Genomic DNA, 134411 nt, shown 5'->3' on the forward strand with positions numbered 1-134411 from the left:
CTGGCTATTCTGGAACCACCATTTTAGTGCCCTCATGTGACCCTCTCTCAACTCTCTGTTCTGACCCTTATGCCTCAGCATCAGGACCCAGTCCCCTGGAAACCCCTTCTTGCTCTCAAACTGTCAGCACCTGCCTCCCTCCCTGCACCCCAACTCCTGCCCTGCATCCCAAGGCCTCAGGGCCTCACCGAGGACCACAGCCCCTCCAAGCCCTGCCCTGGGAGCAACACCTGGGTATGGCCATTGGGCTCCCAATGAGGTGACAGAGGCTGGTAGGCAAGCCAAGACCCAGCTTCCCTGGACGCCTGCAGCCTCCACTGCACTGACACACAGGCCAGTGCTGCAGAGCCCTCAGGCGCAGGACCAGCACAGCACAGGGGCCACCACGGTGAACACTCAGGATGAAGTCAGTGACCTCACCAGTTGTCACCCTGAGCAGACATTGTGCTGTGCTGCATGGGACACGGGAGGACACAGAGCGCCTGCAGTTTAAGAAAGGAAGGTAGCCACTCAAGCACACAGGAGGAGCCCACTGTCCAGTTCTGTCTGGAAGAAAAGCTAGCAGACACTCGGCACCTCCAACACAAACCCAGGGGCTAGGAGGTCAGGGAAACAGCAAACAGCACTTGCTGCCACCGCCAGACTAGAGCTTTCAAGCAAAATGCTGTCATTTCAGAAAACCTGGATTTAACCACATGAACTCCCCTGCCTGGGCTGCCTCTAGAGATGAGGCCTTCACAGAAGTACCACAGGGTGCAGCCTTAACCCAACAGGATGAGCATCCTCCTTAGGTAGCAGAAACGCTGGTCCCTGGGAAGGCAGAAGGAGTCTGCAAGCCAGGAGCCTCATCAGAAACCCAGACTGCTGGCCTTGACCCACTGTGAGAAAACAAACGCCTGCTGTCCAACCACCCAGCTGAGAGCCTCGCTTCAGCAGCCCTCACAGACCAAGGTCTAGCAAACTGTAGGGTCCAGGAGTAGGGGACCAACGCCCCAGCCAATGCCTCCCCATGCAGAACTGACAAGTCCATGTGGCCTCCACCAGGACCAGGAGTGGAGTCCCAAGTGTGGTCAGACTTGGTGGCACCAGTTCCACAGAGAACTAGACTACCACTGGGGTAGCACAGGGCAGCAATGAGCAGCGTCCATGCATCTCCCTCGTCTAGCAACAGGGCTGTGAAGCTTGATCACACCTCACTCAGGAAGATCACAGAGGGCAGGTGCCTGCCTCTGAGGCTGAAGCAGCAGTGGACGCTCACGCCTGCTTCTGCACTTGAAGATCTGGAAAGTGTAGTGTCCCCTCCTTCGCGGTTTCTTTTGTTTTACGGGCTGGGCTCTGGCTCAGCGGTAGCACACTCACTCAGCTCTCCTGAGGCTCTGGGTTCGTCTCAGCACCACACAAAGATTAAAAAAAAGGTACTGTGTCCACCTGAAACACGTTTTTTTAAAAAGGAGTAATATTTGGTCATCTTCACAAAAACGTTATTTCCATCAACACATATTTGGCACTTTTTTTTTTTTTTTGGTGCAGGGATTGAACCCAAAGGGCCCCAGGCATGCTAGGCAAGTGCTCTATCACTGAGCCATAACCCAGTACTATTATTTTCATGAACTAGTAAACGAATATTTGTAAAACACCTCAGTGTTGATTGCCAATACAGTAAAAGGCAAGCTCCCCAGTCCCTCCCTGATTCTCAGGAGCACAGAGAGGCTGAGACCAGCAGGTCTGCACATGGTGCATTCATGTCCAGCTGCCATCCTGGCCTAGAGCCCCACCCACAAGGGCAGGGTCAGGCTGGTACTCTGCAAACAGGTGTGACATATGCTTTTCCACAGAGAAGCCAAGAGCAGAAACTTCAAGTATGCCCTGGAAGGCAGTCAGCCACATACCTGGGAGATGAAGTCTCTGTCCAGCTCCTCCTCGGGTTTCTCAGGGCACCGCAGGGCCTCTGTGCACTCCTCCTGGAGGCTGTAGTTCTGTGACAGGATCTCTGCGAGGTTGAACTGATGGTCTGCAGAGCCCATGGACACCACTGTGGAGGAGACCCCAGCCCAGGTGAGCATCTCCCAGTGCCTGTCTCTAACCACCACAAGGTAGCTGAGGACACCCAAGGTAGGGAAGGCAGCAGTGGCCCTGCCATCCCAGGGATGGGGTCCTCAGTGTGCATCCATGTGCACATTCTGATACACACAGAGGACACCCAGCAGGGCAAGCTCCCACTGGGAACTCAAGAGAGCCCAAGGACCACTGGGGTGCAGACCAAGGAGCATATTGGCAAAAAAACCCACACACACACAGAGTCCAACGATCTGGGGTATGTGTTCTTTCTGGGGACTGCTTGGTCCTCCTGAACCACAGAGGCACCCCTGAGGGCCTGGGGGAGGGTGCATGACCTGAGAAGAGACAGGCACCAGTGAGGTTAGGGTGGAAGGAGCAGAAGGGCCAGGAGCCAGGGTCAAGTCTGGCCCCCTGCACAGTATAGACACAGCAAGGTCCTGGCTCCTGAAACCTGAGGTGGTGCTATGCAGCTCACTGCAGGATGGGGCTAGGCTGTCGCCACATCAAGAAGCAGCACTGTAGGAAGGGCCCACAGGTTGGGGCCCACGAGTTTTCCTAAAGGACCAGGGTGGTCCACTGCCACCTCTGCAGTGATTTTCAGCAAGTCAGATTCAAAATACAGACATGGGATAAAACAGCCAGGGCTCAGTTAACCCAGGATAGGGGTCTGGGGGCCCAAGAGCTCAGGGCAGGGGCCTTCTGGAGGACAGTCACAGAGTCAGCACAACTGGTCAGACAGCTGCCTGTGGAGTGGCATCTGGTCCAGGTGAGGGAGCCTAGAGCAGCCCGCGCCCCATGCCTCCATGGCTAGTCCTTAGAGGAAGTGTGAATGGGAGACAGGGACACAGCTGCTCCTGCGGGGCTAGGCAGAGACTTATTCAGAGCTGAAGCGATGGCTTATGCCTGGCCTGCAGCAAGAGTTCAATCGCATGGGCTCTCCCCTCCTGCAGTGATGCCTCCACATAGGGCCAGAGCAGAGGCCAGCAGGAGAGGACCCGAGACGTTTATCCCCACTGAGGAGGTACAAGTACCCGGGGTGACTCCTGTCCAGCCCTTCGGCTGGCTCTCCCTCGGCTAGACACCTCTCCAAGACCACAGCAAGCAGACCCCACCATCAGCCCTGGTGCAGACCTGCACTCTAGTCCACGCAAGGTCAGGCTGGCCATGCCTGAGAAGAGGGGGTCGCAAGCACTCTGCCACACAACTCCACCTGACCCAGCGAAGGCTAGGAGCTACCAGAGGATTTTGCATTTTGCAGCCAGAGGCCCTGCTGGACCTGGGCAGGAGGACAGTACCTGCCGTCTGCAAGCCGGGCTCCCTGGGACACAGGCTGTGAGCGAGGCAGGAGGCCACGTGAGGACTCTGCCTCCCCAGCGAGGAGGCCTGCAGGGAGAAAGAGGCAGGGTCAGCTCCACGAGCCCAGCGCCCAGCTCCAAGCTCCCCTCAGATGGCTTCCTCTCCGCCCCCAGAGGCTGGGGAGAGGCACCGAGCGTGGAAGCAGCAGCACGAACCCACTCAGCCCACTCCAGGGCTCGAGCTCGAGCACTCACACAGGCAGCCTCGCCACGTGGCAAAACCGCCCCCCACCAACCCCACAGTCCCAACCAAGCTGCAGCGTGCACAGGTCTGAGGACCTCACATTCAGCGAGAACAAGACAAGAAGCCACAGCGTGTGACCCAGTGACAGGAGAGTCCAGAGACTGGATATGGACTCATGCATGCCAGAGGCTGGGGAGGGATGGAACAGGGTTGTTTCGGGGGACAATGGAATGGTCTGGAACTAAAGAAAGGTGCTTGCTGAAAACTCATTGAGTCTACACATTGGGCAGATTTCACAGTATGTAAATCTGGTGTGTGAAACTAGGCTCAAAGGAACCCTCTCGACCTAATGAGGGAACCCAGGAAGCCCACAACCACAGCCGAACTCAGCGGTCAGAGGAGCTCACCCTCCACGCCACACCTGAGGGGAGCTCCACCACTCATACTCAGCACCTCCCCAGGGGTTCCCATCCATGCAAGAAAAGGAAATAAAAGGAACAAGTAAGGAAAGAGCTAAACTATACTTCCTTTTGCTGCCGACATGATCTTGTACCTATAAAATCCAAATTAAAAGCTATTTAAACTAATAAATGATCTCAGCAAAGTTGTAGGATATGAGATCAATATGTAAATACTCACTATATTTCAATATACTAGCAATGGACAGTTCAAAACATTAAGACAATTCCATTTACAATAGCATCAAAAGACGTGTAAGAAATACTCCTTAAGAACAAAGCAAAGCTGGGCACAGTGGTGCACACCTGTAATCCTAGTGGCTCAGGAGGCTGAGGAAGGAGGATCGCAAGTTCAAAGCCAGCCTCAGCAACGTAGCAAGGCTCTAAGCAACTCAGTGAGACCCTGTCTCAAAATAAAAAAATACAGGGCTGGGGATATAGCTCGCTTTGCATGCCCAAGGTGCTGGGTTAATTCCCAGCACTATATATATATATATATATATATACACACACACACACACGTACACAGACACACACACACATATAATATATAATATATATAAAGAAATACATATAAAGGGCTGGGGATTTGGCTCAGTGGGTAAACACCCCTGGGTTCAACCCCCAGACCAAAAATAACGAAACAAAAACTTTGTACTTCATTATCTATAAAGTGAAAAAACTCACAGAATGGAAGAAAATACCTGCCAATTGTATACCTGGCAAAGGACTCGCATGTGTAAAAGAACTGCTATGACTCAGTAACAAAAGGCAAACAACTCAACTTAAAAAAGGACACAGGATAGAAACACATTTCTCCAGTGAAGATCTATGAATGGCCAACAAGCCCATGGAAAGACACTCAGCATCCCTCAACATGGAGAAACATCACATTCCAGTGACCCTTCTCAGTCACAGTTTAGATCAGAAAGATCGATGACCACAACTGCTGGAAAGGACTAGTGCTGGGAAACATTCAACTGAAGCCCGGATGTGAATAGTCACAGCAGGGTCACGACTCACAGTCACAACATGGAAATAACCTCAATGTCCATCAGTTGACCAACAGAAATACAAACCAGCCTGGAGTGGCCTCAGCCAGGGCATGAGCGAGGTGACAGCTGTAACGTGGATGGACCTGAGGACCTCATGCTCAGTGAGAGCCAGACACACAGGACACAGCGTACGACCCAGTGACGGGAGGCTCCAGGACAGGGGAGTCCACAAACAGGGTGTGGACCCTCAGGCACAGGGCTTCTAAGATGATAAAAGATGGTCTACAACTGTCTGTTGGCACACACACAACTCTGAAAATACGAAAACCCACAAGATTCTACACAATAAAATGGGTCCACTGAGAGGCAGACGGACTGTATCTCAGTAAAGATGCTGCCAAACAAAAATAATCATCACGTTTAATAAAACGAAGCTTAAAAGATTGGGAAGGAACTCTTTCGTCACTGGGTGCTCAAGAAACCCTCACAGGAAGCGCACTCATTCTCTCCGTAAGAGAAACCAGGAAACCAAAGCTCAGGAGTTCAGGGTCGCTCACCCAAACTCATACAGCAAGCAAGTGCAGTACAAACTCCGTTCAGGCCTTGTGCTCAGAAGCCCATGTCGGCCATGTCCCTCCACTTGGGAACATAAAGATGGTGTACCTGATGTTTAGCAAAGCTGTGAGGGAGAGCTGGAAGGTACAGGGTGCCATCAAAACTGCAGAGATGGGCTGGGGAGATAGCTCAGTCGGTAGAGTGCTTGCTTCGCAAGCACAAGGCCCTGGGTTCTGATCCCCAGCACCGCAAAAAAAAAAAAAAAAAAAAAAAAAAACTGCAGAGACTTGGCAACAGGACTGCAAGGTCCCAAGTGCAGAGGTGTGTTCCCTTGACTGAGGTCTAGGAGCACCTGAGGGACTGGTGGGGAGAGAGGGGACCAGCCAGCTGTAGTCTACCTGTGGTGGCAGAGGGCCATGAGCAGGGCACAGGGAAGAAGCACCGTGGGGTTCAGAAGGCGGCCATGGGTTGCAGAGTACCTTAACCTAAGCTCAACCTAAGCTGGTGCGCTTAGGTTAAAAAGATTAATCTAGCGGCCCTGGTGAGGCAAGGTGGCTGCACCTCCCTCCTGGACACACAGGGACACCAGCCTGTGGCAACCTTGCACAGCCACATGCATGGCGAAGCATGAGGAGAGCTCCCAGAGCTCCAGGAGCTGTCCTCAACCCTCTCCAGGACTGCCTGGGGTGGTGGGGAAAGGAGTCTCCTGGGTACCCTTCCCACCTCTGCCAAGGACTAGCTTTCTATTCTTACAGCCAATAGGCCTACAAGAGGTGGGGGAACATCTAACAAGGCCACCGTTTGGATGACAGGTTAACAACAGCCCCCCACAGGCTCAGTGTCCAGAAAGAATGAGAGTAAATTTGGCCTCAGGGATGATGGTCTGGGGTCCCCAGCAGGATCTGAGGAGGACTTGGCCCTGTCTGACTTGCCATCTAACAGGGGGTTCAGGCATAAAAGCAGAGATCAACAGACAGGACCAGCACAAGAATGGACCACAGGGAGGCAGTGAGCAGCTGGCTCCCCACAGGGTCACCAGCCTCAGACCCTACGTGCATCTCCAAGGGGGTCCGAGTTCCTCAAGACTCACCAGGGATTACGGGTCATGGCTGGCCTTCCTCCCCCACCCACTTCTGGTGCCATGTGGGTGCAATCCCACACAATGGCAGATTCCAGGTGCTACTTCCATTTACTCAGAACACACTGGACATCCCCCACAGTGTCAAAGGCCAACAAAAGTCCAGTCCTCTGGTCTGTAGAGAGGAAAGGAAGAGAAGAACAGGGAAAGAGAGGATGATGAACAGTACAGTACACAGAGGCAAAGGAGGGGTCACACATGGGGTCCCCTGCAGGTCTTCTGCGGGCAGAGGAGGAAGCAAGCTGGCCCACATGGAGACTCCCAACTTCTCACCGAGCACAGGACAGTCCTTCTCCCAGAGCAGCACCCCATTCCTGCTCACTGCAACAGATCCACACTCCCACTCACACACTCTGTGCCTGTGTGACCACATGGAGGCACTCTCCCCAGTCTGGTCAGGCCTGGGTCACAGGATGCAGCTCGTTTCCACCTGATCTCCTTAGGAACAGCCACTCCTGGAACACAGCCACCATGCTTCAAGCCCAAACCACACGAAGAGCCAGCAACCAGGCACAAGTGAGGAAGCCCCTAGCAAACTCCAGACCCAACCAGCACTGTGCACCGGATAAGGGCCGTGTGAGAACTACCTGCCTGAGTCAGCCCTGAGAGGACATGAGAATAGAGTGAGCGCTGTCCTGTTCCAGAGCTAACTCCCGAGGTAGCCCATTACACAGCACAGGGTGACAACAGCATCCTGGAGTTCTCCCTGACCCCACCACCCACGCCCAGCCCAGGCACCCAGTGTCCCCTGAACAGCCCTGGCATCACTCCTCCATTTGAGCATTTGCTCTGGGCCTACCTGAGGAACAGGTTCTGTCTGTCTCCACCCACATGGAGTTGCCAGTCTAGTCAGTGCACACCTAACAAGTTGGTGAACTCATATGACACAGAGAGAAAAGTGAGGGCACAGAAATGAAGACAGGACAGCTCTGAGGTCCTCCCCCACAGGGGCAAGGAGGCAGAACAGCTCCAGGCAGCCCCACAGTCCACAGAGTACACCAGAAACAAAAAGAGCCAGGGGCTGCAGAGGTCTTCAGGGACCACACCACCGGAAGCTGGTCACAGTGAGGAGATGCTAAGGGCAAGGAGTAGCCACAGAGGGTCTGCACAGGAGTGAAAGCTGGCACACTTAGGTTAAAAAGATTAATCTAGTACAACAAGAACAGGATGGAATGTTCCTGTTTTTCACCGGGGTGCTGGTGATTATTCTGAGACAAAAATACAATGATCAAGTGGCTAACACTGACCAAGCACTACTAGGTTACAAATGGCTGCTTTTATGGATTAAAAACAGCTGAACACTAGCCATTTCATAAAGTTCAACTTCCTGCAATTCACAGGGCCAAAAACCTCATGAGCCTTCTCAGCTTGGGAGGTCAACCACTGACTTACCACTCTAGAGATGAGAAAACTGAGAATAAGCCCTTCTGCAAGGCAGGCTCCAGGGCCAGACAAGGCCTATAGGACAGAGGCTGGTCGGGGTCCCACAATCTCAGCATCTACATGTGTTTAGTCCTTCATTGACCAGCGCCTCTGACCAGATTCTAGATGGGTCCCATCTGTTCTACTCACCATTGGAACCCTATGGCCTAGCACAGTGGGAAGCCTCAGAACTCAACAGGGCTCCACCCCAAGCTGTACACCACCACCACAGGGCAAGGGGCTGCTGTAAGTACTTCAGGACCTCGTCATAGGAGAAGGCAGAGGCAACAGCCCAAACTGAGCAGCTTATCAGAAGAGGCTGGCTGGAGTCTGACCTGGGCCACGCAAGACACACAGTTACCTTCTAGGCCATGTAAGCTGGCAAATGCCACCCAGCACCCAGGAGGGAAGGGACATCAGGAGACCTGGTTTCTTTCTGCAGCTCCTGAGGCCAGCCACCATTCCCATGAGTACTCAGCTTCCCTGAACATCCCCTGAGGAAGGAGAACTAAGTCTCTAAGGACCCTCTGGATGCGGACACACAACGCAAGCAGGAACAGGTTGTTGAGGTCCAGTCAGGCACCCAGACACCTACTGGCTCTCTAGCACAAACTCAGACCCTGTTGCTGCCCTGAGAAGGCTGCAAATGGGAGAGAATGGCCAGTCCCGCCCTCCACGATGAGCCACAACATTAACACTGGGGCCAGATTTCCAGCCCTAGCTCCCGGGCCTGCTGGGCCTCTTGGGGTGGGTGCCTTCTCCTCTCCAGGGCTCAGGAGCTCCAACGCCTGACACAGGGTCAGTCCTTAGGTTTGTGGATTCTTTTTAACTTCTGCAAGAACAGAGCCCGATAGGGCACTGGGCACAGAGCAGCAATGCGCCGGGAGTCCCATTTATGCAGTCCTAGCAGGGGATGCACCTTACACACACCACCTCTCTCCGTCCCCGCTGTACCTAAGCGGTGAGAGCAAGTCTGCACTGCCCTGTCCACCATCCCTAAGCCAAGCAAGCGACAAACACCAAAGTTTCCGTTCCCAATGGATTCCGACGTGGAGCTACACGTTGTCCTGGGCAGTGCCAGGTGAGTCTGATCGAACATCATGGCCCCAAAGCCCGCGAGTCCTCAAGTCGAAGAGCCGGCCCACGGTCTTCCGAGAAGTAACTCCACGAGGGAGCGGCCGGCCAGCTCAGCCCTGCGGTCAGTCCAGCAGCCCATCCGGCCGCCCGTGGAGCCGCAGTGGAGCCGCGCGGTCCCGCCGGCCGCCACCGCCCCGGCGCTCCGCAAAGTTGGCGCGCGCCGGGGGAGCTCGCCCCCGCCCGCCGCGCCCCCTGCGCCCGCGCATGCGCGCCGCGGCCCGCGATGTGGCAACGCGGGGGGGCGCCGGGCCGGGGGCGGCCGCCGAAAACCCGCGCCCCCCGCCCCGCGCGGGCGAGCGTCCCGACCGGCCCCGGAGGCCCCGAAGAGCAGCTTCGTCCCCGGGCTCCGCAGGCCCACCCGGAGGCGGGGTCGCGGGGCGCGGGCGGGGGGCCGGCTCCCCCGGCCCGCTCACTCACCTCCGCCATGGCCGTGTGTGCGCGGGAGGCGGCGGTCGCGCCGGGATCCCCGGATGCGGGGCCGCGTGCTCATTGGTCGCGGCCTTGGAGGGCGGACCCGGGGCGGGGCGGCGCGTAGTAGGTGCGCGGGTTGCGCGGGCTGGCAGCGGGCGCTGCGGCTCCGTCCGCGCTGCGTCCCCGCATCCTCTGGCGCTCGCGGCGGGCGGGGTCGGTCCCGCCGTGCGCAGCGGAGGCCCGGGCTGGAGGCGAACTCCACCCGGCAGGTGCGAGGGGCCCTGCCCGCGCTCGGGGCCGAACCGGAGCGGCTTGGGGACCCCCGGTTCCTGCCGCCAAGACGGGGGGCCGCGTCGAGGGCCCTGCGCCGCCGCGCCCGCTCTTCCGTGCGCTGACGTCACTCGCGCCGGGGCTCTCCCCGCGCTCGGGACTTCGCGGGAAGGCGTTTCGGTCGGTTGGTTGACGCGCCCGGCGAGCTGAGCGCAGGCCCTGCGCGGCCTGGCCCTGGGCGCCGGGGCGGCCCGCCGAGGCTGGAGGCGCGTGGACAGTTGCGGGAGTGGCCCCGGGAACCGCAGGAGGGGGCGTGGAGAAGGGTGTTTTCAAGGTCGGAAAGTCACTGGGGGCGGCCGATTAGTTGCAGTGGAGAAATGCGGCAACCTGTTGGCAGGTGATACATGCGAACATCACTCTTGAAGAGCAGGTGGACATCCTGTGTCCCTGGATGCGATGTCCTGAGAAGGACACCGCCTCCTCCTTCGGGCCGGGGGGAACGCAAAACTTGGGTCTTCCTGGGAGGAAATTGCAGGCAAAGCCGGAATGTGAACATTCTACCAAAATGGTTTGGAACTGCGTTTTTCAAAACTGTTAGTGCCAGGGGGGTAAACCGCGGGAGGCTTCCCGTGGAATCAACAACATGCAATGCCTGAGCCTAGACTGGACCCAGCGGAGGAGCAGAAAGTGACACAAGACGTTGAGTCTGTTCAGGATTAGGTGAAAGGATTGAATCAACGTTAACTGAAATCAATGGCAATTCTCTGTTTCTGTAGGAGAATATTCTTATTTTAAAATTCACACCGACTCCAGAGACGGTGGTGCACGCCTGTAATCCCCGCTGCTGGGAGGCTGAGGCAGAAGGATTGCAGGTTCAAAGCCAGCCTCAGCAATTTAGCGAGGCACTTAGCAATTCAGTGAGACCCTGTCTCTAAATTAAATACAAGAAAAGGGCTGTGAATGTGTCTCAGAGGTAAAGTGCCCCTGAGTTTAATCCACGGTATACATAAATAAATTCACACTGATCTATTTAGGATAAAGGGCCATGATGTATGCAACTTATTCCCAAATGACTTAGAAAGACATGTTCTTACAAAACAGTGGTAACAGCAAGTGGAGCAAAATACTAATAGCTTGATCTGGGAATGGGTGTGTTCTTTTTTTTTAACTATGATGAATAATTTTCAAATAAAAAGCAAAAGAAGTAAAACAAAATAAAGATCACTTGAGGTTTGAGCTGAGACCTTGGAAGAGCAAGGCCAGGGAGGGTCCCAGCAGTTGGCCAGCAAAGGTGAAGATGCTGGGTGAGTGCATCTCCCCAGGTTTCTGGTGGCACCTCTGCTCCTTCCATGGAGAGTCAGAGACCTGTTTTAGACTGGCGCAGGGATCCAGGGACTGGGGATGGGGTCTGAGTTGCTGCAGCATAGAAACCTCTAGAATAGCTGAGGAAGAGCAGGCATGTGTAGTGGGCAACCAGAGGCAGCAGTGGGAACTGCAGTCACAAGTGACCTCTTCCCATCCTCTGGAGGAGCTTTCTTCCAGGTGTGTGGTGTGGGTTTGCAGGTGGCTGCACTAATGCTGCACGCTATCTCCCTAACCCTACAAAAAAATCCTAGAAGAACTAGCAGCCCAGCCACCAGGCAGGTTGGTGACTGACATCTCAGCTGCCATCAGCTGAGGAGAGCCACGTCACCAGACCTCCCAAGAGGCTGCCGCATCCAGCCACTGGGACCCATGGGGCACCAGCTGGAAGCCCCAGGGCTCCCAAAGGTCTCACAGCCTGCTCTTCCCTCTGCAACCCTGCCTCCCTGCATTTTCCTGCACATCATCTGTCTCAAAAGTTCGTATCCAAAAATAAAGGAAAGAGGGAGGGAAGGATGAGACCACATGAGGAACCAATCAAATACAAATTAACAGATGAGCTAAAGCAAGTGTAGAGGAAGGAGAAGCAGGACAGGAGGGCAAAGGGAGGTCATGAACTGAAATCAGTTTTCATGCACATACAAGTTTTGTCAGGGTGAACCCAACTATTATATATAACCATAAAACTAATTAAAATTTTTTAAGTCTGTTTCCAGGGACCTAACCTGTGACACAAAACTTTAGTGGTGTTTTGAAAGATTCAGAAAACAAAAGGCCAACACAGTGGTGCACACCTATAGTCCCAGGTACTCAGCAGTTGAAGCAAAAGGATCACAAATCTGAGGCAGCTCTGGGAATTTAGGGAGACCCTGTCTCAAGATAATTTTTTTAAAAAAAGGGGCCGGAGATGTAACTCAGAAGTAGAGTCCTTCTGAGCTCAATCCCCAGTGCTACCAAAAAAAGTATCTTTGTCTGTGCCACTATATCAAATACCAGAGTCAGAGAGGTATGGTACATGCTGTCCCTGCTGCTCAGGAGGCTGAGGCAGGAGGACCACCTGGGCCCAGCAGCTCGAGACCCTGTTCCACAAACAAAAACCCACAAATGGGTAGTTTATAAAGACTGGAAACTATTTCTCACGGTTCTGGAGGTTGGAAGTTCAAGTCAATTGTGAGCAGACTGGTGAGGGCCATGTCTGGACTTGCAAGAGGCTTTGTGTCCTCCAGAGGACAAGCACTGTACAGGTACTTGTGGAGTGGCATGAGGCCAACAGGAGCCACCTGGCAACCCACGGCCTCTGTAAGGGCACTGGACCCATTAAGCACCTGTCCAGAACTGCACTGCTCAATACTGTCACCCAGGGGAACAAGTCTCAACATGAATTTTGGAGGGGATGGCATCTTGCAAAGCACAGTAAGAAACAACACAGTTTTAAGTGCAGCACAGCATGATGAAGATAGGATGAAGCCCTTGGCGTTCCAAGAGAGGAACAGAGGCTGAGCTCAGAGAGGCCCCAGGACGACCCACCTGTCCCCTGTAAAGTGGGGCAAACCTGGGCTCTGGCGTCTCATGGTGTTCTCTCCACTGCACACCCCAGTCACCTACATGGGGCTCCACCAGTGCCCACTGTCACCTGCTGGCCCTCAGTGCTATGTTACTCCCAGAACCAGGAGCCTGGGGGGCAGAGGGGACAGGAGCCGCTCAGTCACAGCTCTAGAGCCTGCTGCTCATGCTGCTTCTGTGGGTGGAGTCTCCAGGAAGCAGAGGTGGAGGTGGAGATTTGTGGGCAGCAAGTCCAGGGAAGGGCTCTCAGATGGACCCACAAAGGTGAAGATGGTGAACAGAGGCCTCCACTCTGCAGCAAGAGGACCCTGCAGAGCTGTTGCACTGGGGTACGGAGGGGCTGCCCCGCCAAAGGTCGTCAGCTCAGCATCCACAGCACCAAACAAATCTTGCTTTCATACCTGTTTTTTCTGAGAACTTGGATACTTACCATGTTTATTCTAGTGACTAAACTGTGATTCTACATAATTCACTTAATTTTGTTTCCGCACACTAGCACTGTATAATAGGAACGTGAGGCCCCTGGATATCTTCCCATAACTGCATTTTTAAAAGAAATGGAAACATGTCTGGTACATTTCAATAATAGATTTTATTGAAATAAATTTATTAAAACATTATCTGTCCAATATAGAATCAACCAACAATATAAATGTATGAACGATTTTTTTTCCATTCTTTTTTTTCTTTTTCTTTCAGTACCTGGCATTGACCCTGTGGTATTTACCCACTGAGTCAGCTCTCCAGTCCTTTTTATATTTTTATGTTCTATTTTGAGACAGGATCTGGATAAATTGCTAAGGCAGGCTTCGAACTTGCGATACTCCTGCCTCAAGGTCCAAAGCTGCTGGGATCACAGGCAGATTTCCATTTTTTTTCAAATGAACTCCAGGTGATGCTGTTCTTTCTTAGCAGTGTCATGTAAAATACCCTAAGCAAGCGCCAGCACTCCGCCCGTCACAGGCAGGGTGACGTCATCCGCCTCCACATTGTCACACAGGAGGCGGGGTCAGGCTCCCGCTGACGCGGTGTTGAGTTTCTTGGAGGTCCTGATGCTCTGCCCCCGCCCTGCTTGCCGGGCCGCGCATCTGTGCTGACTCCCACCTCCCCCAGCCGCCCCCCGACCTGCCTCTGCATTGCGTGGTGGCCAGCACTGCCCCCTGGAGCTGCTGTCTGGCTCCCCTTCAGCTCTGCCACGACCTCCCCGCTCCCTGGGTCGGTCTGCTGTCCACACGTCGTCCTCACCCTCTCTCCGTCGGCCACGCGGGACCCTCAGTCACCCTCTTTTCCCGCTCGCTTAGAGCGTCTTTTCTATCTTTCTGCTGCGCAGTAGAGTGGACGCTGCCTCCTGCCCCAGCGAAGGAGCCTGCAGGGACAGAGGGCCCTGACTGCCCTGGGCTCTCGGCCTGCAGTCCTGGTGCTGCACTCCTGTGTGCTCACGCTGGTGCTGGAGCTGGAGCCAAGCCAGTGGAGGAAGGAGGGCTTCCTCCACTTTTCCGCTGCGACCCCCAAGCTGTGTCTGGGTGTCCCTTTCCGTCTGCAGGTACATCTTCCCTCACGAGTGTGGATGCCTGCTCTGTGCCGGCAGGCGTGTCTCCTTGGAGGATTCCGAGGACAGGAGCCCTGTGCGTGGGATCCCCTTTCCTCGCCTCCACATCCTCCGCTCTTCGGGCCCCTCTGATGACGCTGCACTTCCGCCCGCTGAGGCTCCCTGCACCCTGGCGACCACACCTTCCTTGCCTTCCCGTCCTAGCTGGGTGGGCCTGCAGCGGGCTCTCCCTGGTCTCTTCTGCATCTGGCAGAAGACCCTCGGCACTGCGGCAACGGTTTCATTCATTTATTTAAATCTGTGGCGTTTCCTTTTCACAGCCTTCGTTTTATCTGCTGTGTTTTAGATCCGTCTTGGGTCTCTCCTAACAGCTGTCAGGAGGCCTGTTGAACCTGAGTGCAGCCTCCTCTGCCCTGGCTCTGCAGCTGCTTGTGTGGTGGTCCGACAGCACTGCTCAGCGGCGGCCACACCCCACGCAGCGGGATGGTGGCTGCCTGCCCGAGGTTTCCTGGGTGACCCCTCCTCACCCAGCATGCCCTCCTTCCCCTTCGTGCCAGGCTGCGCCAGGGACTTCTGCGCCTCGGGGTGGGCACACCTCACGAGCGGCAGCCAGGTCCCTCCTCAGCACCTCCCCAGCCCAGCACGCCCTCTTGGCCCTCCTCACTGGCTGCTCCTGCTCTTCAGGGCTCCGGTTCCATTCTGCTCTCTATCTGCCTGAGGCGGCCTCTGACGAGACAGCCGCACATGGATCTGAACCCAGTCGAGTGAAAGGTCTTGTTTTGTTCTGAAGGTTTCATGTGGAAGACACCAGCTCGGTTTCCCTTCGTTGGTGGAGTCACCAGGACAGCCGACGGGTCTGAGGTTGTCTCTGCAGGTTGGAACCAGCTCCGGGACAGACTTTGAGGACCAGCAGGGCCCAGCTCCCCGGGGTCAGGGTCAATCTCCTTCCTTCCAGAGCCCCGTCCTCAGCCACTCCGTCTTCTTCTTGCTGGCAGCAAAGCACCTGCTCTGTATTATGGTGGCCTTTCCCAAAGCAGACGTCCTCTGGCCCCCAAGGCTGTCCACCAGGCAATTGGGATAATCTCCGGGATGGTCACTGCTCTGCCAAGCCTTTGGGCCAACAGGGAAAACCTCTCAGTGTTAAGGATGAGGGCCTGGCTGAGCTGGCTGGTCCTGCGCCCTCCTCACCGTCAGCTCCAGGTGCACCACCAGAGCAACGGGGATGAGCGCTGCCTCTTTCAAGGAGTGGCGGCTCCATGGGCGCCACAGAGCTGCGTGGTTGGGGCTTTGTCCACGGGTGGTCCGTGGTGATGTGGCGTGCAGGAGGAAGAGCAAGCCTCTGAACACACTTGACGACATGCCCTGAATCAGTGAGCCAGTAAGGGCCCCAAAGATGCGCAGCCCGGGGCAGCTGGGGACCCGATACCCGGTGGATGCTGTGGGTGGGCGCGAGACACCACTGAGGGTCGACTGAGAACTGCAGTGAGCCGCTCCGCCCCGGGCTGCTGGTGGGTGAGGGCTGGGGTGAGCTGGGGGGCAAGTCTCTGGGCCACAGGGGGTCTGCTTCTCTCCTTCGAGCCTCACTCTTGCTCCCCACTGCCTGCTCCTCTGCCACCCCTTACACCACAATGCCCTGCCTCCCCTCAGTCCCTCCAACCATGGACTGGACCTCTGAAACCAGGAGTCAAAATAGACTTCTCTTCCTCTGAGTCGTTCCTGTTGGATGTGACCGACACAGTAGGATCCAAAAAACACCTGTGGATGGGTCGGGCTGAACGAGTCGGCACATCCCCTGGGGTGACCTGCCCTAGGCGGAACTGGGGAACAGAAGGGTCCAAGGTCTCACCTTGATGAGTTCACAATAGCCCCTAAGACGTCCACATCCTGATCCCCAGAACCTGAGGTCACGCACCTCCCGGGGCAGAAGAAACTCTGAGGCATGATCAGGGGAGGCCCTGAGCAGGGTCCTCCCTGAGGAGGCAGGAGGGCCAGAGTCAGAGAGCCTGGAAGATGCTGTGCAGCTGGCTGTGGAGCTGGAGAAGGGGGACGTGGACTCTCCCTGGGGACTGGAGGCCAGCCTGCTGCACCGGGGTCTACCCAGGGCGGCCTGAGTCGGCTCTCGACCAGAACATGAGATCGTGAACATATGCCATTCTAGGACCCTGTCTGGGGTGACCTCTTCCTATAGCCACAGGAGCTTCAGTCGGTCCACACGGCTATGGCAAACGGCCGTGGTCCGAGTGGTTCCCGGAAAACAAAAGCCTGTTTTGCACAGTCTGAAGCTGAAGTCCAAGCCTGGGCCACTGGGGGGCCAGGGGGACTTCCTCTGGGTTGGCAGCAGGCTGGGAACTCTGTCAGCTTCGTTCTCGGCTTCATTCATGGGATGCTGACCCTGGTCCCGGGAGCCCCTCCCCATAGGTCCCACCTCCCAACACCACCACCTTGGGGCTGAAGGTCTCAGCACATGGGGGCTGCAGGCGCCCTGACCCTCCTCCCCAGCCTCTGGGCTCAGCCTCCACTTCTGTAGAACAGGGACACTCATCAGCCCTCCTCCCTGGGGCACTGTAAGGACAGCACAGCCTGTGGGTTAATCGGGGAAAGCACCCTGGGTCTGAGGTGCCCTGGACGGCAAGTGGGGGCTCGGGAGACTTGGGAACCCCACCCTCAGAGGCGTGGGAGACTTGGCGGAAGTGACTTGGGAAATGAAAGGGCTGCACAAAGCGCAGGCACATGCAAAAATACACATTATTATTGCTCCCGGGGAGGCGCGCGCCCACCCAGCAAGAAGCTCAGTGCACACGGGTTGCTCTTGGTGTTTACTGGAGCCCGGGCAGACCTGGTCACACTTTCTTGGTGATGCTCTTCGGGGTGGCGAGCTCGTACAGGCGCGGGGACGCCTGTGCCACCAGCGAGGCCGGGGAGATGCGGTAGGGGTCGTAGTCCTCATTGAGATCCTTGCGCACCCTGGGCTTGGCTAGGAAGACCACCCGTGGACTGGCCACCGCCTTCTTGGTGCCGTCCAGCACTTCCCAGCGGGGATCGCGGTCAGGAACGCACTTGTCTGACTGGGCCTTGGGCACTAGAGGGCGGGAGAGAGGGATGGTGGAGCTCAGCCGGCGCCGGCGTGGCAGCTGGACACGCAGCGGGGACACGCACACCCAAAGCGTCGCAGCCAGGGCAGGAGCGAGGTGACACCACAGCGTGGACAGACCTGAGGACCTCCCGCTCAGTGAGATCCAGACACACAGGGCACAGAGTGGGACTCCTGGACCCGAGAGTCGAGAGACAGGACGTGGACCAGGACGTGGACATGAACCGGGACGTGGACGTGGACCAGGACGTGGACGTGGACCGGGACGTGGACGTGGACACAGACTGGGACGTGGACCCGGACGTGGACGTGGACCGGGACGTGGACGTGGACAGATTGGGACGTGGACTTGGACGTGGATAAGCAAGCACAGGGCTCAGGAGGGACAGGGGACTGACTGCGTTGCACATGGGGACAGGCTTCCTTTGGGGGTGACGGAATGTGCTAGAATTAAGTAGAAGAGATGATTCCGTTACTCCGTGAGTGTACTAAAAACCACCCCTTAAGAGGTAAATTGTAAAGTGTTTCGATTGACCGCAGTTCCAGAAAGGCCTCGGGGACCAGCCCAGAGAACCCACCCTCGGCTCGCTCGCTCGGATGCCACTGTCGGGAGGGAGTTCACAGAGGCACCTCTTCTCCCCGGGGAGTGGGGAGTGGCTATCCCTCGGCAGGCCTGATCTGCTTCCCTGGCCAGCCCCCTCTTCACCATCTCCACACCCCTTCCGCTACGGTGGTGGGGCCGAGCCCGCAGGGAGGCTCCCAGGCAGGGAGCGGAGGTGACCTCCAGGCCCTCCACTTACATCTCTGGGAACTCTGGCCCCACGTGGGGGGCACCAAGCCCCTCTTTGCTTGGAGCCTCAGTACAAATGGACGAGGGCTCCTGAGCAGGAGAGCCCTGGCTCACAGAGGGACCCTGGGAGAGAAAGCCCAGCCCCTCTCCTAGCAAGCAGAACGCAAGCAGAGTCACACAGGCCGGAGGCTCTGGGGCAAGTGCCCACGAGTGGGCGGGGGCCAGGGCCAGCCTACCCGGTGGCTCTGAGCACTGGGAGCGTACCCACACGGTGTCGAGACCCACGTGCGCACGCGCTCAGAGACACGGGCTGAGCTCGCTCTGGCTCTGCGGGTTCGCACACCCCTCTGCCGGCATCTCCCTCCCTTCCTTCCTTGCTGTGAGACAGGGTCTCCAACATCCCCAAGGCTGGCCTTGGGTCCCCTGAGTCCAGGGTTGCAGTACACGCCTCCGCACCATCTTGGTCGTTCCACATTTTTAAAACGTGGGCCACAGTCCGTGGACGGGTTCAGTGGTAGAGACATGCTTAGCATGCATGACCCTGGCTTCCATCGGCACCAGAAGAGCTTGGCGAACAGGACACAGGTCACAGCCTTTCACGGGGACGCCCACCGTCAGAGAGCCGCTCCAGCCACTCTCAACACACATCCACATCCCACGAGGTGCGCATCTGGAACGTGGGTGAGCCTGTGCGGGCTGGTGCACGATCCTCACGCCCATAGTGGTGGGGGGTCCCGAGACGCGTGTGTGCTGTGCTCCCGCCTGCGCCCGGGCCGGACAGACAGAACCACCAGGCAGAAGACCCCACACGCAAGTCCCAGGCCAGGCAGCCCAGGAGGGTCTCTCCTCAGTGGACTTTGAGACCATCTTACACAAAGGGCAGCTCCAAATCAAAGCCAAACCAGGAACAGGACAGTGGTACCAAAGAGGGACCCACTGGCCGTTGCAAGAGGAGGGAGACACTGGGCACGGCGTAATGCGGAGGCACGGACAGGCCGCTCGTGGAAGCACGCGTAAGGAGAAGGCGCTTGCGGACAGCACCGGGGCCCCAGCGCAGGGGCACTGAGACCCGCTGACTGGGAGGTTGGTTAGGGACCAAGGTAGAGACTGGGTCTGGTGTTCCCCTGCATGTGGGCGTGGGGCGGTGATACTCAGCTCTCTGTCTGTCCAGCACTTGGTGCTGAGCCCATCCCCTAGGCCATGGCTGTGGGCATTATTCTTGGTGCTTTCCCGTCTGTTCCAATCCTCTGCAGCTGCAGGGGAAGTGGCCCTCAAGGCCCCCAGGCAACCCCACAAACCACGTTCCAAAGCTGCCCTTCCACCTGCGCTCCCTCCGCCTGCGCTCCCTCCCTCTGCTCCCTCCGAGGTGGCGCCCTCCCCAGGGCAGGGCTCCTCCACCACCTCCGGGAATCCGCGCAGGCTGGGTGCAGACACCCACAGCGCTCACTCAGCAGATGGTCTGTGGTTAGGGGAGTGGAGGGAGGAAGAAGGCAGCGCTAATCTGCAAAGGCCTCTTCCACAGCTGCTGCCCCACCCCATCCACAGCCTGTCACAGGGAGCAGAGCCCAGGGCACCCACTCACTGGCCAGTTGAAGGAGGCGGTTGTAGTCTGACACGTGGGGTTTAGGTTTTGGCATGGGGTCCCACTCTTCCAACATGGTGGCTGGGCCCCGGGGCTTTGCCAGTCGGAGGGTCCGTGGGCTGGGGACTGCCATCTGGGCTGCCCTGGATACTCGGGATACCTGAAAATAGGAAGAAGGGAAGGGAAAACAGTCCGTGACTGCTCACCCACTGACCCTGAAGCAAAAGTATTCCATAAACAACAATGAAAGATAAGAAACAAGAAATGAGTTTGCAAAGAATTGATGGCCATCGTATATAAAGAACTCCTTTGAATCAATAGCAAAAATGTAACAGGGAACCAGGGAAATGATATAAGAGAGTCGCCCTAAGTGGTCTATAACCTCTCTACTGACTAGGGAAACGTAAATTAAGCATCGAAATATCACTCCATGTCCACATGTTTTTAGGAAAAAAAAAAAAAAAAAAAAAAAAGGCTAGCATTCATTGAGCCCAAGTGAGAATGCAGGAGAAGGGAGCAGAGTAAGCACAGGTCTGGAGAGCAGCAACACGCAGGCTGCCCTGCAGAGGGCTGGGCGCTGGGCCTGGGCAGCAGGAGAGCTGTGATTGCAGGCCTGGAACACACTGAGGCAAGCTGCGTCCCCAGCAGGGGTGGGTCCACCACGGTGACTAGCAGGGGCCGCGCAGATCAAGGCAGTGAATCCCTCTGGCTGGAGGCGACCCAGCACTAGTGAGCTCTCTACAGGACCCAGCAGGGCTCGCTCTGTAAAGAGGCAAGGATGGCGCTCTACACACTGACACAGGGCACCGTGCATGCGGTGGTGGTCTACCGGCCACGCTGCCCAGCTGGGAAGAGGCGGGACCCGGCAGGATTTCACCCAGAAACCTGACAAATGAATTCTAGTGTTTCCCTGAGAATCATACTCAGACCAAATCAGTTTTCTTCAGCTCTGCTGTGGCTGCTCAGTGACCGAGCCCCCCGACAAGGGTCGCAGCTCCTAGGCCTATGCTCCCCCATCGTCTCCCATGAGACCCATTCAACCCTTGTTTATCCTCGGCCCACCAGCCTCTCGCTCTCTCGTGGGCACGCGGGCACACATCCTCGCCTGGAAAGGGAGCTGTGGGAGAGATACAGGAAGAGCTGGGGAGGGGAGGCTGGACGGGCGGTGAGCTCAGGGACTGGTAGAGGCGAGAGGGGTCCGGCATGTGCCAAGGCCTGGGGGTTGGGTCCAAGGTCAGAGGGGAATGCCCTGGGGAAGGAGAGGAGTGGCCAAGTTCAATGTGCCCAGCCCGGAATTCCAGGTTCGGGAAGGGAATCCGACCTTCTTGGGAGGTCTGGGGCCACAGAGGGTTTTGGAGCGCAGGAGTCCTCAGGGGCTGGGCGGGGAAAGCAGGGTATGGGCGGAGCCTCTCCAGGGGTGAGGAGGAGGCAGAAAGGGCCTGGACTTCCTTTGGATCCAGATTCTACCCACCACAGAAGCTGTCTGGAGGACAAGGGGGAACGGCGTGGGCTAGTGCCGTGAAGAGTTGCACCTGGGCAGTGTGGCTGCTGCTGATCTGCAACCCACTCGGTCATCCAGCCAGCAGCCACCAAGCAGTGCGCGAGCCACGGGAAGCTCGAGCTACCACGTGCACGCTCATCAGAGTGACCAGAACACACGAGGAGACACCGGGGACCCAGCAGCCTGGGCTGGCCTCACGCAGCCTCTGTGGGCGCTCTGCAGAGGTTGGGAGCTGGACACCCCAGGAGCCCAGAAATCTCGTTCCCAGGGATGGCGAAGCCTGCACTCCGGGAAGCCTTCCTGGGGACAGCTGGAAACTGGCCCCTCCCCGGCAAGCGGGAGGCAGAGGGTGGCTGCCCCAGAGGACCAGGGCCTCGCCCCACCAACCAAGGGAGCTGCCCGGGGCCACAGAGGAAGCCACCTGGCCCGGGGGCGGCCCACTTCCCTGCATTCAGAGGTTAGGGTTGGGGTTAGAGGCCCGTCAGACCTGCCAGCCAGCAGGGGGCGGGAAGCTCCGGGGCAGCGCTACCGCTAGCCACGCCCAGCCCCTCTGGAGTCTGGCTGCGCAGCCTGGGCTGAGCGAGAAGATTTGAGCTGACTCTGGGCCCTCACTAGCAGGGAAGGACCATCCAGAGCAAGCACTCCAGGACAGAGGTGGAAGCAGTACCTGCCCGCCCAGCTGCCCAGCCTCCTGCCCCCAGGCAGCTGCCGCTGCACCCCCGCCGCAGCACACTCCTGCCTACCTCAGACATGTGTATGCTCCAAATGTTGTTCCGGATCTTGGGGACAGCCAGCCTCTTCAGGCGGCTAGAGCTTTGGTACTCCAGGGTGGACCGAGGGATGGGCCACATGGGCGTGGTCCTAGAGGGAGGACAGTTTAGAGGCCAGCCCACCCAGGGATGTGGAACCACCCGTGTGAGCCTATCTTTCTCTCAGCCCTGTTTCTGGGACCTGAACCTGAGAAAAGGGGGTGTTGCTGTCACCTCCAAGAGGAGACTCAGTGAAGCCCAGGACAGGCCTCCCGTGGCCTCCAGCAGAGCTGGCCTCGCCCACGGGTCCCACCACAGCATGGAGCCTGGGCAGGATGCACACCCCAAGGACAAAGCATTTGCTCTGTGGCTTCCTCGAGACCCTGGAGGGGCAGATCGGGGGAGCTCGCCAGGCCCAGACCTCAAGAGCCAGTTCCCAGAAATAAAGTCCCACTTCCCTGCTGAGGAAGATCGTCCCCTGGGCCCGTCTGAGGCTGGAACACAGCTGCCCCCCAAGACCACTGCCACCGAGTCTGTGGGCTGTGGGTTCCCAGGTGCAGCCTGAGCTGTGCCCAGCCTCAGTGCTGGGATGAGACAACGGGCCCTGTGCAAAAGCTCCAGGATGCCCACGTCTGGGAGCCTCAGCTGGGCTGAGCCTCCCGGGGCTTCCCTCCCACACGAGTGAGTCTTCTCAGGGTCACGGGAGGGGCCTGGGGTCTGCCAGGGAGCCCGCTGGGAGTGGGGATGAGTGCAGGCCGCGGCCCGAGTCCAGCCCTCACCGGTTGTCGTTGTAGCATTCCAGGTAGAACCTCCTAGGCCGGGCCAGCTCCTCCACCCGGCGGGACACCACTGTGGGAGGGAGCCACCCGTCACAGGGCGATCGATGTGGGTCTGCAGGCCTGTCCCACAGCCCAGGGCCAGGCATAACTGCAGTGGACTGTGTGTCTGGGCCACCTGGCAGAGGGGACTGCTGCCCATGGCAGGGAGGACAACAGGGAGCACCAGAGCGTGCGGATCCTCCCCGGGCTCAGTAAGGACCAGGCGAAGCACAGGCTGGAATGGCCTGCTGGGGTCAGTGCAGGCCCAGGGTACCGGGACCTGGAGGGCAGGTGGGCGCGTCTGCAGGCTGCAGCTCCCCTCCACGGTGCCGGCCACGCTCAGGGCAAGGGCGTGCGGGGCCACACGCAAGGAGCACCCAGGGTCCCTGTCCGCCCACACCCTTCGCCCAGGACGGGTCTCCAGGGGCCCTGGCAGCAGGAAATGTCCCGGGAGGGGACCCCAGGAAGGGGGCTCCTGGAGGTGGTAGAGAAGAGGAGGCGCAGGGCCAGCGGAGAGGGAAGCCGTCACCCTGTGTGTCCCCAGCCCCAAGAAGTCCGTGGGTGTGGCACCACCAGGTCCAGGCCTGGCAGAGGCAACCACAGGCTGCCCAGAAGCCCACCTACCAGGCACGGTGATGGCCAGAGTGGTGTCCTTGAGAAAGCGCTCGGTCCAGTACACGGAGGGCCTGGAACACAGCCACAGCTCAGGATGGCAGCGGAGGCAGGACGCCTGGGCCGGGAGGGAAGCCCGGCCAGGGCACTGAGTCAGTGTTGCAGGAGGTGGGGGAGAGGCAGGGCGGGGGTCAAGGAGCACCACCAGAGGTTCCTCTTCTGGAGCCAGGCAGGTCCAGGCGCCACGGGGCAGAGCTGGGACGGCCTGGCAGTGCCCTCGCGCAGCAGGCAGGTGCCACTCACCAGAAGAGGCAGAACTGCAGGATGGTCTTGCGTGGGGAAATCCAGGCATAGCCCTCACAGCAGCACCCCCTCCTGCGGCGAGAGGGTCCCAGCCCTGCCTGTGGCTCGGGGTCCACCTGTCCCCACACTCCTCACTCCTCCCTGCCAGGGCCCTCCGGGGGTCCTGGCCTCGCACAGCTCTGTCCAGGCTATGAGCACCCTGCCCCAGTGAGGCAGGGGCGGAGCGGGCAGGGAGAGGAAGGTGGAGGAGCGGCCCGTCGAGCCCGCCGGCTGCCCTCACCTGTCCCTGGATCCCTGCCAGTTGGTCTTGGGCTTGGCCAACTCCAGGAGCCGCCGCCGCTGCCGCCTCCTGCCCCTGGCCGTGGAGACGCTGGGGGTCTCCTCAGTGATAGACAGCCGGCTGTGGGAGAGCCTGGGGTTGGCTGGCTGGCTGCTCCGGGGCTTCCGGCATCTCAGGAGCACGGGCGGCTGGGCAGGTGGCCCTGGCCACCACCTGGCCCTCAGTTCAGTGTGGCCCCCCAAGAAGACGGGGCGAGGCTGGCCACCACCTCCTGTGCTGCTGCGGCCACAGCCTGGGACGATGTTTGCCCGCCTTACGATGTCTGAGGAGCGCCGGCTGTAGACCAGGACCCAGAGGGGGACTGAGTGACCAAGAGCAGCCCCTACCTCCCAAAAAGTGGGAAAGGGGTGGGAGACCAGGAGGACTGGGCGTCTGGACGCAGGTTGCAGGGGAGGCAGATCCCTCCACAGCGAGAGGAATACCAGGACCCCCACTCCACCCTGCAGAGGGCGGCCAGCACCCACCTCATCTCAGGGACGTCCTCCTCGAGGTCCAGGGACTCTGCTGGCCCGGAGGCCTCCAGGAGCTCATTGCCAGCCATCTCCTCGGGGGGAATCTCCTCCTCAGGGTCTTGGAAGCCCAGCTCGGCCTCCTGAGGACCTTGGGGACTGGGCTCCAGCAGTCGCAAACTCTCGAGGGCAACATTGCTGGGCTCTTCTCCTGGTCCTGCCACGGAGCTGCGCTGGCCGTTGAGCGAACCGCGCCAGTGCTCCCCCATAAGCAGCCCCCGACCTGCAGCCTCCTCTCCCGCTCCCTCAACACCCAAGAGTCTGCATCACCATGGCGACAGGAGAATGTCCCAGCACAGCCCCGCCACCACATTCCACCCAGCACGCTGCTCCCGCCAGGGTGGGGCCGGCGGTCCTCTGGGCTCCGGGACCCTGAGGGCCTCGTTCTTCAAGGCCAGTTCAGGAATCAGCCCCGAAGGGGCTCTGCAGGGACCTCTATGCTCAGCTTCCTGTCTCTCCAAAGGAGACACAGGAAGGGGCCCTCCCGGGTCCCTGGCTCCTGTGGGGTGAGCCTTTTGTAATTTCTGGCGCTCAGGCAGCTGTCCTGTGACTGAGGGCTGCTAGCTTGAGGACTGTGAGCTGAGAGAAGCTGCAGCCTCCTCTGGGTCTGGCCTCCTCTTACCTCAAACACCTAAGTCCTTAGTACTGAGTCACTGTAGCTGGGTTTTGGTCCTCAGCCTTCCATGAGATGCAGCACCCTGGAACTAAAACGACCTCTCTGATTCCCAGAGAGGTCACCAGCCCCTCGTGGCTCCCAGTAAGTACAGTGGAGAGGGCTGCACTGGAGCTGCCTGTGAGCTCTTGTGACACAGGTCACCCTCCCAAGTCATCTCTCCCTTCAATCTCATACCACTGGAGGACAGGATAACGGGATCACAGAGGCTGGAGGGGTGCGAGGGGCAGGCCCTGCTAGCCCAAAGGGAACGTTGGGGGCATCTTCTCGGATAGCAAAGCTCACCGCACAGGGCCAAACCCAGCAAGAGCCTCTGGACCTTGTGGGGAGTGATCCTGAAGAGGGAAGTGGAGAAGGGGCAGTGGGCCTGTGAGGAAGAGGGTGGCCTGGAGAACTTGGACAGTGGTCAGCCCTGGGGCAGTTCTGGGGGTCAGAGGCCCACAGGACTGGGTCCCTCAGAGCCTCTGGAGCAGGATCCAGGCAGGCACCTGCTGTGGGGCAGGCTGCTTCTGGCTGGACCTGCAAGCCCATGGACATCCAGCCAGCACCCACCTCACACCCAGGGTCAGCCCACTCTGACCACCACCAGCTTAGTCAGAGTGGCACCACACCTCCTCACACCATACCCGCTCCCAGGAACTCAGGATCCGCACACCAGCAAAGCTTCAGCACCTGCAGGAATTTAGGTTCCAGCCTCTCCGCCTTGGCCTAGGGAAGGTGTGTGAAGTGTCGGTCATGAATGGCCAGTCGTAAAAGGACCCCATTCAACCCGAGCACTTCCAGCTGTCAGGACACCTCAGTAAAATGAACAGCAATCGGCGTGCCAGGCAGTGTTTGCCCACACGTGCTGGTTCATACCCACAACGAATAAATGACTCCTGTAAACCCGTAAGTGGAGAAAACCACAAAAAAGCAGGCAAGAAGACTAGAGCTCCGCCTGACCTGGGAAACACCCGGCCTTTCACACAGGCGCCCTCCCACTGGCCGCCGGCAGGACGCAGTGTGCACGCCGCGCTGCGCTGGGGGCGCTGCTCAGATCCCCGGGCGGGAGTGAGCAGTGCCCTCCGCACCGACAGCAGAGCCGCCCGCCGCCGCGGCGGGAGGAGCCGTCCAGGCGCGGCGGGGGACCTTCGGCAAGGAAGGGGCGCGGTTCAGGTCCAGGCGGGGAGGAGGGCCCGCCCGCTCCTCCTCGGGCTGTGCAGGCTGCGCCCTGTGGGAGGGCTGGAGGGAGGAGGGCAGGCTGAGGAGCAGCGGCCGCTCCGAAGAAGCACCCCGGCCTCCCGCACCGCAGCCCAGGGCCAGGTGTGTCGCTGGGCGCCCTGGCGGCCATGCGTCCCACGTGTTCAGGAGTTTGAATGAGCGGATCAACAGAATTGTGTGCACCGAGTCCACACCCAGGCAGAGGGAGGAGACGCCTTGCTGTCTGGAGCTCCCGTCCTGGTTTACGCCAATGTTGGGTGTTGGGTTAATACCAGTCAGTGCCTGGGAAATGCCTGGGAACGCTTGCTTGAGACTAAACGGACAAAATCTTTTTTTTTCCCCCCCGCTACTGGGGATTTGACCCAGGGGTGCTCTACCACTGAGCAACCCAACCCTTTCAATCTTTTTTTTTTTTTGAGGCAAGGCCTCCCTAAGTTGCTGAGGCTGGCCTTGAACTTGCAATCCCAGTGAGAAAAAAACTATTCTTAAAATGTGATAATGAAGAAAATGAAGAGGGACAGCTAGCCACTTCCCTTACCTGCAATCTTCAGGTGAAAACCAAAGCAGACTGATCTCGGTTGTAAAGGAATGTATCAGAGCTCCGCAATGGTGCGCGCCTGGGGTCCCAGCCGCTGAGGAGGTTGAAGCAGGAGGATCACAAGCTCAAGGCCAGCCCCCACAATTTAGCAAGACCCTAAACAATTTAGCGAGACCCTATCGCAAAAAAAATTAAAGGACTGAGGATGTGGTTCAGTGGTAGAGCTCCCTGGGTTCAATCCCTGGGGGGAAAGAAGCAGGGGATTGTATGAAACTCTGAAGGGCTCCCCCTCTGCCATGAGCATGCCACCTCTTCCATACCGGCTGCCTGTGGGTGTGGAGCAGCCCCCGTGGCATTCCACCTCCCACCTGCAGACTTCAAGACCCCTCTCTGTTGAGCCCTTGGAGTTCTTCCTTTTGGAAACCCTGCCCAGAGCACCTGCAGCCCTGGGGCTGAACACCTGCTTTCTACAGGCTGCAGAGGGGAGGCTGGCTGGCTGGTGGGCGCCAGCGCACGGCCGGCCGACCCGGCCCTAACCCTCACATGAACCTGCTCTGGCCCTGCTCCAGGGCTGTGGCCAGGCAGCTCAGGAGGGGCCTATGCAGTGGACAGCTGGGAATGTGGCCTCCTCCTTCCCCAGTTAGTGCCACTGCTGGGGACACCATGCTGCCAGGAGGCCAAGTGACCCATGGACAGCAGCAGACACAGCAGCAGACCCCACCTCCCAGCCAGAAGCCAGAAGCCTGGGACCTTCCACGCCCAGTCCCAGCAGACACTGAGACAGACACACCAGGTCTGGGCCAGAGCCTGGTCTTGCAAAAGGTAGCAAACGGTCCTTGTGCACAGGCCCTGACCTGGGGCCCTGGCCTCAGTGCCTGGAGACACGTCTGTTCTGGGAGGTCCCCAGAGGCCTGGGGGCCCCAAGGGTTCCCGGGAGGTACACCTACCTTTGCTGCACTCTGGGCGGCCGTGCCTCCCTCCCACACAGCCCCCGGGGGCCATCCCCAGTGCCCTTTCTGAAGTAGGGCTGGTTGTCTGCCCTACAGGGCTTGGTTGGTGTCACGGGATTTGTGTTTGCACATTTCCTGGGTGACTTTGTTTGGGTGCTGGGGAAAGACCCCAGGGCCTCCTGCATGCTGGGCAAGTGCTCTGCCACCAGCCACCTGGACCCTTTTTACCACTGTTTTGAGATAGGGTCTTACTAGATGCCCCAAGCCAGCCTGAACTTGGGGTCTCACAACTGAGGAAGAGCAGAGAAACCCGCACTGCCTGTGGCGGTCACGGGCAGTGTTCCCTCAGGCCGTGCTGGTCTTGCCATGAGTGCTGGATCCAGAGCTCCTTGGATAACCATGGTCACCCCCTTTTTGATGCAGTCGGTGGAGCTCAGAGAGGCAAGGCACTGGCCCAAGTTGCACCCCACCTCCCGTTGGGGCTGCATTTGTAAAATTCAGTCAAAGATGCTAAGCAGCCAGCAGTTGGGAAACACCTTGGCACAGGACCAGGGATGAGGCTGGGCCTTCCCAGGTCTGAACTGACTCCCCTGGGGTTCAGCTGCAAGCGTGCTCTTCCCCTCAGGAACCTCGTGTGGGCTCCCTTCTACAGGACACTTCCCAAAGGAGGACACAGACCGACCTTGCCTTCCGGTGAACACAAGCCCCAGGGTGAACACTGATGCTGTGGGGGGACATCTCTCCCTTTCCCTAGAGTCCAGTCCTCTGGCTCCCTCAAGGATGATGTCGAAGCTTTGGGCTAACAAAAGCTTCGTGTTCTCAGTGTTCCTTCTTTTAACGAGGGCATAGCCCCAGCCGCAGGGTGGCCACAGAGCGGGGCTTTGGCAAGAGTTTCCCCACCCACGGTCTCTTCACAGCCCTTGGCCTCTATGGTGTTTGCTGTCCTTGTCTTGAGGGAGCTGCAGGCTTCCCAGGAAGGAGGCAGAGAGCCAGCGCCCGCCCTGGCTGTCCCTGGCCCCTGGCGCTATGTGGTTGATCACCCCACAGCCCACGTGAAACCTCCGCACGCTCAAACTCAGACAGAGCGAGGCGCCTCTCTACGCCCTCTAGCGGCCCTCTGCCTCAGCCCGCCCACAGCATCCAGTCCACGGACACACCCCTGACGGGTTCCGAGCGTGGCTGGTGGTCAGCTTTGCGGAAGACGGTTGGTTTGGGTTTCTCTGGTACTGCCCGCAAGCCCCTCCTGCAGCTGTGACCAATCGCCATGGACATAAGTTTGTTCTCACACAGTCTGAGGCCGGGAGCCCGAAGCCGAACTCGCGGGCTACAGCAAGGTGTCAGGAGGCCAGAACTTCTGGAGACAGTCTCCCCTGGAGTGGACGCTGTCCTGCAGATCCAAAGGGCCGCCAGCGGGAGCAGGCAGAGTTGGAAGGGCACGGCCTGCTGCAGACCAGCCTTTGTCCACTGAGGGAAGCAGGATGCACCTTTCTCCCTGGCCTTTGGTGTGTGGCGAGACGGTCTTCTTCACACCCTGAGTACACTGCCCGCCACAGCATGTCCCCAAACTCTGGTGGGAGAGCCGGCTGCACAGTGGACACCATTCTGGACCCTCCAGAGACGGTGCTCTTCATCCTGTGACTTTGGGAACCACTGTTTCCTTGTTGGTTTTGGTTATTTGTTGAGGGTTGAATCCAGGGGTACTTTGCCGCGGAGCTCGCTCTCTCTCTCTCTCTCTCTGTAAATTTTACTTAGCGACAGGGTCTCGCTGAGTTGCTCAGTCCCGCGGCTGACCTTGAACTCACGACCCTCCTGCCTGGGTTGCAGGCCTGCGCCACTGCACCCGGCCGCCCCCCGTGCTTTCCATTTGTTTTGTTTTTTTAATTTTGGGACAGGGTCTTGCCAAGTTGCTGAGGGTCTTGCTAAACTGCCCAGGCTGGCCTTGTACTCATGACCCTCCTTCCCGGCCTCTGGAGCGGATGGCGTCTCGGGCGCTCCACCGCAGCCTCCAGTGCTGCCGCTCAGACTCCTCCTGAGTCGGAGCCGCCTTGCTCTGCTGAGGAGCCGGGTGAGCGGGGTGACCGGCAGCTTCTCCTGTTCCCAAGTCTTGCGGTGCCTCCGCCTCCTCACGAGAAGCGGAGGCTGTAGGAACCTCTGGTGGAGGCTGCCGGCAGGCGGCTGCTGTGTGCGTTCAGCTCGCCAGAGTCAGCATTCTCGGCTCTGGAGTTTCAGACGCATAGTCCAGTTCCTATGGCGATTCGAGGAGGAACATGGATGCTCAGCAGGGCTCCGAAGGCATTAGCCTAAGTCTCTAAGTGAGGGAGGCGGGAACAGGGAGTGGGAGCGAGGTGGGTGTGAGTCGACTCCGCCCAGAGAGCCTGGAGGAGCGGGTGCCGCGCAGTTGTGAGTAGGCAGCAGGGGTCTGCACCTGGCAGCAGTGGCCGGTGGGTCTCTCCCGGGATTCTGCAGGTGCTGAGCAGCGCGGGCTCCACGGAGCTTGACTGACTGGCAGTGAGGCCCAGCGAACCGCGGGGGAGGCGGTGAGGGAGGCAGACACCTGCTCTTAGCTAAGGCCCCAAAACACGCTCGCCGGGGGTTCAAGGAAGTTCTGGCCCTGACAAAGCGCATTCCTTCAGGTCAGTTTCTCCAGCTGACGAGGAGACCCCAGAATGAGGTTAGAGGAGGAAGCGTTGGGCGGGAGCTGAAACCAGGGTGCAGAGGTCCAGACGCTGGGTGGGCCCAGCGTGGCAGGAAGGGCGGCTCTGGCAGGGATGGCCGGGAGTTTAGACCACACTGCAGCAAAGACCTAGGACTCGGGCTTATTCAAACTGAAGTTCGCTTCTTTCCTGCGAAGCCCGAGCCCAAGCAACCCAAGCCCAGCCCAAGGGGCGCGAGGCCGCGGCCTTCCTCTCGGTGGTGGTAGCTTCTTCCTCTGGGTGTGGCGAGATCCATGGGTTTCCCACAGCCATACCCGTGGAACCCCTCCTCCCCTACTCCCCTCCCTTTCTCCCCTCCTCCCCTCCCCTCCCCTCCTGTCCCCTCCCTTCACTCCCCTCCCCTCTCCCCTCCTCCCCTCCCCTCCTGTCCCCTCCCTTCACTCCCCTCCTCCTCTCCCCTCCTCCCCTCCTCCCCTCCCCTACCCTCCTGTCCCCTCCCCTCCTCCCCTCCCCTCCCCTCCTGTCTCCTCCCCTCCTCCCCTTCCCTCCCCTCCCCTCCTGTCCCCTCCCCTCCTGTCCCCTCCCCTCCTCCCCTTCCCTCCCCTCCCCTCCTGTCCCCTCCCCTCCTGTCCCCTCCCCTCCTCCCCTCCTCTCCTCCTCCCCTCCCCTCCCCTCCTGTCCCCTCCCCTCTCCCCTCCTCCCTCCCCTCCTGTCCCCTCCCTTCACTCCCCTCCCCTCTCCCCTCCTCCCTCCCCGCCTGTCTCCTCCCCTCCTCCCTTCCCTCCCCTCCCCTCCTGCCCTCCTCCCCTCCCATCCTCCCCTCCTCCCTCCCCGCCTGTCTCCTCCCCTCCTCCCCTTCCCTCCCCTCCCCTCCTGCCCTCCTCCCCTCCCATCCTCCCCTCCCCTCCTCCCCCTTCACTCCCCTCCCCTCCTGCCCTCCTCCCCTCCCCTCCTCCCCCTTCACTCTCCTCCCCTCCTCCCCCTTCACTCTCCTCCCCTCCTCCACTCCCCTCCTCCCCTCCTCCCCTCCTCCCCTCCTCCCCTCCTCCCCTTCACTCCCCTCCTCTCCTCCCCTCCTCCCCTCCCCTCCTGCCCTCCTCCCCTCCCATCCTCCCCTCCCCTCCTCCCCCTTCACTCCCCTCCCCTCCTGCCCTCCTCCCCTCCCATCCTCCCCCTTCACTCCCCTCCCCTCTCCCCTCCTCCCTCCCCTCCTTCCTTCCAGGATCCTGACTCCTAGCAACGCAGGTTAGTTTTTCCTGGTTTTGAACTTTACACAGATGGCATCTTCCACTTTTACAGGTTTTTTGTCTGCTGCCTTGAGCTCACAGTTTGTGTGGAGTTTACTTAGGCTCCTTCTCACCCTCTCCGCCATCCTGCATCTCCCCGCAGGTCTTCCTCCCGTGCTGAGCGGAGGGAGCCTGGGAAAGCCACCTGCTTCAGCCAACAGCAAGGAAAACTTCTGCCTCCCTGGGCCTGAGGCTCCCTCTCTACTGTGCCTCCAGTGCGGGAAGAGCCACTCCTAGGAGCACGGAGACTGGCTGGTGGGATGATGGCCCAAAGGGGCCCATGTCTGACCCCCGGACCTGTGTGTCCTGTCACATGGAGAGAGGAGAGGCTGCTCCTTGCCTGGCCATGACGTGGGAGGTTGTCTTGGGTTGTCAGAATGAGCTGTGTGATCACAGGAGGCAGAGGAGAGAATAAGAGATAACTCCAACTGGCTCAGCTTTTAGAAACTTCTAGAAGCCCCACCCCATGGGCAGAGCCTCCACGTGTCATGGAAGGGAAAAGGACCAGATTTGGGGGCTGAAATTATGGCTCAGTGGTGGAGCATTTGCCTAACCTGTATGAGGCACTGGCTCCATTCTCAGCACCACATAAAAATAAATAAAATAAAGGTCCATCAACAACCAAAATATATATCTAAAAAAAAGGAGGCCCAGATGGCTGATCCGCAAACTAACGGCCACCTTCTTCCCGCAGGAGGGCCACCACACTTTTTCTGTGGAGGGGTTGTACCACACTCTGTCTCTGGAGATCGGCTGCCTGCTCAGCCCCCAGGAAGAGCACCCAGAAAGCCCTCAGCTGCAGGGGGGAGGCTCCGACCTGCTGGCTGAGGCCGGCCTCTGGGCAGGGCCGCTGACAGTCACCATGACAATGGCTGGGAGCAGTGAGAGGTGGCACCCTGCTCTCAGAAGATCCCCACTAGAGACCACACGCTGCGGGCAGAGTCCAAGCCTGTCATCCCAGTGACTCCGGAGACTGAGGCAGGGGGCTCACAGGCTCAGGGCCAGTCTGGGCGACTTAGCAAGACCCTGTCTCAAAACGGAAGTGCAGAGAGCTGGGTGAGGTGGGTGGCAGGGCACCCAGGATCAGCCCCAGGCAGGGCGGAGGGTGGAGACCGCAGAGCAGCCTCCAGCAGCCTGCCAGCCCCTCCACTTCCTGGACCTCCTCCACACCTCCTCAGCACCCCCACGGGGAGAAAGGCCCTGAGAGCTCCCCTCTGGCTACTTTGCTGCTTGACCAGGGCTTGGTTTTAGATTCTGAGAGGGGAAAGGACCCAGTCTGGATCAAAACTGGAAACAATGCAAAGACCAATCCGAGTGAGGGGCGGGTCCACCGGCAGCTGTGCCTGAGACCCTGGAGGCCAGAGGCCTGCTCCTGGGCAGGAGGACCAGACCTAGGCGCAGCAAGCCAGGGCAGCGGGGCCGTGGTGGGGCCAGCACCAGGCCTGAGCAGTGCCTGGGGGCAGAGGGAAGGAGCTGTGCAGGTCGAGCTGGGTTGGGAGAAGCACTCACGTCCCAACGCCAGGGACCTGCTGATGGACGCCGTAGTGCAGCCCAGGTCACAGAGTGGGCAGGCTCTTCCTCAACCGTGGGCATCCTCATAAGGAGAGGAGAGGAGTCGGGCAGAGGGGAGACTCCCCAAGAAAACAGAGGTGGGCGGGGAGCTCAGTGTCTACGAGCCAGGAACCCCGAGGATTGGAAGAGCTGTGGAATGGATTCTCCCTCTCTAAGGACCTGCCCCGACTTCCTCGTTCAGGGCCCAGTGGTGATCATGTGAATGGCAGGCCTAGGAGACCACTGCGGAGACAGGCAGGGTTGGGTGATGGAGGGATGCCAGGAGGGAGGACGGCGGGGGCATGGGGAGCCCCCCATGTAGGGTGGTGTCCCCTGAAACTCACACGCCAGGAGGGCAGGAAGGTTTCAGGAGAAATGGCTGGGCTGCTGGGTCTGAACCCAGTGAGTGAGCTACTCGCCTGTAGGGTGAACCAAGTGCTAACTGAAGAGGGGTCACTGGCTGGGGAGGTGGGAATCACTGCGGGGCTTTGGGGTATGCACTGTGCATCTGGAGACTGGAGTCCCCCTTTCTGCTTCTGATAATCCAAGCTACTTCCGTCTGCCGCCATGATGTTCTGCCTCACCTCGAGCCTGAGGGTTATATGGACTGGCCTCTGACACTGAGTCCTCAAATAAACTCTTCCTCCTCTACAGCTGTGTTGGTCAGGTCATTTAGGTCAGGACGTGGGGTGGAAGGGAGATGATGGCAGGATGAGGGATGCATGTTGTGAGGATCATGAGAAAATGATGGGAGGATGATGGGAGGATGATGGGAGGATGATGGGAGGATGATGGGAGGATGTTGGGATGGATGATGGGAGGATGATGGGAGGATGATGGGAGGATGATGGGAGGATGATGGGAGGATGAGGGATGCATGTTGTGAGGATCATGAGAAAATGATGGGAGGATGATGGGAGGATGATGGGAGGATGATGGGAGGATGATGGGATGGATGATGGGAGGATGATGGGAGGATGATGGGAGGATGATGGGAGGATGTTGGGAGGATGATGGGAGGATGAGGGATGCATGATGTGAGGATCATGAGAAAATGATGGGAGGATGATGGGAGGATGATGGGAGGATGATGGGAGGGTGATGGGATGGATGATGGGAGGATGATGGGAGGATGATGGGAGGATGAGGGATGCATGTTGTGAGGATCATGAGAAAATGATGGGAGGATGATGGGAGGATGATGGGAGGATGATGGGAGGATGATGGGAGGATGTTGGGAGGATGATGGGAGGATGATGGGAGGATGTTGGGAGGATGATGGGAGGATGAGGGATGCATGATGGGAGCATGATGGGAGGATGATGGGAGGATGATGGGAGCATGATGGGAGGATGATGGGAGGATGATGGGAGGATGTTGGGAGGATGATGGGAGGATGAGGGATGCATGATGGGAGCATGATGGGAGGATGATGGGAGGATGATGGGAGCATGATGGGAGGATGATGGGAGGATGATGGGAGGATGTTGGGATGGATGATGGGAGGATCATGGGAGGATCATGGGAGGATCATGGGAGGATGAGGGATGCATGTTGTGAGGATCATGAGAAAATGATGGGAGGATGATGAGATGGATGTTGGGAGGATGATGGGAGGATCATGGGAGGATGAGGGATGCATGTTGTGAGGATCATGAGAAAATGATGGGAGGATGATGGGAGGATGATGGGAGGATGTTGGGATGGATGATGGGAGGATGAGGGATGCATGATGTGAGGATCATGAGAAAATGATGGGAGGATGATGGGAGGATGATGGGAGGATGATGGGAGGATGATGGGAGGATGATGGGAGGATGTTGGGATGGATGATGGGAGGATCATGGGAGGATCATGGGAGGATCATGGGAGGATGAGGGATGCATGTTGTGAGGATCATGAGAAAATGATGGGAGGATGATGAGATGGATGTTGGGAGGATGATGGGAGGATCATGGGAGGATGAGGGATGCATGTTGTGAGGATCATGAGAAAATGATGGGAGGATGATGGGAGGATGATGGGAGGATGTTGGGATGGATGATGGGAGGATGTTGGGAGGATGATGGGAGGATGAGGGATGCATGATGTGAGGATCATGAGAAAATGATGGGAGGATGATGGGAGGATGATGGGAGGATGATGGGAGGATGATGGGAGGATGATGGGAGGATGTTGGGAGGATGATGGGAGGATGATGGGATGGATGATGGGAGGATGATGGGAGGATGATGGAGGATGATGGGAGGATGATGGGAGGATGATGGGATGGATGATGGGAGGATGATGGGAGGATGATGGGAGGATGATGGGAGCATGATGGGAGGATGATGGGAGGATGAGGGATGCATGTTGTGAGGATCATGAGAAAATGATGGGAGGATGATGGGAGGATGATGGGAGGATGATGGGAGGATGATGGGAGGATGATGGGATGGATGATGGGAGGATGATGGGAGGATGATGGGAGGATGATGGGAGCATGATGGGAGGATGATGGGAGGATGAGGGATGCATGTTGTGAGGATCATGAGAAAATGATGGGAGGATGATGGGAGGATGATGGGAGGATGATGGGAGGATGATGGGAGGATGATGGGAGGATGAGGGATGCATGTTGTGAGGATCATGAGAAAATGATGGGAGGATGATGGGAGGATGATGGGAGGATGATGGGAGCATGATGGGAGGATGATGGGAGGATGATGGGAGGATGATGGGAGGATGATGGGAGGATGATGGGAGGATGATGGGAGGATGAGGGATGCATGTTGTGAGGATCATGAGAAAATGATGGGAGGATGATGGTAAGCAGAGGGTTCTCAGAGTTGTGTGTTTATTTTTTTTTTGAAGTGTAATACTCATGCCATAGAGGACACAGATCATTTCAGCCCCGTCAACTTGGTGTAGTTCAGTTGAACTCAGGTAAATAAAATTAACGCCATGTTCAATGGCACTGGTCTACAACCTCAGTGGTTCAGGAGGCTGAGGCAGGAGTACCACAAATTCAAAGCCACCTTCCGCAACTTATTGAGATTCTGAGCAACTCTGTGAAACCCTGTGTCAAAATAAAAATAAAATGGGCTAAGGATGTGACTCAATCCTTACTTAGGGATAAAGCACCCCTAAGTTCTATTCCTAGTACCAAGAAAACTGAAAAGAAAAAAAAAAAAGAAATAAAATTAACCATTTCAGAGTGATCAGTTCAATGTCTCTCTTTATTTATGTGGTGCTAAGGATGGAACCCAGTGTCTCACACGCGTGAGGCAAGCACTCTACCACTGAGCCACCAGCCCTCCATGTCTCCACGCCTCCACTACCCCTTCCTGATATCCCCTCACCCCCCTCACGCGGCCACTGTCCTTCCCAGCCCTGCATGGGCGGGCCCACATCCTATCTCTGGACTCAGATGCTCAAGGATTTGCGGTCAGGAGCTTGGGCACAGCAGGGCTGGTGTCCCTGCCGCTGTGTCTGGTCTGCATGGAGCCTGGACAGCGGGGCTCTCCAGCAGCCCCCAAGACACCCTCTAGCACAGCAGCGTGTTGGCTGAGAGCGGGTGGGAGGAGGAAGGCCAGGAGAGCCCTTGCACCCACCTCCAGGACGGCATGCATACCACACTGGCGCAGCCTGAGGCCCAGGAAGGACCAAGAGTCCACCCCTGGGAGATGGTGAGCCAGGACATCTCCCAGTGACAGCCCTGGAGCCCCTGCAGGGCCACCGTGGGACCCAACATCCAGCAGGGGGCACAGCAGCCCAGTGAGGGAGCAGCCAGCAGGTGCCTGATGCTGAGTCTTCCGAGCCCTGGGGTTGCCCACTGGTCAGGGCCAGCTCCGTGTGATACCCACAGTCACCTGGGGCTTGCGCAGCCCCGGTGGCCATCTGTGCGCCATGGAGCAGGGCCAGGCACTGCCATTGCACAGACCCTCCTGGGGAGGGCTGCCTCCTCTGGCCTCCCTGTCTGTGGAGGCTAGCCGCCCCTCGCACCCCCAGAGGCACCCAGAAGAAACCCCCGCCCAAAGGAGCCCCACACTGGGGAGGGGCAGGGCCTCCGACAGCCAGAGACCAGCAGCAGCTCCCACGGGCCTGAGCCTGCAGTGGGGACCCTAATGTGATCACGCTGACCATTCTCACTGTGGTGCTGGCTTCTCCTGCGTGAGTCTGTGGATTCAGCTCCCAACCCAGAAGCCCGGCCACTGGCCCAGGCCACAAAGCCAGGGGACAGCAGGGGACTGGAATCCCCCCTCCTGTGCTCCCCATGACAGGTTAGGGCCCACCTGGGGGTCAGAGGTCACTGGATGCCCGTGGCCTCTGGAGGGTGGGAAGACACAGGTCGGCACCAGGCTGGGCGGGGACAGGGCCGTGTTCCAAGCCCTCAGCAGGTGGGATGGCAACCGACCCGCCAGAACTGCTGTCACAGGCAACCGGGCAGCACAGGGCTGGCCTCCTCGGGGTGAGCGAGGGGCTGGGGCGGGCAGAGCCGGGCTCGGGCTGGGCGGGTGTGCTGGGGCCTGGGCGGCACACACCTCCACGGCAGCCTCATGCACAGCACACGCGTGTGCACGGGCAGCACACGGCACAGGGCGGCGCGGCGGCCTGGTGCACCCCAGGGTGGACCCGCTGCCCACCCATGCTCACATGTGGTCCCCTGACACGCAGGACGGTCCCGCCGCCCCCCGGAGCCAACAGGGACACGTGCGTGCCTTCCTGGCCTGTGCCAGCACACAGACGCAATCAAGCTCACACACAGGAGGCCCAGCGAGCGGCTGGCAGGGAGGGGCGCTAGGCTCCTGTTGCCCTGGCAACACATCCCGGGACAACAGGCTTCCTCAGCGCTGCTCAACTGGCAGCGGGAGCGGGGGTGGGGGCTGCACTGGACCCCAGCTCTGCACACGGCTCCTTGGTGGCTCCCTGAGGAGCCTAATAGTCTGTGTCCATGGGTGAGCAAGAACAGTCAGCCTGGGGACGGAGGAGGACAGGCTTCAGCACGTAAAGGACACAGGAGACGCAGGGCCCTGGGAGGACAGTGGGGGTCATGGCCTGTCCCAAGAGCCTCAGAAGAATGGAGCTTTGGCTGAAGTCGGTGGGGCCTCACTGAGCCCTCGGCTAGGGCCAACCCAGCCCAGGGCCTGCTTGGTGCCGTTCTGAGGGTGCTGGACTCAAGGCCAGACCAGCCCTCCCGTGGGCACCTCCCTTCCCACCTGGTGGAGAGGAAGAGACCCAGAATCGCTGCAGATGCAGCCACCCCCCAGCAGCAAGGGGTCAGAAGCCCACGCTGAACACAGGGGCCAGCAGCAGGTGGGGCTGTAGTGCCCTGGGTGGCCTCCTGGACCCCTGCAGGAGTGGAGTGCTGGAACCCAAGAGCCCATCAGTCCCGGGACCCCCGCACACCGATGTAGTGAGCTGAGGAAGGACCTACAGAGGGAAGACCCGTCCCTGGGCAAGAGGACCCAGAGAGCTTCCCAGAGGAGCGGCTGTGCCCGCCCAGGTCTGAAACAGAGAAGGGGCGTGCACACCCGCAGGCCAGCCTCCTCCATCTCTGTGGCGCACTGCAGGCCAGGGTGAGGCTGGTCCCACTGCTGGGCAGCATGGTGCCAGCTCAGGCTCCACTCAGGCTCCCAGCTCGGCCTGCCCACGGATACCCAAGCCCTGCTTGGGAGCTGCAGGAAGATGGAGCTGGTGTGGCTGCAGGTGGGGGCAGTGCCCAGTGCCCAGACCTGCTGGCAACAGAGCCTGGCATCTGCTGCCACCCAGGCCTCTTCCCAGGCAGAGGGTGAGAAAGGAGCTCAGGCTCCAGCCACGCTCCCTAGAATCCAGACGAGTCCCCTCTGGTCATTCACCAGCAGAGCAGGCAGACCTCCGTCACTGCATTCCCAAAACACTTTACTGCACCAAAAACAGCACTGATAAACAGGCACATTTGGGGTGAGGTGTCTTAAGGATTTATCCACAGCCAACTTCAAACACAAAGATATCAAACAGTGCAGGGGTATACAAAACGGGGCCCCAGGGAGAACAGGGAACAGGGGAGATCAGAGTCCGAGAAAGGAGGTGTGGCTCTGAGCACTCAGCCTCACACAGGCCTCTGCCTGCTGCCCCCTTGACAGGCCTGGGCCCTGGATGCTCCAGGATGTAGAGAAAAGGGGACCAGGCATGGGACAGGTGGCTCCAGGCAGCCCCTCCTTCAACACAAAGCAGGAACAGGCTTTTGGATCCCAGGGAGTCCATTCCTGCACCTTCCTAGTGGGACTTGGAAATCTGGGGTCAGAAGGAACAAGGGGGTACAAGGGGTAACAGCCAAGCAGTGGCGGACAACCTGGGAGCCACAGACTCACCCTGGTCACCATGCCCACAGGCAGCCTGCCACACTTGACTTGTGGTTGTGGGAAACCCCACAGAAGTCCTTCAAGAACACACAGCCAACACAGTGAGACCAATGGGCCAGCCAGTCACGTGAAGAGCCGCAGTCAGGAATCCCACCCCCCCCCCACCAAGCCATATGTACATGCCTAGGGGAGGGGCTTGCCGAGGGATGGCCCGCAGGGCAGACAGACAATCCCCAGGGACACGGAGGGGTCACAGGCAGAGGAGCGTGGCAAGCGCTTCCACTGAGGCTGGCTCCGGACGCCCCCAGGACTTCCTGCACCCAAAAGCAACAGGCTGAGCTGAGCCTGGAGGAGCGGAGCTGGCACAGCGGTGCTGCAGGTAAGGGCAGGCTCATCCACAAGGCCCCCTGGCTCCAGTCCAGCAGCTGTCCACACGCTCCAGACACAGTGGAGGGGCATCCCACCCCTCACCTCAGGGCCCAGGAGGGCATCCGGCACAGCTCCCTGGGCATCTGGGCAGAGCAGGGAGCAGAACAGGGAAGGCTGAACTCTGCCCAGGGCCTCAGCCACCTGGCAGTTCCCAGACCGTGAGAACCTCAGACGCTGCACGGAAGAGAGGAGGGGGACGTTCAGCCTGGGAAGCAGCCCACCCTCCTCTTCCAACAGGTCATGTCATGAAAAATCGTATCTGGTGGCCACTGTGATCCAGGACGCCCCCGGGGACATCGAGGCCAGGCCCAGGATGAGTGTAAGCCCACCTCCCTGTGCATCCTGGCCCCAGAAGAGCTGCTGGCAGGCCCAGGTGGAGGGAGAGGGCTCCTCCCTCTGCAGCTCACAGGAAGGGGAGCAGGGAGGTGAGGGGCAGCTCCTTCTCCCCGAGCAGCGTGTCCCGCTTGAGGCTGCTGCCCTTGTTAACCACCTTGATCCTGAGGGCCAGTTTCCGCACACTGGCGGGCCCCAGGCCGTCGAAGAAGAAGTCCTCGTTGAAGACCGGGTGGCGGCTGTTCTTGATGATGGTGCTGCGCTGCTTCTGCAGCTTGCCGGGCACGAGGCACAGGCCCACGCAGCAGTTGATGCTGCGGCCATCGCAGGGACGCTCATAAAGGCCCTCTGCGGCCAGCAGGCGCACCCGCAGGCGGGCCTGGGCCGCCTCGTACTCGGCCAGCAGCCGCACGCTGCCCCTGGGGCCCATCCGGACGGTGTGCTCCCCTCGAGGTACCTGGCCCGATTCAGGACCCGGTTCCGGGGCAGCCCGGCGGGTCAGGCGGCGCCGGACCCCGGGGCTGGTGTCCGGTGTGCTGTCGTCAGCTGACAGGGAGCCATGGCGACCCACGGAGTGCTTAAGCTGGCTCACCTTGGCCTGGCCGTCCTGGGCGAAGCCTTTGAGCAGCGAGACAGAGCGGGAGAGCAGCGGGGACCCGAACGGGGAGGACTCAGCCGAGGACCCCGTGTCGCTCTCGCCGCCACTGAAGTAGCGGCTGGGGCTCATCAGGGCCCCCCCGGCCTCCCTGGGCGCCCCCTCGCCCCCGTTGGCCCTGGCGCCTGCCCGCCGGCGCCCTGTGCCTGGGGAGCCCACCTGGGCCAGGGCCCCGTGCTCACTGTGGAAGAGGGACTCCTTGCGCCGGGTGTGGGGGCTCTCGGCCAGCGTCGCGAAACCGTAGGACGTCTGGGCCTTGGGCACCGAGGGCAGAGACATGGCGCCCTGGGCCTGGGGGTCGGCGCTGGGGGCCTCCTCGGCCGGCCAGTCCTCGGCGCTCTCGATCTGGATGACGTGCCTCGTGGCGGCCTTCAGCAGGCTCCTGCTCTCTGCGGCCAGTTTGGCCGGCAGCCGGGGGCTCCGCGGCGAGCGGCGGGGCGCAGCCGCCGCCAGGTTCTGTTCGGAGGCGGAGGGGCCCAGCTCGGCCGGCCCCTCGGCCTCTGCGGGGCCAGAGGGCAGCTTGGGGGGGATGAAGAAGTCGGGGATCTTGTCGGGGGTCAGCACGTTGCTGTACAGGGGCCCCTTGGCGGCCTTGTCCCCCGACTCACTCCCGACTCCCCGGGGGGCAGCGTGTTCCCCAGATCCACGAAGCCGCTCCAAGAACCACATATTGGTTTTTTTCATGGGGGCAGTAAGCGCGGGGCCGGAGGGCAGCAGCAGCGTCCGGGAAGAGAAGCAGGGGGCAGCAGCAGCCCCTGTCCACCAGGGCCGCCGCCAGGGACCTGGCCAGAGGGGCAGAGGGGTCGTTCTGGGGGTGTCCCAGCCCTGCCGCCAGGGACAGGGGTGGAGCCTCCCCTCCCAGGGGTCGGTGAACTTCAGAGCAGGAGCCGAGGAGGCAGCCCAGGGGCAAAGCCGCTCTCCCGCCCGGCCGGGCTGCAGGGTCCCGGGAGCCCAGCCCCAGGGAGACACCGGGCGGGGTGCCCAGCGCCCCGGCCCGGCCCCGCCCCCGGCGCCCGCCCACCTGTGGCTTCTCCCCGGACGCCACGGCGCGCTCTGGGGCGGGGGAGGGCCGAGGGTCTGGAGGCCGGCGCGGCGAGCCCACCCGGGCGCACCGGCTCGCCCCGGCGCGGGTGCGGGACCCGGGCGGGCCTGACTCACCTGCCACGGGACGAGGCTGGAGACTCGCAGGGCTCTGCACAGGCGGGCGCAGCTCCGAGCGGCTGCAGCGCAGCGCCCGCCAGCGCGGAACCGCCCACCGCGCCGTATTCCTCCTAGTGCGGCCGCCGCGCCCGGGGCGGAGCTTCGCGGTGCCCGGCGCGGGCCGCGGCTGCAGGCTGCAGACTGCAGAGTCCTTGCGGCCCAGACCCAGCCAGCCAGGCCTGGGGCCTCCGAGCAGCGCCGCGGCCCCTCTCGGGCCTCCCCAGCCCGCGACGCTCCGGGCTCAACACGGTCTGCGGTCTGGGGCCCGCGACTGAACCCCACCCCAGCCCGTGCAGCAAGGAGTTCTGTTGCGCTCAGGGGTGTAGATGAATGTGAGGGTTTCCCTCCAGAAGTAGAGCCAACCCCGCAAGGATGGGGGGGGGGGGGAAGACACTCTCATTCATTTCTGGTGGAACTGTGTATTGGAAAGCAGGATGGAATTCCTTAGGAAACTTCGAACGGAACCACCATTTGACCCAGCTATTCCACTTCTCAGCATATATACAAAGACTTAAAATCAGCATGGCCACATCAATGTTCATAGCAGTTCAATTCACAATAGCTAAGCTATGGAACCAGTCTAGGTGCCCTTCAACAGATGAATGGATAAAGAAGGTGTGCATATACACAATGGAATATTAGTCAGTCTTAAAGAAGAATGAAATTATCACATTTGCCCATAAATGGATGGAACAGGAGGCTACCGTGCTAAGGGAAATAAGCCAATCCCAGGAAACCAATGGCAGAATGTTCTGTCTGATATGGGGATGCTGACTCAATGGAGTTGGGGCATGGAGGTTCACCAGATTGGGCAAGGGGCGTTGGGAGAAGGGCTGGGGATGGGAGTGGGAAGGGCAGTAGAATGAATTGGACATCACTTTCCTATGTTCATGTATGAATATGAGGCCAGTGACACTCCACATCATGTATGACCACAAGAATGGGAAGTCACACTGCATGTATGTACAGTGTGTCAACCTGCATTCTGCTGTCAGGTATAACTAAAAAGAACAAATAAACACTAAGCAAACAAATAAATAAACCAAAGAAGAAAAGAAACAGAGCCAGCCCCAAAGCCTGATCACTCGCTGCCCAGCGGCATTCTCTGCACAGCCCCCAAGGGCCCAGGGCAGCACCTTCACTTCAGGCCAAGGCGGCTGAGGACCTGCTTGCTGGGACAGGGACCTGGGCACTGGGAGAGCCTGAGAGAGGTCGCTGCGGCCCCCAGCGGGAGGCACGCCATGCATGGAGGTGTGGCGACTCCTGACAGGACCAGCCGGACCACGGGGCGGGGGAAGGGCGTGCCGCTGGCAGATGGGCAAGAGAGCGGGAGGCCAGGGCTCAGGCAAGGCCAGGGCACACTGAGGCCACCAGCCCCTTGCCACCAGCTGCCCAGTGGCCTGCCAACCAGTCTTCTGCCACCTCCGTCCTCACCCTGCCCCACAGCCTCAGTTTCCTTGTCTGGAACCACGGCAGCCACTTCCGCATCCAGTCTCCCTGCATGAGAACCAGCAAGATATGGTATGACCAGGACCGGCCTGTGCAGCAGGTGAACCTCAGGAGCCAGCCGTGTCCCGGGAACGGCCGGAGCTGCCTCACGACCCACGCTGGGCCAGGGCTGGGGTGGAGCAGGGAGCCGGGCAGTGCCCAGCCTCCAGCACCTCCATCTGTCCCTGGAGCAGGTGGCTCGAGGACAGGGAGCCACGCCGTCCAGTTCTGCTCACCCACAAACGGCCACGCCCTCCTCTGTGCCGCAGTCTGCCGGGGAGACACACTGAAGGCCTGCCACTCACTCCACTTCCAGGGAGCCTGGAGAGCCGCACAGCCATCTGACATCCCTGAGCCCCATCTGGGGCAGTTGCTGGGCAGATGCCCCCTGCCTGCTGGGCCTGCAGCCCCTGGAGGAAGGCACCCAGGCCCAGCCTGTCACACTGCAGCCCTGAGCAACTATTTCCCAGGCAAATCGCAGGGAAGAGGACTCTCAACCAGCCATCCTGCAGCAAGTGCCCCAAGGCCTGAGGAGGCTCCAGCCCCACCACTGCCCAAAGGCAGGGGCTGTCCAGGAGGACACCAAGCTGACTCTGCTGAGGAACTCTGGAAAATAGCTTGGAACTGCTCGGCTAGGGCTCAAGCCCTGTGCCCACACTTCCCACTGTGTGACTTCAGGCAAGTGTCCAAATCTCTCTGGGACTCAGACCCTGAATCTCACCTCAGAGTGAAGACACCAGTCACCAGGCCAAGCACAAGAGGTCTCAGGCCAAGCAGTGGTCACCAGTCTGCAGGGAAGGAGAGCATCCCAGCCGGGGAGGTGCTGGCCCAGCCGGTAAGGCCCGGAGCCTGACCCCACCAGCCAAGCTCAGCCAGCTCTGCATCAGTCAGCAAATGAAGCCTCTCCAAGTCCAGGAAGCCTCCTGACTCCCTCTGACGGCCCTGGGGCCACAGGTGTGGAATCCCCCAGGCCCTCAGCTCAGCCTCCTGGCTGGAAAGAGGGGAATGCCCACCGCCTGCTGAGTAGCGGAAGTCCTGACCCCAAGGTGGGGGCCAGCAGGAGGGGTGGGTCCCAGATGAGGCCTGAGTCCAGGCCAGCCAGGCAGCCCCAGCACAGGCCCAGAGCAAGCCGGTGGGATGAGGAGCAGCCCACGGCCACGCAGCACCTCTGCCGCCTTCTCCCTGCGGGGCCAAGAGAACCTGCAGAGCAGGCCTCTCCGCAGGCTCCCAGGAGGCTGGCGGCTCCTGCGTCCAGGGCCTGGGCTCGCCTCTGGGCTGCCCAGGGGCACTCGCAACGAGCCCCCTGCTCTCTGGGGCTGGGGCCCACACACAGCAAGCCCTCCTGTCCCCTGGGCAGGACTCATGGCAGCCTAGGGAAGGCCAGCAGCTCATTCAGCTGCCCAGAAGCCAAGTTTGACCCAAGGACTGTCCTGTGCCCTCCATCCCCCACCCCAAATCTCCCTGAGGCCAAGGCCAAGGCGAGGAGTGTTTGTTGACTGGGTAGTCGAAGGTAGAAGGGGTGGGGTGGGGGAGCCCCTGGGGCCAGCATCGGGGCGTCCGGCTCCCCACCCACATGAGCACGGGGGCACCCCAGGCCCCACCCCAGCTCGCAGGACGGGCGCGTTGGGCCAGGCCTGCTCTGCCACCCAGGTGTGCAGACTTGGCTGCCTCCTCTTGCTTTTGGAGGCAAAGCAGGGAGATCTTGGGCATCCCAGCAGGTCCCAGAAACATGGGACTCCACGAGGATGGAGTGGGCCTGAGGGGCTGCACTTTGGAGGACCCACGGCCACAGGTGAGGAGCAAAGTGCACGTGAGCCCTCTGCCCACACTGCCCAATTCCCATCAGACCCTAGATCTCCTCCCCAAGTCCTGCCCTGTCAACTCCAAACCGCCCACCCAAGGATCTCTCAGCACCCCTGTGCTTAAAAGACCCATCTGCTCCCCCTGGCACCAAGCCTCACTTTAGCCTGTGTCCTCTACCCTGCTCCCTCTGATCTCATCTGCAGCTACACTAGCCAGCCTTGTTTCTTGAACATGCCAGACTCCACACACCACAGGGCCTTTGCACCTGCTGTCAGTGCTGCCCAGAACTTCATCCCCTTCACCTGGGACTCTCCTGCTTACCCTCCAATTATAGCCCCTGTGTCATTCCTGCAAAGAAACTTTCCAGATTGCTTGGATTCTCTTAATTCCAGGACTCTCCTTTTCACAGAAGTCATGATAGATTTAATGATCAATGTCATTCGACATTAAATCCATGAAGACAGGTCTGTCTTGGGCACTTTTGTATCCCTGGTGTCCACCAGAAGTCCTGGCAGACAAGAAGTGTTCAATGAAGACATGTTAAAGGAAGTTGGGTAGATGGTTGGGTGAGTGGATGGATGGATGGATGGATGGATGGATGGATGATGGATAGATGAATGGTGGATGGATAGAAGATGAATGAATGGATGGGTTTATGGTGGATGGATGAATGATGGATGATGGACGGATGGTGATTTACAGTGGATGGATAGATGTTGGATGGATGATGGATGGTGGATGGATGATGATTAGTGGATGGATGGTGGATGGATGGTGGATGGATGGGTGGATGGATGGGTGGATGATGGATAGATGAATGGTGGATGGATAGAAGATGAATGAATGGATGGGTTTATGGTGGATGGATGAATGATGGATGATGGACGGATGGTGATTTATGGTGGATGGATGGATGTTGGATGGATGATGATTGGTGGATGGATGGTGGGTGGATGGTGGATGGATGGGTGGATGGATGGGTGGATGATGGATGGTGGATGATGGTGGATTATGGATGGTTGGTGGATGATGGATGCATGGTGGATGCATGGGTGGATAATGGATGGTGGATGATGGTGGATGGTGGAGGGTGGGTGGATGATGAATGGAGATGGATGGTGGATGATGGTGGATGGTGGATGGTGGATGGATGGGTGGATGGTGGATGGTGGATGGGTGGGTGAATGATGAATGGATGATGGATGGTGGATGATAGTGGATGGTGGATGGTGGATGGGTGGGTGGATGGTAGATGGTGGATGGTGAGTGGATGGTGGATGGTGGATGATGGTAGATGGTGGATGGGTGGGTGGATGATGAATGGGTGATGGATGGTGGATGATAGTGGATGGTGGATGGTGGGTGGATGGTGGATGGTGGGTGGATGGTGGATGGTGGATGCATGGTGGATGGATGGTTGGATAATGGATGGTGGATAGATGGGTGGATGGTGGATGGTGGATGGGTGGGTGGATGGTGGATGGTGGATGGTGGGTGGTGGATGGTGGATGGTGGGTGGATGGTGGATGGTGGATGCATGGTGGATGGATGGTTGGATAATGGATGGTGGATAGATGGGTGGATGGTGGATGGTGGATGGGTGGGTGGATGGTGGATGGTGGATGGTGGGTGGTGGATGGTGGATGGTGGGTGGATGGTGGATGGTGGATGCATGGTGGATGGATGGTTGGATAATGGATGGTGGATAGATGGGTGGATGGTGGATGGTGGATGGGTGGTGGATGGTGGATGGTGGATGGTGGGTGGATGATGAATGGATGATGGATGGTGGATGATGGTGGATGGTGGATGGTGGATGATGGTGGATGGTGGATGGTGGATGGTGGATGGTGGGGATGGATGAAAGAATGGGTGGATGGATGGTGGATGACTGGAATGGTGGGTGGCTGGCGTGGTGGATAGACTGGTGGCTCTAAATGGGACATGGCACAAGATGATCTGCTCTGTCTCTTCCTTTGAAGGCTTCACTAGTCAGGACAGACCAGAGTGGCTTCTACTCCCCATGCCATTTCAGACACGTCCCTCCAGGCACAGGACAGGGCTTCCTGTGCACAGAGAAAGCATAGCCCCTACCCAGAGGGAAGCCCAGGCAACCTCTGGCCCCAGACATTGGCAGATGTGCCCAGAGCGATGTGGTGAAGACTGGGGCCTCTTTGGGAAAGATGCCGCACATCTGTGAAAGAGTCGGACAAGGGTCCTGGTGAGGAGTGGGGTCCCCTGGGGGCAGAGGCTTGGAGTAACTCTGGGAAGGAGAACCCAGAGAAGCTGGCAGCTTGGGAAAGAAGCAGGCCCCAAGGGAGACGGGGTGTGTGGGAGCAGCTGGGGACCAGGTCTGCTGTGCTTGGGGGTGAGTCCAGGGTGAGGAGGAGGCGCCAGGGGCCTGCCGCAGATGGGGTTCGGGCACGTCTGTAGCTCTGGGGAGATGCGCAAAGCGTCTCCACAGAGAAGTCAGGGACGCGAGTTGACAGGGCTGAATTCACTTTATCTTGGAGTGGAAGCAGGGGCCGGGGAGCCAGCCCACAGGCAGAGCACAGCCCCCGCCCAGGCCCCTGGCTCACTGTCCCCATCCCCCAGCCCCAAGGCCAACCTGGGCGCCAGAGCCTCTGCTTGGATGCCCAATGGGGAGCCCTGGCCTGGCCTCTTGACCCCACCAGAACCCCTCCGTGTGCAGGGGGGCCTGCACTCGAGGCTGTGGCCATTCCCAGGGCTTGTTACAAACAGATTCAAGGGTCCAGTCCAGGTCAACAGCTGAGGGCGAGGACAGGGCAGCTGCTAGGCACATCCTGGTGGGCAGCCACATCTCTCCTCCTGTCCCATGGGCAGGGGACTTCACAGCCACCACTGCCAACTGACTCAGAGCAGCCTGGACACCACCATCACCCCAGGCTGCCCCCTTCAATGTTGGGGTGTGCCCTGGCCTGAGACCCCAAGCACCTTAGTTCTCCCCTCAAATCGTCAACATGCACCCAGTTTCTCAGGTGGAAGAACAGCCTGGCGGACAGGAGTCCACATCCACACCAGGGCCAGGAACCCTAACGCTCCAGGGACACGCCCTGAAGTCCAGCCTGGGAGAAGACGGCGGGCCTCTCTGCACGGATGGAAGCCGGGCTTGGAAGGAGGACTGCGTTTCATGTGTCGCCTTGAAGGGCACGAAAGGGTCTGTCTCTGGGTTACGGCCCTCGCCGAGGGGTCACCGGGGCGGTGGGCTCAGCAGGGAGGGACTCCAGAGGCTCGTGCGCAGGAAGGAGAGCGTGGCGAGGTGTTCTGGCCTGAGAGGTCCGAGAGCGAGGCTGAGCACCAGAGGAGGGACAGGGCAGAGCCATCGCCTGCGGGCAGGAAGGGATGATGAGGGTGCCCGGGGTCCAAGGCGGCCACCGCTCTGCCTTCTTTGACCAGGAAGGGCCTCAGCGACAGCCTCTCTAGGAACCTCTTGGGCAGAGTGTCTGGAGGGAGACGGGGTGTCTGAGAGGGACCTGGAGAGGTCTCAAGATGTGGCAGGAGTGGCAGGTCACTGAGACCTCAGGCTGTGTGTAGGGCTGAGCCCCCCACCCCGTGTTCCTGCTGTGTGGCCCAGGGCAATGCCTTAACCTCTCTGTGCTTGTCTCAGAACTGTGATCCTGTGAGAGGCAGGGCAACCACACTGCCACAGGTATCACCGCCCAGCTCCCAGGCCCCAGGGGAGAAGGGACATGGAAGCTCTGCACACAGAACACAGCTGGCAGGCCACCCCTGAGCCCTGAAGCCCTTCCCCAGCCAGCAGGCCGAGCGGGGAGCCTGACGAGGGAAGGGGGTTAGGAAGGAGACCGTCGTCGTGGGGACAGGAGAGCAACCTGACCTGATCAGCAGCCTGGCCAGGAGAACTCCACTGCCCCCGCCTGCCCCCGCCTGCAGGTGGCCCCCAGCTCCCCAAGTCCACCCTCTTCCTCCTCCTGCCTCTCCCCAGCCCCTGCCTCACCCGGAGCCCCGCTCCTGCCGGAGACCCTCTCCCACATCAGACCCCACTGCAGGTCCCACGCCGCAAGCCCACAGCTCCGGCGCCATGTGGTGCTGAGCCAGCTCCCCTGGCCTGCTCCTGCCCCCGTCCCAGCTGTCCTCTCCAGGAGGGAGGCCCAGCACTGGCAGAGGCAGCGGTGTGCACACCTGGCTCAGGGCTCCCGTGGGACCACGCCACGCAGGTGCAGCTCGCTCTCAGCAGCCACGATGGGCTGCCCGTTCTGCAGGTGGTAGGCGATGAGGTGGCTGATGCTCTCGAACAGCACGTCCTTCGTCCGCACCTGCGGGACCAGAGGCCTCGGCATCAGTGCTCCAGTAGCTGGTCCGAGAGGCCAGCCCCTGCCCTGTCCAGGTCTGCTGACCGGCCACACTCCTCCAGGGGCCCACCTGCAGTCCCGTCAGAGCCATGGGTCAGAGGACTCCAGAATTTCAACCACAGAACAAGCCTCGGAGCCGCAGCACCACAGAAAGACGTGGGCCCTGAGACCAGCAGGATCCGGGGACCGTACATCCCACAGGGGCGAAGGGTGACCTTACGGAAGTAAGCACAGGTCCGAGCCCGGAACCTGTGAATGTGGCCTTGTTGGCCAAGAGCATCTGGACTACGGGCAGGCCCTAGACCCAACTGCTAGTGGGCTCATAAGAACACTCAGAACCAGGAAGACGGAGGGTCATGTGGATGTGGAGGCGAGGGCAGGCGGTGGATCTACAAGCCAAGGACGTGAGGGCAGCCAACAGCTACTAGAGGCTGGGAGGGGCCTGGTTCAGAAGCTCCCTCCTGGCCTCGGAGGACTCAGCCCTGCCAACACTCCAAGTTTGGATTTCTGGCCTCCAGAAGGTGGAAGAATAAATGTCTGTTGTTTGAAGTAATATAGTTTGTGGCCATTTGTCTAATAGCCCAAGAAAATGAACACACCCCTGAAATCTTGGAGATAGAGACCCAAAAGTCAGAATCACCAAATCCCAAAAGAGACCTGCCCTGAAGGAGGAAATAGTGTCACTAAGTTGGGTAGTGAATGCAAAACAGAGACCCCCCAGCTCCTCGGCCACCAGGCTTCCAGGGAAGAGACTCAAATACCCTGCCCCAGGGTCTGCGTCTCGATACAGCATCTCCACAGAGCTAATGCAGGAATCCACCGGAAGGACACGGAATGGGCCCACGCAGAGCTGACCCTCACAGTCCAGGCCGGAGCGGATGCCAACGGTGGGACAGGAAGAAGGGGCGCCTGGGCCAGGGGCACACCCTCCCTGGGCCCCTGTGCACCCCCTGCAGAGAGCCGCATGTAGGCCTCTGACTGGACGGGAAGGCCACCACACCTCTGAGGCTGCTCCCGCTCAGTGGGACCCTGCCTGAGGCCTGTGGCCTCTGGACACTGAAAGATGCCTAAAACCAGGGCTCCCCATAAGTTGGAAAATGCTTTTTAAACCCTAAAGTGCTTCAGAAACGGGAGGTAACAAGATCTCACTTACTTAAAGCAACTGTAAAATGCACCAGGAGGAGAGAGGGAGAAAATTCCCAGATAAACAATGCAGGTCAAAGACACAATTGGTGATTTAAAAATCCAGATTCCAGCTGGGCACAGTGGTGCATGTCTGTAATCCCAGCAGCTCAGGAGGCTGAGACAGGAGGAACATGAGTTCAAAGCCAGCCTCAGCAACTCAGTGAGACCATCTCTAAATGGGGATGTGGCTCAGTGGCTGAGTGCGCCCCAGTTCAATCCCTGCTACCAAAAAAAAAAAAAAAAAAAAAAAGATCCAGGTTCCAGAGATGTGGAGGTTGGGTGGGGAGTGCCAGAACCTCCCTGCGGCCAGGGCAGGACCTGAGGGAGCCGCAGCAGGTGCTCTAGGGAAGGATGGCGCGGGCGCTGTGAACCCTCAGGGGCCGGACACTGGAAGCACTTTTACACACCCGGCCCTCTCAACTGGAAGCAGCGCGGGTCCTGCCAGGGAGCAGCCTCTCACATCCACCTGCAGCCTGGCCGCCCTGCCCAGCGCCTTACCACACCCTCGGGGTCCACCAGCAGCAGGTGCTTGGGCTGCCCGGCCTGCATGCCCGTGAGGACGTACTGCCCCGGGTTGGTGACGCTGTCGCGCACCAGGAAGTCCCCGTCCGCGCGGAGCAGCCTCTCCGCCGCCCGCCGGCTCATGCGGCCGTGGTACCAGGGCTCCTGCCGCAGCTGCTCCTCCGTGGGGGCGATGGGGGCCCGGCGGGTCGGGGGGCTGGGCCACTGGTCCTCCAAGGGGGGCGGTGCTGCCATCACACCCACCGCGGCCGAACCCTCGTGCAGTTTCAGGGCGTCCTCGAAGGGTCCTGGGGGCGGGACGGCGTGCTGGGGCCTGCACCCCGCCTCCGCCCCGCCTCCGCCTGTCCCCTGCCCGCCCACCTGCCGCCTGGCTCTGCGCGCCTCCTAGACCCTTCCTGGCCCCTTTCCTCCCTGGTCTGCTACTCCCTTCTGTGGACTGCCTGCCCAATGTGCTGGCAGCGTGCGGGCAGGTCCTGAGCGGGCGACAGCGGGGTCCCTTTCTCCTCCCAGCTCCGGTGGAAATGGGCTCAGGACTCTGGGCTTTCCACAGGCTCCCCACAGGTGCCTCTGTGACACTGGACAAGGCCCACCCTCCCTTGGAGCCTCAGCCCCTCCCTATGCAACCTGCCCTGGCTCACCCCAAGACTCCTGCCCCACTGGGACCCTCCTTTTGACTACCGCGCCACCAGACCTGGACAGACGGTCAGCACATTTGCACCTCCTCTGGGTCAGGAGTTGGCTGCCCTGGGTTGCTTAAGGGGGTCAGGCAGTCTCAGAGAGAGCTTGACCAGCCTCCCTGCCCACTGAAGGACACAGGCAGAGCCAGAGGGTTCCTATTCCAGCACCTGGTACACAGTAGGCACTCAATAGGTACCAGGGCACATGGGTATTGCAGTAGTAGGAAGAAATAGGTGGCAGAGGAAACGGGCTTGGAAACATCTGAGAGCAGAGGTCTCCAGCCTCCTGCAGGTCCTGAGGCCGGCACTCCACGTGCAGGGGGGCTGCCTCGGAGGCCAGGAGAGAGGGCAGACATCCAGGCTCCCTCAGCCTCCTCAGGCTGAGCCTCTTCCCCAGTCGAGTCTCCTCCCCAGGCTGCACACCCACAGGGTTCAGGACGGGTCTAGCATCACCCTAGTCCCTTTTTGGACGAGGGATCCCCAGGGAGCAGCAGTGCCTCTCCCCTGGGACTGGGTCCCCACGGGAAGGGGCTTGGTCCTCAGTGCCAATGGGGTCCTGAGGCAGGGAGCTGGGCTTCGCCAGGGGCAAGGCAGCTCCCTGAGGACGGCCTCAGAGCAGCCCAACAACAGACCCCACAGACAAACCCCTGGCCAGCCATCTTCCCACCGGGTGGTGGAGCCTCTGGAGAAGGGGCTCCCACATACGCATGTCAAACAGGTCCTTCTTAGGGCTGTCCTCAGCGGGCAGGGACACGGGAGCCTCAGGTTCCGCAGCATCCAGGCCCTGGGTGTTGACATACAGGTGGTCCTCATAGTCCCGCGGTCCCCGGGCATCAGCCTGCACGTAGCCGTCCCCTGGCGAGGCTGGGTGGGTGGAGAGGGGCAGGGGTCAGTGAGAGGGAGGCAGCAGCAGGACTGGCCCTTGCTAGCAGCACACAGAGTGCCTGGTGGTCAGCACACAGGGCAGGAGGGGCCCGGCGGGGGCTTCTGGTTTGCAGGACGTGGCTTGGGTCCCCACATCTGAAACCACAGCAGTGACCGTGCCCTCCCCGTGACAGCTGGCATCCACCTGTCCACTTCAGTTGGCTTTCTTCCTCCCAGTTTCATTTCTGAGTGTGTAGAGTGTTCTCACGGTTCCAAAGCCGCAGCTGTGCCCCTAGCACGCTCAGAGCACCCGCGGGGACCAGGCAGCCCTGTTCTACCCCCACCTCACGGCCAGCCTGTTACCAGGCTGTCACTTGGGCTGACGGCGGACGGCTCCCTGGGTTAACTTGACTTTCACTTCTCCCATTTGAGCGAAGCTGAGCATCTTTCCCTGAGTCAGAGGGAACTCACGTCTTGTTTATTTACTTATTTATTTTTCTCAAAACTGAATCCTGGGCAGGAAGTCGTGAGCTGATAGCATACTGTGTGACCGTGTCACTGACCCCAGGGACACATGGGCTCCCATCCACGCTCTCCCGCCATGGGCACAGGCAGGTCAGCTGGCCTCTCTGCAGCTCCCTCTCCTCCTCTGTGAAATAGGGAGAAGGACACTTCCTCATTAAGAGGTGGGAGAGCTAAATGCCAGACCATGTCCATCCGGAGGACCTGGCCCTGTGACAATGGTGAAGAAACGAGAAATCTCCCTGCTGGCGCGGAAAGACCCGCACACGCCCAGAACAGGAGCCCCTGCCACCCCTGGCACCCTGCCGAGGACTCGGAAAGCGCAGGCGGCTCCAGCATGCACAGAAAGCTCCCGGGAACCTCGAGGAGCCACTGGCTGCTAATGAGGCTGCGGCGGGGGAGAGGGGTCCCTCCCTCCCAGGCATTTCGGCACTTCCAACCATGTGCCCAGAATCATTCCCAAGTTCAAGGAAACCCCTCCACAGGAGGAACGGCCGACACATCTCAGAAGACGCCACGCAGCCTCCCTGTGGCCCGGGCGACCCACAGGAGGTGGGGGTCCTACCTGAACCTGAGGGACCCAGGTCCCACTGCTGGCCGCGGGCGTCTCTCCGTGCAGTTGAGCCCTGAGGAAGAGGCGCAGGGCCGTGGGTGCGCCCACGCCCCACCCGTGTCCTGCCCCCAGACACGGGGCCTCCCGCAGGCCTTCCTGGCCCCCGCTCTCCAGGCTCCTGTGTGCCCCCTCCTCCAGCACTGCCTGGGCGGCCTCCTCTGCCCTGCAGAGGTGGTCACCCTCCTGGCCAGACCCTCTGCTCTGCGCTCCGCACAGCCCTAGTCCCCAGGCCCCGCAGCACGCTCCTCCCCAGGGGAGGCCGGCTCCCGCAACCAGGACCCCGAGCGCCTGGCTGTCCTCGAAGTCCTCCTCCTGGCAGTGATGAGGCCACTGCTCTCACGGCTGGTCCACCACCGGGGCTCCTGCCTGCCACACTGCCGCGGCCCAAACCCAGAGGAGGCCCCAAGCAGGCCGCAGGCCAGGGCACCAGTCTGTGGGGCTTTGTGAACAAGCCCCACAGAACAAGAGGGGGAATGAGGGTGGGCACAGAGAGCCTGGGCTGAGGCCCAGGAGGAGGCAGCGATCGGGCCCGAGGGTCTGTCCCACCCCAAGGACCAAGGCTGACCTGGCTGAGGGCCCCGAGGGTGCAGGGCTGGGCGACCGGGAGCCTGGAGTCCACCAGCCCGCCCAGGGGCGGCTCCTTTCCTGGGATGCTGTTGTAGTAATCATGTCCCTCGGCCTCCTCCTCGTCCCCCCAGGCCGACTCCTCCTGGCCAGTCAGCCTGGGGACAGAGCAACAACGAAGCTTGGGGGCAGAAAGGACAGCGGGCCCTTGCTGGCCAGGACACTGCCGTGGAGTAGCTCCACCGTCCTCCTCTGTGACACGGAGAGGGCACTGCCTCAGGGCCCGGGCTCCGCACCACCTCTGCCCCTGGGCAGCGAGGGCCACACGTCCGGCAGCAGCTGGGACCCGGGACGGCAGGGGGTCGGGCAGCAGCACTCGACTGCCTGGGGAGGCTCGTCCCTTGAGTCAGGCACCCAGCGGGGACCGACGGAGGCAGAGCGGCCTGCGCTGGCCGTGCCGGGCGTCCTGCGTGACTGACACCCGAGGTTCTTTTCTTCTTAACATTCTGTTGTTGTTTTGTGGTTCTGGGGAATGAACCCAGTGCCTCACACGCGCTAGGCAAGCGCTCACCACTGAGCCCCAGCCCAGACCCGAGGTGCACGTCCTCCGGGCTCCCTGGCCGGCTGGGCCCAGCCCCCACCTGCGTTCCCACAGCAGAGCTGGGAATGGTTCCCACGCTCTCAGGCCAGGAAACTTAAGTGACTGAGAAAACCACCAAAGGAGGATGCTCTCGGCACGCGGGAGCCGTGGGCTACGCGGGAGCCGTGGGACACCCACCCGGGGCCGTGCAGGAGGGGCTGGGGCTCCCCACGCTGCGGCAGGCAGAGCCGTCCAGCCCTGTGCGGGGCTTCACCTGGCCTCCCAGGGAGGGAAGGGACACGGTCCTCCCGTGGGGACCTTCCCAGGGCCCGGGAGGGAGGGCAGAGCCAGGCCCAGCGTGTGGAGACGGCCTCTCACCTCTCGGGGGGCACCGCTGCCAGCGGGGGGCCGTGCAGGTACTGCTTGAAGCGCAGCTCGAAGGCTTGGCCCACGGTGCCGATCACGCGCTGTGCCAGGCCCTCGCAGCACTCCAGGATGTGGCAGGCTGGGGACAGCAGCGTCCCTGTGACCTGGCTCCCGACCACGCCCCAGGGCCAGCCTCCCACCGCACCTCACCTCTCTGGTTGATGGGGTCCTTGGCGACGTAGGCCACGTAGTCCATCATGTCCTGGGGAGAGGGGCCGGTGCAGGGTCAGCTGGACCTGCTGGCCACACCGCCGGGGGTCCTGCACCCCGGGCATGGTGAAGGGGAGCCGACGGGCACCTCGGGCGGGTCTGGGAAGGATGGGAGGGTCTCGCGCCAGCCCCCCGCCCGTCGGGCCTTACCGTGTCGCCGCCCGAGGCGAAGGAGATGGACTGCATGTGGTGGGCGGCCACGACCTGGGCGCAGGAGGCAAGTCACCAGGCTGCTTCCAGGCAGGACCCGCCACGCGCCCTGTGCTGGGCCAGGGTCACGGGGGCAGGCGGGCAGGCGGGTTCAGGTGGCCCCTCAATTGACACCCACCACGGCTGGACCCAGGCAGCCAAGCAATCAGGTCCCACCAGGACACGCGGCCCTGGGAGGAGGGGCCGGGGCCTACGGAGGGTGCAGTTAGGCCTGCAGAAGGCTGCCCGCCCCTCACACTGCTCCCGACACACAGCCACAGAGGTGCAGGGTGAGACACAGCCACGGTGAGACACAGCCACAGTGACACACAGCCACGGTGAGACACAGCCACGGTGACACACCCTGACACACACACAGCCACGGTGAGACACAGCCACGGTGACACACCCTGACACACAGCCACAGAGGTGCAGGGTGACACACAGCCACAGTGAGACACAGCCACGGTGACACACCCTGACACACACACAGCCACGGTGACACACCCTGACACACACACAGCCACGGTGACACACCCTGACACACAGCCACAGTGACACACCCTAACACACACACAGCCACGGTGAGACACAGCCACAGTGACACACAGCCACGGTGAGACACAGCCACGGTGACACACGGCCACAGTGAGACACAGCCATGGTGGCACACCCTGACACACACACAGCCACGGTGACACACCCTGACACACAGCCACGGTGAGACACAGCCACGGTGACACACAGCCACGGTGACACACAGCCACGGTGACACACCCTGACACACAGCCACGGTGAGACACAGCCATGGTGACACACCCTGACACACACACAGCCACAGAGGTGCAGGGTGACACACAGCCACGGTGACACACAGCCACGGTGACACACCCTGACACACACATAGCCACGGTGAGACACAGCCACGGTGACACACAGCCACGGTGAAACACAGCCACGGTGACACACAGCCACGGTGACACACCCTGACACACAGCCACGGTGACACACAGCCACGGTGAGACACGGCCACGGTGACACACCCTGACACACACACAGCCACGGTGAGACACAGCCACAGTGAGACACAGTCATGGTGAGACACAGCCATGGTGAGACACAGTCATGGTGACAAACAGTCATGGTGACACACCCTGACACACACACAGCCACAGTGACAAGCCATTGTGAGACACAGCTATGGTGACACACAGTCATGGTGAGACACAGCCACAGTGACACACCGTGAGACACACAGCCATGGTGACACACAGTCATGGTGACACACCCCAGCAGCCCATCCCACACTGTCCACCACCGCTCATCTGCATTCATTTGCATGGCCCCGCCTCATCTGCCACCTGTCACTCAGACCCCTTCAGGACCCAGTGATGACCAGGCAGGCTGTGTCCACCCAACAGAAGTCCATTCCTCAGCCTCAAGGGAGCCTGTGCCCTGCCAGGAATCCCAGCCACACGGCTCCCTCCTGAAGCCTCAGCGTCCATCTGCAGGACCACAGGTCAGTGCCACACGACAGCAGACACGGTGAAGCCTGGGCAGCCCCTTCTGGAGCTCAGCCTCACTGCCCAGGCCAGCCCAGGCCCTGGCCCTCTGGGCCCTCACTGCCTCTCCAGCAGGGTCCCCGGGCGCTGCCTCTGGACCCCGTCAGGTTCCGTTTCCTCAGTCTTCACTCGGAGCCTGCCCATTCCTGGTCTGCAGAGGTCCTCGAGGACCCCCTCCTGGGTCCCCGCAGCCCTCTCCGTCACAGGTGCTCCAGGCCCTCCCACGGGGACCCCAGCCTCCAGTGTCCAGGGCCTGAGACCCCTCCCAGCTTCCCTACGCTTGCCGGCCGGGGTCCGGGTGCCTAGCGAGCTGCTCCCCACAGGACCCCGAGCCCCGAATTCCACCTCACTTCCCCAGCCGGGCTGCAGAGCCCCTCCCGCGGGGGAGCCGGCACCTTCGCTACCGAGCACACTGGGCTCTGCGTGCCCTCCTGCACCTCAGCCTCTGCCGCGACAGCCCCCGCGAGCAGCCGTGGCAGGGCCCCGCCTCCAGCCGAGCCTCCCTGCCCGTGGCTCCCTCGGGGCCTTCTGAAACAGCCATGCCTTGCTGCACACAAGTCCAGCCCGGACTGGTTCGACTCCCAGGCTGGAAAGCATGAGAGGCCAGTGTCCACAGCACCTGAAGCCCAGACCTGCCCAGGGCCAGCAAGGGTCCTCCCCACAGTGGTCTCCCGAACATCCTGGCCCTCACAGCCAGTCTCTCAGCAGAGCCTGTCCATCTGCCCCTGAGTTTTGTCCCAGTGTGGCCCCTTTCCCCGTGGGATCCCAGCCCTGGCCCTGTCCTCCAGCAGCCTCACAGTCTGGGTGCCTGGACGACCCTGCCCAGGTTCCTCGCTGCCTCCCAGGGCCTCCCGGGGGACCAGGCCCAGGAGCCCCATGTGTGCCTGCAGTGAGCTGTCGGGCTGCTCACAGCCCCTCTGCCCTGGTCCTGCACCCGTGGCTCTGCATGTTTCCACCCGCGGCCGGAGCCAGGCTCCCCCTCAGGAATGCAGGCTGGCCCTGCCTCCACCATCCTGCCTGCAGCTCCCTCCTGAGCTCTGACCACCGTGGACGCCCCACCCGGGCCCAGGGAGCAGCAGTGTTGCTCTTGGCTCCGGACTCCGGTGGACACGTCCACGTGACGTCCCGTGACACACCAGCCCCGCACCTCCATCCCAACCCCCCACCCCGCTCAGCATGCATCCGAGGCTCCTGACCCTCTGAGGGCCCTGGAGACCCCCCGAGGGGCCACGGGGCCCGAGGGCTGGGGTGGGCGGCACCCACCTGGTGGGTGGCAGGAACCGAGAGGTTGAGCCCGTCGACAGAGATGTTGACAGAAACGCTCAAGCCTGCGAAGCGGAGGTTGCTCCTGCCCAGGATGGAGGCCAGTGCCTTATTGGGGGCCTGGGTGGGCAGAGCGAGCGTGGGCCTCACTGGCGGGACTGGCTCGCGGCCGCGCACCCCACAGCCCTGCCGCACCCAGGCCCCACCCACCTTCTTCTTCCAGGAGCCCCGGACGCCGGGCACAGCCTCGTGGAGGCGGTTGATGGCTTCCCTGTGGTTGAAGAGGAGGAGGCTGGACGGAGGAAGGGGACTCTGCAGGGCGGGGCTGCCGAGGATGGGGCTGGGAGGGAAGGGTCCGGGAGAGGACGCAGGGCTGAGTGGTGTGGGGTCCCAGCAAGGAGGAGCGGGCGCCCGGAGGACAGGCCAGCCACGGCCTCAGCCACCGCCCAGCCCCTCAGCTCCACTGGGCCACACTCCCTCCCTCAGGGACCTGTGCACCCCTGGCAGGAAGCAGTGTCGCTGCCTGAGGTCCCCGGGGGCGGGGACAGACCCCCACAGTGTAGGAGGACGCACTGATCCTGAGGGTCACAGGGGACACAGGTCCTGGAGGATCTCAGTACCATGCAGAGAAATGGCCCCACACAGGGCGGGGACACAGGAAGGGGCCATCGCTGAGAAAGCAGTCGGCACATCCTCAGAAGGTACAGTCACCACACAACCCACGCTCCCACCCCTCGGTGTCCCCAGAGAGACAGACGCCACACCAAGGCCTGTGAACACTCAAGCACAGCAGAGGTGGGCAGCCAGGCGTCCTAGGAGGCCAAGGGGACACACAGCATGGTCCATGCCCCTGGAGCGTCCTCCGCCACCAGCTGCAGCGTGGATGGACCTGAGGACCCCATGCTTAGTGAGAGCCAGACACACAGGCCACGGTATGTGACCCAGTGACGGGAGGCTCCAGGACAGGGGAGTCCAGAGACGGAACATGGGCCTGTGGGCTCAGGGCTGGGGAGAGGAGGGGGCTGCTTGTGGGGACAGGCTTCCTTCTGGGCGATGGAATGTTCTGGACCTTGACAGGTCAGGGTCACACACAGTAGAGACACCAAGAAGTGCTGGCTCGTGCACTCTGACCAGGTGGCAGTCCACACGGGGACTGTCCCCGAGGGCACTCTCCAGTCGGTAGTGAGGGAACGGGTCCACTTCCACAGGAAGAGGGTGGACACACAAGCCCTGGTCCTGCCCCACCTGCACAGCTCTCCAGGACAGCTCAGGGCCCTGTGAAGTGGACCCCCCTGCCCTGCGCTGAGCCCAAAGTGGCCCAGGGCCCCTCCTGGCCAGGCAGGCCTCGGGAGCAGCCAGGACCTGGAGTCCGCAGCACAGAACAGAACAGCACAGCGCCCCCAGAACAGGCAGAGCAGGCCAGCCCTGCTGCTGACCGAGGGTAACCAAACCTGAGAGTGAGACCCACACAGGAGACACAACCGGCCCCCAGATGGGGAGCAGAGCGTCCCAGCCCTGGCCGTGAGGCTCACCTGGTCACCTGGGTGCGTGTGCTGAAGTCCAGGGAGCGCATGGAGCGGAGCACCTCAATGCAGCCCATGTACTGGGGAGAGAGAGGAGTTTTAGAGTGGCCGCCAAGCCTTCTCAGCAGGTCCGCCCTCCCGGGGTCCCAGGCACTGCCTGGGCATTCTCCTGCCACCTACCTGCACCTGGCCCTCCCCACCAGAGGTGAGCTGCGCTGTGTGCCTGTCCACTTACCCATCTGCCCTGGCCACAGCCTCTCCACTGGAGTGTGAGACCAGGACGGGACACCGGGGGTCCCTCCTCTGCACCCTGCACCCGAGGGACACCGGGGGTCCCTCCTCTGCACCCTGCACCCGAGGGACACCGGGGGTCCCTCCTCTGCACCCTGCACCCGAGGGACCGGGGGCCCCTCCTCTGTACCCTGCAGTGGCACAGGGGCTGGGAGTAGGATGGAGACTGGGGCCAGCAAAGACCAAATACGGACCATCCACCCTCTACAGGGAGCCTGCCCACCTGTGAGGACAACCACTTCCTTGGGAAGCTGACTCTCAGAGGACACTGAGGCGAGGACTTCAGCAGAGCCCTGGCTGCCCAGGACAGGAAGAGGGCGTGGCCAGAAAGAGCCGCATGTGCACAGAAGTCAGAATGAGCGGTCAAGAGGTGCACAGGGGACCGGGCCATGGCGGGGTGGGCGGCTGCACAGCCCTGTGTCCCACCAAGTCACGCTGTGAGCTCTGCACCAAGATTCAGTCAGCTCTGCTTTGCAGTTTTTTGAGTTTGGGTTTTTATTTCTTTTTATTTTTATATGATTTTCTCTTGAAATGGAGTCTCACTGTGCTGCCCAGGCTGGTCCCAAAACTCCTGGGCTCAAGGGATCCTCCTGCCTCAGCCTCCCACGTGCTGGGACAGCGGGTATGCCACTGTGCCCTGCTTGTTCCACGATGGTATCTCAGTTTTTTAAAAATGATAAAATAAAACCAACAGACACAAACTCTGACCCTGCAGCCCCACTTTCAGGACTGCGTCCCGTGCAGGGCCCTGCCTCCACTTGCTCAGGTGCCCCGTGAGCCTGCCCCCCGTGAGGTGGGACGTAGCCTGGCTACGTGGAGGTGCTGGAGCCTCCCACGGGGCACTGGGACGCACCTGTGCCGTCTGCTAGAGTCACACTTACTGGGTGACCTGCACGTGGGTCAAAGCTAAGTGAATCCTGGATTGGAGAGGGCTTGGCTGTAAACAGAAAGGAGTAAGTGCCACGTATGTTGTGAAATGGTCTCGAGTTTCAGGCAACTGACTGCAGGACAAAGGGTGCAGAGAGGCACCTTGCGTAGAGAGCGGCAGGAACAGCACGCACACGCACACACGGTGCCTGTGGGTCATGCCGTCTGGCAAGGTCCGAGAGGCTGATGCAGACAGTTGTGGAATGGCCACAAACCACCCTCCTCCCCCTGCTCTCGGGCCAACGGTGCAGTGTTTTCCTTCTTGAATGTGACACAGAGCCCAGGAGCCTGCACCCTGGAGCTGTCCCCAGGCTCTTCAGGGCCCTGCAGCCGCCCTGGTTGCCAGGCCAGAGCCCACAGCAGACGCACCTGCAGCTACAGGAACAGGGCCAGGGAGACCACTCGGTCTCGCCAGCCAGTGTCCACAGCTCAGTCGCCCAGTTGTGCAGAGATGTGTTAGCCAGCAAGAGCTCACAGAGACAAGGACGGGGCAGGGGACAGTGAAGACGAGGCAAAGGCAGCCAGGGGCAGCCCAGGAGTGGGGACCCAGTGGAGAGTCCCTGGGCTCACTGACATGGCTGCAGCAGAGCGAACGGCCAGCAAGGGGACATGGGGGCTGCAGGCAAGGAGGAGGGGCCACAGGGCATGGAGGGACATTCTGGGTGAACCGAGTTGCCTCACTTGTTGGATGGGCACAGGGGTGGGTGACATGATGGATGGGCAGATGAATGAGTGAAAGATGGTGGACAGATGGGTAATGGATGAACAAATATATGGTCAGACAAGCAAATGGATGGAAGGATGGAAGGATGGGTGCAGGTGGATGGACGAACAGATGGATGGGGCACGGGGGACAGATGGTGGGTGGATGGACGCATGGACATTGGCCGGGGGTATGGTGGGTGAGCAGGATGAGTGGATGGAGAGTTGGATGAATGGACAGAGAATGAACTGACAGATGAATGATTGGCATGGACTACATGACAAGCTGCTGTGAGACATGTAGCAACTCAAAGGGAAGCAGGTCTCTGCCCCCAGGATGGAGTGGACAACTCTGAAGGACGCCAGCTCCTCAGTGGACGCCCTCCCTCAGGCAGGGCGTGTGTCTCTGGGGGGTGTCCATTCTCGTGTCTGGCGTTTCAGGGCCGTAGGGGAAGGGATGTTGCTGGTGTTGCTGGTCTTCACCACACTCTGCCCACCACAAACTTAAGCCAGTTTGGTGACTTTGTTTTCCCTACCATGAGGTATGAGGTGGAGCGGGTCACTGAGCCGGCATACTGCAGATGGCCATGTCAGAAGACCCTGGGTCTTTGGGGAACCACCCAGTAGCCACCCTACTCCTTGCCTTCAAGAAATAAGCTGTCTCTACCGCCCAAAAAGTCTCAGCTTGCAAACCCCTCAGTTCTCCTGCACAGAACCAGTATAAGAGAACCAGACTGTGGGAGGAGGAGAGCCCTGGACCTGCGCCCAGGTCTGCATCCTCCCCCGTCGGGCAGGGCCTCCCACATGTGTCTCCCGTGGGGATATTTTTCAGAGCCAGCACACACGAGTGCTCTGGTCAAGAAGGAGTGAGGATGGCCTGGCACCTAGGGAAGCAGGAAGCTCTTACTGTGAACTTGGTCCAACACGTCAAAATGGTGCTGGGGGAGGGCCAAGCCTTAGCGCTCCTCCACTCTGGCGTCGCCAGAGCCCTGCCTCATCTTCTCTGGCCTCTTCCTGCCTCCAGACGTGGTCCACTCACAGGTGGACATGATGGACATGAAACTTGGGGGTACACTGTGATGCTGAGGGTCTGTTCTAGAGAAAGCAAAGAGGTAACCACCAAAGGAACAGGGTTCCATGACCCTGGTACGGGAGAAACTGCCCGATGTTCAGCAGCACTTTGGAATGGGCGATCCTTTTGTAAACTGGTGTGTTTTGGGAGGCTATCCCAGAGACCAGGCAGGAGGTGGGTGACCCTCACATACCTGCGGGTTGCTTTCAAGTGGCTTTATCAAAGCTCTACCCACACGGGGACAGGTGCACTGAGCAGTGGAGGTGAATGCCAGCGTCTCAGGTGGAGGTGCCGGGACCCCTCCCCCCACTTCCCATAAATAGAGAAGGTCTTTACTATAAACCACTCTTGGGGTCTAGGCGTCAGTGCTTTCCAAAGACCCCTTCCCACCCTGGCACCTCTGGCCAGGTCTCCGCAGGCCCCAACTTCACTGGCACTGATGGAGGTTTCCATGGGCACCCGGGTGTCCGCAAGTCCCTATCCAGGTACTCAGTCCCTGCACTCGGGCACCAACAGCAAGGGGTGCTTGATCTGCGCATGCGTGGCCCCTTCCCACCCGCCGCCCCTCCCCACGTGACGCGGTGGGAACCCGGACCCCAGCGCCTCCCGGATGGAGACAGCCGCAGAGCGCCGGCAGGAGATGGGGGTCTGGGGTGGTGGGGAGAAAAGGTGGAGAGGCCACAACTGGCTCTTGTGTCCAGGGACCTCAGAGAGAAAATGGGGGAGAGTCCCAGAACCCGCGAATGGGAGGATACCGGACCCGGAGTCCTGGCGGGCGCACTCACCCGAACGATGTAGGAGACCCCGGGCCCCAGGACTTTGGCGTCGGGGTGCAGCCAGCCGTGCGCCGGCTTGTGGATGAAGCTGCCCTTGCGGACCCACTCGTCCGCGGTGGCTTCTGGAGGGCCGGCCGCCCCCCGCGCGCCCCGAGGTCCGCGCACCCCCGCAGCTCGGCAGCGGCTGAGCGCCGGCAGAGGACAGGGCGCGACGCAGCGCGGCTCGCAGGCTCCCAGCACAGCAGCAGCCAGCGCGGGGACGCCCGCCGCGCCCGCGCCTTCGGCCTGGGGGTCGGCCGCCCGCGCCGCCGCTGAGCCGCGGCCCAGGAAGCCGGCGGGCGCCACAAACTTCCACTGAGGCATGCGCGGCAGCAGAGCGCAGAAGGTGGTGGGCGCCTCGGGCTCCGGGGCTGCGGGGGGCGCGGGGGATGCGCGCCCGCCTGGGCCCTGCGTCATGGCCGCAGCCGCCGGACCGAGCCGACCCGGACTGTGCCTGGCGCGATCGAGGCCCTGAGCTCCCGCGCGCTCCTCCCCTCCCCAGCCCGGTGATGTCACCGCCCGGCCCAGCGCGCAGCCGCGGGGGGCTGCGCCCCTGGGACCCCGGCCCTGCGCGTCCTAGCGCCTGGCTAGGGCCTGGGCAATGGAAGCCCGCGGAGGCCAGGGAGGGGCGAGGTGTCGAATCCTAAGCCCAGCAGTGGCCATCCCCACCCCACCACCGACTCTGGCCCTACGCCCGCCGCCGTGTTCCTAAGAGGGACTGCTGGGAGAGGCTTAGAAGTCATCTTTGGACGGATGGGGAAACTGAGACCCGAAAGGACCCCTACTCTAAGGTCAACCCCACCCTCTCCACTGTTCCAGGCGGATCACGTCCTGCTTTTATTTCTGAATGAAGAGACAGGTCTGGGAGAGAAGGGGCGTGCCCCAGGGCGCACCAGAGGCTCTGCCCGTTCTGAGACGGAGCCGAGTGCTTCCTCACAGTCTCTCCCTGGCCCAGTTTCCCAGGCTGTAAACCAAGAGCGAAATAGAGGAGGGTCACTCCTTATTTCTGAGGAGCGCTGTGTCCCATCAGCGTATCCGAACTCTGGCCTTGGCCTCCCAAGCCCGCGGTCCGCCCTGGTAGCAGGGTCCCCGCGGGCTCAGACCCCAAGGATTCGGCACCGGAAAGGGGTGTCACGGTCGCTGCAGGGTGCAGCCTCCAGACCTTGGTTCTGTTCGGACCGCCAGCCTCCGCCCCAAGCAGGGTCGGCTGACGGGGAAACAAAGGGAGGGGGCCGAACAAGCAGGTGGAGAAGGAGGGGCATAGTCCAGAGCCGGATCGATAAGCCCAAGCGATGAGGTCACAGCCTCAGCGCCGCGCAGGAGTGGCTGCTGGGTGTGTCGCTGCCAGGAGCTGGGCCCTGGCGCTGGGAGGGGCACACCTGGGCTAGCCTGTCCCCTTTGGGATTGGGTGGTGCATATAGTGTGCAGGGGCTGGACAGGATGTGCCTCCAAGTGCACGGCCTGAATTAGGTTCTCCCTGGGTGGGAGGTTTGAATGGGCTGGGCCTGGCCTGTTGGACCACCATGTGGTGGTCAGATGACACCAACACTGTTAACTTTGTATGAGTGGCGCCCAGTGGTCAGGGTTCAAATCCTGTGTCAGATTGACATGGGGTCCACACTGTGCCCCTGGATGAGTGCACAAGTGTCCAACAGGTGGTGTTTTATCAAGACAGGAGCAGCACACAGCTGGGGATGGCAGGTGTTGGGAGACACGCAGACCTTAAACCAGCCTCACGGTTCCCTCTCCCAGGAGCCCTGCCTACCTCCTCAGCTCAACCTCCACCTCTGGCCTCCCCTAGCCTGGGTCCCACCTGCCTCCATCCCTGGGGGCTGGAGAGTTGAGGGACTGGCCCTGGAAAGAAGTGTTCTAGGCATGAATAGACATTAAGTGAACCAGTGTGTGCGAGGCTGACATGATTGACAAGCAGTTCTAAAGGGTACAGTGGCTCCAGGTTGCCCCAACCCATCTTCAGTGGCCACACAATTATGAGAAGCAGGGAAGAGCCCAGATCTGGCAGAAACCCGAGCTGTGTTTGGGATCCAGACGCTAGTGGCCCGTACGCTGAGTTCTAGGGCACAGGACGCTCCGTTTCCAGCCAAGGAAAGGAATGCTTTTCCCTGCCTGACCTGGCCCGACATGACCAGGACAGAAGAAACTGGGGCACTAGGAGGAGACTGGCCCTGCACCCTGCTAGGAGCCAGGGACGGGGTCATGTAACCTAGAAGGACCTCAGCGCAGAACAGGGTGAGGGAGCGACTCCTGCCTGCTCCTCTGGCGTCTCTGAGAGCTTTGCCTGCCCACACCCTCCAGCCAGGTGGGGTGCTGCACCCGTCGGGGTGTGGCGTCTGCAGCCGTGGTGGGGGCCTGCTTGGAGTGGCGGCCTCCCATGGTGTACGCTGGGGCCCTGGCTTTGTTCACGGTGACCTGCTCTGGGCTGTGGGTGCCAGGACCAGGTGCCTCCTCCAGGGGGCGCCGGGCGCGGGGCCGCCCCAGCATTGTGAAAGCGGGCCAGCGGGGGCGGTAGGTGTTGGGGTCCGGGCTCTCATACTGCCCAGGGCCCGGGGTCTCGGCAGGGTCCTGTGGGGGGCGGGCGGGGGGCGGGCGGCCCACCATGCTGTAACTTGGGCTCCTGGGCTTGGTGAGGATCTGTGAGCCCCAGAGGGGTGGCAGGGTGTAGGCATTGGGGGCAGGAGCCGCTGTGCCCGGGGGTCTCCGCCGGAGGCGGGGGGGCCAGGGTGAAAGCTGGGGCCTTCCGCTGGCGCAGAGGGGGCACCTTCTCTGGGCTGTAGGACCCAGGGCCTGGCGTCACCTCTATACCTGTGAGAACAGAAACGGGGTTGGCCGAGGACAGACACCTGGCCGCTGGACACGGCGTGGCCCCCACTGCCCACGAGTATCCTGGGGCTCCCACGCAGTCCTGCACCCCAAACACCTGTTTTCCAAGCACAGGTCTTGACAGGCTCAGCCCATCAGGGCTTCTGTTTCCCCTCCTTCCTCCCAAGAGCACTTCCCGAGGAGTCCGACCTGCATCCCTCTCTGCTGCCCTCCCCGGGACCCCCATGGCTCTTCCTCTCTCTAGTCATGGCCACCCTGAGGCGGGGTGGCCCCATCTGGGTCTCAGTCCACTCGCAGACGGGATCTGGTGAAGAGCATGTGTGATGGTGGGCTGGTCAGGGGACAGGGCCTGGTGGTGGGCTGTACTGTGAAGATGGGTTGATGGAAGAGTGGTGAGTGGAGGGGTGGACGGTGGGCGGGTGGACGGGGCAGGTGGAGGGATGGGTGGGTGGGATGAGGCGGATGGGTGGGTGGGATGAGGCGGATGGATGGGTAGGTGGGATGAGGTGGATGGGTAGGTGGGACGGGGCGGGTTGAGGGATGGGTAGGTGGGACGAGGTGGATGGGTAGGTGGGACGGGGCGGGTGGATGGATGGGTAGGTGGGACGGGGTGGATGAGTAGGTGGGACGGGGTGGATGGGTAGGTGGGACGGGGTGGATGGGTAGGTGGGATGGGGTGGATGGGTAGGTAGGACGAGGCAGGTGGATGGGTGGGTGGGACGGGGTGGATGGGTGGGTGGGACGGGGCGGGTTGAGGGATGGGTAGGTGGGACGAGGTGGATGGGTAGGTGGGACGAGGTGGATGGGTGGGTGGGACGAGGCAGGTGGATGGATGGGTAGGTGGGACGAGGTGGATGGGTAGGTGGGACGAGGTGGATGGGTAGGTGGGACGGGGCGGGTGGATGGGTGGGTAGGTGGGACGGGGTGGATGGGTAGTTGGGACGGGGTGGATGGGTAGGTGGGACGGGGTGGATGGGTGGGTGGGACAGGGCGGGTGAGGATGGGTGGGTGGGACGGGGCGGGTGGATGGATGGGTAGGTGGGACGGGGTGGATGGGTAGGTGGGACGGGGTGGATGGGTGGGTGGGACAGGGCGGGTGAGGATGGGTGGGTGGGACGGGGTGGGTGGATGGATGGGTAGGTGGGACGGGGTGGATGGGTAGGTGGGACGGGGCGGGTGGATGGATGGGTGGGACGGGGTGGATGGGTGGGTGGGACGGGGTGGGTGAGGATGGGTGGGTGGGTGCGTGGGTGGCAGTGTGGGTGGGGGGCCTGTGGTGTGAGAGGGAAGGGAGCTGTGTGGAGATGGGGCGGGGTCCGGGGCGTAGGGTGAGCTGTCTGTGGCCCTGAGGGCCCTGCGGGTGGCCTCCTGGTGCCCCGCGGGAGGTGGCAGCCCACCGTGCTGGTGTGCCCAGGCCATGGTGACTGGCGCGCTAGGCGGCCAGGTCCTCTCGGGCCTGGTGGGCACTGGGGTGCAGTCCCCGCGTGGTCTCCTGGCTCTGCTCCTCAGGCTGGGGACAGGGCTCAGCCCTGAAGGCAGCCGCCTGGGCAGCACCGCACACTCACCCCGAGACCTGGGGCGGCCCTGCATGGAGTAGGCTGGGGTGCTGCTGCGGCCAAAGCGGGTGACTTTCGGGTCCAGAAGGTAGACGGGCCCCGGGCTGGCATGCTGAGGAGGAGCTGAGGACAGAAGCCGAGTCCTGAGGGCCTCCGGAGCGGAGGCCAGCCCCACGCCCAGCCCTGGCGCCACGGCACAGCCCTGCCACGGCAGCCCATGGCCCTGAGCTGCTCTGGCCACCTGGCTGTGCCTCGCTCACTGCCCACCCTCAGACCTGGCCGTGCGGTAGGCGGGCAGCCGGGGGGTGGAGCACCACGAGCCAGCGCCCAGAGGGACACGCGTGCCGTCCCCAGAGTCGGGGGCCTCGTTCAGTCCCAGCAGGGACTGGCCAGCACGTCCATGTTGACAGGATCCACGCACAAAGCGGCCCCCGCGCCTGTTCCGTGCGTGGGACGACTCCCGCCGTGGCCCAGCCCACCCTGGGCTGATGGGGGGCACACATGCTGCCTGTGCCCAGGCGGATACCCGCATGGGAACGAGCAGCAGCAGCACCCAGCTCTCAGCTGGCGCGGAGAGTCCGCGGGCTGGGCACAGCCTCACGGGCAGCGGGCACACACACCAGGGGCTCGGCCGCTCCAGAGGAGCCTGCGCTCACTGGTTCCTCACCCGCACTGAGGCCTGAGCCTCTGGAGTGAGCCTCCCTGCCCGCCCCAGGACAGGGTGAATAGGTGGCGCCCAGCCCGCGGGCTGTGGATCCAAGTGCGAGTCCCGCCTCCTCCGGGACCTGGCCCACATGCCCGGCCCACAGGTTTGTCCCCCTCCCGGCATCTCACTGTATTCCGGGAGGCAGTTATCACCTTCATCTGCCAGAAGGGAAAGTGCCATTCCCAGAGGCCTCCGTGAGGCGGGCAAGGGGCCACCAGGAGCTCAGCGGCCCTGCCCGAGGCAGGAGGCCCACGGCTCCTCCCCAGGCCCTGGACCCGCGCGCACCCGACCTTCAGGACGAGTCCTGTGCCGCAGGCTCTACCTGGAGTTCCCTTCCCCTCAGGGCTCCGCAGGCTCCGGTCGCCCTGCAAAGCCCAGCTGTGTGTCCACCGCCCAGCACTCGCCCTGGGCCTTCGGCAAAAGCTCCACCGTCCCCTCTATCCAGGAGGCGTTCTGAGCCTGGGGCTAGAACCTGGGAACCCAGGTCTGCCCGGGTCCTGGGCCACGTTCTCACCAGCCTGGCCTCACCCTTGCCAGCTGCCGGGGATGCCCACTGCATGGGATGCCAGCTGATGCCTGCACTGTCCCCTAGGCCAGGCAGCTCTGGAGCCTGGTGTGGGACAACTGCTGGTCCCCAGGGCTGAAAGAGGCTTGGGTGGCCCTTCCTCCAGTCAGCCCAGCAGCCTCCGCCCCAGCAGTGGGCCCTCCTGCTGGCAGGGGCCTCGCAGCCCCGAGCATGGCTGCAGTGGGCAGCGTAAGGCTGGGTGGAGGCTCAAGTCTTCTGCACGTGGTGCTGGCTCCACAGATGAGCCGGGCAACTGTCCAGCCAGGCGCCTCTGCAGGACCTGCTGGGACCAGGCAGGAGGTGAGGTGCCCCTGAGCCCCACAGGCATTTACTACCCTGGAAACAACCGTGCTCAGCACCCACAGGCAGAAGCCTGCTCTCATGGAGTGCCTCCTGGGTGCCAGGCACCCGGTGTCTTCTGGAGTGCCATTGCAGTGCTGGGGACGGAGCCCAGGCCTGCTGACCAGCCACGTCCAGCTGCACTGTTAACATTTAACAGGAGAAAACGAAGGTACAGAGCTGTTAAGCAAGTTGCCCGAAGTCAAGCAGCAAGGAGCTGCAAAACCAAGAAGGCAAACACAGATCTTAACCAGCATACCCAATTCTCCTCCTTCCTTTCTCTACCAAGAAGGAACAGGACCAGAAAGGGCAGCAGCTTTCCTGAGGGCAACAGCAAGTGGGAGATGGACTGCCTCTTCACTGGGGGACAGAATGTGAGGGGCAAAGAGGCCCAGAATGCTACTGGGGATAACTGGAGACTCGGCCAACCCCAGCACACCGTGCCCACACCGCTAGCCTTACCTTTGCTGGGCCTCCGGGACAGGGAGTAGGCAGGACTGAGCACCTTGGTGCAGTCATGGTCGATGTAGCCAATCGTAGTCGGCAGGATGTACAAGCCTGGCCCGGGGCCTGCAACCCGACCCACAGATCAAGCCGGCGGGAGCCCCAGGTTGGGGAGAGAGCCCAGGCCCACCTCCTGGGCCCCACCAGGCTGGGGAGAGGGGAGCCGGGGACAGCCCCTCAGGGACAGGATGATGCCACATTGTGAGTCGAACATGAATCACAGAGTGGGAGGGCTGAGGACCCCAGCTGCCCGTGCCTGCGCTCACAGGAGCTAGTGCCCGGCCGGGAGGTGGGCGCAGGGGGCGCAGAGCCACGGAGTTGGCCATGGAACCTGGCACAGCTCCGTCTCGGCTGTTGGATCCCCATGGAAACCGAGGCACAGGTGCGGCCCCGACCCGGAGCTGAGGCGGTGCCCCTCCCGGGGCCTCTGGTCACTGCCCTCGTGGCTGCCCACTGCACGTAGCCCCCATGGTGGGTGAAGGGAAGCAAAAGCCTCAGCTCAGTGCATCCTGCCTGAAGCACCTACCCGCAGCTGGCTGCAGAACATTCCAGAAGCCCTGGCGGGGGAGTGGGGCAGGAAAGGGGCCCCACCGGCGGCCACCCTCCCCAGGGCCAGCACGCACTTATCTCCAGGGTGGTCATCCCACAGGTCCTCCTCGGGCCCATCTCTGGGAGCTGGCCCCCAGCTGCCCGCTGGGTCACGGACACCGAGGCCTGTGGTGCAGCCAAGTCACAGCTGAGGGTCCGCATGGTCAGCCGGCAGGGGCTGGGGCGTCTCCTCCGGGCCTCTGCGCTGCGCCTCAGGCCAGCACTGTCCCCGGTCCCCACGGCGGGCTCACGCTGGCCAGGCCCTGGCCTCGCCACACCCCCCGGCAGGCACACAGGGGCCCCTTGTCCCTCCGCCGGACGGACGCAGGACACTGGCCTGGAAGTGGGGCTGGGATCAGGTGTCGGCTGGTGGCTGGAGGATCAGGAAGGAACTCGGGGTCAGCAGAGCAGATCCCCGGGGAGGGCACCGCCTGGCCCCATTTCCATGCCTTGCTCCTGCATTCACACGAGCACTCATTGACTGCCTGCTGTGTACCAGGCTGTCTGGGGAGGTGCGGCAGGACCGCTGGGACAGGCAAGGGGCTGACCTTCTCAGGAGGGACAGAGAACACACACACCTGCCGGGCGCTGGACACTGGCGTGGTGCCTGCGAGTGTCTGCTGCGCAGCAGGGCTGGCGGGCGCCCCAGGAGAGGAACCCCAGCTGTCCCGGGCAGGGCAGCGCTGCGCCAGGCCCCACCGGGGCTGGAGAGAGCAGGGGAAGCAGGCCCGGCTCCTTGCCCTGTCCTTGCTGGCTTCCGTACAGCTGGGCCCCCTTGAAATGGGATTTCAAGCCATTGGATTGAGATTTACCCCACAGTGGGTAAATGTTCAGGGGGTACCAAGAATCGGAATTGAACCCAGGGACACTTAACTACTGAGACACATCCTCAGTCCTGTTTATTTTTTATTTTTAGACAGGGTCTTACTATACAGCTGAGCCTGGCCTTGAACTTGTGATCCTCCTGCCTCAGCCTCCCAAAACCCTGGAACTGCAGGTGTGCGCCACTGTGCCCAGACCACGATGTGATTAGATGCCAGAGAGCGAGCTGTGCAGAGCAGGTACGTGTGTGTCTGGGTGCTGGAGGCGCCTCTAACACCTGCAGAAAGAACAGACCCTGATCAGGGGCGGGGGGCCTCTGCAGAAACCCAGACGCAGACGGTGGGCAAGGATGCTGGGGAAGGAGGCTGGGAGGGAGGCTAGGAGGCTCGCAGGCCCAACCTGGAGGGGAGGGGGATGCATGGGCAGTGGCACCTGCTCTGTTCTGCAGCTTCTGCCAACGATGCTTGCCAGCAGGTTTGATGGTGAGGGGTGAGAGGGAGTCGGGGTTCTCTCCAGGACCACTGTCCTGAGAACCCCACTATTCATCTGTCAAACTCACAGACGTGGTGCAAGGTGAACTCTAACGCCAACGGTGGCCTCCTCATGGATAGGGAGATGGCTCATCAACGGTAAAAGTGGACTCTATGGAAAGGCACATTATGTGGATCAAAGACGGAAGTTAAGATCACAAGTTCAAGGCCAGCCTCAGGAACTTAGCAAGATCCTAAGAATAAAATATAAACAACGGCTGGGAATGTGGCTCAGTGGCTAAGTGCCCCTTAGCCACTGGGTTGAATCCCCAGGACCAAAAAAAAAAAAACAAACCTACTTTGAGATTCCATGTCATACTGGTCAGAATGGCACTTTTTAAGAACACGGATAGTAACTAAAATAATAATAAATAATGGTGAGAATGTGGCAGGAAAGCTAGTCAGCTATCGTTAGTGGGACTGAAAATTGGTATAGCCGCTCTGGAAAGCAATCTGGAGATTCCTCAAAAGAACTAGGAATGGACCACCACATGGCCCAGCTACCCCTCCTTGGTATTTATCCAAAAGAACCAAAATCAGCGCACTATAGTGACATGGCCACATGGACACCCACAGCAGCTCGACTCACAACAGCCAAGCTATGGAACCAGCCCAGGTGTCCGTCAACAGAGGGATGGATAAAGACAGCGCGGCACAGACAGCTGGATCCCGGCATCTGCCAGTACGCGGATGGAACCGGAGAGCATGACATGAAGAGAAATGAGCCAGGCTCGGGCAGCGAGGGCTGAGTGCGCTCCCTGAGTGGGGAGCTGACCCGGGGCGGGCGGGGACTGGCTGCCTCAGGCAGGAAGATAGAGGAGGAGTGGGAGGAGGAGGGGAGGAGGGGGAGGAGGGGGAGGACAGGGGAGGAGGGGGGGAGGAGGGAGAGGAGGAGGAAGAGGGGGAGGGGAGGAGGGGGAGGAGGGGGAGGAGGAGGGCGTGGGGAGATCCAATTGTGCATGTGTAAATGCACCGCGAGGGCTGAGTGTGTGCGCTCCCTCAGTGGGGAGCTGCAGCAAGACCAGGGGCAGGCAGGACTGGCTGCCTCAGGCAGGAAGATAGAGGAGGAGGGGGAGGAGGGGGAGGAGGGGGAGAAGGACGAGGAGGAGGGAGAGGAGGAGGGAGAGGAGGAGGAAGAGGGGGAGGAGGGGGAGGAGGGGGGGAGGGGGGAGGAGGAGGAGGGGGAGGGGGAGGAGGGGGGGGGGGAGGGGGAGGAGGAGGGCACGTGGGGAGATCCAGCTGTGCGTGTGTGAATGCACCACGGAGCGTCTCCTTCCTGTGCGCCTGCAAAGCACCAGTCACAACCGGCAAGTCAGTGAGCCCAGAGGCGAGGGAGGGGCTGCGGTGCCGGACCCTGAACAGCAAAGCAGCAAAGGAGGCAGCAACCAAAGGACCTCTGCGGGGTCAATCCCGAGCTCAGGGCCAAGAGGACAGGGTGTGTGGGAAGCCTGGTGTCTGGTGCCCGGCTTTGCTGCAGCCTGGAAAGCGAATCTGGGCAGGGGCTGCTCCACCACACTTGCCGCCCAGGACAGGGTCCTCGCGAGGGCTCTGGTGACCGTGCTGAGTGTCTTTAGGGAAAAGGGAAGTCTGGGGCATGGAGACACACCGAGGGTCGGCCGCAAGACGCCAGAGGTGGAGACGGTGATGTGCTCACATGCGGATGCCAGAGCCACCAGAGTTGAAGGAGCTGCCCTGGGGCCCGACAGGATCCCTCTCCGTCCTCCTAAGACAACCTTCGCCCCGGGTCTGAGAAAGCCAAGGCAAGCGCCTTCGGGGCAGGCGCTGAGGGGCTAACGGGAGTTTTCTGGCAGAGAAAGGAAGTTAGGTGTTAGGAGAGGCAACAGCCATGCAGAGGGGAAGCCCGAGGGACAGGGGTGGTCGGAGAAGGACGGACGAGAGAAGTTTCTCAGGCTGTTGTTCAGGCCACGGTGGGACGAGAGCCCTGTGGGGAGCAGGCTTTCCTTGCCAGACAGACCCCAGCCAGCCTCCCTCCCCACGTGGCCTGGCCCGGGCCACTCAGCCCTTGGGATCCAGTCGCCCTGTGCAGAGGGGACACCCTTGCACCTCGGCCTGTGGGTGAGGGAACCCTCTGTGGTGACGATGTGGCCAACACCTCACCTGTGGCCACCACCCTCCCCCCTGACCACCACCCTCCCTCTGACCACCACCCTCCCCCTGACCACCACCCTGTCCCTGAACACCACCCTCCCCCTGACCACCACCCTCCACCACCCTCCCCCTGACCACTACCCTCCCCCTGACCACCACCCTGCCCCTGACCACCACCCTCCACCACCCTCCCCCTGACCACCACCCTCCCCCTGACCACCACCCTCCCCCTGACCACCACCCTCCACCACCCTCCCCCCTGACCACTACCCTCCCCCTGACCACCACCCTGCCCCTGACCACCACCCTCCACCACCCTCCCCCTGACCACCACCCTCCCCCTGACCACCACTCTCCCCCTGACCACCACCCTCCCCCTGACCACCGCCCTGCCCCTGACCACCACCCTCCCCCTGACCACCACCCTCCCCCTGACCACCGCCCTGCCCCCTGGCCAGTGTCTTCAACTCCTGCCCCCTCCTCAGGGGTCCCCACACCCTGACCCCGGCAGACCACCTGGCATGACACCAGACCAGCTCCCTTGAGCACCACACACCTGACGCCACCCATCGTGCCCACCACAGAACTGCCCCCAGCCCACCGCCAACATCACCCCAGGCCCCTCAACCTCTCTCCTGGCCACACCAGCCCATTCAGGCTTGTGGTCAATTCCGACCTGGGGTCCTCGCCCGAGTCTCACTGCCCAGGACCCGGGTGCCATCTGCGGTGGAGGCAGCGGGATGGGGGTGAGGCCAGGGCTGCGTGTGCCGGAGGCCAGGGGAGGACCCCACTGCCACTTGCTGGCCTCACGCTGACCGAACACACCAGACCCAGCACAGGACACCTCCGGCCGGCAGCCCCTTCCTGGGGTCCCCTTCCTGCCCCACAACCCACCTCCGGGGCAGGGCCTGGGATGGGGAAGAGGCCTGGCTCAGGTGGCCCGGTGGGAGCCATGGCCACGTCCCAGCGGAGGCGGGCAGGGTCGTGAAGTGGCCTGGGTCAAGGAGCAGGCCAGGCGGCCCACCCGCCCTCGGGGACCGAGCTGCAGGTTGCAGGCTCCTGTGCCCAGCGAGTGCCCTTCCTCCTCACAGCCCTGCAGTCCCTCCAGCCTGGGTCTCCTCGAGGTAGCCAGGAGCTGGCACGGTTCAGACGCTGCCCAGGGCCCGGCCAGCAGCCGGCCAGCAGCCAGGGGAGAAGACAAGGTCTGTTGGGGCAGCAGGGTCACTTTCCCATGCGCCTGTGTGCGTGGGGACCAGGTCTCACGGCCACTGGCATTTCTTGCTGTGGGACACAAACAGCTGGCCAAACCTGCTGGAGCCCAAGCCCTTGCTGCCCTGGAGCCCTCTGCCTGGAGAGCGTGCTGGACGCTGCAGCTACGGGAAGAGAGGCACAGGAGTGGCTTCAGAGACACCAATTTATTTGCTGTGGTTCTGGGATCAGGAGCCAGACGCGGCCTCCAGGGAGGCTCGGGCCCCTCTTCCACCCTGCAGAGCGGCAGCCCTTCCTCCACCTTTGGAGCCGCCAGCACAGTGTCTTCCAGTCTCTCTCTGACACCACGTCAAGGAGGAGAAGTTCTGGCAAAGACCTGAAGGAAGTGAGGATCCCACTCAGGCTGCCTGTGCAGCTGGGGAGGGAGGCCAGGCAGAGGGCAGACCAGGCGGCGAGGCGGCAGGGCAGCAGTCCTGTGGGCACGGGGGCAGGACGGGGCGGGCGGGGGGTGATCTGAACAGGCCTCCAGGCTCCCGCTGGGCGCTGCCTGGGATGGCCAGGGTGGTGGTTTGGGGCCTGCTTTCTCAGCGAGGGAGGTGGGGAAGGGTGTGAGACAAAGGAGGCACGAGAGCCACCCTGAGGCATGAGCAGGCTCCCCAAGGGCCGCGACCCCCATCCTGGCCCAGAGAACACATGACCCCACGGCAGGAGGCCTCAGCAGGTGGGCGCCTCCCAGAGGCTGGGTTCTCTGGTGACCTTTGCTTTGTGTCCCTGGCGCAAGGCTGGGGACCAGGTGCTCCTGAGTGACACCACCGGCATCCGGTGCCAGGGCACCTCTGTCCCCATCCGCCAGCCCCATCCAGCCAACAGGGGAGTCTTGTCCTTCCTCTGAGGACACAGAGAACCTCCCCTGACTCCCACCACCCTGCACCTCCCTGAGGACAAGAGGAACCGGTGCTCCTGCTGTGCTGGGCACCGAGCCCCAGGCCTGCGGTCCCAGTGTCACAAGGGAGGACACTGGGGTCCGGGGACAGAAGGCCTCGTGGGCCGAGACCCAGGGGCCGAGGGGGGCTGTGCCCAAGGCTTCCATGCCCGGTCCTTCCTCCTGCCCTGGCCTCCAGCAGCCCTGCTCTCTGGGGCTCGGCCCAGCCCTCCGCACGCCCACTGCACCCTCCACCTGCCCGGCCTTTCCCAGGCAATGCCGCGGGTTCCCTGCAAGTCCCACCCAAACCTGAATCAACTACGTCCTTGTCCCTCCACGAGCCCACAATCCACCCCACACTATAGCACACTGCCCTGTCCTTCCCCCTCCCACGGCAGTCCTTGGCTGATCTTGTTCCCATGCCAGCTGCAGGGGGCTGGGGCTGTGCAGGCTGACCGTGGCCTCGTGGGGTGCTGTGGCCAGGCTGCTGGGTGCCGACGGCCTGCGACCACCATGCACCCCAAGGACCTGGCTTTTGCTGCAGAGGACTGGCTGAGACTTCTCGGCACACCACTGCCTGTGGTCTGCATCCTGGCTGTCCCCAGAGGCCCAGCGCTATAGGGTTAGTCCCCAGCAGGGCACTGTTGGGAGGCAACAGAACCTTTAAGAGATAGGCCCGGGGAGGTCCTTGGGCCCTGGGGGACCTGCCATCAGTGGGGATGTGGGACCTCAGTGTCCTCCGCACTCTCGTTCCCGTCCTCAGGTGGGCAGCTTGCACCCCCAGTCACTCCACCAGCATGTTCTGCCTTGCCACAGGGTCAGTTAGCGTGGATGGAACCTCCAGCACTGAGCCAGAATAGCCGGGCACAGTGGCCACGCCTGTCATTCCAGCAGCTCAGGAGGCTGAGGCAGGAGGACAGCACGTTCAAAGCCAGCCTCAGCAATTTAGCAAAGCCCTAAGCAACTTAGCAAGACCTTATTTCAAAATTAAACATAAAAAGGTCTGGAGATGTGACTCAGTGGTTAGGCACCCCTGGGTTCAATCCCTGGTACAAAAAACCCCAGCAAGTGCCCTGAGACTCTGAGGCATCAGGGCTCTTGCCACAAAACCAAAAGTCAAACAGGACCCTCACCTCCAGCATCACTGTGCCAGTCCCCAGAAAAAACATCCAAACCCTAAAGTTCTTCAACACCTTCTACCCAGGGCAGGTAGTAAGGTCAGCCCCAGCACATGACTCAACCCTGGCAGCAAAGATCAACTTCAGCCCTTAGTACTAGGACCCTACCATCATAATTCCAGCCCCTAGCAAGACCACTAGCTCCCTAGCAACAGGGCCCCAGATTTACCAACATTATCCCGCCCCTAGCAACAGGACCCCCACCTTGGCAAAGCAATCCCAGCCCCTAACAAGAGAAGCCCAGTCTTGGTAACAGACCTCAGCCCCTAGCAACGGGATTCTGGCCTTGGCAACATAGTATCAGACCCTAGCAACAGGACTCCAGCTTTGGCAACAGACCCAATCCCTAGCGACAGGACCCAGCCCTGGCAATGTAATCCCAGTCCCTAGGACCACAATGCCAGCTCCCGACGCCCGATGCAAACACCTGGTGCCAAGAGACCATCAGCAGGTGATCCACCATTCTGGTCTCGGGCGACGCCACTGGCGCATGCATTCAGCAAGCGGTTGTGGCCTCCAGTCCCCGGCAAGACCAATGAGCACCGAGGCGAGGTCTCGGTCTCCAGCCCCCGCCCCAGCGCGCAAAGACAGCCAAAGTTCTTCAAGATGAGATCCAGGGGTGACGGTGTGAACGCCGTGCTGCAGGCAGCCGGAACTCGGGATGGACCTTCCGGGGACCCGTCCTTCTCGCAGGCGAGTGCGGCGGACTGAGTGCTAGAGCGGCTCCCGAGGCGCACGGTGTCTTGTGGGCTATGGAGCTCCGGAGCCCAGGGCCCGTGGCATGGCGGGAGTTGGAGTCCTGCCCCCGCGGCTGCGGCGCAGGGGTTGCCGGGAGCTGTGGGCGGGACCGTGGACGGAGGGGCGGAGTCTGGACGCAGAAGGGCGAGGTTGAGGTCCCCGCCCTCAGTTACAGGCCCAGTGACCCGGGCCCTGTGGCTGGCCAGCCTCAGCCCGCTGCTCTCCAGCAGCGTTGGAAATTGCTTCCATCACCTCCTTGCAGTACAAACAGCCGAGATTTCAGGAAGCATCTATTAACCTCTAGGGGAGGAACCCAGCATGCAGCTCAGGGAGCCAAGGAGGATTGATGCTTAGAGCTCCAGGGCCGCGTGGGGAGAGGAGTGGTGTGTGCTCTCCAGACATAGTGCGGAGCCCTGCCCTCCGGACGCTTTGGTCCAGAGGCACCAGCCAAGAGGTCAGGGGTGGGCACCTAAAGACAGGCTAGGCCAGCCACACGGGGCAGTGAAAATACGGACACATTTAGGATGAGCCCTCGGTAAGTGTGTTGCCAGGAAGAGGAAGCATGGTGGGAGGCCAGAAAGGTGGCATCAGAGTGAGTCTCTTGCTTCAGCCAGTGGCAGAGGGAAGAAAATGGCTTCAAGCTGAGGCAACAGGGAAGGAGAGGTGGTGCTCCCCTCTCTGTGCCTGTTTCCTTGGGGAGGGAGTTGGCTAAAGGGAGAGTCCCCTCCTCCTCTGGGGCCAGGGCTGAGGAGCGGAACTGGGAGCCAGGACTCCACATCTCCCCAGCTGAGCGTGTCCAGGTAACTTGCTCTTTCAACTCTGATGTCCTGTGAGGTGCTGCTCAGCTGGCCATATGTGTGTTCCACAAATATTTCCTGAGCACCTGCCTGCCAGGCCCCCCTCAGGCCGTGTGGGACCAGGGTGGGCGGAAGTCCCAGCTGCCTGGGCTTCTCACTCATGTCCAGAGAGGATGGGCCAAGGTGTGCTGGGAGATCCCTAAACTGGCCAAGGCCACTCAGGCTTGGTGGCAGTAGTGCACAGTGCTGAGGTGTCCCCTGGCCCCACAGTAATGGAGGGTCAGAGCAGAACTGGGGTACCCACATGCTGGGGCACCACATGGGGCACCCACCCCCAGCAGTGAACACAGCCACGTGTGTGTTGCATTCACAGAATGTTCCGTGGGGTTCTGGTCCACATTGCACGAACCCACTTAGGAGGGAGGCACATTGCCAAGAGTGGAGCCTTCAAGAGTGGTCAGCTCATCCAAGGACTCATCCAGGGTGGCCTGCCGGGACCAAGGACGCCTCCAAGGGCCAGAACCAGCCGTGCAGATCTTCCTCCGTGAACGCAGTCCAGCACCCACAGGGGCCGCAGCAGGCCCACACCAAGTCAAGGCCAGCGCTCCAGCCTCACTGCAGATGTGGCTTGGAACGTCCTATGGCCTGCTCCTCTCACTGTCCCTCATCCCCAGGGTAGAGACCCTGGCCCTGACAGGCCCTGAGGCTCCACATCCACCCCATTTTGCAAACACAAGTCAGCAACACAGGAATCAACCCCTGTGGCCATCCCCTCGGCCTGGTCACCCTCTGCCCCGGCCCAGGGGTCGCTCAGCCACAGTGCTTCCAGGCACAGGAAGGGCTACGTGCCCTAGGGTGCAGGGTGGGGCCAGGACCCCAGCCCTTCCTGCAGAATGGCCTGCGGTGGAGGCTGGGTGGCCTGGACACTGCCCAGGTCCTCTCACAGCCACCCTGACACGGATCCCCACCCTCCTTGAGGCCCACAGGGCGGGGGCCTCTGTCCCAGACTTGGGGCTCCCACCAGAACTGCTCAGGGGGTGGAGTGTCTGCATGTGTTCAGGTCCCGGCCCCCAGGACACATCGGCTGCCTCCGCCTTTCCCTGTGGAGCAAGGCTGTCTTCTGGAACGTTCCTCCCAGGACATGGACCTCTGAGGAGGGCTGGAACCTCTGTGGAGGGAGGCTTCCCGTCAGGCTCTGAGCACTTCCTCCCACAGGATGATGCCGGAAGGGGCAGAAAGGGGGTCAGGGCCTGGGACCTGCAGGAAGCAACCCCCAGGGCCCAGGTGCCCAGGTGGGGCAGGAAACATGGCACTGCCCACGCCAGGTCACCACGTGACCAGGACCTGGGGCCGGGACCCCCGTCACCACGTGACCAGGACCTGGGGCCGGGACCCCCGTCACCACGTGACCAGGACCTGGGGCCGGGACCCCCGGCTGCTGGCACCTCCCAGGTCTCAGAACCCAGCCCAGAACCCTCTGGCTGTCTGCTCCCTTTGTCTCCGCCTGTCTCTCTCTGCCTCTGCCTCTGTGTGTCTCTATCATTGTGTCTCTGTCTCTCTCTGCCTCTGCCTCTGTGTGTCTCTATCATTGTGTCTCTGTCTCTCTCTGCCTCTGCCTCTGTGTGTCTCTATCATTGTGTCTCTGTCTCTCTCTGCCTCTGCCTCTGTGTGTCTCTATCATTGTGTCTCTGTCTCTCTCTGCTTCTTTCTCCCTGTCTCTCTGCCTCTCTGTGTGTCCCTCCGTCTTTGTCCTTCTCTATGTCCATATCTGTCTCTCTCTCTGTCTCTGCCTCTCTATGTCAGTCTCTCTCTCCCCCTTCCCACCCCTGGCCTCCTGCTCGGAGCCTCCCCTGGACACAGCTCCCCTGTCCTGGCCACCGTATACAGGAAAAGCTCAGGTCCACAGGTAGTCTAGTCTGAGCGCCATGGGCGTCCAGCAAGGGCTGGGATGGGGTTCAGCTGGGGACTTGGGGCCTCAGCCTGCCTGGCGCCCTGACCCCTCCCCACTGCTCTGTGCTGGAGGGCAGCAGGAAGCCAGGTCAGCGCCATGCCGGTGGCCCTCCGACGGGGTTAAGAGCCCAGCTTCCCGGGAAGGGCCAGCTCCTTGGAGCCCCGCTTCCTGCAAGACTCCTTCCGCACTGCAGCAGGACGAGGGGCTCGGGTCCGGAGCACCTCTCTCTGGGCCCGTCTCCCTCACTCCTCCCAGTGCCCCTCTGGGACATGGGTGCTGAGGGACAGGTGGTCTCCACCCCAGTGCCCACCTTCTCCTGCTCCACAGTCAGGAGCCTCAGGCAGAAGGGCACACCCTGCGGTCAGGGAGGCCAGGCCGGGATGCTGTTCTGTCCTCCTGCAGGGCACAGAAGGGGTCATGGTGGGGCGTGGCAACAAGGTCCCTGAGGGCCTCTCTGGAAGGACCCCGCAATCTTTGGGCAGAACTTGAAGGAGTGGGGACAGCCCGACAGGGCAGCCTGAGGGACTTCAAGTCCATGTGGGGGCCGGGTGGGCCGAGGAGATCAGGCGTGAGGGGAAGCAGGGAAGCAGGGGCTGGCGCTCAGCAGAAGGCAGGATGCCAGCCGCAGGCTGAGCGGCCAATCAGGACTCGGCAGCTGTGGGCCAGGGTCCATCCCAGACAGAAGGCGGCCCCACCTGGCGCCCAGGCTCCCATCAGGCCTGCCAGGGGGCAGCCCTTGCCACTGTGAGGGATGGAGCTGGGGACCCTTCCCAGGAGCTGTTGGCCTCACAGTTCTGGGACAGCCAGGGACCCCAGCCCAGGAGCCCCAGGCACCGAGCCCCACGCCCCTAGGAGATCCCACCCTGGAGTTCCCATCACCCCAGGGAGGCTCAGCCCCGGACTCACCAACCCACAAGGCCCTGCCCAGGCAGAACTGGAGGGCCGACCTTGACCGCTGGGCAGCTGGGAGCAGAAGTGAGGTGCAGATCCGCCAGTGGGACGCGGGGAGGGGCTGTCCTGCTCCCACACCTTGGGATTTCCAGGCACTTGACCTCCACCAGGCTCCATCCTCAGCCTTCCCGTCCACAAGACAGGTCTGGAACAGGCCCAGACCTTGCCGCCCCGTGCGTCCCAACCTCGGCCCCTAGCCTCAGCCTCTCAGCCGCCTCCAGGGTCGTGGGGTCAGGCCAGGAAAGCCCCTCGGGAAAGGGGCGGAGAAGCAGGTCCGCAGGCGGAGGGAAGTAGCGGGGGAGGTCGCTATTTAACCCATTTCCCGCGGGCAGCAGAACAGGGGACAAGCATGGAGCAGGGCCTCGCCCTCCTGCTGGCCCTCTCCCTAGGGCTGCTCCAGCCAGGACGCAGTAAGTAGGAGGGGCAGGGGAGGGGGCTGGGGCCGTCCTCTGACCCCACAATCCTGGGGCCTGGGTGGAGGCCCGCACCAGGCGGGACCTGCGCAGGGCCTGCACGTCTCCGCAGGTCAGCCCCTACGCGTGGAGCCCCCGGAGCCCGTGGTGGCCCTAGCCATAGGCGCGTCTCGGCAGTTCACCTGCAGCCTGGCCTGCGCGCGCGGGACGGCCGCGGTGCGGTGGAGAGGCCTGGACACCAACCTGGGCGCCGTGCGGTCCGAGGCAGGGGGCAGCGTGCTCTCCGTGCGCAACGCCTCGCTGTCGGCCGCGGGCACGCGCGTGTGCGTCGGCTCCTGCGGGGACCGTACCTTCCAGCACACCGTGCGACTCCTGGTGTACGGTATGCCGAGGGCCTGCTCTCCTTGGCTAGGTCCGTCTTTAAGTCACCTGCCCTGACCCTCTCCTGGTCCCTCCCGAAGCCCCTCCCACCCGAGCCAGCCAGGGTGTGCTCTGTGCCTGGTTATGGCCTTACCCCAACCGCAGCCCCCCACCATTAGGTCCAGCCCTGACCTGTGGGCTCGGGCCTGAGCAGGCTCACCCTCCACCCGCAGCCTTCCCGGACCAGCTGACCGTGTCCCCAGCGACCCTGGTACCTGGACGGGACCAGGAGGTGGCTTGCACTGCCCACGGCATCTCCCCAGCTGGCCCTGACGCCCTGTTCTTCTCCCTGCTCCTGGGAAACAGAGAGTTGGAGGGTGTCCAGGCCCTAGGCAGAGAGGAGGAGGAGGAGGACCCAGAGGAGACGGAGGACCTGCTGTTCCGGGTGACAAAGCGCTGGCTGTTACCTCCACTGGGGACTCCTACCCCAACCACCCTCCACTGCCAGGCCACCATGCGGCTCCCTGGCTTGGAGCTGAGCCACCGCCGGGCCCTTCCAGGTGAGCACACTGGGTTCCGTCATCCCCAAGGCCACCACTCTCCAGCCTGGACAGCAGTATCCACTCCACCTGTGCATCCTGGTCAGGAGCTGTTCACACGGTCTGTCCTGGGACCCGTCTTCAATCTGTTACCCGGTGTCCACCAGAGAGCATCATTAATGCAACAGACACAGCACCTGCCCTGTGCCAGCCCCAGAATCCATCCCTGCTCTGCCCACACCCCTCCACGTCCTCAGGGTCAAAGCTCAGGTCCACCCTGAGCCACAGCTCCCTCGCTGCTCTGCTCCAGCCACTTGGCCTCCTCGTATTCCTGCAACACAGCAGGAATGAAGCTCACTGCAGCCTCAGGGCCTTTGCACAGACTGGACCTCCATCTGGAGCACCTTTCCAGATCCAGTCCAGCTCCTGCTCACCTCCCTAGGATCCCTGCTCAAATGCGACATAGAGAGGCTCCCCATCACCCAGCCTCTCAGGGGCCCAGGACACACGCAAATGCACACACATGCACGTGACCACTCCTTCTCCTGTGCCTTGTATTTCTCCACCACTTTTTCAACACTCTGTGTCCTAGCTCTGCCTTTTTTCATTATCTGTCCCCCACCATTGGCACTGTCAAGGGACATCTGTCTCATCCACAGTGATGTCCTCAGCAGCCAGGGCAGGCCAGGCCCAGAGCAGGAGTGCAGGCAACGCCATGTGGCTGGGTGGATCCTGCACATCTCCTAGCCCCAGAAACATCCCTGAGGGGAGCTCAGCACAGCCTCCACCCGGCACCCCTGACCCCGCGCCCTCGGGTCCTGGTTTCTAACAGAGTTCTGAAATTGCGTGGGAGCCAGAGGCTGTGGTGTTTTTTTTGTTTTGTTTTTTGGTAGCAGGGACTGAAACCCAGAGGTGCTTAACCACTGAGCCACATCCCCAGCCCTTCTTATTTTTTTTTTTTTTAATTTCGAGACAGGGTCTCCCTAAGTTGCTGAGGCTGGATTTGAACTTGCAGTCCTCCTGCCTCAGCTCCCGAGATGCTGGGATTACGGTGTGAGCCACCACGCCCAGCTGCAGAGGTGTGTTCTAGATCCTACAGTGCTGCTCTGGGCCTCAGTCCACACCCTGTCCCTGTTCACAGTCCATGGTAAAAGGGGTCCTGGGCACCATGCCCTCGCTAGCTCTCTGCCGCAGCCCACGGAGGTGGGGTGACCCTCACCCCTTTTTACTGTTGAGGAAACCACAGCACATAGAGAAACAGCATCCTAGGGTGATCTGGCAGGAGTGGAGCCCCCACAGTCCGGCTCCAACCCTGCTCAACCTTCCATGGTCAGAAGGGTTCGAGGGGGTCCAGATGAGGAGACGAGGTGGCCTTTTCTTTTTTTTTTTTTGGTGCTGGGGATTGAACCCGGGTGGCAAGCGCTCTACCCACTGAGCTGCCTCCCCAACCCTCTGTTTCCAGTCTTGCACAGCCAGATCTCATTGGAGCCCACAGACCCGACCTCCTCAGATACCCCCAACACCACCTCCCCACAGGCCACCCCCCAACAGGGCTCCACAGGCACCCCCAGGATTAACAGCTCCACTGAGACCTGCCGCCCTGAAATCCACCAGTCTCTGGAGCCTGCACTGGACGGAGAGGTCAGCTGGGAGCTGCTGTGTGAGACAGCCTGTGGCCCTGGCATGGCCGTGCGCTGGACCCTGGCTCCTGGGGGCTTGGCAGCCTACCAGAGGAGGGAGGCAGGGGCCCGGGCGTGGCTGAGCAGGCCTCCAGGGGGCTCCAGCACTGAAGGCCTGTTCCAGTGTCGCCTGGACCCAGGTGGCCAAGTGGCCAGCTTCTATGTGCCCGGTCAGAAAGTGACCCCCAAAAGCTGTGAGTTCTGGCGCGCGGGGCTGGGGGGTGGTGGCTGGGAGGGGTGGACTCTGGAGAAATTGCAGTGCCAGGCCGGCTGTCTAGGGGGCGTCCCTGACTGCAGCTTGCAGGCGGAGGCAGGGGTGGCACCTGTGCTCCAGGCCCTGGATCCCCCCGTGGGAATTAAAAAGCAAAAACGAGCATACTCAGTATATTTTAAGGAGTCCTGAACGTCATCATCTCATAAAACCTCGGCATAAGAGAGCCTGAATCTAATATTTCACGTGCTCTCCTTTTTAACATATTATGAATTTTTCACCCTAGTCTTGGAAAACAGCGTGGTAGTCGGTCAGCGCGCTGGTCAGCCGCACTTCACGTGCAGACGGCACGGCAGCTACGTGGCTGCAGAAAGGCTCGCAGTGAAAGCCGCTGGGACCCGCAGGGGCCTGGGCGCGCGAGGCCCGTGCGGGCTGCGGCGGGCGGGCCGCCCGTGCTCCTGACGCCCCTCCCGCTCTTCCAGCGCCCGGCCCCCGCCCGGAGGAGCGCCCGCCGCCCGCCGCCCTGTGGACCGGCAGCCTGGTGCTGGGGCTGCTCCTCATGCCGCCCCTCGCCTACCGCCTGTGGAGACGCTGCCGACCCCCGCCTGCGACCCCCGCACGCCCGCCCGCCTCCCTGTGGCTCCTGCCCGTGCGCGACTAAGCGGGCAGCGCCGCCTCTCCCCGCACCCAGCTGCAGGGCTCTGGGAAGGAGAAGCCGACCTGGCCCCCCACTGGTGGTCAGTTCGCAGGCAGCCCCCTCCCCAGCCGCCTGGGCTTCCCGCCCTGGGCCCGCCGCCCGCTCCGGAAGCTGGACAATAAAGCCCACTTGGTCCCACCATGGTGATTCCTGTCGTGCGGGGAGGCGGGTGCCGCACACTCGCCCCGCACGCCCGGGCGCCCCCAGAGGCGCTGCGCCTGGTGCTTGTTTCTGGGCGAGGCACACGCGCTTCCGAGGCCCCAGAGCAGCGGGAAAGCGTGGTGAGCGGCGACCCGGGCAGACAGGGACAGGGGGCTCATCGAGCGAAACTGCACGACTTTAGTGGCTGGAGGTGTGGGCGGCCCGGCCAGAGGGCCCCTGGGAGCCACGGAAGGGAGGCGGCCACAGACGCCCCTCTGGTGGTCAGAAGGGTAACGGTCTAGGCCCGCGTCCTGCGAGCAGCTGCCAGGCCGAGTAGGAGTGCGTGGGGCCATAAAGGACCTCCAATGCACCCGGAGGACGGCCGGGACGGGGTCCCCGCAAGGCGTGCTCTACTCTCAGACAGAGAGAAGCCAAAGGCCGGGAGGAGTTCGGCCCGAGCCCAAAGGCTCCGACAAACATCAGAGTGTGTCTGGGACGACGCCAAGTCCTGGAGTCAGGGCGGGTCAACCCTGGCGCACGCTAGATTGGGCTTTTCTGGTACCCAAGGAGAACGGTTGCTAGGAGACCGTGCGAATGAAGTACTCGCCCACTAGCAAGATGGCAAGCAATATGGCTTCATGATAGAAACCAAGCCTTTCCTAGGCAACCATTTTAGAATCTGGCACAATTCGGTTTCCGGGCAGAAACCAGATCAACTCAGTACACGCAATGAGAAGCAAAGGGAGAACGCCAACTAGGACCCAGGGAAAAGGGTGCCTGTCCCTGTTTTTTTTCCCGGAGTTTCGCAGAGGGTTCTGGCGCCCTCTGCCCCTAACCAAGATGGCCGTCCAGGAAACTCGGGACACGTGGGATATGGCGGCACTTCCGGCTCCACTGCCCTCAGTGAAGATGGCGGCAGTGGAGAAACGGCGGCCGGCGGTGGCACCGGCGGCCAGTTTCACGGACAACGGCCGGCCGTCGGTGTCCCGGGCGGCAGCGGCGGCCGAGAACGAGGAGGACTTCCTGCGGCAGGTCGGCGTGACCGAGATGCTGCGCGCGGCTCTGCTGAAGGTTCTGGAGGCGCGGCCCGAGGAGCCCATCGCCTTTCTCGCGCACTACTTCGAGAACATGGGTCTGCGCTCTCCGGCAAGCGGCGGCGCCGGGGAGCCCCCGGGACAGCTCCTGCTGCAGCAGCAGCGCCTGGGCCGCGCGCTGTGGCACCTTCGCCTGGCTCACCACTCACAGAGGTGCGGGCGGGCGGCGGGAGGGGCAGCGGACAAACTACAGTTCCCGGCATATTGCGGTACTGGTGGGGGGGCGGGGGAAACGGCTCGCGCGGGGCACACTGGGAGGTGTGGTCCGCATGCTCCGACCCGCGCCGCGCAGCGTGCTGGGAGTTGTAGTCCGCGTCTTCTGGGAGGGGCGGAGCCAGTGCCTTGTGGTCAGTGCTGGCTGCGTGATGTGCTGGTTTCCACTGCAGCTGGGGACTCTTCAGGTCGCAGGGCACCCGCGTCCCTGCGGCCAAAAATGAATAACGAACTGGAGACTGACTAAAGCCGAGCGCGACCCGCTGGAGGGAAGCCTGGAGTGGGCCGAGTTCCTGTCGGGCGCGCGAGGGTTGCTGCAGACCAGGAAGCGGACTGACTCGCAGCATCAGCCCTGGGCGACTGTTTGGGGCGGGTGGTCTGGTGTCTTTGGGGTCCCCAGAAGCAGAGGCTGAGGTGCGCATTTGCGTGGTGGCTTAGGAGGGATGCGTGAGGACGCGGTGCACCTCAGTTCGTCCCAGGTCTAAACTCCTGGTGATTCCGGGGGTCCCCCAGGGCAGCCCTGCCTGAGTCGAGAAGAAGCTGCTCAGGGGTCCCAAGATGACAGCCAGGGAGGGGACCTCGGGGGCCTGGAAAAGGAGCAGGTGGCAGGAGGCGGAGCTGATGGGGGTGGAGAGAAGTAGGACCGGCTCCGTGGCCCCGTGGCCAGCGGAGCCCACAGTGGGAAGGTAACTGGGTTTTGCCTGAGGCACTGGGCGGGATGGAGCGGTTGTAAACTGAAGGAGTTGAGGAGGCCTCAAGAGAGAAGAGCAGAGCCCACAGAAAAGGGTAGGAAGGCAAAACCAGAGAGGAAGAAAGGAGCCAGGAGGAAGTGACATGGGGAGGAAGATCGATCCGTGGCAGGGCTGCCCATGTGGGTGCTCAGGTCAAGTTGCAGAAGAACTCGTCCGTAGGTGTCACAGATGAAGATACTTATGTTGATTCCCTAGGGCTGGGGGGGCGGAGGCACACATCTGTGTTCCCAGCAGCTGGGGAGGCTGAGGCAGGAAGATCACAGGTTCAAAGCCAGCCTGAGCAACTTAGTGAGGCTCTGAACAATTTAGCAAGACCCAGACTCAAAATTTAGAAATGGGCTGGGATGTGGCTCAGGGTTAAGTGACCCTGGGTTCAATTCCTGGTACAAAAAAAAAAAAAAAAAGACTTAAAGCTGCTGTAAAAAATTATAAATTTAGTAACTTAAAACAACAGAAATAGGGGCTGGGGATACAGCTCAGCGGGTAGAGTGCTTGCCCTGCAAGCACAAGGCCCTGGGTTCGATCCCCAGCACCCAAAAAAAAAAAAAAAAAAACCCAGAAACTAATTTTGTCAGAGTTGAGGAGGCCTAAAGTCTGAAATCAGGGTGTCACCACGGCCATGTTCTCTCTAGAGGGTCCTGAGGAGGGTCCTTCCCGCCTCTTCCAGTTTCATGGTTGCTCTAGGCCTTGGTGTCCCATGGTTTATGACTGAATAGCTCCAGCCCTGTGTCCCCCCCAGTTGGCCTTCTGTCTCCCTGTCCCAAATGTGCTAGGTGTTGGATTTATAGCTGATCCTGCTCCAGCATGACCTCATCTTAGTAATTACATCTGCAAAGACCCTGTTCGCAGTGAAGACCCCTGCCTGAGGTTCTGGGTGACATGATCATGGTCATGGAGGAGTCAGGACCAGAGGGTCACAGCTGTTGCTGGGGGTCATTCGGAATGGCAGGGGCACAGGAGGCAGATGGTGCTCCTGGCAGACGTGCAGGCCTGGGATCACTTGGCTGCCCAGGGACCAGCCAGGAGTGAATGCATAAGACAGGCTCCCCCACGTCCATGGCATCTGATGCGCTCATGGGACTAGGCCTGCTCCTGTCCTCCCTGGGACACCCCAGGCCCACTGCCCGCCCTCCTTGGCCAGTCAGGAGCTGGTGGAACAGGAGTAGAACCAAGGGCTGGGTGGTTCTCTGCTGTTCCCCAGTACCTGGGGCTGAGCTAGAGATGTCAGGTGTGGGAGAAGTCACCCAACCCCCTCTGCTGGCCAGCGAGGCCACCTGGGGCACAAGCATGATGTGAAGGCCCCACAGCCACCGTGGGGCAGAGCCAGGAGTCAGACAGCTTAGCCCATGAGGCCTGCTCCGCTGCCTCATCACTGATGAGAGGGACCCTTGCACACTGTCCCCAAGCTCACTGGGGGACTCATATAGGACTAGCCAGTCTTGACCAGGCCCAGCCTCAGCCCCGTCTGGTGGGCATCCTGGACTGCAGGATGCAGAGCAGTGTCCCGGGCCTCCACCCACCTGTGCTAGGCATTCTCCATTGTGACACCACAGGTCCCTGACACAGCTCAGGGTCCCCCTGAGAGCCACTGGTGGAAGGCAGAAATGGCCTTGCTGCTGCTCCTCGAGGCTGTGGGCACTGTGGGCACGTTCCCTTCCTAGCAAGTACTGGCAAGCTCTGCACGATGCCCGGGCCAAGTGCCCTGACCTGATCTGCACGGCAGGGCTCACTGGCGCCAAGGCTGGCCAGGCGGGAGCTCCCTGCCCTGGCTGTCTGCACCTGTGACCTCTGGGTGGTGAGGCGCTGGAAGGCGGTGCCCCTCCCTGCTTCCTGGCCCTTCCTGGGTGTCGCCCTGAGGTCACTGGTCGCAGTCACCCCTTTGTGTCTCCTAGTTAAGGAGCTGGAGCCTGGGCTGTGGTCACTGCTGTGTGCTTCCTGGACATGGGGCCAGGATACTGCTCAAACTGCACCCGGGCCACAGGCAGGTGGGACCCCCACGTACTGGGCACGACCCCGGGTCTGTGGCACGACCCCGGGTCTGTGGCACAAAGTCTGTTCTGTCCTCAAGGATCGGAGCTGCACAGATCAGGCTGGCACCCTCCTGGTGAGGAAGGCAAGGCTCAGCCAGCAGGGACTTGCCCAGACCACACAGCAGAGGCAGCAGGCCACCCTGAAAGGAGGTGTGGACCAGCTGCAGAGCCCTGCACACCCAGAGTGCCCAGCAGGTGTTCCTGGAGCCACAAGGGCCCGATTCCTGCCCCCTAGATGCCACCTGCAGGAAATGGAGTCAGTGTAGGAGAGTGGACAGGTGGGCAGAGGGCAAGCATTCTGTGCCTGAGACTGCAGAGGGGAACCAGGCACAGGCTGGACATGGGGTCGGGAGGCCCCCTCACCTGCAGGACCAAACACCACAACACCTGGTGACCCCAGCTCTGCCAGAGGCTCTGCTGTCCATCATGAGCTCCTGTCCCAGCAGGGGAGGTGTGGCTCTTGAGTATTTGGCCTAGAGTGGGCCCTGAGTGTGGAAGTGGGGCACAGGGCTGGCAGGGGCCTCCCTTGGATTGTGCCACTGTCCAGCCACCACCACCCTCAACCCGCTTGCTCACTGGGCCCTATTGTGGGGACACTTGGGTCATTGTGCCATCCCAGGGAGGTGGGCCAAGGGCCCAGTGCCTCCAGGGCTGCTGGGCAGGAGCAGTGAGCGTTTATGAGCCTGCACACCGCTGACCAGTGCTTCACAGCACCAACGCAGGCCCACAGATGGTAGCCAGCAAGGAGAAGGGAGTTGACTGCCAGGAGCCAGGAGCCCACCCCTGGGAGGCTTGGTCTGGTCCTGGACTCTGCCTCAGGGCTGTCTCCCACAAGCATTCTGCACAGCATGCCCATCCTCAGCCTGACCTGGGTGGCGGCCATGGGGCCATGGCCAGCACTTGCTGAGCACCTGCTACGCTGGCTGCTGGGAGGTGGGATGATGTACCCCATGGCATGAGGCCTGTGCCCAGCCACTTCCTGTCTGGGGTCCTTATCCTGCTCACAGCCTCAGCGTCCCCATGCCACTGTGATCCACAGGATGGCCACCTGAGGGCTTGGCTTTTGCAGGCTCGCAGGCCTCAGGCTGCTTGTGGGGCCTGGAACTCTTGGTCGACCCTGTTCCCATAAACGGGCACAGGCAGTCGGACCCGCAGTTTGCCTGTGAGATTGTGGGGATAGGGAGTCCAACCCATCAGAGCCTGCCCATGAGGGCAGCAGAGGGTCCCTGGGCAGAGGCCCATGGCTTGCCTGCCCGTCATCCAGCAGAGGGCCACTGAGTGCCAGTTGTATGCAGCTGTGCTCTGGGTGCCCGGGCTTTGATGGTGGCGGGCACCTGCCCCACTGGGAAATGGAAGACCAAGGAGGACCTCACAGAGTGAGATGGCAGCCACCCCAGGAGAGAGGGGACCTGGGAGAGGTGGGTCTGGGCAGGCCAGCATCTGCCCAGGATGCCGTGGCTGTGGTCCCCAACCCTGTCCCGCCCACAGGACAGCCTTCAACAACAACGTCAGCGTGGCCTACGAGTGCCTGAGTGCTGGTGGCCGCAGGAAGAGGCCGGGGCTGGATGGCCGCACCTACAGCGAGCTGCTGAAACGCATCTGCAGGGACGGTGAGGCCCCAGAGGAGGTGGTGGCCCCGCTGCTGCGCAAGATCCAGTGCCGCGACCATGAGGCCGTGCCGCGGGGCGTCTTCCGCGCGGGCATGCTCACCTGCTTCGTGCTGCTGGACTTCGTGGCCCGGGCCGGAGCCCTCTTCCGGCTCCTGGAGGCCCCAGGCCTGGCGGTAGCCGACCGCCGCGTGGGCCAGGCTGTGCTGGACACCCTGGAGGGGGCCCTGGGGGCTGGGGACCACACGGCCGCACCTGCATGCTATCTGGAGGCCGGCTCGCGTCTGGGACCCGACAGCCTGGCGCTGGCCCTGGACCGAGCGGCAGCGGGCCGCCGGCCCAGCTCGCCCATGCCCCGGGAGGAGTTCCTGGAGAAGGCAGCCGCCCTCTTCATTGCCAAGGTCAAGCCAGTGGGCTGAGCCCGCCCACAGGTGCCCCTCCTCCTGGGCAGGCGTGGGATGGGCCCAGGACGAGACAGCCCCACCCCTGCACTGGGACAGGCCCCCCCAGGACACTGCACCCACACTCATGGGCCCGCCAGGCAGAAATAAAGTCTGTGGAGGTCCGTCTGTGTGTGTGGCCAGCCCCACCGGCCAGCTCCTCTGGAGTGCGAGGCCTCTTCCCACAGCCCTGCCCACTTGAGTGGCTTCCCTTGGGCCTCAGTTTCTCCAGCTGTCAAGCAAAGAGGGCAGCTGGCAACAACACTGAGGTGCAACAGTGGAATCTGCCCCTCCTCATCCCTCACCGCCTGGAGGAAGGCAGCTGCCAGGTCCAACGGGCCGGGGCCCCTCCAGAACCACCCTGTGCGCACCCCCGTCCCCCTGGCTCGGGAATCCTGGTGGGTAGCTGTGCTCCCCTGGCCCCAGTCTGCCTCGCACCTGGTACCGATGACAGCCGCATTCTGCCTGAGAGAGCATCGGAGGAAGACCTTAAATCCGGGTCCTCTCGATCTGGGGGGGTGGCCCCAGCTGTTCCCCAGTGCCAGTGGCATAGGGTGGCTGGCAGATCCTTGTCTGCCAAAAACGGCAGGCACAGGGTCCCTTCCCACACGGGCTTGAGAGGCTGGTGGACTGTGGAGCTTCCTCACAGGAGGCTGGTGCTCAGGACGCTGACCACCATCTCTGTTCTCCCAGCAGGTTTTGGGGCGACCTGTGCCCCCATGTTAGGGACAGAGCCACCTGGGCACTGGTGAGGGCATCCAAGTGTGAGCTGTCTGAGGACCGGGATGCCCAGAGGCAAGCAGTGGACAGTGCTTGCCAGCCCAGGAGACATGGGCACTGGGCCCTTTCCCTGTGGCCAGGCCAACCTCCTGAGGCCAGCTGCCCTGTCATCCAGCCACCTCTGAGGCATTCTGGTGGCCAGCTGCGGACCTCTCCTGTCCTCAGGAGTCCCCAACCTGGGCTCACAGGCCCCTGGAGCTGACCTCTTCCAGCCCCAGAGCCAAACACCTCCCAGGTGTCTGCATGGGGACAACCTGGGGTCGCCCCAGGCCCACCACATCCTGACAGAACTCCTGGCCAGCCCTCTCACCCCAGGATCGGGCACCAGGTGTGGCTTGATGCCTCCCCCACCACCCCAGCCCCACTGATCAAGCCAGTGCCCCTGGCCTCAGGGGCCTGTGACTGGCGTTGGGGCAGGTGTGTGGTCCTCTGGGAACACCACGTCACTAGGAAGTTTCACTGAGAGTCAACACCTCGGCCTGGGCAACACAGGCTTCCAGACCCTCAGGCTCTTCCTCACCACAGCCAGTTCACTCCAGGGTTACCTGTCAGGAGGCGCCTCCCTCAGCCCCAGCCGCTCTCCCATGCTGCCCCTGTGTGTGTGCGTGGTGTTGAACCCAGGGTCTTAGGAAAAGTGCCCATGGTGTCAGTGCCCACAGGCTAGGGACCGACTGCCTGGGCCAGGTGTGGGCAGCATCCAGGCCAGGGAGGTAGGTGTGAGTGCTGCCTCTGAGCCATGTCCCCAGGCTGGCCTGGAGCTTGCCACCCTCCTCAGGGCCAAAGGTGACGTGTGGCCGCTGTGCACAGCCCTGCTTTCATGCTTGCTCACACCCTTGTCCAGGTCCCTGAGGCCGCGATCCTCTTGCTTCATTCACTGCTGTGTCCCCAGCATCCAGGTTTTCCACATAGAAGCAAAGGGAGGAGTTAGGAAGTGAGTTAGATCACCACAGACCCTGGCCCTCCTGCCTCCTCTCCTGAGAACCCTGTGGTGACCAGGGTGACCCAGCTCTGAGCCCACCTCAGAGCCCCTTTTGACCCAAGGTGGCAGATCCAGGAGCACCAACAGAGTTCTCAGCACCATCCCTCTGTCCATGGCTCAGGTTCCCTGAGGCTGACCTTGTCCACAGGCCACATGGTGACAAGCCCTCCAGTCAGCCACCTCAGCTCTGTGCTCCCAAGGTAAGTCCCAAAACAGCATCTCATCAGATGCCGAGCCAGTCCCTGCAGCTGGAGCTTGGGTCAGTTCAAACCTTCCAGCGGGGACCCCAAGGGAAACGAGTGCTGAGACAGAAGCGCGCCAGCAAAACCCCAGACGCCCCCCACTCCAGGGGGTTGCAGGGCTGGCAGCAGGCTTCCTAGGGGTCCCGTGCCCACCACGGCTTCCTGGGCATGAGGGCGCAGGGAGACTCGGACAACTGTCACTTTCTGATGAGCTGCCTCACGTCAGCTCTGACAGCAAGGACAGCCCACCACGGAGAAGAGGTTCCATGAGCACTCCAAACCCGAGGTGGGGCACACCAGGAGAGCAGCACTGACTAGACACCCCACCCGAGTCCCCAGGGCCTGAGAGGAGGGCTGTGGGCGGCTATGGGCAGCACGTGGAGTGGCCACTGGCCCAGGGCTTTCTTGGACTTCTCTGCCTACCCCACCTCTGATGTTCTCCTTTCCCCAGAGATGTCCTCACACCTGTCCCCAGCTAGGATGCCAGCCTCAGAGGTCAGGGCTGGACATGAGCGAACCGCCCCCTACCCAGCCTGAGGCAGGGCCACAGCTGCCTGATGCCCAGCCCTTCTGCCAGCCAGGTCACGACAGGCCTCGGGCAGCAGCCCAGGGTCAGGGGTCAGCTGGCCTCGAGCCCGTTTGCCCCACCTCAGGGTCTTTGCAAGACTGTCTGTCCTCCCTCATGTCCACTTCCTCCAGGCACCTCCTCACTGCCTCCGGTCTGCTCACACGAGGCTCAGGTGGACTCAAAGAGGGCCCACCCAGTCATGGTCCAAGCTCCACCAGCTTGGGTGGAGGCCCAGGCGCTGTCAAGGTGGGGGTGTCGGGGGAGCCCTGGCTCCGGGGGGCTTTTAAGAGAGACCCTCGAAGTTGGGGATCAGGGTGGGGAGCTCAGACTCCATTGAGACGGTGCGAGGAGGCCAGGCTCCATCACGGTGGGGGACCCGAGTCCACCAGGTGGGGCCCACCAAAGCTGCCAAAAGGATGCCGAATGGGCAGGGGGTCCAGAATTCCCGGCCGGCTCGGCAGGAAGCTCGCGGACCGCCCGCCCTCTCCGCGCACCCCGCCTCCTCCGGCCCCGAAAAGCAGGAGGGGCGCCCCCGCCCACGGCCCCACCCCCGCCAGGACGTCACAAAAAAGGACCCCAGAGCCGCGGCGGCAGCGCCGGAGGGCGCAGCCCAGCGCGGCCCGCCTCCCGCGCACAGGCGTCCGCGGAGCTCGGAGGTGGCGCGGCTCTGCTCTGGGCGGCAGCGCGAGCGCCTGCGCGGCGGGCGGCGGACTGCGCTTCCCGGCGTGCCCCGCGGGCCGGCGGCGGACTGCGCTTCCCGGCGTGCCCCGCGGGCGGGCGCGCAGGCGCAGTCGGGGCCCGGCAGCGGCGCGCAGGCGCGGCGGGCGGGGCGCGCGGGTCGGGCCGAGGAGGGCGGCGGCGGCGGCGGCGCTGGTGGAGCGCTCGGGGGCCACGGGCGGCGGCGGCGGCGGCGGCGGCGGCGGCGGCGGCGGCGTAGCGGAGGAAGGCGGCGGCTCCCCCCCGGCCGGCGCGCGGCCCGGCCCGTCCCGTGAACTCGCGGCGGCCCCGCGGCCCGGCGCGCCCCCGGCCCCGGGACCCTCCGCCGCCGCCGCCGCCATGGCCCGGCCGCTAGTGCCCAGCTCGCAGAAGGCGCTGCTGCTGGAGCTCAAGGGGCTGCAGGAGGAGCCGGTGGAGGGCTTCCGGGTGACGCTGGTGGACGAGGGCGACCTGTACAACTGGGAGGTGGCCATCTTCGGGCCGCCCAACACCTACTACGAGGGCGGCTACTTCAAGGTGAGCGGGCGCTGGCCCGCGGCGCCCGCCTGCTTTATGTAACCGGGTCTCCGGGGAAGCCGCGGGCGGGTCGGCCGAGCGGGCGGCTTCTGGGTCCCAGTTCTGCTTTCCGGGCATTTTTTTTGCCCGCTGGTGGCTTAGGGATGAGCGGGTCCTTGGTGGTTTTGCTGTTGGGGGCAGGGAGCCGAGGACTGTCCCCCGGACTTGCCTTGTGTGACAAAGAACGCGGGCCAAAGTCAGGGCAGTTTTCTCGACCTAACTGGTCTGAGCCTAGTCGCTGCTTCGGATTCCTCTCGGGGTCACAGGATCTCGTTCTGGAGCCAGAGGAGCCAGACTGGGGTCCCCTACCCTTGGTGGGGGGACAGATGGGAGCAGAAACCCGGAGTGGTGGTGCACACCTGTCATCCCAGCAACTCAGGATGGAGGCTGAGGCGGGAGGATGGCAAGTTGAAGACCAGCCCAGGAAGCTTAGCAAGACCGTTTCAGAATAAAATACCATAAAGAGCTGGGGAGGTAGTTCTGTGGTGGAGTGCTTGCCCTCGTTTTCTCAGGGTCGTGGTTGCTGAGTGAAGCCAAGACCGGTCTGTTTTACTGTGGGCTGTGTTTTAACCACGCCTGCCCGGTGACTGTGAAGGCAGCAGCCTCATCTCCTGGGGGCAGTTCCTAAGTCGGGGTTCCAGGTCTTAGAGCAGACAGGTTGGGGGACAGGTGTGGATGTTCCTGCGTCCCCACCCAGGGACCGGTCTAGTCTGAGAATTCTCCAAGGGTACCTCATACGACTGACAGCATTCCCAGCTCTTTTTATCTGCTAGAAGAAACAGCTGACTGGGAGGCTGGGCTAACACCCCTGCCTTGGGGCCTAGCCAGCCCTCTATGCAAGGCTGCAGCAGTCAGGAAGGAGAGATCTTGAGTCTCTAGTGCTGCCCACCAACTGACGCAGGGCATTGTGGATAGAACCTCCTAGGCTGGCATTGGTAGGATAATCGTGTTTGCCACAGGCTTGCCTTCAGGACCCAGGTTGACTCTGCCACCCACCAGGACTCCCCCATCTTGGGCGTGGTTGGCTGGGCTGTGGGCAAAGACTAGTAAAGGGCATGTGGAAGTAGGGGATTTGTGAAGTGCCCAAGGCCACCATTGCCTCCTAGTCACTTGCTGTGGGGCTTTCCTCTCAGGCAGCCCACCTCACCCTGTTCTCTGGGTTATGCAAGCTTGCCACAGTCAGTACCCTAGCAAGGGGGAGCCCTGAGACGCTCCTGACTCCCTTGCTCTGCTGTGCCCTCAGGCAAGGTGCTCTCCTATGAGCCTTGTTTGCCTAGTGGTAAAAGGTATCTCTAGAGATGCTCAAAACAAGAGGGGCAGGGAATTAGCAGGGTGAGCCTCAGAATCCAGGCTTAGAAACACAGCACAAGGCTGGGGTACCTTGAAGTCTTGAGGAACTGCAAGGCAGTTCTCAGATCCATGTTCTAAGGTCACTTGGTCTCAGCATGTTCCCCCTGGACATGGAGGCTTCCCTCTCCACAGACTGGAGGCCTGGCCTCCACCCGTTGGAGCTCAGAGCACCTCCAGGACCTGACCCAGATGCTGGGCTCTCCAAGCAAACAGCAGGGATTCCTTGGTTTCCAGCAGGAACTCCAGGGATTCCTTGGCAGGAGCAGTGTCAGGGCCTTGGCCACAGGTGAACAGCTCTGGCACCGGGGCTGGTGGCTCAGACCCACCCCTTGTGGCCAGCCTTGGCTTGGGTAGCCCTCAGAGAGGCACTGAGGTCCCAGTTCTGCTCCCTGAGGACAGAGGTGCCATGCTGGGCTTGGGCCCCGTGTCTCCAGGTATCTGGCACCACTGCCAGCCTTTGTGGGGCTGGCACCAGACCAGGCAGCTCCAGAAAGGCTCAAGGCAGCCTGTTGTGGACATGGCCTTTGGCTTGACCCCTGACCAGCGGGGAGAATGGGCAGCAAGCCCTGTTCCTTCTTGGCCCAGATAGTCCCTTGTCCTTCGTGGGATGCACTCCCCTGACACCCAGAGAGTGCTTTTAAGATGGAACTCTGCCAGGGGTCCAGGCCCCCACTGAGCCACCCCTGCTGTTCCCACCCCCACAGGCCCGCCTCAAGTTCCCCATCGACTACCCTTACTCTCCGCCAGCCTTTCGGTTCCTGACCAAGATGTGGCACCCAAACATCTACGAGGTGAGCCTCACACGCCTCGCACAGCCTCACGCCTCCTGTGGAAGGGGCAGTGGGAGTCCTGGCCAGGGTTGACCCACTCTCCCTTCCTTGCTCAGACAGGGGACGTGTGCATCTCCATTCTCCACCCACCTGTTGATGACCCCCAGAGTGGGGAGCTACCCTCGGAGCGGTGGAACCCCACACAGAACGTCAGGTGAGGCTAGGCCCACCGTGCAGGTCTGGTCTGACCCTGAGGACACATGGGAAGAGGCGTCTCTGGCACTGTTCTGCCCACCCAAACACCAGACCATGGGGAGATCCCAAGGCATCCTGCTACTCACCTGAGAGCCCCAGCTTGAGGGTGGGCTCCTGGTGCTGTGTGTCCCTGAGGGCAACCCTCAGTCTAGAAGCAGCCCCTGTCCACTCCAGCCCCTGCTGCCCTGCGTGTGCGCAGCTCAGCCAGCACCACAGGGGAATGCTAGGGACTTCTGGGTTGAGGCCTCAGGTACTTTGGACCTGCGGGCGACGGAAGTCTGAGTTCTGCAGCCATCACTCCAGCCCACTTGTCCCCCAGGACCATCCTCCTGAGTGTGATCTCCCTGCTCAACGAGCCCAACACCTTCTCACCAGCCAATGTGGACGCCTCAGTGATGTACAGGAAGTGGAAAGAGAGTAAGGGGAAGGACCGGGAGTACACAGACATCATCCGGTGAGCACGGCCAGGGCCACCCACTCCTGCTAACGGGGCTGACAAGTGCTTCCTGCCTGCTGGAGGCCACCCCCAAGCCCCAGTCGGAAGTGTCCAACCAGTTCAACCCAACTTCTGGCCTCCTCTTTGTTTTCGGAAATATGGTGGGTTTTCTTCCTTCTTTGCGTCACAGAAAAGTGTGGCATGTGAACACGTGTACACTTGTCCCACAGGAGCCCATGGAATGTGCGTGTCTTGCGCACCGTGGCATGGGACATCTCACTTGGAACTCGGCCCTGACATGCCTGGTCCTCCCTGGAGGGGCCTCTGCTGCTGTGGTCCTCATGGGGATCCACCAGGCGAGCCTGGGGTCACATCCTTGCTGAAGGCCATGCAGGCCCACAGCCTGCCTGCGCATCCTGTGCCTATGATCCTAAGGCCTGGAGCTGCGGGCAGGAAGAAAGCCTGCCACACATGGGCCCACAGGGTGTGTCGCAGTGGCCCTGCTTGCTCCGTTTCCTCCAGCCAAGAGGTGGTGCTGCAGGAGAGTAAATTCCTGGGGAGCCGAGGGGGCCGTCCGTGCGTGAGCTCTGGGCCCTCCTCTCCTCTCCTCTGCCTGCGTTCTTACTGTGCGTTGTCACACTCCAGCAGGGTCTCCGTCCTGGGCAGGTGTCCCCAGCTGCCCCCAGCCCAAATGACTCGTTTTTTGATGGACTTAACCTTTACTGTGTTTTTTCCAAATCCCTTGTTTTTTGTTTTTTGTTTTTTTTCTCAAAAACCTGGAGTGCTTCAGGAGTTTGTGTGTCATCCTTGTGCAGGGCTGTGCCAACCTCCTGTTGTTCCAGGATTCCTGTGTGTGCTGCCAAGTGAGCACTCCAAATGCTACCTCAACTTGTTTTTTTAAATAATTGTTTTATTTGTTTTTATGCTGTGCTAAGGATCGAACCCAGGGCCTCGCACATGCTAGGCAAGTGCTCTGCCACTCAACTGTGGCCCAAGCCTGCAGCTCTTTATTTACCTTTGTGTTTTGTGGAGCTGGAGATTGAACTGGGGTCCTCATTTTTGCTGGGAAAATGTTATTTGCTTTTCAATAAAAAAATTATAGGTTGGGCTTGGGTCACAGCTCAGTGGTAGAGCACATGTCTGGCACTTGTGAGGCACTGGGTTCCATCCTCAGCACCACGTAAAAGTAAATAAATAAAATAAAGGTACTGTGTCCATGTGCAACTGAAAATAACGATAGTACAGCTCAGTGCTGCAGCCACGCCTGTAATCCCAGAGACTCCTGAGGCCGAGGCAGGAGGTTCACAAGTTCCAGGCCACTCTTGGCAACTTAGTAAAGCCCTAAGCATTACTAAGGAGAGCCTGCCCCAAAGTGAAATAGAAAAGGCTGGGGGTGCAACCCATGGTGGAGCACCCTGGCTTCTGTCCCCAGTGCCACCAGAACAGAAAGCAAGCTGCATCTTGCGGGACAGGCTCCGTGGTTGGTGTGATTGTGAGGCCCCACTTATATGTGCGGAGACTCCTTGGAGTGGCGTACACCTCCTGTCCCCGCTGCTCGAGTCTGGGTCAGTGAGGCACCGTCTCAAACACACTGAGCTGTGGTGGGCTGGCCCTTGGACCCACTCCTCTGCAGCCGCCTGCTGCCCTTGGCCAGGTGGACCAGCTCATCCACACTGTGCACTTGCGGCTGGTCCCGGGTGGTGTCTCGCACACGTGGAGACAGCGAGGGCTCCTCCTCCCTGTCCCCTTCCTCACATGGTGTGGCCTGTCCTCTTGGCTGCTGTGGCGCTGTGCGTCTGCTCCCTGACCCTTGTGTGTTAGACAGTCATCCTGGGCAGCCATCCCCAAGCCGGGAGGCTGCTGACCTGTGCTGGCAGCCCTGAGAGGCTCCGCCCTTGGAGCGGCACATGCCCTTGGCCAGCTCTCACCTGGCTTTCCCCACCACGTCCCACACAGTCCCAAAGCGTTGATGAAAGCCAGACTGTCTTTGTCCCTCAGAACTGCATGGGTCACTAACACGCCCAAGTGGGGCAGCCGTTGCCACTCTGCTTCTGGCTGCACGCTGTATCTTTTGACCCCAGAGAAGCCTGTGTCCTGCTGGGCTCTGCAGGGCCAGCAGGACAGCCCTGGCTAGGGTGGGGAAGGCCCAGAGCAGCTGGCACAGTGCCCTCCCGCCCCACTTTGTGCTGCCTGAGGGCTGCGGGTGTTGTGAGTGGAGCTCTGGTGCCACGGGAGAGGCCTGGAGCCAGGTGAGCCTCTGCCCTGACGTGCGGCCCAGGTGGCCAGGGCTGGGCTGAGCTCCGCACCCAGAAGCAGCCCAGGCACTTCCTGCTGTCCAGGTGCCAGGCCCCACAGCTGGCACTGCGGCAGTGCGCCTGCCTGGCTCCCACCTTGGGGTTGGGTGGGTCAGTGGTGTGCCGTGCAGGGTGTGGCCTGGCAGGAGCAGCGCACAGAGCCGAGGCTGGCCACCAAGCTGCCCCACGCGTGTGGCTCCGGGCGGCCCCTGACGCCAGCTCCTGCAGGCCGGGGCTACGTGCTGCACCCTGGCATCCCTGGGTGCCTCCTGCTGGCTTCCTCCCATGGGCTTTGGGAGGTAGGCTGGGTTCAGAGCAGCCCCTCACCTGTCCTGTCCCCCCAGGAAGCAGGTCCTGGGGACCAAGGTGGACGCAGAGCGCGATGGCGTGAAGGTGCCCACCACTCTGGCTGAGTACTGCGTGAAGACCAAGGCGCCGGTGCCCGAGGAGGGCGCGGACCTGTTCTACGAGGACTACTACGAGGACGGGGAGGTGGAAGAGGCTGACAGCTGCTTCGGGGACGATGAGGACGACTCGTGCGCCGAGGAGTCCTGACACCTCGTCCAGCGAATAAACTGAGATTTTACCTCACGGGACGACCGCTGGCTCTCTAGACGCAGGCTACCTCACGGCACGTCGCTCCCTCCTCGGGTCCTTGCGTTTAGGTTCCTTCCTTCCCTGTGTGGTTCTGGGTTCTCCTTGCTTCAGAGAAGAGCAGCCCGGCTTCGGCTTGCAGCCCTGGCTCCTGGGATGGCGGAGCCCAGCAGAGCCTGGCCGCCAGGGACCTGTGGGCGGGCCCCGCCCAGCAGCTTCGAGGCAGGAGCACAGACCTGGGGTCCCAGCTCCAGAGTGGATAGACTGCTTCGAGGCCACCTCCTCTCTGCTGTGGCTTGTTTGAAATCTAAATAAAACTGCCGATGAGAAGGCAGACCACCCCTCCTGTGGGGAGGCAGCAGGGCCAAGGTCATCACATGCTGGTCCCTTGTCCCTTCACGGTGGCCAGGGTGGGGGTTGGGCAGAGTTGCATTCCTGGGCTTGATGGTCACCTCTCCACCCTAGAGAATGGAGTGGTCAGGAGACCCCCCGGTGGCATCTGGGGAAGAGGACACATCCACCAAATCCGGTTTCCTATGCATTTGTGAAGCAGCCCTTCCCAGATGCTGAGGGCCCCAGGTGGATTCTGTGCTTCCCAGGGCCCTTGCCCCAAGGGTGCCTCTCATCCTGGTGGCGGGACACTGCTGGCCTGTTTCTGTGCAGCTGAGAGCCCCAGAAAGGCTGGATTCAGCAGTTAACTTGCTGGCTGTGGAACTCCTTGGATGCCCAAGGTCAAGGGCATATACCTAGACCTGAGTGGCCTACGCTGGTTCCTCCCCAGGAGGGGCCCACCGAAGAGGACACAGGTGGGCTGGCCTCAGACCACACTGCTGGTGGGCCCAGCTTTGCCGGTTGACCCCACAGCTCTTGTTTGGACAGGTTTTATCTGGAGCAGTGCTGGGAGTGATCCAGGGCCTTGTGTCTGCCTGGAGTGCTCTCCTGGGTTCAGTCCCTAGTGCTGCACAGAAGGCAGGGGGCGGGGGTGGTCTCAGAATGGCCCAGGCTGGCCTCAAACTTAAAATTCTCCCACCTCAGCCTCCTGAGTCTCTGGGATGAGGACTGGCCACCATGCCCAGGGAGTTTCCTACATCTAAAACTTGCTGTTTTTGTCTTTGTTTTTCTTTGGTGCTGGGCCTTGAATTGGGGCACTTTGCCACGAAGCTAAATCCCCAGCACTGTTGTTTAAATAGGGTCTCACCACGTTGCTGGGCTGGTCTTGAACTTGCAGTGCTCAAGCCTCCAAGTTGCTGGGACAACAGGCGTGCACCAGGCCCTGCTGTTGACTTAAACCTGGTGGGGTTCTGCCCAGCCATCTTCCCTCTGGCTTTCCTTGACCCTGGAAGGCCAGCCGCACAAGCAGCCAGGCACAGCCCCCACTGCCTCCCCTCGCCTGCTGCCCCCACCACTGAGCCAGTCACATAAAGATGAATCAAACAGGAAGGAGCAGAGTGGCAATGGGACAGGAGGACGGTTAGGGTTTGGGAGGTGAGAAGCCCTGGGGGCAGGGGGGCAGCAGGCTGTGGACAGTGCTTTGCCTCCGGGCTTTCCTTGTCAAAGCTGACAGGAGAGGGAGAGGCCTCCAGGTGTGGCCCGGAGGGTGCTCTTTGCCTTAGCTGCACAATCTGCCTCATCTGTCTCCAGCACAGAGTAAGAGAGTCACTGAAGCCTAACAGTGTGTATGAGGCGGGACTGAGCATGGCGTATTAAATGATGATAAGGAACTTGGTTAATTTTTCGAGCGTGATTGTAGTTACGTGGTTTTGTCCTGAGAGTCCTGTGTGAGCAAGCCAGCTGAACATGGACTGTGCTGTGTGCGAGGGTCCCACAGGAAGAGGGGCCTGGGCAGGAGTCCCCCAGCACGGAGGCCTGCCGTCCCCACTACTGGTGCTGGTGTCATGGGCAGGTGAGATGGGGAGACACCCAGCACACTGGCACCCTGGGGGGTGCAGGAGATTGGAAAGAGTTGTGTTTCCAGATGGGAAGCCAAGGCATGGCGCGTTGAAGGTCAGTGGGCAGCTCAGCAACTTGGTGGACCCTATCTCAGAACGGGCCAGGTGTGGCTTGTGGTGGAGCTCTCACCTAGCATTCTTGAGGCCCGGGTAACATCCCCTGCACTAAAAGATAAAAGGAGAAAGAAAACATGGTGCCTCAAAAAGACAGGCAGCAGCACATCCTGACTTGGAAGAGTAAATCTGGGGGGAGTCAAAAGCAGAGCAGACCGGGAAGCCGTGTTTGGGAGCTCCTTCTCCGACAATATGTAAAATATGCACTCCCTGCAAGGGGCTCCCAAAGGCCTGGGTGGGGTCTCACTTTTGGTGGGGCAGCAGAGCTCTGGGTGGTGAGAGGGCTGGCCCCCAGGTGGGCAGGCTGCACCCCTGCAGAGCTGCTGCGGAGAGGCTCTGGGCAGTTTTGGTGGCCTCTCCCCCGGGTCTGCTGCAGGGGGGCCCAGAGCTCCCCAGGGGTGCACTGCCCCAGTGGTGTGCCTAAACCTGGGCAGTAGACGGCACCCTCCACCCCTCGCTGCTGCTCCAGTATATTTTGTAGACCTCCAGGACAGCTGGTCTCAGCTGTAGCTGATCAGCTCTTGCTCAGGGCTTGCCGCTGCCCCAGTGTGTCCTTCACAGCAGAGGAGATCAGGGCCTCTCGCCTCCCCTGGATCTGGGTGACCTGCACACTGTCCCTGCAGTCCCTCCACAGGGGCCCTGCTTCCTCCTGGCTCAGGCTGTGTGGGGCAGAAATGCACCAAACCCTGTGTTCTCGCCTGCAGGTGGCAGGGTTGTGTTTCTGCTTGGCCATTTGGTGATGGGCTCCCACTAGCTTTCTCCATGGTGAGGACCACGTCTTCACTGTCTCGAGGAGGCTGAGCCCTGAGTGCTGCAGGCCACCTGTCAGGGAGATACAGGCTATCCCCTCCCAGCAGGCCCAGGAGGCAGGAGCTGCTGACACCCATCTCTGCAGTGCAGGAGGCAGGCTCAGGATGAAGCAGCCACCCAGGACTGCTCATCAGTAGGGCACAGCTGCTGCAACCCAGTTTCCACACCAAAGGCTGGGCCAGCACCTGGTGCCTCCAGGGTGAGGTGGAGTGGGGTGGGTGGTACATGTTTCAAAATCCTGGATGACTGGATGAGAGTGGCTCTTGGATGAACTGGGGACTTACCAGATGGGTAGACACAGGGATCCATTCATCCAGCACCCATCCATCCTTCTATCAATCATCTGCCCTCATGCATCTGTTCATCCACCATCCATCATCCCTCCATCCACTATCCACCATCCATCCACCCATCCATCATTCCTCCGTCCACCATCCATCCACACCATTATCCACCCGCCATCCACCATTCACCCTTCCGTCCATCCATCCTTTATCCATCTATCATCCATGATCCATCCATCCATCCATCATCCATCATCTCTCCATCCACCATACATCCATCATCCATACATCCTTTATTCATCCACCATCCATCATCCATCCACCATCCACAATCCACCACCCATCATCCATCCATCATCCATCACCCACCCACCCACACCTCTCTGCATGTTTGTTGAGTGTGTACTGCTCTAGGCCTGTTGGAAACAGGATGGACCTGGGACCTACTCTCATGTTGCTTCTAGACTGTAGGGGACAAGGGGCTATTATGACCTTTCCTGTGTGACACAGTGTCTGGGAAGGAAGAGAACTGATATGGGGTGGAGGGTGGCACTTGGTGGTCGGAAACCCCCATGAGAAGGTTGAGAGGTAAGGAGGTCAGACCTAGGGAAATGCAGGAACAAGGTCCTGGTGGGAGAAGGAGGCCTTGGGAGCAGCTGGACCTCAGTGGCCCCTGGGATGGGGCTACATGGGCCTCATGGGTCATGAGAAGTTTGAATTTTAGAGCATGAAAGGGAAACAAGATTTTCTTTTTTCTTTTTCTTTTTCTCTCCAAAGTACTGGGATTGGATCCCGGGGTGCTCTAGTACTGAGCATTTTTTATTTTGAGATAGGGTCTTGCTCAGCTGCTGAGGCTAGCCTCAAACTAACCATCCTCCAACCTCAGCCTCCAGAGTTACTGGGATTACAGGTGTACTCCACCACACCTGGCAGAGGGTCACAAAGCCATGGGATCTGGGCAATGGAGTCTGGGATGGGGAATGGTGGGTCAGGGCAACCCCTGTGTGTGCTACTGGGAGTTTCAAGGGACACTGGGACTTTATTAGATGTTAAATTGGGGGTCTGAGGCCTCCAAGCTTGGGGTGGAGCGGGGCACACTAGCCTTAACCTGACCCTATCTGTTCTCTCCACATAGGAATGTGTTTGCCACCTAGGCCACAAGGATAGAGCTGACCTGCCTGCCTGGTGGCAAATCACAAGAAACTGATCCCTGATGCCATTGAGAGGTCACTGGTGCTGCCCTGCCTCTGGGTTGGTCAGTAATAAACCCCCCCAAACCCAAACTGAAGCAGAAAAGGGGATCTGGTGGCTCAGGTAACTGACAAGTCTGTGAGGAGGTTTAGCTTCAGGCGTGGCTCAGCCCAGGTGCAGCCTGATCCAGCTGCTCACAGGAGCCTTTCCCACTGGCTGCATTCTTTCATGCAGCAGCAAGGATGCACCCACGAGTCCTGCAGAGGGAGCTTCTCTATAGTTTAGGCAGAGCTATGAGGGTTGGCACATATGGACCTTGGAACAAATAACTAGAGATGCAGCCGGGCGAGGGAGTCCCAGGGTGGTCTGCGGGCCGGAGGCTGGTGCTCTCTGGATGCACAGGCCTGGAAGTGGAGGAAGGCTTCCCGCATGCTGTGAAGACAGGAAGGACCCACGCAGGACCAGCTGGGATGGATCAGGTGGCCTGTCGTCCACCCCTTGGTTCCTGCTGCTGTCAGGAGGAAACCAGGGAGGGTGGTGCCGGGGTTGCAGGATCTCCGTGGCCCACACCTCACCTTCCACTCAAGGCTGCCATCCAGCACCCGCCTGAGTGCTGGCTCCCCGGCTGGAGAATGACCTCATGCTGCGTAAGGTGCTGGGGTGGCGGGCCTGGCACCCACAGCTACCTCCTCTGCCTGCCACCCCTCTCACCTGCTCCTTTTCCCCACAACTGGACAGGAAGGTGAGGCCCAGCAGGATTGTCTAGCCCCTGACCTTGCCCAGAGGGCTCCAGGCAGTGAGGGAAGGAGCCTGGTGCAGTGCAGCCAACTGGGGGCTGACCCACCAGGGCAGGCACCTGACCCACAGGCTGGACACCCAGATGGGCAACAACGGCTGCTTCTGGCAGGGCAGCACCACCCCCCACATGCTCTGCCTGGCGGCTAGCTCTCATAACCAACCCCCTGCAAGGTGACCGTGCAGTGGGCCGGGGCAGCCCAGCCTGCAAGCAGGCCCCCACAGGCTTCTGACTGCACCCACCTCAGCCTCCGGCCAGGTCACAGCACAGGTCACAGCACAGCTGGCCCTGGCATATTCTTTGGGACCCTGGAGGTGGGACCAGCATTGATCCTGTTTCTCAGATGCAGAAACTGAGACCCAGCCGGGCACGGTAGCACATGCCTGTAATCCCAATGGCTCAGGCGACTGATGCAGGAGGATTTCGAGTTCAAAGCCAGCAACTTAGCAAGGTCCCAAGCAACTCCCTGAGACCCTGTCTCTAAATAAAATACAAAAACACCTGGGGATGCGGCTCAGTGAGTGAGTGCCCCTAGGTTCAATCCCCAGTACCAAAAAGAAAAAGAAACTAAGACCCAGAGGGGTTAAGTGAGCTGCCTGAGAAGGTCACACAATGGGGAGCCACAGAGTTGTGGTTGGAACTTGTACCCGAGGGGACCAGGACACGAGCCAGGGCATGTACAAGGTCCTGGGGCAGGAAGGAAGGGAGAAGAATGCTCCTGGCTTGGCTCAAGCCCCACTGGACCCTGCTCCCCATCAGGGGTGCCAGAACTGACCCGGGCTCTGTCACCTCCGGCAGGGTGACCACAGTGGCCCCTGGTATGCAGTCAAGGCCGGGTGGATGGACTCCTGTCCTTCAGCTCCAAGACCTGCATGGACATCTTCAAGTCTCCTGTGGCCACTGCTGTGGCCCTGTGTCCTGGATCAGGAGAACCATTGACTGCTGGCCATCCTGGCCTGTCTGGCACTCCAGCTGACCAGACCCCTCCCTGGCAGGCCTTTGCCTTAGGGTTCAGGGAGGGACATAGGTGGGTGGAGACTGGCATGTCTGAGGGACCTATTAATGGTGGTGAAGAGCCCAGCTGAACTGGGTGTGCCAAGTGCAGGAACCACACCTGCCACCCCAGCACCTCGGGAGGTTGAGGTGGTAGGACGGGAATTCAAGGGAGCTGCAGGGGTGCAGCCCGGAGGTCGAGCCCCTCCCTGCATGTGGGCCCAGGTGCACCCCAGCAGCAGGCAGTGCCTGGAGCCGGCCCCCCTGGGCCATGGCAGTGGCCCGAGGAAGGGAGGAGCACCTCCCAGGCCTCTCCCAGGAGGGTGGGGGCATGGGTGCTGGCAGGGGGCAGCATGGACCTGCCAGCACGCATGCGTGTGCTGGGCATGCCAGCCGGGTGGGGAGTCTGGACAGTGTGTCCCCAAGTTCTGCATTTCACTGACATGTTGGTGAGCACAGGTCACAGGGCAGGTAGCCTGGACAGCACGTCCACCATGTGCAGCTTGCCTCGTCTAGCTCAGAACACCCCTCACCCCACAGGGAAACCCATCTCTGCGGCAGCCCTGCGCCCCCAGCCTTGCGCCCCCAGGTCCACGTCAGTCTCTGGACGCCCCTGTCCTGGACTTCCCTGCCACTGGGTCACACACTCTCGTCTGTGCATCTGCTTCTCACTGAGCAGGAGGTCCTCAGGTCTGTCCAGGCTGCAGCCAGTGGTGGAGCCTCACTTCTGTTCAAGGAGGGAAACACACTTCCTTCTACTCTTCTGGGTTCTTTGGGCTATGAGTTAAATTGACATAAAACAGATTAACAAGAGAAAAACCATTACATATGTGCTCAGTAATGAAGCCAGAATTAAGGACAGGTAGTTAGTGTAGAAATAGGGGATCGGGTCAAATCAGGAAATGAAGCCATGAAGTCATCTGCCTCTGGAAGTTGGAGACTGACCCTGGAAGAGTGGAATGTCAAGGATCTCCAGAGCCCATTGATTTCCAAATTTACCTGCCTTTATCAAGGACTGCAAGCAAGGAGCTGCTAATTAATGCCCCCTGGGCCCTTGCCTGGCTGAATCACTTTGGCCATCCCCCTGCCCCTGGCTTCTCACTTAATGCAAAACTAGGCCTAGTCACATAGGCAGGAAGGAGAGATAAGGGGGAGAGAACTGGAGAACAAAAGAGATTTTAACCTATAAAAGATGTAGTGTGCGCTCACTTCTGGGGACTTTAGAACATCAGCCATGGCCCCCTTCTTCCTGCCTGGAGAAGTCTGTATTATTACCTTTAAGTAAAACCTGCTCAATATGCTTGCCTTGGCTGCTTCTCTAGTGTCAATCTTCAACATTAGAGGGAGCAGAACTCGTCATCGGTAAACGGCAGTACCAGATTTGGAGGTCCCACCGAGATCTACACCGAGGTAAGTGAGCTTTTCTCTTCTTGCACCCCAATCTGTCCAAGGTGCATCTTTCTGTCTCTTTCTTTCTGGAGGGCAAAATGGGCACCCATCAGCTATGTAAACACAGTTAGTGCAGCCGCCATTCTTAAGACTCCGGTGAAAGGTTTCCCGGCCCAGGCAAGTTTCCAATCACCTGCTCTGTAGGCATGTTGGACTCTGCTGAAGCCATTTCCTACTTTTCTGTCCAGGCCCGGAGCGCAGTTGCTGCCAGTACACCGTGTCCCTAGTCCTGATCTGCCCAGGATGCGTGGAGGCGGAGGAAGGGTTGGAACAACTGCGGGGTTCCCAGCCCGGGCTACTCTTGGGTGGACCCCAAAGGTTCCTTCTTTGGACTCCCCCTCCCAACCGCCCTGCGGGGTGTCCAGAGTGATCGGTAGGCAAATGGCACTGAGGGAAAGCACCAATCACCTTTGCCTCCGTATGGGCCCTACAGTGCACAACGCTCCCACACATCACTCCCTCCTGGATGCTCCCCTTCCCTTGTGGTCAGACATTAGGAATTCAAGCTATAGGATTAAGGCCTGGGATGATTAGTATAAAAATGCCCAGGTTCCCTTTGTTCGCATAGTTAGCCTTCACTAGTCTATCTAGAGTCTCCCCATTACTGTTCCTGTGCTTAAATGTGCTCACGGTGTTCTCTTTAAGCTGCAAGAGGGAGGCATTTAAAAAACCCCTCCAGGGAGACCCTCCAAGCAAAGGGCGTTATACGCCTAACAACCAACAGATGTCACCATGCCCTCCAGAGGTTCCTTTAGTCTACAGGGCAAGAAGATAGGCAAACGGCACACTTTTTACTTTTGTCATCGTTTTTCATAATTAGGAGCTTATAGTGGCAGGAGGAAAGCAGTAATGCCCTTAAGTCTGAATCCTCCCAGGGTCTCTAGCACAGGGCAAACTAGGACCCTAGCACTTTGCCGAAGAAGGCCAGAAATAACTCTGGCAAAGCCAGGTAGTGAGAGACGGGTTTTTCTGGACCGTAAGGAAGCTCAGTTAGGGAGACGTCCCTAATACTTTTCAGAAGGGAGCTTCTCTCTCAACAGTATTGCCAGGTTCACCACTAGCCTGCATACTGCTAAATTGCTAATGATCAAGAAAAGTGCCTTTCATATGTTACCATGCTTGACAGCAATAATCTCTACCATAAGAGGAGAAAGCCTTAAGGAATTGCCCACTAAGGGAGGAAAATCAAGGGAACCCTCCCAACTTAAGACAGACAAAAATTTAGGGAGGTTTTTGGAGGATCCTAATAAATATTGAGATGTTTCAAAACTTACGCCAGGTATTTGACTTCACCTGGAAAATTATGCTATTAACCATCTAGAGTACAGGCAGTTCCCAGAAACCATCCTAACTGGGATTCAAATAATGAGTAGGATGTCTAGAAAACTATATGAGGCCTTCAGGAAAATCCTGCTATTTTCACAGAGAGACTCAGGAAGGCAATAAGAAAACACACCACCCTGAATCCTGAATCCATAAAGGGCCACCTACTTTTAAGGTACAAATTTATCATTTAGTCAGCCCCAAACATGTAGAGGAAATTACAAAAAATTAGCATGTGGTCCTGATCAATTCTTAGATTATCTTCTCCAGCTTGCATCTTCCATTTTTAATAGACATCAAAAAAGAAAGAAAAGGGAGCATAAAGACCAGAAAAAAGGCTTATTAAAGATCATTCAAACTGATAGAAACTTTTAATGCCTTGAAACCCATGCAATTCACCCATTTTAGGAGTTAAAAAGCAAACTGCCTAGTCCAAAACCTTAGAATAATGAAGCAGTAATTTCGCCCACCCTGTAGTTCTTAATCCATACACATTTATCTTGGATTCCAACTGCTGCTTGGTTTACTAAGTTAGATTTAGAAGATGACTTTTCCTCTCTATGCTAGACTCTGAATGGCAATTTCTGTTTGCCTTTGAGGAACCAGATACTGTATCTCAACTAACCTAGACAGTGTAGCCTCAGGATTTAGATGGCCCTCACCTTTTCAGGACAAACCTTAGCTAAGGACTTAACAAAATTCAGAGATAAAACATCTGTAACTGTTCTCCAGTAAGTAAATAACATCCTTTATGTGCCTCCACCCAGGAGGAATATCAAAAGGCCATTACGGAGCTCCTAAACTTCTTAGCTAATAGGAATTAAAAGATCTCAAAAAATAAAAATTATGTCATCAACAGGTTCACTACAGGAAATAGCCACCATAGGACAATATTCTGCCCCAGGAATATCAAAAAGGGGCCTTACTTCAAGCTCCTGTCCTCAACTTACCTATGAAGCAAGATTTAACCTGTTTGTCACTGAGGGGAAAATAAATCCCGGATACACAGCTATAGGCAACTCAATAACCAATGGCATATCTCAGTGATATGCTAAGAAGATACTTAACAAAGTAGCTTTATTTTTTAAAGTAATGGAAAATAAGGTCTCATAATTTTCTTTGACATCCAAGCCTGTCCTGATGAGATGGCTAAAATGCCCTAGGCACAAGGTTTCTGTTAAAACCTGTTAGCTCCTTCCAGATCTCAGTCAAGGCTTACATTGAAATGTAAATAGAGGAAGCCTAAAGGCTCAGTAGGAGACCGGTCTCAAACCCAAGGAAGAAAAAAAAAAAAAAAAAAGGTAAAAAGAGTCTTACCTAAACTCCAGCAAAAGTAAATTTTATGGTGCTTTACTAAAGTAATTAACGGCCTTATCATTTTTCCAGGACTCTTGTTTTTTTTTTAATTCTACATTTTTTTGAGCTCATGACTTTTGATTAGTTCTATTTTTTAATTCAACTAGAGTTTTTGAATATCTGTTACATTGCAATGGAGATTCACCTATAAAGTTACAAGACCTTTGATTTTGTGTTATTTGTATGTCATGCTGTCTGATGTCATGTTTTGTCTGTATAAAACTGAGCGCTCCTAAAATTAAAATTTAAAAATGGATCCAGGTACTTTTAATTCACATGATTTAAAAAGTTTCAATTCAATTTGGGTAAAGTAATAAAAGTAAAATGTCTTAAAAAATAATTCGCAAGTCTCTAGGTGGTCAAACTAATGAAATATTGATGTTAATAAAATGTCTAATATCAATTGTTTCTAGGACTTTTCTTCAACAGGAAAGAGACGGCAAATACTGTTCAGGACACTTGTCTGATATCTTGGTTTTTACAGAATAAGTGAATTAGAGTTAACATGTATGGGATTACTCAAATGTGTTTGTGGAGACATCTGATTAATTTACAAAGTTAAAATGCTAATTTTTTTTAATTGTAAACAAATGGGATACATGTTGTTTCTCTGTTTGTACATGGCGTAAAGGCATACCATTTGTGTAATCATAAATTTACATAGGGTAATATTTGATTTATTCTGCCATTTTTTTCTCTTCTCCCCCACCCCTCCCACCCCTCCCCTCCCTCTATACAGTCCTTCCTTCCTCCATTCCTGCCCCTCTCCCTAAACCCAACTCCAACCCCAACACTAACCCCTCCCACCCCCCATTATGTGTCATCATCCACTTATTAGTGATATCATTCTTCCTTTGGTTTTTTGAGATGGGCTTATCTCACTTAGCATGATATTCTCCAGTTTCATCCATTTGCCTGCAAATGCCATAATTTTATCATTCTTTATGGCGGAGTAATATTCCATTGTATATATATACCACAGTTTCTTTATCCATTCATCAATTGAAGGACATCTAGGTTGGTTCCACAATCTGGCTATTGTGAACTCAGCAGCTATGAACATTGATGTGGCTGTATCTCTGTAATATGCTGATTTTAAGTCCTTTGGGTATAGGCCAAGGAGTGGGATAGCTGGGTCAAATGGTGGTTCCATTCCAAGTTTTCTAAGGAGTCTCCATACTGCTTTCCAGAGTGGCTGCACTAATTTGCAGCCCCACCAGCAATGTATGAGTGTACCTTTCTCCCCACATCCTCGCCAACACCTGTTGTTGCTTGTATTCTTGATAATCGCCATTCTAATTGGGGTGAGATGGAATCTTAGGGTGGTTTTGATTTGCATTTCTCTTATTACTAGAGATGTTGAACATTTCTCCATATGTTTGTTGATTGCTTGTAGATCTTCTTCTGTGAAGTGTCTATTCATTTCCTTAGCCCAAAATGCTAATTGTTAAATAACATCAAGTACTTTTAACTCCTTAAATTACATGGGGTAACATACTTAAACATTATTGGTGTTTTCATAGGTTGGTAAATAAAAAGGGTTTACAATTACTTTGTGTCCTCACTAAACTAAAAACAAGGTTACTAAGAGTTATGGCCTAACAAGTGCAATTCTATATACAAAGGGTCCCAAAAGTTTCAACTGTGTTTCAATTAGAGTACTATAAATAACAAAATATTTAATCTTATTAAAATAGAGTAATTTATCTAAATTCAGAAATTTCATAAGAGTTGTTTCAGAATGTGAACAAAAAGGGGTCAAGAGATAGGAAACAGAAAATAAAAGGTTCTGGGTATGGAAATATATTTAGTAAAAGGGAAAAGGAAATGTTTCTGGGTAAGAAAGCACTTGTGTGATGAAATACATGAGGGTCTAAGTAAGTGCTAAGAAAGTCCATGTGTAAGTAAAGGGTAAGTTTCAACAAGTCTGTGTGTAACTAAGTTGGTTGTATGTATGTGAGACAGCTAAAGCTATTTAAGGTTTTTCCTAAGGTGAAATACTAATGTTCTGATATAAGCCAAAGTTTAATCTATATGGTAAAATGACAAGGATTTCTTAGAAACACTAATTTACTCTTAACTTTGTGTCTATTAAGTTTTATTCTTTAGAACAATTAGTCTTAAAAATTGGGGTTTATACAATTATGGTTAAACAACTTTAGAGTATTGTACTATGTTACAGAGTCTAAATTTCTCTTTAAAAGCTAAATTTGGGGCTGGGGAGACAGCTCAGTTGGTAGAGTACTTGCCTTGCAAACACAAAGCCCTGGGTTCGATCCCCAGCACCAAAATAAAAAACAAAAAATAAAAAAAATAAAAACTAAATTTGGTAAGATAAAAGTATCAAGGTAATTGTGAAATGGTCACTCTTTGTATATTAAATGTGTTCATATTTTCCAGGTATACAAGTTTTTAAAGCAGGGAATTTATTAAGCTGCTATTCTCCAGATTAAACTTGTCTGTAATGGTAATTTTAAACTTATAAAGAGTAAATTTTATTGGGGATTTATTTCTATCACTTATGTTCTATTATAGGACTTGTTATCAATAGGGTATATTTAAAATTTGTTACTTTTTACACTGAGATAAATAATTTTAAATGTAAATGTATTTCTAAACGTTAGAGCCTGATTTGTTTAAAGTTTAATAATGTGAAACATAAAAGCATTTTGCCACTTTGCCACACAAAAGAAATGTTAAAAGCTCTCTCAGTCTTTCTTTAATTTATGTTTTAGATATAATGTTAAATTGTTTTAACTAGTGTTCATATAGACTCAGGAATCAATATATGTAAACTTCTTAAAATGACATTTAAGAAAGAAGCAAAGATCAACATCAGAATTAGAACACTTAAGATCTGTAAAGAGCCACGCCTTACCTGAGGTAAGGCTCTGCCTCTCACCTTACTGCATGTTACAGTGGCTCCAAAATAAGTCAGACTTCAGCTTATTTAAAGTTATAGTCGAAAGATTGGTTCTTGTTGTAAAAGTACTGTGATCTCAAACAGGGGATATAATGTGGTTCTCAGTCAAAATTCAAGATAGCTATTATAGAAGCTGAATATATTTTTACTCTTGCTAATTTCATTTTGTAAAACTGTTACCTGTTAATGCTTTGCAGAAGTTGCTGCTTCAAGAACACACAACCTAGGTAACTTGTGATAATAAGCCATCACCTATTGAACAGATAGTGGTAACTTCCAGTACTAATACAGACTCCAGCTAGATAAAAGGGTAAATAACTGTGAAGCTATGGACATTGAAGTTAAAGCCCAGTACTCTTTATGACTGGTGAGACTGGCTTGCTGGATGATTAAGATCAAACTTATAGATTGAGATTAAATACAGAGGGCGAGCTAGACCAGTATTTGGATCTTTTGCCCTCAGTCAGCCTGAACCCAGGGAACAAGAGGACTTCTGTAAGGAGTGTTGCAACTCTGGGTCACACAACCTCCTGATCAAGGAGATTGATGAGGCCACTAGAGGATGAAAAGCCAATCATTGCACCTGCTGCAGAGGAGGGTCATGGAAAAGGGAGACAACCCTGATGCTTCCAAAGGAAGTCACCTCATCAAGGAGACCCTGCCTAGCCAATGGCACTGGTGGAACTAAGAAGCTGCTCTTAAGTTCTCTACGAGTGACCCCTGTGGGAACTCAGCTGATGGTTTAACAGACAGGAACCAGGTCAATTTGACCAGCTTGATCTTAGACAACCAGCAAAACAGTTAAAACCAAAATATACCATTCTTGGCCATTTAAAAGAAATAATAGTTAAATGTAACTTTCAAGAGAAACTGCCAGACTCAGAAGTTTTAGCCAGTTTAAGGTCTACAGACACAGATAGGCTTAATCTATGTTTGCTAGAAACAGAAGTATAGAGATCTCTACTAAACACAGGTTATACCTATAAAAGGGACATTTTACAAAAATCAGATGACATTAAGTAGCTTAACTATATTTTCTGGGGACATCAATGACATTAAGAGTTAAATGTTGTGTTTACATTCCTGATAAACTGGACAATGTTAAAGTCCCCAAATAAAGGCCTTGTCCTCTCCAGCCTTTGCTAGGCCTAGTTACGGGAACAATTTCTCAGTTCTTCCACCTCCTGGTGAGAGATTGACTTCTGTCATTTTCATGATACTCAGTGGCATGTTTCAGATGCTGCAACATTTACTTTGTACTAATCTCATTTCAGTATTCATGTCTTTTTGTTCTTCTATCATAGAAGCACCCACCCCCAGATGACTTTACAACCTGCTCTTCCCCAACCAGACTTCTACCTTGGACCCCTTGATTGACCCGATTTTTAAAAGGGAACTCCAAACCGCTTGCCCCTCACTGCCCCCTTTCAGCTTCAAAGCAGCCAGAATGATCAGCACCCCCTTTTCCTCACAGCAGTTAGGAGTTCCTAAAGCAAAAGGGGGGAATGAAGCCAGAATTAAGGACAGGTAGTGTAGAAACAGGGGATCGGGTCAAATCAGGAAATGAAGCCATGAAGTCATCTGCCTCTGGAAGTTGGAGACTGACCCTGGAAGAGTGGAATGTCAAGGATCTCCAGAGCCCATTGATTTCCAAATTTACCTGCCTTTATCAAGGACTGCAAGCAAGGAGCTGCTAATTAATGCCCCCTGGGCCCTTGCCTGGCTGAATCATTTTGGCCATCCCCCTGCCCCTGGCTTCTCACTTAATGCAAAACCAGGCCTAGTCACATAGGCAGGAAGGAGAGATAAGGGGGGAGAGAACTGGAGAACAAAAGAGATTTTAACCTATAAAAGATGTAGTGTGCGCTCACTTCTGGGGACTCTAGAACATCAGCCATGGCCCCCTTCTTCCTGCCTGGAGAAGTCTGTATTATTACCTTTAAATAAAACCTGCTTAATATGCTTGCCTTGGCTGCTTCTCTAGTGTCAATCTTCAACATTAGAGGGAGCAGAACTCGTCACCGGTAAAGGGCGGTATCAGTAAGTCCCACAGAACCATGAGACTCAGTGGAGGGGCAGACAACCTCAGTTTTGTGCTACCCTGAGCTACAAGAAGGGTTTGGGGCATCTGCGGGTGGGAGACAGAAAGGGCGTGGGGATCATGTGCTGATGTGTGGAAGGCTGAGGCCGAGGGTCCCCTGACCAGGAGCTCAGGCCCCATCCTGAGCAGCGTCCCCTCAGCAGCTGGTGCCACTTCTCAAAGGTGCCTGTGCCCTCACAGAAGGCACGGTCTTGGCAAAACCAGCAGAAACACGCTGAAGTGTCGACCATCAAAACTGCAGTGCTTAAATATCTCCATTGTTTTATTGTGTGTGTGTGTGTGTCTTGTTTTGGTGCTGGGGCCTCTTATGTGCTAGGTGGGTGGCTAACCCTGAACCACACCCCCAAGTCCCCATTTTAAAATTTTTAAAAATTTTAAGACAGGTTCTTGCTAACTTGCTGAGGCTGGCCTCAAACTTGGCTCCTCCTGCCTCTGCCTCCCGAGTCACTGGGATGATAGGTGTGGCCACTGTGCCTGGCCTGATAGCCTTATCTTTGGCTTGGCACTTCACTCCAGAGGGCCAAGCATGGACAGGACCAGTTCCCTCCTAGGTTCCAGGCCTCCCTGACTTGTGGCCATGTCACTCCATAAAACAGAACAAGGGTTTGAAGGTCAAGTGCACGAAGTAGTTCTTGTTCGAAGCTGGGGCTGGAACCCAGGGCCTCACCCATGTCCTGAAGCTGGCTTTGTGGAAAAGGGTCGGAAAAAGCAGAAACAAAAAGAAAAGTGAGTTGTACAGCAGAGCCCGCAAGGCAGGCCTGGGAAAACAGTGGCTAGTTGACAACGGCTAATCTCAGGTCCTGCTTCTGAGGAAGGAGAGAGGGAACTTTGAACTCTGCTGTGGCTGGCTGGCCGGCCCGGAAGCCTGCAGCAGGGCTCCACCAGGGTCTCCTTCCCGGCATCAAAAGGTCTGTGCCTCTTGCTTCCTGGATGTGCACTTGGGAGGCAGATTCCTGCCTCCTGCCGTGGCATCTGGCCCGGCGAGGTCTGTCCTGAGCCCAGGGGCTGAACGCTGCTCTCAGCTCTTTCCTGGACCGCACTCCAGCCCCGCGTTTAGCTCTCTCCTGCACCTGCACTCCCGGGAGTGAGGCTCTGGTGACTGTCCTGGAAAGAAGCCCTCGGGGCCTGGACATGCTCAGGCAGGCCGAGGAGAGCCCGGGAGGTGGAGGCGGAAGCACAGCCGTAGGAGAGGCTTCCTCCCAGCCTCCTCGTCCCCCAGCGGGGTCCTGGGGCAGCTCCAGCTGGACTTGGATCAGTGGGCCCAGCCACCCTGGGAGGGAGCTTACCTCTGGCCTCCTCAGCTGTTCCTTCCTGGTCCAAGAATGTCCCCACCCAAACCCTGAGCTTAAAGAGAGCTTGAGCACTGTGCCGCTGCCCTGGGGGACGGGCATACAGGGGACACCCCGCCACTACCTGGCCAAGTGGACTCTACCCGGGAGGAGACACAATGGGTGTCTCAGGGCTACTGCCTCAAGTGGCCTCAGGGTGCTGATTCCAAACCACAGACTTGGGACCCTGTCACAGGCACCTGGCCCAGGCCCTGGCTGGATCCCTGCTGGCTGGAGGGATGAACCCTGCAGTGTGGCAGTGTGTCGGCTGCAGCTGACAGCAACGAGGCGCAGCAGTGGTCACCTGCAGGCCCGGCCAGCCCCTCTGCTGCCCTCTGCGAGGCCACCAAGGGGCCTGTTCAGCACTGCAGCCTCCTTCCTCAGTGGGAGGAAGCCAGCCCCAGCTTCGGATGGGGGTCCCAATCCTGTGCTCCGCTCCCCGTCCTGGAGGCCTGTTGGGGTTCAGGTGGCGGCCCCCACACCCCGAGCGCCAGGAGGCGCTCCCACTCTCCCGCTCCAGCTGTCCTCAACCGGCCGCGCCCTCCGGCCTCTGCCACCATCCTTCGTATTTCTTAGCTATTTTTAGCTGTAGATGGACACAACACCTGTATCTCGTTTATCTGGCTTGTGTGGTGCCTCACGTGCGCTAGGCGAGCACAGTACCACTGAGCCACAACCCCAGCCCATCTGCCTCTCCTTCATGTCTCTCCTTTGTATCTGCGTCTCCTCTCTGACATTTGAGGGGGCTGTCAGTGCATCTGGGGCCCCAATCCAGAAGGGCCTTGTCCCACCTAATCACAACTGCAAGACGCAGTCAGGTGCACAGGCTCCGAGAGCACATCCTCAGAGGCCCACTCAGCCCACCAGGCCTTCTCTCTTCCGTCTGGCTCTCCCTGCCTTGACCCCTGCCTCTCACAGGCCCCTGTGACAACTGAGCCACCTCGTCACAACATTCGTCAGGCAAGGACCCTGCCCTGCTCCAACACCTGCCAGGGCTCCCCAGGGCTCTCAGAATTAAAGCCACATTCCTCTCCACAATCACTTGAAATCCTCCAGAAACTCTGGAAATTGCTTGAAATTCAAAGCTCCCAACTCTACTGAAAATGCACATGGAGGAGCCAGTTCAGTCTGGAGGCTTCGGCTGCAGAGGAACCACCTGGGAGAAACCGAAGATGCTGTCCGTGCATGTCGTGGCCTGCACCCTCCTTCACAGGACAGGCTGGTCTCCAAAAATGCCCTGGGATCATCCTTCATTGCTGTGAGAACCGCCATGCCTGTGATGCCCGCCTTCAGAAGATCGGCACTGCTGAGAAGTCCGCTGTCCTTGGAGAGCTATTCTTGGAGCAGATGCCTCTGTTGCCCTGGAAGAACCTGGGCATGTCTCGAGGACTGGGGACAGTGTGACCCGGTTCAGGGGCTGGAACGTTCCAGCGGAAGAAACGCTCAGAGTTTTCTTTAGGCTTCCGGGGGATGCCCCCCACGTGACGGCCGGGGTGGGTGTCCTCGTGCTCGGGAGTGAAACGAGGAGGTGTGCAAAGAGGACGGGTGCCGCTGAGGGGGTTCCAGCTGCCAGGAGCGGCGGGGTCCTGTTGCAGATGCCATGGTAGTGCCATGGTCGGGGAGGGTCCGGTGCTTCCTGACCCAGAGGCGAGGGGCCCGGAGCCCTGGAATCATTCCTGGAAGCTCTGTGGGGAGGCCATGCAGACTGGCATCAGGGCCGTGGGCAGATTAGTCCCAGCTGGCCGTGGTCAGCGTGAGTTTCGTGACTGGCCAGACTGGGAAAACATGGACTGCTGCTGCTGACGGTCATCAACCAGAAAGGCCTCGGCGTCGGGGCTGACGGAAAGCAGCAGCGCTACCGTCCCGGCTGGGACCCTCTGTTCCGACCCAGGAAGCAACCACTGCGGTGTCGGGGCTGCTTCTCAGGCGACGTTCAGACCTGCCCCACTCTGGCTGCTCTGTGGGGCGGCATCGGAGGAACGGGGCAACGGGCTTCCGTCGTCTGCGGACTGATCCACAGGCTGCTGTGCCCAGCAGACGCCTGGTGGCGCGGCCTGGGCGGGCAAGGCCTCGTGCCCACACGCCCAACCACGGTGGCCTCCTGGACTGCCCGCAGTCACAGAACAGGCTGGCCATGTGTCTGCTTCCATCACCGGGAAGCCAGCGGGGGGCTGGGGGGTAGCTCAGCGGGTAGAGCGCCTGCCTCCAAGCACAGGCCCTGGTTCCATCCCCAGCACCGCGAAAAAAAAAAGAAAGAAGGAAGGAAGCCAACTGGTCTATAAAGGTGCCCACCCGCTGTTAACGTGGGCCTACCAGCGTCCTGTGCAGGATCTGCTGCCCAAACCAGGGCTATGAAGCAGTAACCAGGAGCTGGAGTTGGCCGGGTGTCCTGAGGTTTCTCTTTTGCCCAGTGTGGCTCTGATCGACCCTTGAGTGTGGTGTGCATCTGACTGAGTTGTTGAAGCAAGGGCAGAGTCTCCCCGCGGCTACTGAAGAACACGCTAGGGCAGTCTGTGCGGGGCGCTGCAGGAGCCCAGCGAGGCCACCCAGTTGAGAATGCTTTCTCACGTGGTCCGTCCACACCACACCCCGTTGGGCAACATCAGGGCTGATGGAGAGAGCTCGAGGAGTCGATGCAAAGCTGAAAGAGATTATAACAAACTTCTCGGCTGGCTTTGCCCCATAAAGTACGAATTCACATCAACTATGGGTTTGGTTTTGTCCTCAGTTCTTCGAGTAACACTGTTTCCATTTATAAAAGGGTCACTCTCACATTCTTGCTGTACAGAAATAAAAGAAAAAGATAAAGAGCACAGGGAGAAGGACAGCGTCCCAGCTGAGGACGAGGGTGCAAGCCCCAGGCCAGCCGGGGCACCTCAGCAAGGCCCCGTCTAAAAGTGCAATAAGGCCTGGGGATGTAGAGCCCGTTCAGCCTCCAGCACCACAAAACAACCCGCAGAGGCGTGAGGGCCTCCTGCCGATGGGCAAAGATGGGAAAGAAGTCTGGCAGCAGTGACCAGCTCCCTCCCTGAGCCTCAGGGACCTGCTAAGGAAGTGGGCCCCTGAGACCTGGGGCAGAGAGGCCTCTGAGTGTGTCCACCGGGGCAGGTGGGCCCCGTGCAGCCCCGTGGTGAGAGAGGAAAGCAGACTGGGCCCCTCTAGGCCAGTGCTCTTCCCCACACCCAGCCCAGGACGCCCACCTCGTCCTCCCCTGCTGTGGCCGGCAGTCTCCTCTGCACCAGCAGGGCTGGCGAGGCGAGAGGCGGGGCCCTCTCCTCGCCCCTGGGACCAGGACCCCCAGACCCAGGGTCCAGTCTCTCCGGGGAGGGTGCTGGCCTCAGGGAGCAGACCTGGCCCTTGGCCCTGCCACAGAGGATCGAGGGCACTGGGAGGAAACAGGAGGCCTGATGGCCAGGAGTGGCCACCACAAGGACAGAGAGTACCCAGCGCCAGGGCCGTTCTCCACCTGACATCAGCACCGACGAGAACCAGGGTGCGCTGAGCTGAGGCCCAGACCCGTGGCTGGTGACCTGCAGGTGCGAGGTGGACACAGGGGTGGGGGTCCAGCCAGCCGCGGCCAGAGGCAGAGGGGTGCTCAGCAGGCAGGGCCCTCCCTCACCCAGCCCCTGAAGGACCGGCACATAACGAAAAGCTGCCATTTTTTTTTTTAAATCTGAGATTCGAGGGTGAGAGGGTGTCCTCCCTTTGAATCTGCAGAGCCTGGCAGGGCTGTCCCTGGCAGGCAGAGGGGCAGGGCTGAGCAGGGCAGTGACCCACAGGGCCCAGTCCTGGTGGAGGCCTGGCTTTATTTAGCAAACAAAGGCCAAGGCTTCCTGGCAGCCCTGGACCCTCCCAGGGGCTTGGACTTGGGTCAGGGCAGGAATTCCGCCCAGCCCAGCCTTGTTTGTGACCCTGCAGGAGTCTGGACGCCAGCCGGCCTCCCCTCACAGTCGTTCTGCACGTAGCTTCTCAGCCCCCTGCCATGATTTTCCAGCCCAAAGGCTCCCGGCTGTGCCTTGGGCTCTGGGGCAGGTCATGGCTTCCAGGGCCCTGAGTTGCCACCCTCCCTGTGAGAAGGGAACCTCCACAGCCCACCGGTGGCCCCTCAATGAGTGAGGCCAGGCCCCCACCTGTCCACCCACCCCCGCACTCTGCTCAGCCTCCATCCTGGATGCAGTGTCCACTGACCCAGGCCGGCTGCTTAACACGGCCTCTACATATGCTGCCGTCCCCTTCCAGTGGCCGTACCCCTCCCTCCAATCCTAAACTGCCTCACGGTGCCCTCCAGGGAGCCGCCCACCCTGGGCAGAAGCGGTCACTCACATCTCCTGGCTCTTTGTGGTCCAGGGGATTGGCCCAGGGGTGCACTACCACTGAGCTACACGCCAGCCCTCTTCTGTTCGTCTGATTTTGAGATAAGGTCTAAGCTGCCCAGGCCGATCTCAAACTGGCCACCCTTCTGCGGCGGCCTCCGGGCTTTCTGACTGAAATGTGTTCACATCTCACCGACTCACCCCAGAAGCCAGGCACGAAGGCCACACCGGGCATCCCAGTGACCTGGGGCCTTGGCAGGAAGGTGACAAGTTCAAGACCAGCCTGGGCAGCTCAGAGGGGCCTGTGCAGTTCAGAGACTCCAGCACCTTCATAATGCTGCACAGCCAAGAGCTCTGCTTGACTCCAGAATATTCCATGGGCCCAGAAGGAAGCCTGCTCCCACGAGCTGTCCCCAGGCCCCGCCCCACCCCCTGGCACCCACATGTCCTGTCTCTGAACTGGCCTGTTCGGACATCTTATCAAGTGCCTGGTTCTCACGGTGTGGTGTCCTCAAGGTCCTTCTGACTGGTAACAGACACGAGAGGCAGTAACAGGTTCAAAGCATGATTCCACACACTGGGCCCGCTGGGCTGGCCCCATGGGCTTTGGAAGGACAGTTTTCCAGAGGCCGCTCTGGCCCTGCCTGGCCTAAGTCCACAGCATAAGCCACATTCCTCAGCACAGGACCTGCCTGCAGAAGACCTGTCCCCCTGCCCTGCCCCAAGGGCACTCTTATGACCTTACAGACCAGACTCCAGGACTCAGAACAGGTAATGAGAAGCAGAGCCCCTGGCCGTGAACCTGCAAGAACAAGTTCCCATCAGAACAGGTCACCACAGGCCAGTGACCAGGGCTGCCTGTCTGCATTGCCAAGTCCTCCACGCCAACCGGGGCTCTGGGGTCTGAAAATCCGAGGAACCCTGCTGTCAGTCAGAGGTCAGAGGTGGGCCTGGGCGGGACTCTGGAAACTTTGGGACTTGAAATGAAACAGGAGGACAGGAGGCACACTCTGTCCATCTCCTCCCTGAGAGGGTCTGCCGACTCCCTCTCCCCCTTTGCCCACCTCTTCTAACAGCTGCTCCTCTGAAACCCTGTGTGGCCCTGAGCTCTGGCGGTGGCCACGGCCACGTGGCAGCCTATGTTCCTGGCGGTGACACTCCCGCATGTGGGTGCACCACGCTGAGGGGGTCCCCTCACCCCTCCGTGGACGCCTGGCCTGTCGTTCCACCTCGCGGCTGCTGCGAGCCATCGTCTGCGGACGTGAGGCAGGAGTCTGGGTGGACCTCCATTCTCTAAGGTCCAACCTAGGAGGACTGCTGAGGAGGGGCTGAGGGTGCAGGCTGGGGGCCAGCACTTGCCTAGCACTCAGGAGACCCCAGGTTCCATCCCCAACATCACAAAAACAAAAAAAGAAAACCAGGAAAAATCAACACCCTGAGTTGCACACAACTGCATTTGAGGAACTGCTGGGCTGTTTCCCAGCCGCCATGCCATCTCACATCCCTGGCAGCGATGTGGAAGTTCCAACTCCAGATTCTCACCAGATCCACCATCTGATTATCAGACCCCAGCCCTCCTGGAGTGGCAGGTGGGTTCCCGCCACAGCTGGGCTGTGGTCCTGATCGAGTCCCCTGTGGGCTGATGCTGTTGAGCGCGCGCACACACACGCGCACACACACACGCACACACGCGCGCGCGCACACACGCGCACACACACGCACACACACACACACGCGCACGCACACACGCACACACGCACACGCGCGCACACACACGCACACGCACATGCGCGCGCACACGCGCGCACACACGCGCGCGCACACACACGCACACACGCGCACACACACACGCGCACGTGCTCACTAGGCTGAGTCACACCCACTGCACCACTGTCTTCCACCGCTGAGTGTAGGTGTGTGTGTGTTTTCATGGATACCACACCTTTATTCTATTCATTTCTACGTGGTTCTGAGGATGGAACCCAGTGCCTCCCACGTGCCCGGCAAGCACTCCACCACTGAGCCCAGCCCAGCCCGCGAATCCTGTCCTCTCTTTGCCCTAGACATGCCCCTTATCAGGTGCAGGATCTGAAGATAACGCCCCTCTCTGTGGATTGTCTTTCACTTTCTTGTCGGTGTCCTTGAAGGTGTCCTTGAGAGACATGGGTTCAGCCCCCAGCACATTAAAAAAAAAAGAGAGAGAAGGAGAAGGAGGAAGAAAAACAAGGGTTTTACTCCGACCAAGTCCCTTCTCTTGAAGCTTTCTGTCACCACTGGGGACCAGCAGCTACTCCCCCAAGCCTGGCAGAGCCCCCTCTTCTCGCCCAGGGCTGTCTGAAGTTCTGTCATCAATTAAGTGTTATTTCTGCACGTGGGGACCCCAGGGTCAGGTTCCCAAACAAGACAACAGAACTGGCGGCCAGTTAAATCCGAATTTCCTTTGTATGACTGTCCAAAACCTGTACAAGAAACATGCTAAGAAACAATTCGCTCTCCCTCTGGGTCTAGTCTGAAGGCCCACCGGCTACTGCTGTGGTGGGGGATCTCCCTCCCCCCCCAACTTAGCACCTACTTTTCTTTTTATTGTGATGAAATTTACAAGATATAAATTATACCTCCAAAAAGGGAAGAAAAAACAAAAATAAGCTAAAACTTACTTTTTAAAATTACTTTCAAAAGCTTTATTTGAATCTCATGTCCAAAAATGTGCCATTTTCACCAATTTCAACCTTAAACTTTTAAAAATAACGGGGCAAGCGGGTCGGTGGCGCACGCTTGTAAACCCAGCGACCTGGGAGCTGAGGCAGGAGGATCTGGAGTTCAAAGCCAGTCTCAGCAAGCGAGGCCATGTCTCAAAAAGTAATAACAACAAAAAAGGGCTGGGGAGGTTGGCGATATAGCATAAGGCCCTGGGTTCAAATCCCCAGGACGCCAAAACGTTCAATCCCCTGTACCAAAATAAATAAATAAACAAACAACAGAACGAGAAGCCGCGAAGCCCCGCCCCTCCCACAGGCCCCGCCCCCGCCGTCCGGCAACACGGCCCCGCCCCCAGGCCGGAGGCGTGGCCCGCCGGGGTCACGTGCCGCTGCCACCGCCTCCCTGGCGGCTTCCGTAGTGGGAGCCGCCTGGGCCGGCGCCGGCATACGTGCGTGTGCGCGCGTGCGCAAGGCGTGGCGTCCGGCGTGCCCCGCCCTGTGACGCCACCTGCGTGCGCGCGGCCGGCAGCGCCTCGCTCTTCTTATAGCGCCGGGACGGGGACGGGAGCAGGGAGGACGGGCGACATGGCGGCTGCGCTGCTGCTCCTGGGTTTCGTGCTGTTGGGCGTTCGGGGCGCCTCCGCGGCGGGTGAGGAGCAGGCCGGGTTCGCGGGTCCCCGGGAGGTGTGAAGGGGCCGGGCCTGGAGCAGGGGCCGCCGCCCGAGGTCCCCACCCCGAGTACCGGGTGGAGAGGTGACCCTGGGGTTTCTCGCCGTACTGCGGTGCCTGGGGCGAGGTCCCCGCGGCTTGAGGGGGAGAGGGACCCTGGGGTCGAGAGTGGAGGGGGCCCGCGGCTGGGGGTAGGATGTGTCGAGAGGGACCCCTGGGCGTTCTGAGGGGGGCCTAGGGGAATGGAAGTGGAGGGGATATCCTGGGGGGGTCCTGGACCTCGTGGATGGGGGTGAGAAGTGATGCTGGGGGTCCTTGAGAGATAGTCATACCTGGGGCAGCATTCCCAAGATTTGGGGGGGAAGGGGTATAGGAGGTGTCCACCTGGGGGTGACATCCTGAGGTTTGGGGGCCCTGGGCTGAGGGACACCCTATGCCTCAGGGAGCCTCAACAGAAGGGGGCGGGGTGGAGGGGTGCTGCCAAGTGTGAAGCCCCTGATCCTGCTGGTTCCTGCAAACAAGGGAAGACCTTGGGGAGTTCCTGGGGGTGGCAGTGACAGTCAGGGCTGCCCCAGTGTCCCTTCTTGGAAGTGTGGGTGCAAAGACCCTGATCATATTTTGGAGATGATCTCTCCTGTCTGACCAGAAAGGGGAAAGATTGTTCTTGGAAGAAGGCCTCAGAGGCATTGACCATGGCCTTCGCAGGGGAAAGGAGATTCAACTCTGGGTGCTTAAGGAGCCCCTCTCGACGGGAGTCAGGGCTTCAGGCTGGTCCAGTGCCTGCCCAGCCCGTGTCCACAGTCTGGACCCTGCAAGGCCTGTGGGATGCCTGCATGGTGACCCATCCTGCCTGGTTATGCAGACAGCTCTTGCACCTCTGTTACTGTGCTGCCGGAGCCACGACCTCCTCCTACAGGGCTTGGCACTCATCTGGAAAATGGCTGTGTGCTCAGATGAACTGGGACCACGTGCAAGGAATGGCCCTGGCACTCTCAGTACTGGGCCTGGAGGAATTATCATTCTTGCTGGGATTTGGACCCTGTCTCCATCTGGCACACACTCGTGCTCCCTGAGTCTGGTCTGTACTGCTCTCTTGAATGTTGTCTGACCTGGGCAGAGTGAGATGGTGTCCAATCCATTTCCTTCCTTACAAGTGGGCAAATGGAGACCTAGGAGGGGAGTCAGGTGTTCAAGGCAGCAGCAGCATTGCCTCAGCCTCTGGGATTAAAGCAGGAAGTGCTGTTTTGGCAGACTTGGTGCTCAGTGCTGCACACAGGGGCCTTCTGGGAAGAGGGCCAAGGGGTGTTTCTTCAGAAGAGCAAGATGGCACTCTTGCTTCATTGGGGAATTTTCTTCCTTTATTTGAGACACCCCCCCCCCCCATTTTCTACTGGGTTAAGATTTATCACACAGATAATGAAGGCAGAACACAAGGGTCTGGTGTTCTACTGCAGGGGGCCCAGGCTTTAGCCAGGCAGCAGTGCCTGAGCAGTGGATGCAGGGCATTGGACAAGGGCCAGAGAGGGGGCTGCCAATAGCAGAAGCTTCACCCAGTGCTCCTGACCCATTTTAACGTTTCCTCGTCCATAATCAAAAGGGCCCTTTATTGGCCTCCTCCCAGGCAAGGGCCTTAGTCCCAGCAGTGAGGCTTGCTCTCTGGGGCAGTGCAGATTGGAGCCCCCACAAGGGGAATGAGGAAGATAAACTGCAGGGGGGAGGGGCTGGAGCCATACCGACCCTGCCTGGGTTAGGTTCAGTGCTCTGCATGTAGTGGCTAAGTGGGTGGAGGACCTTCACCTTTTCCAAGCCCAAGCCAGTTTTTGCCAACAGAAAGCTAGCAGCTGGCAGACTCCCTGCTCTCCCCTGGATGGCACAGGGAGCTTTGTGGCACTGATGTGCCCCCAGCAGGCAGAGCCTCTGTGGTGTGGGAGGTGTATAGGGCCACCTGGGGTGTGTCTGTGCTTGATTATCTGACTCACTTTTGTACTTTGCCCTTGGAGGGACTCAGCCTGAGGGTCAGGGTGTATAGCCCACCCACACAGAGTGGATACCTCCTGCGTCTTGTGGTGTAGTGGGGCTGGGGTGAAGCCCCTTTCTTCTGAGTGACCATGGCAGGTTTCTCCTGGCGAGCTTGCCCCTCAGAAGCTCCTACTGGGGCCCTGCTGAGGTGGGCGCCCCGGGTGGCATTTGCTAGCCATTTGACTTAACCTGAGCCCCAGGGAGATGGGTAGGTGAGTGGACATGCCCACAGCCAGCCTCCCAGCACGTCCTCCCACTCCTGGCAGCTCTGCGTGGGGGAGGAGGGAGGCAGGGCGTGGGCGGCCGTGCTGCGCTCTCTGGGAGGGGCCCTCTACCATATACGGTCCTACCCTGCAGCGGCCTGGCCTCATGCCCTGCCCGGTGCAAGTGGGCAGGGAGAGGGTGGCTGTTTTTAGATGAAGGTGAGTGCTGGATGTGGGTTGCAGATCACATGGCAGGTTCCAGGCTTGTCTTCTCCAGGCGGGTAGTGGAGGGACAGGAGCTCCCATGGCCTCTGCTCCTGGGTGCTGGCATCACCCCCAAAGCTCTGCCCAGTGAAAGGCAGCCATAGGCTGCACCCTCCTGTGTCTGTGGCCACTTAGAGGGAATGTGAACAGGACCTGCGCATGGAGCCTGGCTTCATTTCCCACAGGACCCCTCACATTCCCGAGACTGAAACATAGAGACCTTCTCTGGTTCCCTGGTGTGTGACCATTAGGCCCAAGTAGCCCCAGAGACAGGGCAGCCATGTCCAGGCATGTCAGCATCTGCAGCCCCTCTTTAGGAGCCTGGTAGAGAGGTGGGGCTGGGGCAGGTGAGGGTCAGGCCTGAGAAGCGAGGTGGCAACTTTGGAGCCACTTGCCATGAAGCCCCTGGTGAAGTAAGGTTGAGCCCAGAAGCAGGTTCTGAGGCCAAGGAACGCCCTGCCCAGCAGGAAGGCGCTCGCTTCCTGCCCTGACTCACTGCTTCCACTCTGCCCCAAGCTGCTAGTTTTGCAGTCAGGGAAATCTCGTCTCCCATGAAATGTAGGTTACCTGGAGGTGATCTTTTCATAAAAATGGCCCTGCCAACAATCGCTAACTCTGTCATCCCCTGCCCTGCCTGCGGGTCTTGAAACCACTCAGGTGGGCAGGTGCCTCCCTTGCTCCAGAGAAGAGGACCTGGGACCTGGGGGCCTGAGACCTCTTCTGCCCTGGGAGTCGGGGCCCCTACCTGCCTGTGCATCTGCAGACGTGCTCTGCCCCAGGCAGTTTCAGGGCGCATGCGTCAGTGGCAGCAGTGAGGGATATGAGTGTCCTCTGCCCCTCTGTAGTTCTGAGACCTTCTGTCCCATTTCAAAGAAAGAACCTGCAGGTGGCCAGAGACGGGGACTAAGATCCCACCAGGATTGCCTGGTCCTCCACCAGTTGGGCTGCTCTCCGTGTCTGCCTGACTGGTTGCCCTGCAGGAATTCTGAGTGTGTCCTTGGGGAGGGAGTGCCTGCCCTGTGGGGTTCTGGGGCTGATCCGCCCCAGGACCGATCCAGTCCTGATCCAGTCCTCACGGGCAGAGGGACCCGCGCGTGCTTGGGAGTCTCTGAGTGGGTGGTACCTCTCCCTGGAGGGGACCAGGCTAAAGTGAGGTGCTGCCTGTGGGAACTGTCAGGAGGGCTCTGACAGGCCTCAGTCACAGCCTCCAGCTTCTAGCCTTGTGTCTTGTTTGAAGCCATCTGTGACCTTGTAGTTGTGTGCTAGTGTCCCCAGCAAGGACCCGGCCCAGGTGGGCATGCGCCGTGCTGAGCTCCACCGGCTCGAGGCCTCAGTGTTCTTCCCCACCCTGCTGCACCCAGCTCCTCCCCACAAGCTGGAGGGAAGCAGTGTTCACTGTGGACAGCCCTAGCTAGCTCTGCGCCCAGGCCTGTGGTGTGGACGTCCTGGCCAGCACTGACCCTTTGCCCTCAGGTTTCTCCTCCCTCATAGTAATGGCGGCACTAACCCTTTCCCCATAGCTGGCTTCATCAAGTCTCCACTCTCCCAAGAGGGGTGGGCGGGGGGCCGTGTGGAGCTGCACTGCCAGGCCGTGGGCAGCCCTGTCCCCGAGATCCAGTGGTGGTTTGAAGGGAACGGTCCCAATGACACCTGCTCCCAGCTCTGGGATGGCGCCCGGCTGGACCGCATCCACATCCACGCCACCTACCACCAGCACGCGGCCAGTAGTGTGTCCATCGACAAGCTCACCATGGAGGACGAAGGCACCTACGAGTGCCGGGCCAGCAACGACCCCGACCGCAACCACCTGACCCGGGCACCCAGGGTCAAGTGGGTCCGTGCCCAGGCAAGCGTGGTGGTCCTCGAACGTGAGTGGCCAGGGTGCCTGCCTCAGTTTCCCTTTTGTGCCACCTGGCCCCTGGCTCCTGCTCGGTAGCACCCAGATACCCCCCACCCAGCTCTCTATCCTGCTCCCCACCAAGATCCCTCTCGCCTGGACCCAGGGACTCCCGTAGTCATGGGTGGGCTTGCTGCTCAGTGGGTGCTGGTGTAGCCTGCGGGAACAGGCAGGCCCCACCCTCTGTTCTGGGTTCTCTGCATCCCACTCCATCCCATCCGTCCATCTGCCCTGCTCTCCAGTGCCTGCCCAGCCCCCTCCATCCTGGCTGGCCCGTCTCCCCTGTGCGTCTGATCAGTGGGTCCAGGACCTGCCACTGCGTGGCCACACTGAGCGTCCACACTGCTGTGCTCAGCCCAGGCATGGGCCTCCAGAACCCTGGGGGCTTTTCAGCTTTAGCTCTAAATGCTTTCAGAGTCAGTTCCTGAAGGGCATGTCGCAGCCAACCAGGAGGTCTGCTCTGCTGGGAGCAGGACTGTCTGGCTGCCCCTCAGCCCTGCAGCAGGTGAGGGTGAGGGTCCCAGCAGGCCCCAGTGTGGGGCTGCTGTCTTGGACGGCAGTGTGTCCCTCGTTCACAAGGGCCAGGCCTGTAGGTGATGCCTTGGCCCTTGTTGGGGTTTGGGAGACGTCATCTACCCTGAGCTAGTCAGATGTCCGCAGAGGTTCCTCAGGTCAGTGCTGCAGCGGCAGGAGAGGCGCCTTGGATGGGGCAGTGGCCTTGGTCTGCAGTGAGGACGCTGGTGGCTGGCGGGGTCCTCACTTCCTATGTTGACTGTCTTGCTTGGCTTCCTAGCGGGCACCATCTCGATCTCTGTGGAGAACGTTGGCTCCAAGACACGGCTCACCTGTGCCTTGAATCATAGCGCTGCCGCGGTCACTGGCCACCAGTGGGTGAAAGGCGACAAGGTGCTGAAGGAGGACACGCTGTCCAACCTGCAGACAGAGTTTGAGTGAGTGGGGGCTGCTGCTGGCAGGCTTGGGCCCCCAGGGCCTGGGGCCCCGGGTGTCCTCTGAGGTGTGGAGGCAGTGTGGGCAGGCCACCCTGGACACTGGGGACACAGCTGCCACCTGGCCTGTTCCCCACATGTCCTCAGGGTGCTCCTTGGGGCCCTGCACACTGGGAGACCTCAGCAGCCGAGCACTGTGCTGCTCTCTGCCCACCCCTGCAGCGGGGCCTTATCCTAATTGGGGCTTCCTGGCTGGGAGCACAGGGCCCTTTGTGTTGGGCTTACTGGAGCAGACAGGCCATGGGCACAGAGCAGGCCGGTGGCTGCAGCAGGCTCATTAAGTAGGGCTGGGGCCGCCTCTGGTCCACGTCCCCTCCTGAAGACCTCACTGGGCATCCCTGGCAAGTTGCTGCCCATAGCCTTGCCAGGGCTCTGTGAGGCTGGGTCAGGACAGCCCTCTGCTGGCCACAGGCACCCAGTTCTTGGGTGCAGGGCTACCCCACCCTGCAGAACCAGGCTCACCCCTGCCTAATTGCAGGGTGGACATGGAGGACAGCTCGGGCAGGTACTTCTGTGTCTTCCTCCCTGAGTCCATGGGCAGGGCTGAGATCACAGTGAGCGGTGAGTGCATGACGGGACACCTGCACGGGGCCTGGCCAGGGCAGTCTGCCATGCCCTTCTGGGTGGGGCTTTGCCTGGGGGCTGAGGGGCCCAGGAGCAGCTCTGCAGGGTCTGGGCATCAGGCTTCCTCCTTGTCTCTCCAGGACCCCCCAAGATTAAGGCTGTGAAGAAGTCTGAGCACGCAAATGAGGGGGAGGCAGTCACTCTGGTCTGTAAGTCAGACTCCTACCCACCCGTCACCGACTGGGCCTGGTACAAAATGGTCGACTCCCATTACCAGGTGAGGGCCTACACTGGGCACCCGGGGCTGCAGGACCACAGGTAGGGACCCTGAACTCCCTGTCCAGTCTGACATAGTCCCCCTAGGTCATCGCCAACGGCTCCCAGAGCAAGTTCTACGTGAGCTCCTCAGAGGCCAGGTCCGAGCTGCGCATCCAGAACCTGGACATGGGCACCGATCCTGGCACCTACGTGTGCAATGGCACCAGCCAGGAAGGCACGGCACAGGCTGAGATCACACTGCGTGTGCGCAGCCGCCTGGCCGCCCTCTGGCCCTTCCTGGGCATCGTGGCCGAGGTGCTGGTGCTGGTCACCATAATCTTCATCTACGAGAAGCGGCGAAAGCCAGATGAGACCCTGGATGGTGAGCGGCAGTCGAGGGGGCCACGGGTGGGTGGGGCCCTGGGGAAGGCAGGGCTGCCCACAGCCTCACTGCCCCTTCTCTCCTCCCTGGCCACAAGCTGGCATCCTCCACGGTAAGTGGTGCTCTCTGCACCCCCAGGCGCCCTCTGGCCACTGCAGGCTTGAGGGCTGTGGGGCCGGTGAGCCCTTGACTGCATGGCGTGGCTTGGGGCCCCGAGCGCCTGACGTGGCTGCGTGAGGCAGCAGCCCTGAGCCTCTGCTGGCGCTGGGCGTGGCGCCTTCACACCTGCCCTGGATGTGGGCTGCCTGCATGGGACAGGGCCCTGGGCTGTGCCTGGCTGTTCTTTAGCCAGGGGGCGGGCAAGACCAAAGCCACGGTGTGTTTGGGGTGCACGGCGAGGGTGAGAGTACCAGCTTCCCTGCACGGCTGCTGCCTGGAAGGGCCTGTGGCTCGTGGCCTACTGATGCCCGTCTCCTCTCTTCCATGTTGGCTGCACCCACAGATGACGATGCCGGCGCAGCTCCACTGTAAGTCCCAGCACCAAGGGAGGGTCGGGAGCTCCCGGGCGGGCAGGCAGGGTGCTGCGGAGGCGTGGTGGGTTTTGGGGACGCTCTGTCCTCCAACACATGACCTGAGGCCCTGCCCTGTGTCCCCAGGAAGAGCAGCGGGCATCATGTGAACGACAAGGGCAAGAGTGTCCGTCAGAGGAATGCCACCTGAGCAGGTGCACGGCGGCTCTGGGACCCCCTGGCCCCAGGGTGCAGGGTGGGGCTGGTATTGAGGGACCCCTGCCCCCCCAGGCACCCCAGGACGGGAACCGCGTGCTG

The 134411-nt window shown here is 59.9% G+C and overlaps 11 protein-coding genes and 1 pseudogene across 30 annotated transcripts in view; 5 read left to right on the plus strand and 7 right to left on the minus strand.

Annotated features, from left to right (window-relative positions):
* Mier2 (MIER family member 2) overlaps nt 1–10009 on the minus strand; it is a 21924-nt gene extending 11915 nt beyond the window's left edge. For 6 of the 13 annotated variants that reach the window (XM_047538115.1, XM_047538123.1, XM_047538121.1 and 3 more), the window contains exons 1-2: nt 3354–3441; nt 1890–2032 (exon numbers count right to left, since the gene is read on the minus strand). In XM_047538115.1, the coding sequence (XP_047394071.1) occupies nt 1890–2024 (135 nt within the window). In that variant the 5' untranslated portion in view covers nt 2025–2032; nt 3354–3441. Of the gene's footprint in view, nt 1–1192; nt 1429–1889; nt 2033–3353; nt 3442–4361; nt 4387–9119; nt 9450–9719 lie in introns of those variants that run through there. The other 7 variants (XM_047538116.1, XM_047538120.1, XM_047538119.1 and 4 more) reach the window with 7 other exon arrangements.
* A 7175-nt stretch (nt 10010–17184) lies between these two features.
* Nucleotides 17185–24961, minus strand: Theg (theg spermatid protein). The gene is made up of 8 exons (XM_047538092.1): nt 24708–24961; nt 24184–24303; nt 23904–23975; nt 23613–23674; nt 22950–23019; nt 22165–22282; nt 19921–20080; nt 17185–17536 (listed from the first exon to the last, which is right to left on the minus strand). The coding sequence occupies exons 1-8, from the start codon at nt 24959–24961 to the stop codon at nt 17298–17300; spliced, it is 1095 nt and encodes a 364-aa protein (XP_047394048.1). The 3' UTR covers nt 17185–17297.
* Nucleotides 24962–39529: 14568 nt separating this feature from the next.
* Nucleotides 39530–42581, minus strand: C2cd4c (C2 calcium dependent domain containing 4C). 2 transcript variants are annotated; one of them, XM_047538111.1, is made up of 3 exons: nt 42503–42581; nt 41527–42126; nt 39530–41307 (listed from the first exon to the last, which is right to left on the minus strand). In XM_047538111.1, the coding sequence occupies exons 2-3, from the start codon at nt 42026–42028 to the stop codon at nt 40760–40762; spliced, it is 1050 nt and encodes a 349-aa protein (XP_047394067.1). In that variant the 5' UTR covers nt 42029–42126; nt 42503–42581; the 3' UTR covers nt 39530–40759. The 2 variants fall into 2 exon arrangements, with proteins under 2 accessions (XP_047394067.1, XP_047394066.1); XM_047538110.1 differs by having other exon boundaries at nt 39530–42126.
* A 5074-nt stretch (nt 42582–47655) lies between these two features.
* On the minus strand, nt 47656–65363 carry Shc2 (SHC adaptor protein 2). Of its 3 annotated transcripts, none has more exons than XM_047538108.1 (13): nt 64644–65363; nt 60876–60946; nt 59554–59614; nt 59344–59463; nt 56480–56533; nt 56270–56321; nt 56072–56198; nt 55115–55271; nt 54502–54562; nt 53256–53414; nt 51850–52160; nt 49997–50130; nt 47656–49125 (listed from the first exon to the last, which is right to left on the minus strand). In XM_047538108.1, the coding sequence occupies exons 1-12, from the start codon at nt 65088–65090 to the stop codon at nt 50002–50004; spliced, it is 1749 nt and encodes a 582-aa protein (XP_047394064.1). In that variant the 5' UTR covers nt 65091–65363; the 3' UTR covers nt 47656–49125; nt 49997–50001. The 3 variants fall into 3 exon arrangements, with proteins under 3 accessions (XP_047394064.1, XP_047394062.1, XP_047394063.1); XM_047538106.1 differs by having other exon boundaries at nt 47656–49182; nt 64644–65361; XM_047538107.1 differs by lacking the exon at nt 47656–49125 and adding an exon at nt 49169–49299.
* A 1486-nt stretch (nt 65364–66849) lies between these two features.
* Odf3l2 (outer dense fiber of sperm tails 3 like 2) lies at nt 66850–71992 on the minus strand. Its single transcript, XM_047538109.1, is given in 5 exon segments — nt 66850–67403; nt 67405–67493; nt 69077–69190; nt 71140–71247; nt 71805–71992. Coding segments are annotated over 5 exon segments (936 nt in total). The 5' UTR covers nt 71932–71992; the 3' UTR covers nt 66850–66905.
* Nucleotides 71993–72662: 670 nt separating this feature from the next.
* On the minus strand, nt 72663–82123 carry LOC124975370 (uncharacterized). Its single transcript, XM_047538093.1, has 4 exons — nt 82082–82123; nt 78967–79498; nt 73151–73235; nt 72663–72868 (listed from the first exon to the last, which is right to left on the minus strand). Exons 1-4 carry the CDS (start codon nt 82121–82123, stop codon nt 72862–72864), a joined length of 666 nt encoding a protein of 221 aa, XP_047394049.1. The 3' UTR covers nt 72663–72861.
* Nucleotides 82124–82565: 442 nt separating this feature from the next.
* On the plus strand, nt 82566–86960 carry Madcam1 (mucosal vascular addressin cell adhesion molecule 1). 2 transcript variants are annotated; one of them, XM_047538127.1, is made up of 5 exons: nt 82566–83386; nt 83502–83771; nt 83983–84309; nt 85751–86161; nt 86661–86960. In XM_047538127.1, exons 1-5 carry the CDS (start codon nt 83326–83328, stop codon nt 86837–86839), a joined length of 1248 nt encoding a protein of 415 aa, XP_047394083.1. In that variant the 5' UTR covers nt 82566–83325; the 3' UTR covers nt 86840–86960. The 2 variants fall into 2 exon arrangements, with proteins under 2 accessions (XP_047394083.1, XP_047394084.1); XM_047538128.1 differs by lacking the exon at nt 85751–86161.
* Nucleotides 86961–87891: 931 nt separating this feature from the next.
* On the plus strand, nt 87892–93279 carry Tpgs1 (tubulin polyglutamylase complex subunit 1). The gene is made up of 2 exons (XM_047538091.1): nt 87892–88263; nt 92594–93279. The coding sequence occupies exons 1-2, from the start codon at nt 87926–87928 to the stop codon at nt 93129–93131; spliced, it is 876 nt and encodes a 291-aa protein (XP_047394047.1). The 5' UTR covers nt 87892–87925; the 3' UTR covers nt 93132–93279.
* A 3296-nt stretch (nt 93280–96575) lies between these two features.
* Cdc34 (cell division cycle 34, ubiqiutin conjugating enzyme) lies at nt 96576–104435 on the plus strand. Its single transcript, XM_047538134.1, has 5 exons — nt 96576–96954; nt 99048–99134; nt 99230–99327; nt 99688–99822; nt 102443–104435. Exons 1-5 carry the CDS (start codon nt 96778–96780, stop codon nt 102651–102653), a joined length of 708 nt encoding a protein of 235 aa, XP_047394090.1. The 5' UTR covers nt 96576–96777; the 3' UTR covers nt 102654–104435.
* LOC124975387 (uncharacterized) lies at nt 100575–100675 on the minus strand (annotated as a pseudogene).
* A 2451-nt stretch (nt 104436–106886) lies between the features above and the next one.
* Gzmm (granzyme M) lies at nt 106887–108812 on the plus strand. Its single transcript, XM_053743341.1, is given in 3 exon segments — nt 106887–108004; nt 108646–108745; nt 108748–108812. Coding segments are annotated over 3 exon segments (489 nt in total). The 5' UTR covers nt 106887–107680.
* An 18003-nt stretch (nt 108813–126815) lies between these two features.
* Bsg (basigin (Ok blood group)) overlaps nt 126816–134411 on the plus strand; it is an 8198-nt gene continuing 602 nt past the window's right edge. For 2 of the 4 annotated variants that reach the window (XM_047538130.1, XM_047538129.1), the window contains exons 1-7: nt 131094–131344; nt 132167–132323; nt 132859–132941; nt 133085–133221; nt 133308–133584; nt 134087–134111; nt 134241–134308. In XM_047538130.1, coding sequence (XP_047394086.1) covers nt 131227–131344; nt 132167–132323; nt 132859–132941; nt 133085–133221; nt 133308–133584; nt 134087–134111; nt 134241–134304 — 861 coding nt within the window. In that variant the 5' untranslated portion in view covers nt 131094–131226 and the 3' untranslated portion in view covers nt 134305–134308. Of the gene's footprint in view, nt 126971–130996; nt 131345–132166; nt 132324–132858; nt 132942–133084; nt 133222–133307; nt 133585–134086; nt 134112–134240; nt 134309–134384 lie in introns of those variants that run through there. The other 2 variants (XM_047538133.1, XM_047538131.1) reach the window with 2 other exon arrangements.

The sequence above is a fragment of the Sciurus carolinensis genome, unplaced genomic scaffold (genome assembly GCF_902686445.1).
Source record: "Sciurus carolinensis unplaced genomic scaffold, mSciCar1.2, whole genome shotgun sequence".
In the NCBI taxonomy this organism is placed as follows: Eukaryota; Metazoa; Chordata; class Mammalia; order Rodentia; family Sciuridae; genus Sciurus; species Sciurus carolinensis.

Bases quoted from the DNA above. Each gene is read 5' to 3' on its own strand.
- Theg (XM_047538092.1), bottom strand. From the start codon at position 24,961: ATGGGGGAGCACTGGCGCGGTTCGCTCAACGGCCAGCGCAGCTCCGTG. The intron at 24,304-24,707 runs GTGGGTGCTGGC...GCTCTCCCACAG, and splicing joins GAGGACGTCCCTGAGATGAG to CCGGCTGTCTATCACTGAGG. The intron at 22,283-22,949 runs GTGAGGGCTGGA...TCCTCCCTCTAG, and splicing joins GAATGCTACAACGACAACCG to GACCACGCCCATGTGGCCCA.
- C2cd4c (XM_047538110.1), bottom strand. From the start codon at position 42,028: ATGAAAAAAACCAATATGTGGTTCTTGGAGCGGCTTCGTGGATCTGGG.
- Shc2 (XM_047538108.1), bottom strand. From the start codon at position 65,090: ATGACGCAGGGCCCAGGCGGGCGCGCATCCCCCGCGCCCCCCGCAGCC. The intron at 59,464-59,553 runs GTGGGTGGGGCC...CTGCCCACCCAG, and splicing joins GGGGCTCCTGGAAGAAGAAG to GCCCCCAATAAGGCACTGGC. The intron at 50,131-51,849 runs GTAAGGCGCTGG...CTGGTCCCGCAG, and splicing joins TGGTGGACCCCGAGGGTGTG to GTGCGGACGAAGGACGTGCT.
- LOC124975370 (XM_047538093.1), bottom strand. From the start codon at position 82,123: ATGGCGCTGACCTGGCTTCCTGCTGCCCTCCAGCACAGAGCA. The intron at 79,499-82,081 runs GTGGGGAGGGGT...ACGCTGCTGGAG, and splicing joins CTGCCCTCCAGCACAGAGCA to AGCAGCGGGCTGAGGCTGGC. The intron at 73,236-78,966 runs GTGTTTGCATCG...GTGCCTTTCCAT, and splicing joins TGATGGTCTCTTGGCACCAG to AGAGTCCACTTTTACCGTTG.
- Madcam1 (XM_047538127.1), top strand. From the start codon at position 83,326: ATGGAGCAGGGCCTCGCCCTCCTGCTGGCCCTCTCCCTAGGGCTGCTC. The intron at 84,310-85,750 runs GTGAGCACACTG...CTCTGTTTCCAG, and splicing joins CCACCGCCGGGCCCTTCCAG to TCTTGCACAGCCAGATCTCA. The intron at 86,162-86,660 runs GTGAGTTCTGGC...CCGCTCTTCCAG, and splicing joins GAAAGTGACCCCCAAAAGCT to CGCCCGGCCCCCGCCCGGAG.
- Tpgs1 (XM_047538091.1), top strand. From the start codon at position 87,926: ATGGCGGCAGTGGAGAAACGGCGGCCGGCGGTGGCACCGGCGGCCAGT. The intron at 88,264-92,593 runs GTGCGGGCGGGC...TCCCGCCCACAG, and splicing joins CTGGCTCACCACTCACAGAG to GACAGCCTTCAACAACAACG.
- Cdc34 (XM_047538134.1), top strand. From the start codon at position 96,778: ATGGCCCGGCCGCTAGTGCCCAGCTCGCAGAAGGCGCTGCTGCTGGAG. The intron at 96,955-99,047 runs GTGAGCGGGCGC...CCACCCCCACAG, and splicing joins ACGAGGGCGGCTACTTCAAG to GCCCGCCTCAAGTTCCCCAT. The intron at 99,823-102,442 runs GTGAGCACGGCC...CTGTCCCCCCAG, and splicing joins GAGTACACAGACATCATCCG to GAAGCAGGTCCTGGGGACCA.